This window comes from Oryctolagus cuniculus, chromosome 12, assembly GCF_964237555.1.
Source record: "Oryctolagus cuniculus chromosome 12, mOryCun1.1, whole genome shotgun sequence".
Classification (NCBI taxonomy): Eukaryota; Metazoa; Chordata; class Mammalia; order Lagomorpha; family Leporidae; genus Oryctolagus; species Oryctolagus cuniculus.
Genome location: NC_091443.1, coordinates 113,196,105 through 113,318,000, shown reverse-complemented (window position 1 = coordinate 113,318,000; position 121,896 = coordinate 113,196,105). Strand labels below are relative to the sequence as shown.

Sequence of the window (121,896 nt, the reverse complement as noted above, 5' to 3'; positions counted from 1 at the left end):
AATCATAAACATCAATAAAAAACATATAAAAATTGTATTCTCAAAATTGGATGTTAAACTATGCCTTCTACACCTCTTCTAAAAGTTATATTATATTAGTAGTTATTTATTATTTGAGAGAAATTTCCAGGGACAAAGCAGCAAATAAGACTTTTCCAGAAGAATGCATTTTATGAAGGAGTAAAGATTTGTGTATCAGTTATCAGCAGCGGGTGTCACTCGTTAAGATTTTTGTTCAGGAAAGGAAGCATACCAACTGATCCTTGAGATTCTGAGGTGAGAAGGAAGAGAAGGAGAATGTAAACAAAAGCAAATGCCCTCTGAAGCCCTTGGGGAGAGCCAGATGCCCCAGCCTGGACTCCATTTCCCAGAGTCCTCAGGTGTCCCGACGTATTCCGTGTTACGAAAGAATCGGCGCGTGCGCATTCCTGCCCTCTGAGTTAGGAACAAAGGAAGCTCATTCAGTACCGTGAGGCTGCTCTGACTGCTCTGATCCTTCCCACACAGTCACTGCCTCTCGCTCCACACTGCAATCCCAGGCAGTTTGCAAACACACACCCAGAGCCTCCCACCCGTGCTGCTGCGCCTCTTCATTTGCTGCCTGTGGGTCCCACGTGCTGGGGACTTTCTCTGCCCCACACTCTACTTTGCTCCTCTGTGCCCGGAAGAAAGAGGACGTGCTCCCTGGACTTTCCACGGCAAGTATGGAGAATAAGAAGGTGCGCGGATTCGTGACGGGGGAAGGGGTGGGTGCTAGGGCGGCTGGCGGCTCCCAGATGTGGCTCACTTGCTTCTCAGTGATCCTGGCAGCTTTTCCGTGCAAAGTCAGGGCTGGAATCCGGGCTGTCCCGTCTCCCATCGCCGCTTGCAGCCTCCCAGCTCAAGAACAGTAGCAAGCTACCTCGCCCAAACTTTCCTTAACGTGCTTTATTTTTTAGTTATAAGGGGAGGGTTAACGGATTGGGGAGCTGCACAAGTAGGACAGATAAGAGCACAGCGAAGATCAGCAAGATTCCTTTTCTCTAAATATTTAAATATATTTATTTAAATATAAATAAGGCCGGTTCTCACTTTGAGTGGATAGGACTATGCCATCTGGTCGGGCCTCCTGCTATATCCAAAGGCCATTCCAGCAGGGTGGGTCTTGATAGCCTTCAGCAGGGAGCCCGAGGGGGCAGGGGGTTGGAGAAGGAGGATCAGACTAGAATCTGCTCCAAGGCCTGCATCCTGCGCTCCCTGGCCCGGTGGGGTCCCTGTGGGCATAGCTGGCAGCTGGTATCCTAGTGTTCAGTTGACCTTTTCCAAGCGGGAGCAGTATGAAGGGTGTGCTGAAGCTTTGTGGATTTACCTCTCTTCCATGTTTAGTTGACAAACTTTTTTTTCAATCTTGAATTTGAGGCCATGGAATCATAGCTGTTGCTTTATTTGGCTGCTTTTTGATGTCCATCTTCAGCCCTTCTTTCTGTTAGCAAGGATGTCAACTGTTATTACTGTTAGGAAAAGAGTTGCAGATTGGTGCCTCCTCACACAGGGCACCACAATGTTAAGAAAAGAGGTGCAGAATAGAGAGCAGGCAGTGTGTGGATTTACAGCCAGACTGAATTTATTCAGAGAAAATAAATTCGTAGAGGTGTGTGACCAACTGCCTTCACATACATTGATGGACTATGTGGCAGGATGCCCGGACCCCCAGGGGCTGTAACTTTTATATTTTAGGAGGGATTGGGATGGGAGTGGAGATAGGGGGCCACAGGTGGAGGGGAATTCCTGGAACTGGGTGGGGCTTTGGGTACTTGGAAAAGAATGCAGGGTGGGGTATGAAGGCAGTAGGGTGTGAGACTCAATTGAGATTCAAGGGCAAGGAATACATTCCAATGTTTATCTTTTTTTTTAAGGTTTTATTTATTTATTTGAAAGTAAAAGTTACACACAGAGGGAGAGAGAGGCAGAGAGAGATAGAGATAGAGAGAGGCCTTCCAAAAATGGCCAGAGCTGTAGCTGCACTGATCCAAAGCCAGGAGCCAGCAGTTTCCTCTGGGTCTCCCAGGCAGGTGCAGGGGCCCAAGGACTTGGGCCATCTTCTACAGATTTCCCAGGCCATAGCAGAGAGCTGGATTGAAAGTGGAGCAGCTGGGTCTCAAACTGGTGCCCATATTTGCATTTCAGGCCAGGGTGTTAACCCACTGCACGCAGCGCTGGCCCCATGTTGATCTATCTTTTGGGCGATGAGCAAGAATGGCTTATATCCTTCTTCCATCAATTACCTGCCACTGATCTCTTTGCAAAGTGAGCTGAAATTAACAGAGTCTATCTACCTGTGGGTTAACTGGAGCTATTTTAATCTGGATCTGCATAAAGTGGAGGACCATAAAAGCATAAATATAGAAAAGTAATACTTTTTCTCTGCCCAGTTCTTTACAGTCACCCAATGATCCTCCAAGCTGATTATCTTACAGTCCATACAGTTTTAATTGAAAGGGCCCGTTACTTGCCTTGCTGGGGTTCCATGTTTAAGCCTATGACATTTTTGACATGTGAGGATATTAGTTCTATAGTTTCATAATGACTGTGGTCTGTGGAAGCATCTATACAAGTTGTTAATGTGAGGAAGGGTAAGAAAGAAGAGAGATGACAAAAAGTGCATACCTCTCTACAGAGTTGCCTGCATAGTGGAGTAGAAGGTGTGACTTTGAAAACTATTTCTGAGTTTCAGGATAATGAAGTTTTCACATGCATAACTGTGTTTCAGTGATTCATGTGTTGTGGTATTTCACAGATTACTAATTGTTGAGCACAATGAGGCCATCTAGGAAGTAAAAATAGAAAGTGAGTCCTGGATAGTGTCCTTAGCTCAGTTGGAAAGTGAATCCTGGATACAGCCTGGAACACCTTTTGGGAATCCTATGTGGGTGGCAGGGACCCAAGTTATTAGGTTTGGAATAGCTCAAGTTCTGGCCTTTTGTACCCTCAGAAGGAGAGATAGGAAAAGGAGACAGAGACTGACCTCAACAGAGACAGTTTGCTTTCTGGGAAGCAAAGGGGGGTGCAGCCCATCTCAGAAGAGGGCTGTTGGCAGGTGAGTCAGGACAGCAGGCTTTATCCAGTGAAGAGGGAATTTTTCACTAAAAGGGGTGGGGAGGTGTAGAAAGCAATTGGGGGATAATGGATGTCTAGCTTTTCTGTTTCACAAGATGCTCTGTGCTACTTATCAGCTTTGCTATTTGCATTGCAAGGACACATGAAGGGTTGGTTTGGCAACTTGGGTCTCCACAAAGTTGAGGAAGTGGGTTAAGAAAAAAGAGAGGAAAGGATAGGTGGGACAAGTCCCTTACAGCTTTTGGGATATCTGCTGCCTTTCCCAGGCCTGTTCATGGAAAACTGGGTTGGAAGTAGAGCAGCTGAGACTTGAACTGGTGCTCATATAGAAAGGTTGTTTTGCAGGAGGTAGCTTAAACCAGTGTGCCACAGAACTAGGTCATCCACAGACAATTTGAAGTGGAAGTGGTGGCTATGAAAGTGCACTCTAGAATTACAAGGGAAATGGAAAAATGTTTCTTCTAACTCCAGTAGGTTCTAGGGGCCTTTAGTGGACATTGGCTCTGTCTTGGCCAGTAACCAAAGTGAAAGAAGTCAGAACTTTAGCTAACATTTTACTTTAAATCAGAGGTGGGAAACAGCCAGTCCATGAAATCATCTGTTCTGGCCCTGCCAAGGCAACTGCATGTGGCATTGTATACTCAACCTACAGCATATAACTTTTAATTTGGTAATTTTGTGTGATCCATGAATGATGTCATAAATATACAAATGATCTTGGCAGGAAAAAAAAAATCCTCACCCCTGTCAAATGTTAATGGCAGATCCAAGGCAGTTTACAAGTCTGTTTAAGTGGGAATGAATGGCTACAATTACCAATCCTGTGGAAGACAGACACTTCTAGACAACACATCCCAAAGACATCAATTCTGTTTCTACATACTGTCAAAGATATCAATCATGTGGTTGAAAATGACTTTATTACTTTCCAGAAAGAGAAATACGAGTCCTGCGTGATGAGAGAGGTGTGTGCATCAAAAATAATGTTGCTACTGTTGGCTTCAGAACCTGGTTCTGGAACAGTCTTAAGTGACATGTGGAGATGCATGTTTATGGCCAGTGTGCATGAGGTATCATGTGCACAGTTTGTACAACTCATGTGTACAGATGTTTTTTCCTAGATGTGCATGATGTGGAGATTCTTCAGTGTCTGGTCTTTGTTGGGGGAGATGAAGAGAAGATGCATATGTGGGGGGATTGTAAAACTCAAAACTGGTCTCTGAATATCAGGGCTATCATGAATGGCATTTCTTTAAAATATGGATTCCCCCATCTACTCTATTGGGTGACTTAGCTTTGCAAAGTTCATTTCCAGTGGAATACTGTATTTGAAGGTTTTTGTAAGTCTTTTTCTTTACTTGATTCAGGTGCATTTCACCTGGATTGTGTACAGACCAAAATTGGCTTTGTATAGACAACAGGAAGCTGTCTGTTGATTTTTCTGAGTGACCCTGATGTGCTGCTGCCCCCCAGTGGCTTCTAAAACCTGTGGTGGCTCTTGTCTGAGCATCTGTAAGCCAGAAAGATGGAGTCTCCACAAATTGAGGTTTCCATTTTTTTCTTCCCTAACTTTCTTCTCCACTTTTTCTCTTTGCTGTTTCTGTTGGTCTGCAATGGGGATGATGGCCCAGCTACTTGGCCTCTCCCTGGAAAGACTGCTTCCCTGGAAAGACTTCCCTGGGAGGACTGATGGATTCACATTGGGCACCTTCAAGTAGACAAACTTGTCTTACCTTCCAATGTTTTGGCAGTGGAGTGAATGCCACTATGTTAACAAGTGTAGGTTCCTAGGGAATTTGAAGGAGGAAAAGGGGTGAAGAAACTCATCCATCCCTCATTTCATTGCTTTTCTCATTATGTTTCTTGACATGATTTTCTAGCTTTTCCATTGATTCACATCTGGTAGACTACATATAATTCTGTTTTCCTAACTGTCAGCCCTTGTTTTTCAGAGAAGGACGAAGGTGTTATTAGTTACCATAAAGCATTTCAAGCAGCTGTGTTTTCCTTGTGACCACAAGGCTAAAAAGCTGACTTCTCTTGGGACCTAACAGGTTTGCTGGGTGATTATTCTGGGGCTCGCATTGAGTACTAGACATAGATGTCCTGTGTGACTGGATCACAGTTCATGTTTCATCTTGGAAGAGCTTTGCTCATTCTCTGAGTTCCTGGTTGGGTTACACCTGCCCATAATGGGAACTATACCATTGTTTGGCTCACATGAGCAGTTTTCCTGGATCCTGGTGAGAACTGATGAATTGATGGTGTTTTTTTCAACCCGCATTATAGTTTGAGATTTCTTTTCTTTTCTTAAGAAAACTCTCTCTGAGCTTTTCTGCCCCTCTTCTGAAATTGGTGTGCTTCCATCCTCTATAATCACAGACATGATACCTTCTTCCCTTCTGTTTAGGATGTTGAGAAGAGTAACAGAGACATTTCAGCTATCTCCACTGTCAGCACATCTTGGCTGTTTCCTTGAAGTAGGCACTGGGTTCACTTGGTTGCACTAAAAGGGATCTGCCTATTGATAGTGTAACTTTACAATAAAAGTCATCTTAAAATCAACCTGCCTTGTAAACCTCTCCTCTGTTATTTTGAAATATGTTGTAAGTGTGAGTTTTATGTCAGTGTCTGTAAGCTGGAGACTTCCCACTTAAGACAGAAGGCTGCTGAGGGATTGCACAAGTGTAGCTTTGCTCTGTTATTTGTATGTGGCTCCTCTTTTACCCTTTTCCTTTTCTTGTAAGAATCAAGCATTTTATTTTAAAGGCAGGTTTACAGAGGAAGAGGGAGACACAGAAGGATGAGGATCTTCAATTTGCCAGTTCACTCTTCAAATGGCCACGATGAACAGGATTGAGCCGGTTGAAAGCCTGGGGCCTGGAACTCCATCCAAGGCTCCCATGTGGGAGCAGGGGCCCAAATGCTTGGATCATCTTCTGCTTCTTCCCCAAGTGCATTAACAGAGACAAATCAGAAGTGGAGCAGCTGTGACTTAAACTGGCACTCACGGGGGGCAGCATTTTGGCATCATGGGCTAAAACCACTGCCTATAATTCTGGCATCTCAAATAGGTGATGCTTTATATCCCTGTTGCTTTACTTATGATCCAGCTCCCTGCTAATGGTCTGGGAAAAGAGTAGAGGATGGCTCCGGTGTTTGAGTTCCCCCCACCATTGTGGGAGATCTGGATGAAGCTCCTGGTTTCTTATTTCCACCTGACTCAGCCCTGGCTGTTGTGCCCATCTGGGGAGAAAACTAGCAGATGAAAGATGTCTCTCTCTCTCTTTCTTTCTTCTAGGATATATTTATTTATTTGAAAGGCAGAGTTTCAGAGAGAGAGGGATCTTCCCTCTACTGGTTCATTCCCTTGATGTTTTTTTTTATTATTATTATTATTTTTATTTATTTGACAGGCAGAGTTAGACAGTGAGAGAGACAGAGAGAAAGGTCTTCCTTTTTCCATTTTTTCACCCTCCAATGGCCGCTGTGGCCAGCGTGCTGAGGCTGGCACTGCACTGATCCGAAGCCAGGAGCCAGGTGCTTCCTCCTGGTCTCCCATGCAGGTGCAAGGCCCAAGGACCTGGGCCATCCTCCACTCCCTTCCCAGGCAACAGCAGAGAGCTGGACTGAAAGAGGAGCAACCAGGACAGAATCTGGTGCCCCAACAGGGACTAGAACCAAGGGTGCCAGCACCACAGGTGGAGGATTAGCCAAGTGAGCCATGGCACTGGCCTCCCTGATGGTTTTATTAGTGAGGGCTGGGCCAGGCCCTGGCCAGGCCCACACCAGGAGCCAGGAGCTTCATCCATGTCCCCCACATGGAGGCAAGAGTCCAAGTACTTGGACCATCTTCTGCTGTCCTCAGCCCATTAGCAGGGAGCTGTATCAGATGTGGAGCAGCTGGGACATGCACTGGTGCTTATATGAGATGCCAGCATTGTAGGTGGTGGCTTTACCTGCTATACCACATTGCCATCACCTCTCTGTCTCTCCCTCTCTCTGTGTATACAACTTTCAAATAAATGAATAAATCTTAAAAGAAACTGGCATTCATATGGGATGCCATCATTTGAGGTTGTGGTGGTTTAACCCACTGTGCCACAATACCAGCCCCATCATTTCCCTTTTGTTGACTGTGTGTCAAGATTTTGGAGATGCCTACTGAACAGGTGTCAGCATTGTGTTGGGCTTCATTTGTTGAGTGGGAGATAGTGATGAAGGCAAGCTGTAATGCGATCAGTGGCTAAAGATGCTATGTGTTGGGACTGAACTGGATCAATCTTTTTATTTCCTCAAAAGTAAGTACAAAATGAAATCCTCTCAAGGCTAATATGATACAAAGTAACTATTGGAAACCAATATTCCTTTCTTCTTTCCTAACAGATTCAGCTGGTTTTTGTGTTTCTATCTTTTAATTCAAATCTGTATCAGACTCCTAGAGCAGGGAGAAGCTTTTTAGTCCAGTCAGAACCCATAGATGTTACCCATTCCTCTCAGAGCATCAAAGCCACAGCTCTGCTAGTAGCCTGGCTTTCATTGTGTGGTGGTGCCATGCCCACATGAGGATGCATTCTTCACACAGGAATACATCTGAGGGATAAAACGTCAGGTAGTCTCTTTCTTGAACTGAAATGGCATTTGGATCAGGACGTTCTTGAGATTGTGGTCAGCAGGGTGGAGAAATTTTGTATAACATGCTCCTGCCTTGTGGAGTGCTCTGTGTTGTGCTTCCAGTGTACACACAGGGAGCCAATGGCAATGTCTGTGATTGACTGAAGGTGTTTGTGCAGCTCTGCAGTATCTGAAGTTCGCCTTGTAACCATTTCCAATTAGAAACCAAGGTGCAAAGTAAGGAGGATCCTGTCACCCTGAAACCATCCTGGGTTTGTGTCCTTGCTCCTATTTTTTTCCTTCAATACTGAAGCAGCCCTAAACAGTGTTATGCTGGGTTGCACTGGTACCTTTGGTATTTGGGTGCTTGGAAAGGAAGAGAAATGATTTTTCTGCAGGAAAGCATTAGGAGGCACTAGACAAAGTTAGCAGTAGCTTTCTTGGCTCCATCATATGTCAACTTGAGTCACAGTACTTATGACCAGCTTTTTTTTTTTATTTTATAAATTTTTTTTTTTTAATCAGAAAGGCAGATAGACAGGAATTGTGTGTGTGTGTTTATTTTATTCTAGGAGAGATGTTCCATCTACTGGCTCACTCACCAAATAGGCAGAACAGCCTGGGCTGGGCTAGACTGAGGCCTAGAGCCCAAAGCCAGATCCCTGATGTGTCTGCAGAGTCCAAGAATTTGGGCCATCCTCTGCTGCTTTCCCAGACCATTAGCAGGGAGTTGCATGGGAATTGGAACCACCAGGAAATGAACTGGTACCTATAAGGTATGGTAGCTCTGCAGACTATGGTTTTAACTAGCTGTACCATAGTGTGGACCCTTTTTTAAAATTCTTTTTTTTTTGCTGATTTGGCAGGTAGAGTTAGAACTGGACAGTGAGCGAGAGAGAGACAGAGAGAAATGTCTTCCTTCTGTTGGTTTACCCCCCAAATGGCTGCTATGGCCGGCGCTATGCTGATTCAAAGCCAGGAGCCAGGTGCTTCCTCCTGGTCTCCCACACAGGTGCAGGCACCCAAGTACTTGGGCCATCCTCCACTGCCTTCCCAGGCCACAGCAGAGAGCTGGACTGGAAGAGGAGCAGCTGGGACTAGAACCCGGTGCCCAAATGGGATTCCAGTGCTGCAGATGGAGTATTAGTCATGTGAGCCACGGCGTTGGCCCCTAAAATACTTTTTTAAGACATATTTATTTATTTGAAAGGCAGAATTAGAAAGAGGGAAAGACACCCACACTCTCACCACACACAGAGATAGAGAGAGAGAAAGAGAGAGAAGTGAATCTTCCTTCTACTGGTTCACACCCTCTGTGGTCACAACAGCCAAGGCTGGGCTGGGTCAGAGCAGGAGCCAAGAGATTCATCCAAGTCTCCTGTGAAGGAACAGGGCACAGACACTTGGGCTATCCTCTGCCACTTTACCAGGAAGCTGGATTAGAAGTAGTGTGGCTGGGACATGAACCACAGCCCATGTGGGATGCTAGTGTCATGTGCAGTGGCTTTATTTAATATGCCACAATGCTGGCCCCACATATGCTGGAAATATAGTTAAGGGATATTAAAAGGTCTGCTTATTGCCATTAGATGCCATTCAGGCATGCCCTACAAAACCATTTTGAAGTAGGTAACATTTCTCACATGATTGACTGGCAGTCTACAAGACTGCTCCAAAGGGAGAGAGCTTCAGGGGCATGTTGGGGCAATGATGTAGAAAGGGAGTGAGGGGTGAGGCAGGAGGGGAAAGCCAGAAGAGAGGTCAGGAGGAATTCAAAAATGCAAAGAGGACACGGGTCATTTGTGTAGATTGCCAGAATTAACATTTTATCTTTTAGGGTTTTTATTTTTTTTAATGATTTTTTTTATTTTCTTGAAAGTCAGAATTACACAGAGAGAGGGAGAGGCAGAGATAGAGAGGGAAAGAGAGGTCTTCCTTCCACTGGTTCACTCCTCAGATGGCCGCAACAGTTGGAGCTGTGCCAATCTGAAGCCAGGAGCCAGGAGCTTCCTCTGGTTCTCCCACATGGGTGCAGGGGCCCAAGGACTTAGGCCATCTTCTACTGCTTCCCAAGGCCATAGTAGAGAGCTGGATTAGAAGTGGAGCAGCTGGGACTTCAACTGGCACCCATATGGGATGCTGGTACTGCAGGCGACGGCTTTACCCGCTACGCTACACTACCAGCCCCAGGGTTTTTTTGGTTTAAATAGTTTGATGTAGTTGACTCATTTTTCAGGTTTTATGTAGCTATTTTTATAAGCCATAGAGAACTGCTGTAATTAAATGCAAAAAGACACTCCTAAATAAACAGTTCACAATAAAGTTTTCATAAAGGGATGAATATGGCTGTGTGTGTGTGTCCCTTGCTAAGAGCAGAATTTTTATGACTGAATTTGAGGTCATTAAAATCAGTTTTATAATGGAAATGCTGACCACTTTTGCTGTGGTTACTTCTGGCTCACATTCTACTTCCTAATTCAGATAGTCCATACGTGAGTAGAGTGAAAAGGGCTGCAGACCTGGAATAATGTACATATGCCCTTTGCTTAAACCAGGGGACTGATGGACAAGTCTTTGTTTCAGGTTGCATTTTTCTGTGGAATGAAACATAGCCATTTGGGTATAGTGTCCTTTCTCCTAGAAGATGACTCCAGTGGTCTTGCTTGTCCATCCATCTGACATCTCAGGTGATTTCCAAGACAGTTGTTGGGTATCTGGAAAAAAAGCCTCTTCAGGGATGAATTATTTCCCCTGAATAAATAATACAAATAATAACAATAAAATGATGAAAATCATGAGCAATTGATTCCTATCCAGTACAGAATATAGAAAAAAGATTCTGTTTTTAAATGAAAAATTAGGAAAGTGGTTGTAAGAAGTAGGATGCAATATTCCCTAGGAAGGGGACTGAGACAATTCCCTTTAATTGCTCTTCCCTGAGGTAGTTCCTGATGATCATTGCTCAAGTAAATACTAGTAATGATAATATTTATAGACCAATTGCAAGGGCCCATGTGTATCTTACTTATGAATTGTCTACAGATATGTTCCCCAAGCTGTTTACAAGAAAACTTTACAACAGACGAGAACATTGGCATTGTCTGCTGCCTTGGGCTAGAATCTGTGCATTTATTACCTGCTTACCACCCTCGCTCCTCTTGTGTACCTCTCTTGATGGTTCTTTTTTGGTCGCTCTTGTATCCAGATTCCTGAATAGGTGACACAGTTGTTGTTAAGATTTATTTATTTATCTGGTAAGCAGAGACAGAGAGGCATCTTCCATATGCTGGTTCACTCCCTAATGGCTGCAATGGCTGGAGCTGGGCTGATCTGAAGCCAGGAACCAGGAGCTTCCACCAGGCCTCCAATACAGGTGCAGAGGCCCAAGGACTTGGGCTACCTTCTACTGCTTTCTCAGGCCATAGCAAAGAGCTGGATCAGAAATGGAGTAGCCAGGACTTGAACTTGTGCCGAAATGGGATGCTGGCATGACAGGGGTGGTTTTTACCCACTGCACCACAGTTCTGGCCCCTTGATGCAAGCTTTGGCCATCCTATTGGTCTGTTCACTCAGTCTAAATTGGAGTTGGCTAGTTCATGCACCCATTCCAGGGTTAAGGGGGCCCAGAATTGCCCATGACTGGCTCCTCTTTTTTGCTCACTCAAGAGATGGGCTCTGCTCACAGGTCCCAAGTGGCTTTGCTTGGTCCTCTTTCCCTGGTTCGCTAGTGAGCAGGCTGATTCTCAGGTAGGCAGGAAACCTGTTGGCTCACAGCAGCCTCTGGGTCAATGTTTTGCTCTCATCTGTGATGCAGTTAAAGTTTTCTCTTAGATCCCAAAAGCCTTCAGTAGGCGGTGTGATTTTATACTGCGATGTCTTTACAAAGGCAGGTATCACTGAGGACTCTGTCCTCAGGAACAGCTGAACTCACCCAGGCCTGAATGGAGTTCCCAGGATCCTGGCTTCAGGCTGGCACTTTCCCAGCTGCTGTGGGCACTTGGGGAGGTACCAGCAAATGGAAGAAATCTGTCTCCTCCCCCCTTTCTCCTTGCCTTTCAAAGGAAATGAAAAAATAGTTAAAAATTTGAAAAAAAATATTTTGCCTTATGTCCAAAGGAAAAAGAAATTACTGTTGCTGTATGTAGAACTCATTGCACACTTTGCAAATACTCATAAATCTCAACTTAAAGGCTGGTTGGTCACTGATGTCTGGGCTGCCTACTTAGCTCCCATTCTGTGATCCATCCCTTTCCATCATCTGCAGTTCACTGTGAGTGCTCATAAATCACCAAACTGCCTCCCAGCTTTATATTCTTGTGTTCTTTATATCCAGCTTGGCCATAATCTCACTTTCTTCAGCAGCTTGCTTATTTCCAAGATGCTTCATAGGCAAAGAGATTGTGAGGTCGTTGATTTTCTCTGAGCCTTCCCCCAAGAGGTTTATTTTATGAAGCTGATTCTGGGTGATTGGTCACAAGTTGGGGTGCAGAGGTTGCTATTAGAGGAATAAGGCTGTCACTGCCCTTTGCACTCTGTCCCAACCCTGAAACCCATGCTTGCCTTTGAATTCTGCTTTTAGAGCAGAATTAGAAAAAGCTTTTAACTTTTAAGCACATATTTATTAATATAAAGAGAGCAGATTCCATGTATTTAATGGATATAATTATCAGAACATAACCATACTTCTTTGCCTATTTCCTCCTCCTTTCTTCATTTCTGTTTTTAATGATTTAAGAAGTTGGCTTTATTTCTTTTTTTTTTTTTTTTTTGACAGGCAGAGTGGACAGTGAGAGAGGCAGAGAGAAAGGTCTTCCTTTGCCGTTGGTTCACCCCCCAATGGCCGGCATGGCCAGCGCGCTGCGGCCTGCGCACCACGCTGATCCGATGGCAGGAGCTGGGTACTTATCCTGGTCTCCCATGGGGTGCAGGGCCCAAGCACTTGGGCCGTCCTCCACTGCACTCCTGGGCCACAGCAGAGAGCTGGCCTGCAAGAAGGGCAACCGGGACAGAATCCGGTGCCCTGACCGGGACTAGAACCCGGTGTGCCAGCGCCACAAGGCGGAGGATTAGCCTAATGAGCTGCAGCGCCGGCCGGCTTTATTTCTTAACCTTATTTTTATTCCCTCTTCTCCAGTCTTCCTGTCCAATCGGGTACTTTTAGGTTTTTATTTTTTCGCTTTCTTTCTTATCCACTTTTTTGTCTATTCCCACCCTAGTTCCAAAGAAGGAATAATGAATAAAAATCATGAGCTATTGATAGACAGGAATTCTATGTAGTATGGAATAAAGAAAAGAAAGATTCCATTGCTTTTAAAGTTACCTATATATTTTTTTCTTTTTATAAGGTTTATTTATTTACTAGAAAGGCAGAGTTACAGAGAGGGAGAGACAAAGGCAGAGAGGGAGAGAGAGAGAGATATCTTCTAACTGCTGGTTCATGAGAGAGAGAGAGAGATCTTCCATCTGCTGGTTCATTCCCCAAATGACAATGTCCAAGGTGGGGCTAGACTGAAGCCAGGAGCCGGGAGCTTCATTCACGTCTCCCACATGGGAGCAGGGGCCCAAGCACCTGGGTCATCATCTGCTGCTTTCTCAGGCTCATTAGCATGGAGCTGGATCAGAAATGGAGTAGCCAGGAATCAAACTGGCACCCCTACGGGATGCCAGCACTACAAGTGGCAATCTTTACTATGGCTATGCCACAGCACAAGCACCAGATTCTATCTTAACAAAAGACAATATAGAATTTTTCTAGATGCCTTTTCCCTGTGGCTATACCATTGGGAATTTATATATATATATATAAATAATATATATAATGTGACTCACATTAATTATTTCCATGTTTCCTGATTAACATTTTCTATTGGTTCTGGAGGCTGACAGGTTCAGAGGCCAGGGAAAGAGCACCTGTTTTCTGTTCAGTTGTGCTGAACTCCATGGAAGCTATATAGGAAGTTTATGAGCAGGAAAAGTGAGGTTGGAGGCATGAGAAAAGGCAATGAAGAGGGTGAGTATAGAACCACCCTAAATGCCCATCAACGGTAGACTGGATAAAGAAATTATGGGATATGTATTCTTTAGAGTACTATACCGCAGTAAGAAACAACAAAATCCAGTCATTTGCAACAAAATGGAGGAATCTGGAACACATCATGCTGAGTGAAATAAGCCAGTCCCAAAGGGACAAATACCATATGTTCTCCCTGATCGGTGACAAGTGACTGAACACCAAAAAGGAAACCTGTTGAAGTGAAATGGACACTATGGGAAATGGTGACTTGATCAGCATAGCCCTGACTGTTAATGAACAACTTAATACATTATCCCTCTTAGTAGTTTTTTTTTTTTTGTCTGTTCTACTTAATATGACGGGTTTAATTCTGTAATTTATACACAGTTATTCTTAAGTGTTGAAATTTAACTGAAATGTGACCCCTGTTAAACATAAGAGTGGGGATAAGAGAGGGAAGAGATGTACAATTTGGGACATGCTCAAGCTGACTTGCCCCAAATGGTAGAGTTAGAAACATACCAGGGGACTCCAATTCAATCCCATCAAGGTGTCATGTACCAATGCCATCTCACTATTCCAAGTGATCAATTTCAGTTCACAATTGATCATAATGAAAGGACTAAGAGTCAAAGGGATCACATAAACAAGTCTAGTACCTGCTAATACTAACTGATAGAATAAATAAAGGGGAGAGTGATCCAACATGCCAACATGGGAAGTGAGATACTCAGCAGACTCATAGAATGGCGGATGTCCTAAACAGCACTCTGGCCTCAGAATCAGCCCTAAAGGCATTCCGATCTAGCTGAAAAGCCCATGAGAGTATTTCAGGCATGGAAAGCCAAGACACTCTGGCAAAAAAAAAAAAAAAAAAAAAAAAAAAAAAAAAAAAAAAAAAAAAAAACACCTAAATGGAAGATCTCTGTGAGTGAGATCCCAGTGGAACAGGTCTTCAAAGAAGGAGCTACCTTTCTCTGAAGGGAGGAGAGAACCTCCACTTTGACTATGGCCTTGTCCAAATAAGATAAGAGTCAGAGAACTCAAGGAGCTTCCATAGCCTTGGAAATTCATGACTGGTGCATAGGGAGATTACTGATGCCATAAACAGAGTGTCAATTTGTAAAGTCAACAACAGGAGTCACTGTGCACTTACTCCTCATGTAGGATCTCTGTCCTTAATGTGCTGTACATTGAGGCTTAATGCCATAACGAGTACTCAAACAGTATATTTCACTTTGTGTTTCTATGGGGGTGCAAACTGTTGAAATCTTTACTTAATGTATACTAAACTGATCTTCTGTTAAAAAAAAAAAAAAGAATTAGCAATTCCCAACTTGACTCTCACTGGGATTAAACATGACAATAGGTCTGATCTGATTTCATCATCATTTAAAAAATCATCTATTATTTTTCACTTTATGTTTCTGTGTGGGAGCAAACTGTTGAAATCTTTACTTTATGTATGCTAAACTGATCTTCTGTATATAAAGAGAAACAAAAATGAATCTTGATGGGAATGGAATGGGAGTGGGAGTGGGAAAGGGGAGAGTTGCGGGTGGGAGGGACGGTATTGGGGGGAAGCCATTGTAATCCATAAGCTGTACTTTGGAAATTTATATTTATTACATAAAAGTTAAAAAAAAAAAAAGTGGAGCAGCCAGGACACACAGTAATGACTGTAAGGGATGCTAGCATCAAAGACAGTGGCTTCACCATTACACCAAAATGCTGGCCCCATGCACATATATCTTCATGAAGGCATTTCAAAAGCCTCATGGAAAATGGGAGTTAAAAGCTGACATTACTTTGGTGCAACAATTGAAATTCATTCAATTTTTTTTTTCATGATATACCCAAATGGTTTTGAAACCTTCTTGTATGCATTGGCTTGAAAACTTATTATAGTAAAACAGACAAATAATTTAATTCCACTTTTTATGATGCTTTAAAGTACCCTTCTGTATATGTATATGGAAGTCTCAGAATGGAATGTAAGAATCCTTTAAGAGTAGTTTGTTCTGGGAAGTATGACTAGTACTCCTTAGAAAGAAGGGAATAATGCTTATATTTTTATGTTCTTCTGCAATGTTTAATAGCTAGTATGTACATTATTGCTAAAGATGTATTTTTTAAAGATAGAGACTGAGAAAGTGAGAGTGAGAGAGAGATACATCTTCCATTACTGGTTCACTCCCCAAATGGGTACAATAAGTAGGGTGGGCCAGGCTGAAGCCAAGTTCCAGGAACCCCATCTGGGTCTCCCACATAGTTGATGGGGATCCAAGCACTTGGACCATCTTCCTCTGCCTTCCTAAGTGCATTACCAGGATGCCGGATTACCAGAAAGCTGGAACAGAGGAGCAGCCAGGACTCATATCAGGCTTTCTATTATGGGATGCTGGCATTCCAAGCAGCAACAGCTTAACCTGCAGAATCACAATACTGCTCTGTGTATTACTTTTATTACTAAAAGAGCTAGATTCTGATTTTCAAATAATAATTTGGAGTTATTGGAACAGAAAAAGGATATTATGTAATATGAAAGGAAATGAAAATATAGACTTTAGTTAATGGTATGTCAATATCAGGTCAGTGTTGTGGCGCAGTGGGTTAATCCATCAACTACATGCAAGCAATCGCACCTCAGTGTTCATTGAAGTCTCAGCTGTTCCACTTCCAATTCATCTCAATGCAAATGTGTCGCTCCCCCTCTTCGTGGAGGAACGACACAGGACCCTGCGCTGTTCTTTTTGTCTGCTCGGCCCTTCCCGGGTTTGCTGCTGGTTCTTCCCGGGTTGGCTACCAACCCTTCCACCTCCATGGAAGGGCGGTTCCCCCTGCCACCTTCCCCACTTCCGCGGGGGAGCGGCACACCGCCGGCCGGCTCTCTCAGGGGCTACACAGGTGTTCCTTCAGATAGATGTTCCTGGTGCATGTTGTCTCTCTCCTCCTTTATAGTCCTCTTCCACCAATCCCAACTCTGCTACCCACACGCCGAGTACGCTACTCTCCTCCAATCAGGAGCAGGTCCTGCTGTTTATTGGTTGAACTGGAGGCAGCTGTGTAGAAGCTGTTTCCTCCTCTCCCCAGCCCATATTGTGGGAGAGCAGATGCATAGAATAAGTCTTAATTCCAGTAACTTAGTCTAGTCCAGAGTTGTTCCCCACACTAATGCACCTGAGAAAGTAACAAAATATGGCTGAAGTGCCTGGGGCCACTACCACACATGTGGGAATACAGATGGAGTTCTGGGATCTTTTTGGCTTTGGCTGATGATGGAAAAAGGACATAAGCCTCGGGACTGGCACTGTGGCATAGCAGGTAAAGCTGCCGCCTGCAGTGCCAGCATTCCGTATGGGCACCGATTCAAGACCCCGCTGCTCCACTTCCAATCCAACTCTGCTATGGCCTGGGAAAGCAGTGGAAGATGGCCCAAGTCCTTGGGCCCCTGCACCCACATGGGAGATCTGGAAGAAGCTCCTGGCTCCTGGCTTTGGACTGACATAGCTCCAGCTGTTGCGGCCATCTGGGGAGTGAACCAGTAGATGGAAGACCTCCCTCCCTTTCTCTCTTTCTCTCTTTCTCTTTTTCTCTTTCTCTCTCTCTCTCTCCTTCTCTCTGTGTAACTGTGACTTTCAAGTACAATAAATAAATTTTCTTTTTTAAAAAAAGGACATAAGCTTCAGTCATTTTAGGTTCTTTTTACCCCTGCCTTCTTTAAAGAGGCAGTCTCACATCCTGTGTTGTTTCTCACCCCAATCTTACATTCTTCTTCAGGTGAACACAAGGAAAAACATCCTTAAAATCTTTTTAAAAAAAAGCTATTACTGAAATTCTTTTGTTGTTCTCTTTTGTAATGTATGTTATGTATTATACTTGTGTACATATTGTATGTCTACATGGAAAATTTATGAAGAGCTGTGTTCTAATTGGCTTACGCTTGTGTTAGATATTGAAGAAATATTTTCAACTACATGTGCCTTTTTTTTTTTTTTATTTCTAAGACGGAGTTACAGAGAGGTTGAGACAGAAAGAGAGGTTTTCCAACCACTGGTTTTCTCCCCAGATAGCTGCAATGGCTGGAGCTGTGCCAATCCAAAGCCAGGAGCCAGGAGCTTCTTCCAGGTCTCCCATGTGGGTGCAGGGGCCCAAGGACTTAGGCCATCTTCCACTGATTTCCCAGGCCATAGCAGAGAGCTGGATCGAAAGAGCAGTAGCTGGGACTAGAACCAATGCCCATATGATATGCCGGCGCTTCAGGCCAGGGCTTTAACCCACTGTGCCACAGCTCCAGTGCTTACATTGGAACTTTGGTAACTATTTGACAGTTTTCTGGGGCTGGCGCTGTGGCTCAGCTCGTTAACACCCTGCCCTGAAGCTCTGGCATCCCATATGGGTGCAGGTTCGAGACCCGGCTGCTCCTCTTCCCATCCAGCTCTCTGCTACGGCCTGGGAAAGCAGTAGAAGATGGCCCCTGCACCCACATGGGAGGTCCGGAAGAAGCTCCTGGCTCCTGGCTTCGGATTTGCGCAGCTCTGCCCATTGCAGCCATTTGGAGAGTGAACCATTGGATGGAAGACCTCTCTCTGCCTCTCCTCTCTCTGTATGACTCTGACTTTCAAATAAAGAAATAAATCTTTTAAAAAATTGTTTGCTAAGCTTTCATTTGATACTAAGTTATTAAGAGTAAGCAATCTGGGAAGCCTGACTTGTTCCCTCATTTCTCTATTCTCTTGAACATTGGAAACTGATTCCATTCTGAAGAACTCTCCATCAAGATGTACAGTTTTATCTTTACACCTTAAAAAAGGATGACTAACAGTTTTTTGTATTAATAGCCTAGCCACATATAGAAAAAATTATGATTTTACAGCTAGATTTATCTTGCCATGGATGCAATAAATAGGTGAGCCATCTCTTTCAAACCAAACTAAGGGAAAGTCTTCTTATTTACTTCAAAATTTATAAGACAGTTTGCATAATGTGGTCTTTTTTTTTTTTTTTTTTTTTTTTTTTTGACAGGCAGAGTGGACAGTGAGAGAGAGAGACAGAGAGAGAAAGGTCTTCCTTTTGCCGTTGGTTCACCCTCCAATGGCCGCCGCTGCAGCCGGCGCACCGCGCTGATCCTGGCAGGAGCCAGGAGCCAGGTGCTTTTCCTGGTCTCCCATGGGGTGCAGGGCCCAAGCACCTGGGCAATCCTCCACTGCACTCCCTGGCCATAGCAGAGAGCTGGCCTGGAAGAGGGGCAACCGGGACAGAATCCGGCGCCCCAACCGGGACTAGAACCCGGTGTGCCGGCGCCGCAAGGTGGAGGATTAGCCTATTGAGCCACGGCGCCGGCTCGATAATGTGGTCTTAATATTTGATCTTAGCTAGAAGGACATAGCTTTCATCTTATCTCACAGAAAAAACTGTCATAACATGCATGTGACCACAGGTTTCTAGCTTAGGCCACCGAAGATTAGGGATGGGATTAAGCACCCCCTTGGTTGACATTCCTAAAGGCTAACCCTGTGGTCTACTTTAATAGGAAAAGGACAAGGAAAAGGGGAGTGAGCTAAGTAGCAGGAGCCGTATAACAATAGGTGGCAGCCCAATTAACTGCTGCTTTACGTGGTGGTCTGCCATCAGGGAGACCCAACAAAGCTGGTACATTCCCAAATGGCACCTGTTTTCACTATGAGGAGTCAGGGCACTTGGCCAGCAACTGTTGTGACAGAAACTGGCTACTGAAGACCCCTGCTAGTTCTGCTAAGAGCAAGGACACTGGAAACAACTGCTCTGGGAGTTGAAGGACTCCTGGGTCAAAGCTGCAGGCCCTATTGGCCCTCTCTGAACTGAAAAAGCCCTCTGTCCAGCAGCCAAGCTAAGCATCACTGTTGGGATGGTGGCCTAGGGCCAATAACATCGCAGGCTTTAATTTCCTTTTAGAGATGCCACCAATTCAAAACTAACATATTTAGTCCAACTCTTCTCCTAGGCCAGCTAGTCATGGAAGTCAACAGGGTGTCTTCCCTAAAGAGATTCACACCTCCCTTATGATGTCTTTCTCTCTCTCTCTCTTTTTAAGATTTATTTATTTATCTGAAAGTCAGAGTTACACACAGAGAAGAAGAGGCAGAGAGAGATCTTCCATTTGCTTATTCACTCCCCAATTGGCCACAATAGCCAGAGTTGTGCCAATCCAAGGCCAGGAGCCAAGAACTTTTTCTGGGTCTCCCACATGGGTTTGGGGGCCCAAGGACTTGAGCCATGCTCTACTGTTTTCCCAGGCCATAGCAGAGAGCTTGATCAGAAGTGGAGCAGCTGGCACTCAAACCAGCACCCATATGGGATGCCAGCACTGGAAAAAAATAGCTTTACCTGCTACACCACAGTCCTGACCCCCTTTACATCTCTTCTAGTAACCCATGTAAAGATATAGATAGGTCTAGGCCTCACATATACCTGGCCAGGCCTTAATGCCAACCTGGTTATTATCAAGCCCCCCTTGTCAGGTTCTGTTTGTTTCTCAGTAGAATAACTCTCTCCTGGTTTGCACAACACCTTTCTTAGATCCTCTAATAAAGACTCTGTTCTTAGTTTTCTACCCTGTGTATCTAATCTGCATGTTAGATTTGTTTTCTCCAGAGGTGAAGCATTGGAATTCTAGATGACCATGCACATGAAACCTCAAATGGAGACAGTTTGTGTGAGCTGATTTTGCAGTCCCTTGAACAGCCACCATCTGCCAGAATCCTGTCTTGACTATGAGTCCCTATATCATCCCTATTCAGCTAGAAGAAGTAAGAACTGTCCTCACCTTAACCTGTGACAGCAGCCAGGGTTTCCATAAGCAGAGAGAGGAAATGAGGGCACCCAGGACTAGAAGCAGGCCAGACTAACTCCATCCTACAGCTCCTTGCCAGCACATACACACCAGACAAAACAGGAGTGTTCAGGCATATAGCTGTCTTCACACTATGGACAGGACTCTTGCTTTCCTACATCCCCCTTTGTCCTCATCATTTTGGCCATCTTTTCCACCATGGACAATATCTCTAATTTCTCCTTTTAGGCCCATAATCATAGTGCTGCTATACCTAAAACGTATAATTGACATGCTTCGAAGATCATTACAGGAGCATATGACTGCTATATGCCAAGCCCTCATGCAGGAACAACACAAGATTGCTCTTGTTCAATCAATCTGATCCAGAGTATAGATACTCCATTCCATTTCAATGCTTCATATCAACAGGAAGTAGCCAAAAAAATAACTGGTGCCCCTTCTCCTTATCTATACTCAGAGTCAGGATTGATGGCACAAGGACATAAGCCTCAGTTATTTTGGGTTCTTGTTACCCTTGCCTTCTTTCAAAAGACCAGTTCAGTCTCACACTCTGTATTGTTTCCCACCCTGCCCTCTGCATTTTTCTTCAGGTTTGACAGCCCACAAATGAACTTGAAAAACCTGTGTGGAAAAGCTCACCTCTACCTACTGTTCTGCACCCCCACTCCTAGCCCACCTAAGTTATAACAATGTCTAGCTTCCTGGGGTCTTTGCTCTCTGCCATGTGTTTGGTCTGTATGCACACTGGTAGTTGGTCAACCTCTGCAACTTTATTTTCTTTGATTAAATGTGGTCTGGTTGTCTCCTCTCTGTTTCTGCCCCCTTTTCCTTATAGCTTGTCCCAGCCCCAGTCATTGCAGGAACTTGGGGAGTGAACTAATGGATGAGAGACCTCTCCCTCTCTGTCTGTAAATCTGCCTTTCAAATGAAAATAAATATTTTAAAAATAGTATATAAATAGTAGTACTACATCGGTGGTGTACCATGTTAATATGACATGTTGGTAATAGTGGGAACTGGGGTGTGGGATATCTGTAAATACTTTTGTCTTTGCAATTTTTTCTGTAAATCTGAAAAATCTTTAAAAATAACATTTATTTTGAAAAAAATAACTTGGAAGTGTATATTATGGGAAAGGGCCATAACGGCATTTAAAAGTTGAAAATTGAGGGTGGCGCCTTGGCTCACTAGGCTAATCCTCCACCTAGTGGTGCCAGCACACCGGGTTCTAGTCCCAATTGGGGCGCTGGATTCTGTCCTGGTTGCCCCTCCTCCAGGCCAGCTCTCTGCTATGGCCCGGGAGTGCAGTGGAGGATGGCCCAAGTCCTTGGGCCCTGCACCCCATGGGAGACCAGGAGAAGCACCTGGCTCCTGGCTTCAGATCAGCGTGTGCGCCGGCCACAGCGTGCTGGCTGTGGCGGCCATTGGAGGGTGAACCAACGGCAAAGGAAGACCTTTCTCTCTGGCTCTCTCTCTCACTGTCCACTCTGCCTGTTAAAAAAAAAAAAGTTGAAAATTGAAGTGATGAATTAATGCAGAAAAATGCTTCCCCTGGATCTAGTACAAATTAATTGGTTATGTTTCCTCTGAATGGTGTGATGAATGAGAGTATAGTCACAGTTGTTGGAAAAGTCATTTTGTTTACAAAATTAATTTGATGAATAAGTTTTATTTTTTTAAAGACTGTATTTATTTGAGAGAGTTACAGAAAATGAGACAGACAGAAAGGTCTTCCTTCCGTTGATTCATTCCCCAAATGGACACAGCTGCCGGAGCCAAACCGACCTGAAGCCAGGAGCCAGGTGCTTCTTCCTGGTCTCCCGTGTGGGTGCAGGGGCTCAAGCACTTGGGCTATCTTTCACTGCTTTCCCAGGCCACAGCAGAGAGCTGGATTAGAAGAGTACCAGCTGGGACTAGAACCAGCACCCATATGGGATGTTGGCGCCGCAGGCAGAGGATTAACCTGCAGCACCACAGTGCCAGCCCCACTGAATAACTTATTTAAAAAATTAAGTGATGGTTATTTAAATCTCATAATCCAGAAATCACAGACTCATTGCAAGCTACATGGTGAAAAAAGTTTAAAAGTGAAAGCATTAGGGTGGGTGTTATGTTGCAGTGAGTTAAGCTTCCACTTGGGATCTCTTCATTCCATGATGGAGTACATGGAATCTTGTCTTGTCACCACTCCAGCCTAGCTTCTTGTTAATGCTGAAGAATGAGAAGCAACATATGATGGTCCATGTCCTTAGATTCTATTCTGTCCAGCAGTATGAGAGCACCTGGCTCCTGAGTCAGCATGGCCCAGTTTCATTTGGGAAGAAAACCAACAGATGGAAGATTGTCTAAATTTCTTTTTTGTGCATTTCTCCTCTTTTGTTCACTCTTTCAAGTAAATGAATGAGTGAATAATTTTTTTTTTTTGAATGAAGAGACATAAAATTGATCAAGTGCTTGCTGTTTTATTTAAGTGAACAAAAGAGTGGACAGAAAGCAGATGTGATTTGTCAATATAATTCCATTTAGCCAGCTCTAGGAGTTGTCATTTCTATGAGGATTTTTTCTACAAGATGGCATGATGGGGGCCAGGTCATGACATCCCATTCCTAGTCATCTTCCAAATTAGATGCCTTTGCTCCTCATGCAACACAGAGGTGACTGTAGCCATTGTCTGAGTTCTTTGCAGGATTAGGATTGAGGAACAGAGCCTTACCATTGACTCAATACGATATGTGCTCATTTCTCTTCTTGCCTTTGGTTAAGACCAAATGTAAGAATTGCCCCTTTGAATCAATTTATATTCTCACCAGAGAAAGGTGTCTTGGTATTACCTTTCTATGTAGTAGAGGAAGAATCTCTGGACCCTGTTACCAGTTGTTGGCAGCTAGTTTAAGAACTGGTACCCTTGGTAGTATAGGGTACAGACACTCTGGTATATTTTAATGCCATTGTCTAGTTCTCCAGGACTCAAATACAGTTACTACTACACATGATGAGTAACCTGTTACCCATTCTTCCAAATATCCATATCTCATTTTGATAGGATTTCATTTTGTCTTCTCTATTATTAAGCTATATCAAGGATCAGTTTTTCCTAAAACTTTTTTGATGATTTTCCTAGAAATTGTATACATTTATAACTGATAAACTCACTTGCAATTAGCAGTTCACTGTTTATTGGGCATTCAAATCATATTTCTATAATTTTTTTTAAAGATTTATTTATTCTACTTGAAAGTCAGGGTTACACAGAGAGAGAAGAAGAGGGAGAGAAAGAGAGTGAGATCATCCGCTGGTTCACTCCTCAGATGGGCGCAATGGCCAGAGCTGTGCCAATCTGAAGCCAGGATCCATGAGCTTCTTCGGGGTCTCCCATGCAGGTACAGGAGCCTAAGGGCTTGGGCCATCTTCCACTGCTTTCCCAGGTCATAGCAAAGAGCTGGATAGGAAATGGAGCAGCGGGACATGAACCGGTGCCCTTATGGAATGCCAGCCCTGCAGGTGGCGACTTTACCCACTATACCACAGTGCTTGCCCCTTCTATAATTTTTTTTAAAATTTCTATTTGAAAGAGTTACAGAGATAGAGAAATATCTTCCATCTGCTGGTTCACTCCTCAAATGGCTACAAAAGTTGAGGATACAATAGGCTGAAGTCAGGAGATTCATCTGGGTCTCCCGTAGGAGTGTCAGGGGCCCAATCAGGCCACTTTTGTTATTTTTCCTGGGCTGTTAGGGACCTGCATTGAAAGTGAAACAGTTGGAGCACAAATCCTCCCATTTGAGTTCAAGTTTAGTTTCCCAACAGTAACATTTTCGGAACACCAGTTTATCCAGTTGCAAATCATGTAAAGGCTGATCAGAAAGTTATAGTGAAAAGGCCATGTTGATCTGCTGATTTGGGGCTGTGTATTTCAATAAAAGTGACAGGGATGGAGGGTATTGTCTCCTAACTGTGTTTTATGCTGTTATACATGGAAATGTTTTCTTAATTTCATTTGCAAATAGTTCATTGTTAGTATATACAAATGCCTCTGGTTTTTAAAATTTTATTGAAACAGTTTAATCAAATGTGTGCTACTCATTGATTATAGGGGATAGTGCAGTATTTGAACACATATACACCATAGAAACTGATCAAGCTAGATAACTGGTGTTTCCATTTCCTCTTCCTGTTTTGAGGCTACCAGCTCCTGTCCTCCAGTTCTTTATGCAGTACTTAATATGTACACTATTGTCATCTAGCTATACTATGGAACAGCAGGGGTTACTCCTGCCTCACTGTACTTTGCTACCTATTATCCATTCCTCCTCTCTCCCTAGCCTCCACACTTCTCAGTCTTTCATAATCACAATTCTATGTTCACATCCATTTGTTTCACTTCCATATATGACAAGAAACTGGGAATTTGTGTTTCTGTGTCTGGTTTATTTCAATTAATTTGATGATATCTTTTTATACATTTTGCAAGATGTAACAACATTTTTGTGTGTGTGTGTGTCTAAATGATGTTCCCTTGTCCACTTTTTCATTGATAGACAGCTAGATTGGTTATAGTTCATGGCTGCTGTGAACAGTGTTTTAGTCACTATAGTAGAATTGCTGTCTCTTTGATGTGAAAGTTTCATTTCCTTCTGATACATAGCCGGGAGTAAGAAAAGTATGTCATCTAATAGATCAATTTTTATCTTTTTTGAAGAATGACCATACTGTTCTCCATCACACCTGAATTAATTTGCATTTTCACCCACAGTATGTGAGAGTTATCTTTTCCCACATCATCATAAGCATTTGTTCTTTTTTTATCTTTTTGGGATAAGATGAGAATATTGTAGGTTTTTTGCTTCTTATCAGTTTAACTTGTTTATTAAAAATTTGTTTATTTGAATGACAGAGTTACAGAGAGAGAAGAAAATACAGAGATCTTTCATCGACTGGCTCACTCCCTGAAGAATCACAGCAGCTGGGGCATGGCCAGATTGAAGTCAGGGGCTTCATCTAAGTCTTGCACATGAGAGGCAGGGGTCCAAGACCCTGGGCCATCTTCTGCTGCTTTCCCAAGTGCATTAGCAAGGAGCTCAATTGGAAGTGGAGTAGCCTAGACATAAACTGGCACTCACATGGGTTGCTGGCATGTGGCAGCTTAACCCACTGTGCCACAATTCCAGCCGTTCTCTTTATCAATTTAAATTCCTCAAAAAAGTCATTAATATTGGCATCTACATCATTTTCTTTTCATTGTTATTCAATTTAATGAAGTCTTGTTTGTATTTCAATTATTCCTCTCAAATTGCTCTTCCCAAGGTCATTAGATTACCATATTGCTTAAATGTAGTTTATGCTTTAAATTTCTCATTTACTGAGTGCATGGACCAGTGAATGGAGGACCTCTGTCTGTCTCCCTGCCTGTCTCTGCCTCTGCCTCCCTGTGACTCTGCCTTTCAAATAAATGAGTGGATCCCTAAAAATAAAGCAAAATAAAATAAAAAAATAAAAGCTTCCTTTGGTAGTATGGACATTTTGGTGATATCAATCCTTTCAATTTATTAATGGGGAATATTTTTCCTTTTGTGCATTTTCTTCTATTTAATATTTTGTAATTTCCATTGTAGAGTTCTTTCACTTTCTTGATTAAATTTATTCCAAGACAATAAAAGTATTTTAGGTATTGTAAATTGTCCTGACATGGTAAGTTTTTTATCAGCCATGAGATTTTCGTGTGTTGATTTTATATCTTGCAACTTTACTAAACTCTTATGAGTTCCAATAGTCTTTTAGTGGGGTCTTTTGGTTTCCTATATATAGGATTATGTAATCTGCAGGCAGGGGTAATTGGACTTTCTCCATTCTAATTTGTATCCCTTTGATTTCTTTTTCTTGCATTATTGCTCTGTTTAAAACATTTTGAACTGTTTTTGAATAGCATGGCAAGAATGAGTAACTTTGGTTCCAGATCTTATTGAAAATGCTTCTGACATTTTTTATTCGGTATGATACTGATTAAAGATTTATCATATATTGCCATTAATGTGTTAAGAAATGTTCCTTTTATACCCAATTTGCTTAAGGGTTTTATAATGAAAGCATATTGTATTTTATCAAGTGCTTTCTATGCATCAATTGAGATCATCATGTGGTTTTTATTCAGTTGATTAATGTGACATATTACATTTATTGATTTGCTTATATTGAATTATTTCTGCATACCAGGGACACATCCCTCTTGGTCCACGTGAATCATTTTTCTAATGTATTAAGTTCCATTAACTAGTCTTTTGATGAGGATTTTCATTCTATAATTCTCTTTCTTTGTCGTATATATTTTTTCTGGTTTATGAATTAAGGTGATGCTGGCCTAATAGAAGGAATTTGGGAGGATTCCCTCCCTTCCAACAATTTTGAATAGCTGAAGAAGATTTGGAATTAGTGCTTCTTTAAAAGTCTGGTAGAATTCAACAGTGAAGCCGTCTGGTCCTGGGCTTTCCTTTGTCGGGAAGGTCTTTATTACTGATTCAATCTGTCTTGTATTTTGGTTTGTTTCAGTTTTCTATGTGTCTTCATAACCCAAATTTGGTTTGTGTCCAGGAATCTTGATTTCTTTTAGGTTTTCCATTTTGTTAGCCATCTCATCAGATGCTCACAGTCTATATTGCACTGGTAATCTGAGTTTTGGGTACTCCACTTCCAAACCAGTTCCGTGCCGATATCCCTGGGAAACAGAGGATGATGTGTCAAATTCCTTAGTTCCTGTCACCTAATTGTTCTGTCATCTAGGTGGAGGACTTGAGAGCATGGTCCAGCCACAGCTGTTGCAGACATTTAGAGAGTGAACCAGAAGTTGGAAGATCTCTCTGCCTCTCTCTTTCTCCCTCTCTCTTTCTCATTGTGTGTGTGTATGTCTCTCTCCCTTTTTTAAAAATCATTTTAAAAATATTTACTTATTTATTTGGAAGTCAAGAGTTCCAGAGAGAAGGAGAGACCAAGAACTTCCATCAACTGATTCTCTCCTGAGTTGGCTACAATGGCCAATGTGTGGCCAGGCTGAAGCCAGGAGATTTTTCTGGGTCTCCCATGTGGGTGGCAGGAACCCTAGTACTTAGGCCATCTTCCTTTTCTCAGCCCAATGGCAAGGAGCTGGTTTAAAAGTGGAATAGCTGGGACTTGAACTGGCACCTATACAGGATGCCAACTTAACGAGCGGCAGCTTTGCCCATTGTGCCACCACACCAGATCCCCTCTGCTTTTCAAATAAGTCAATCTTTAAAAAAGAATATAAAAGATGTAAAGTAGTAAAAGTCATCATGATTGAGCATTGGGGAATCCATTGAAATGATCTACTTTTTAAAAGATTTATTTATGCATTTGAAAGTGTCATAGAGTGAGAGAGGGAGAGATTGATCTTCTGATTTGTTCACTCCCCAGATGGCTGCAATGATTGTGGCTAGACTAGACTGATATCAAAAGCCTGGAGCTTCTTCCAGGTGTCTCACATGAGTGCAGGAGCCCAAGCATTTGAAACATCCTGTGTTACTTTCCCAGTCACATTAGCAGGGAGTTGGATCAGTTTGGAGCATTAATTTCTGTGATACTGCCCTTGCAGTTCAAGTATACAAAACCCACCTGGCACAATGTCCCATTTATGGGTAGGCCCAGTATAACAGTTTCCAACTCTCCAAGGTTTGGGCTAGATGCCCAAATGGACTATAAGATATTAGCCTTGTTTGTTCTTCACAACGTGTCAAATAGTGTCATTCAAGGAGGATGTTATCAATGTGATTTATGCTTGTATTCCCATTGAAAAAAATGTGTTTGCTGGCAAAATCAATGAGGTGCCCATGTATATCCTAGAAGTGTCCTTTCAAAGTGAAGGCAGAGACTGAGGGGCTTTTGGAAAAGCTTTGAATAAAAGTCTCCACACTTGTAATAGTTGAGACACATCATTTATCTAATGAGAGACATCAGATACATTGGTATTAGATATAAGGTACAGTAGACATATGGGTGGCACATAGCATTAAGATTTTAGTAATGTAACATGACGTGCTATTTTTTTTCAGATTTAATAGATAAAATTGGGCTGCCACATAGGGAATAGTTGAAATAATCACCTTTTTGATAATTAAGTCTAGGGTAATAAATGTTAATGCTTGAAGACCTTGAGTTTTTTTTATAGGGCCATCTTAATTATTTTAGTTTGTGTTCTATGAATTCTTATTTTCTCTAGCCAAGTAACTTACAAACTTTCTGTAACTCTGCCTCTTAAGTAAATAAATAAATCTTTAAAAAATTCTGCAAATATTTAAAAAAAAACTGACCTCCCTCAATTTGCAGAATAAAGTCACTGAAAGGCAAATACCAGATTAGAGATGATACAGGAATTTGAACAGCACAATTATTACATTATACATAGAAAACTGACCAATAGCTGTGAACCAAGAGTCAATGGCCTGTGACACTACCACTCAGATCCTCAAGAAGTTGATAATTTCAGCCCATCCTCATTTAGACAGGAAAAGGAGTAAAAGCAGGAGCTCCATGACATGATCATGTTTGTCTCTTTGCCTAGTTTGTGGAAGAATCCAAATTAAAAAAATAAATAAATAAAGTTTTGTTCAATATACACAAATAATTGGATGGAGTGATGAATAGATAAATTTCAGTAACTGGGTATAGAATTACCAGGTAGTTCAATTTTAAATATTCACAAACATTTCAGATGGCACTCACTCTGTTTTCCAGCCATATTCATCTACTTAATGTATTGGAATATTTTTCCTCATTGTGAAGTGAGATCCATTGATGGACCAAAATTAATTTAGTAGGTAAGGTCAATCATCATTTTAAAGGATTAAAATCCTTTTTTTAGGGATATTAATACATATGAATGTATTATGTACATTATGTACATATGTATGTACATAATATTATGTATTATGTACAGTAAAGACATATGTATGTACATAATATTATGTATTATGTTAAAAAGAGTCCCTGGAGTTTGTTTTTCCTAAGTATTTGTCGCTCCCCCTCTTCATGGAGGAACGACACTAAACCCTGCCTAGGCAGGACCCTGCGCTGTTCTTTTGTCTGCTCGGCCCTCCCCGGGTTTGCTGCTGGTTCTTCCCGGGTTGGCTACCAACCCTTCCACCTCCATGGAAGGGCAGTTCCCCCTGGCCACTTTCCCCACTTCCGCAGGGGAGCGGCACACCACCGACTGGCTCTCTCTGGGGCTGCACAGGTGTTCCTCTTAGATGTTCCCCTTAGATGTTCCTGGTGCATGTTGTCTCTCTCCTCCTTTATAGTCCTCTTCCACCAATCCCAACTCTGCTACCCACACACCGAGTACGCTGCTCTCCTCCAATCAGGAGCAGGTCCTACAGTTTATTGGTTGAACTGGAGGCAGCTGTGTAGAAGCTGTTTCTCCCTTCTCAGCGCCATATTGTGGGAGAGCAGATGCATAGAATAAGTCTTAATTCCAGTAACTTAGTCTAGTCCGAGTTGCTCCCAGTTGCTCCCCACAAGTATTTATAAGAAAGGCTCTGGAACCACAATTTTATTATGAGAATTAATAAATAATAAATTTCACAATTTCCCAAAATTATTTCCACATTTGAATTTTGCCAGTTATAGTATGTTGCTTTGAAATGTATATCTGTCAAACCAAGAATTAATGAGGAATTGGAGTATTATGTGGGTATCTCATGTCGTTAGACAAGTTCTGATGTATACTCTCTGTGTGTGCTGTTCCAACCACTACCACCATCTCCACAGAATTCCTGGTGCTGGGCTTTCCTCCTATTACTGAAGAACTGTGTGGGTGATTTCTGTGTCTGTGAATGTCAGTGTGGAGGTATAAGGGAACTTGGGGAGCAGTACAGGTGCCTGTCTCTTGCTGGCATAAGTGACAGTCATGGATCTGAGGTGTTAGAATCTGTCATTCAGATCCACCATAAAGATCTTGGCTGGTCCAGGAAGAGACACCAGTGGTAAATCCTCAGTTCTAGAGCTGGAGAAAGAGTGAATAAGGTTGGGCTTTCAAGGATTGTTTTTTTGTCAAATGATGCAGTGTGACTCCAGGTGTACAGAAGGTAGTTCCAAAGTTACTAGAGACAATCTGTCTCAGCCAAGATGGCCACAGGATGGAGATGGGTTTTCAGACCATTTTAGCTGAAATGTGTATGGGGTGACTGAATGTAGATTGTACCCCTGTCACTGTTTACCCATCTGTAAGATGAAGTGTATTAGTAGTACTAGGGAAATGTCCCCACATTTTTTGAGAAACCATTGTGAGATGTGTGCAGGATGACTTACACTATGTGACAGTTGCATTTGTGGGGCTTATGGTATATCTTCTCCAAATGAATTTTCTAGTTTCCTGCACTGTGTAGACTGAGCAGCACTACTCATTTGAGGTTATGGAAGGTTATACAACACCTAGTTTCTAGCAACATGGACTTTTGGGTCCTGGCTGACAGTCCTATTTCCTTTGGAAGTGAGTAGCTTTTATGATACTTGAAGAAGGGAACTCCAGGAATAAGAATCATTTCTGACAGAATATCACTTGATGCTCTCTGAGACAATTCCTTACTACTTCAGAGCACAGCAAAAAGTCACTGAAATGCAAAGATCCTAGATTTGCATGATCCTAGCAGTTATTAATCATACTGACCAGAATGAACATGATTTAGTTGATAGAACACTGGTGATATTGGCAGTTCTGGACCAGCCTTCAAAAAAAAGTTGTGTATGGATTAGAAAGACAGGCAAGGGCATAGCAGATGTTTCTTAAATGGTCTTGAGGGTGTGGCCTGGGGTGAAGGGATAACCCCTCATGTCTGAGAGTCACTGTCTACATTGCTTTCTACCACATGCCCATTACTTCATTCTGCTATCATGTTTTTCAGAAATGGGGGGTCTGTGAAACCTAGTCTGTCATACACTTGGTATCTAGAGCCATGCTGCTGCCCTCTTTATTCTAGGAATTCATCCTGGTAGCTCAAGGAATGTCTGTGAGGGTCTCTGCATGTAAAAAAAAAAAAAAAAAGATGAAATAAATTATATTTCAGAAGATAGATGGTTTGAGTAGTGTCAGATGATTTGTAGATGCCTGGCATCCTAACTTTTGGATGGTGATTTCTATTTTGCTACACTTGATTAAAAAACACATTTACTGGGGCTGGCACTGTGCAATAGTGGGTAAAGCTGCCACCTGCAGTGCCAGTATCCCATATGGGCACTGGTTCAAGTCCCAGCTGCTCCACTTCTGATCCAGCTTTCTGATATGGCCTGGGAAAGCAGTGGAAGATGGACCAAGGCCTTGGGCCCCTGTGGCCATGTGGGAGACCTGGAAGAAGCTCCTGGCTCCTGGCTTTGGATGAGCACAGCTCCAGGCATTGCAGCCATTTGGGGAGTGAACCAACAGATGGAAGACTCTCTCTTTCTCTCTGCCTCTCCTTCTGTCTGTGTAACGCTGACTTTCAAATAAACAAATAAATATTTTAATAAAAAAAACACATTGATTTTTCAGATTACTTTCAGAAACTCACCAGTTTCAAATAAGTATTGCTTTAGAAGACTGCCCTGAGCATGCCTTTCCTTTTGATCTTGATGTTACATATGGATTGTGCGACATCAAAAGCCATATCAAAATTTTCCCACTTCACTGTCAGTAATTTCTTCTTGAAAGTCTTGACCAATATTTAGTATTCATGCAGCTTCAGAAAATTACTGTGAGCTTTTTGCTATTTTCTGAATCATAAAACTACACTAACTCAGACTCCATGTGCTAATAAGTTTCCTAAAATATAACAAAAATATGACCACATATAAGCAGAAATGTGAAACATAAAGTTATGATCTCCAATGAATTCATTTGTGTGATTCCAGGGCTATTTTTTTTTTTTTGAAGATTTATTTATTTGAAAGTCAGAGTTACACACAGAAGGAGAGGCAGAGAGAGAGAGAGGTCTTTCATCCACTGCTTCACCCCAGATGGCCACAGTGGCTGGAAGTGTCCCAATCAGGAACCAGGAGCCAGGAGCTTCTTCTGGATTTCCCATGTGGGTGCAGGGGCCCAAGGACTTGGACCATCTTCTACTGCATTCCCAGCCCATAGCAGAGAGTCAGGAAATCAAGAAGTCGGTCTTTTGATTACAACTATAGAAGATCTTATAGTCCTAGAAACAGTAGACCAACTGGAAGACCTCACCCTACCAGAAGCCATTCCGACAATGATTGATCAAACTGTAGCTGGAATACCCAGTACAGTTCTGCTTACTACACTTCAAGAAAGATCTGAAAGCAGAAAAAGAACCATAGAAGGGCAGTTCAAGCAATCAAAGGGTGGGTGGAAGGTGCTGCAGTATGAATATGGATATTTTGAGTCTGGTCTGAAAAGACAAAAGAATTATCAAAATCTACATGGAATAATTGAAGTCCCTTCAAGTTTGAAAGTAAGCATTTTAGGACAAATAAAAGGAAGTTCAACTTTGTACTTGTGGAAACTAATCCCTAAATATGAATAGGTTTATATTGATTCATGGGTAACAGGTCCATAATAAATTATTTAAAACTAGGATGTCTGGATATCAAGGAAGACACCCATAGTCTCTTACAGTGCCTGTATTGGTCTGTCTCAAACTGAATTGGGTGGGAAAAGGTATCGTCCAATATACATTTTTTCTGGATTCTCCTTAAAATTCCTTTTTAGCCATTATTAGCAAACTTTGCCTTTGTTTATTCTGGTGCCAGTATTTTCCACTTAATCATTTGCTTTGTTGGCATCTGAGTATACTTGCTTAAAAACCACATATAGTTGACTTCTTTAACCACTTTTTCCCATGTAGATTCCAATTATACTTGACATCCAGTTTGAGGGGCCCATCTCTTCTCACTTCTTTCCTAATCAGTATGTTCAGTGAATATTTATTGAGCACTTAAGACTGGGCAAAACATTGTACAAAGTAATTGGATAGAAAAATAGATAATTCCCATATTCAATAAATGTCTACTGAGCACATTCTAGTGTATCATTACATATGGCCTCACTGTTTTGTTTGAGGTGTATCATTTGTGACTATATTATACCATTCACATCTTAATGTAATTATAAAACCTGATATACTACCAAAGATAGGTAATTTTGTGGTTTATCTACCTTTCAAAAAGTATCTGGGGCTGGCGCCGTGGCTTAAATGGCTAATCCTCTGCCTCCATGCCGGCATCCAATATGGGCACCGGGTTCTAGTCCTGGCTGCTGCTCTTCCAGTCCACCTCTGCTGTGGCTCAGGAAGGCAGTGGAGGATTTCCCAGGTGATTGGGTGCCTGCACCCGCATGGGAGACCAGGAGGAAGCACCTGGCTCCTGGCTTCAGATCAGTGCAGCACCGGCCGTAGTGGCCATCTGGGGGGTGAACCAATGAAAGGAAGACCTTTCTCTCTGTCTCTCTCTCTCACTAACTCTACCTGTCAAATAAAAAAAAGTATCCAGTGTTTGTTTGCACCACATTCATAATGAAAAAAAATGGTGTTTCAACCTGTAGTGCACTGATTTATTGTGCCATTACTGTAATATACTAGAGTTATATTAGTTAACTCTGCCTCGTTAAATACTTTAGGAAATAATCCCACAAATAAGTATTTAACTTTGCATCAGATATAAAGGAGATTCTGTGTGCTATAATTAGATTATTTTGAAGCAGACAGCTGTTATCCCAACTGATTTAGTAAGTTCTATAATGAGAATAAATTCACCAAATTATAATTTTTAGTGATTTACATGTACAATTTATAGGGGACATTTTCTGTGTATAGTGAAAAAAAAAAACTTTTATAGTGTCACAAAATGTTTTTGATTCCTTAGTTCCTTATTAGGATATGAATTTTTAAAGATTTATTTATTTTACTTGAAAGTCAGAGTTACACAGAGAGAGGAGAGGCAGAAAGAGAGAGAAAGATCTTCCATCCACTGATTCACTCCCCAATTGGCCACAATGGTTGGAACTGCACAGATCCAAAGCCAGAAGCCAGGAGCTTCTACCGGGTTTCCCACGTGGGTGCAGGGGCCCAAGGACTTTGGCCATCTTCTACTGCTTTCCCAGGCCATAGCAGAGAGCAGGATCAAAAGTGGAGCAGCTGGGACTTGAACCAGTGCCCATATGGGATGCTGGGACTGCAGTTTTCAGCCTAACTTGCTATGCCACAGCTCCCACCGCAATCCTTATTTTATTAAAAAAATAAAAATTTGTTAAATTTGCTGAGGATCAAAGAGCAAGTAGATCTGAGGTTAGAAGCCATTTTTCTCTTAGCTCACCTTTGTTGCTTGTTTTCTTTTCTTTTTTTTTTTTTTTTTGAGTCAAATTGAGAATGTTATTATAACTTAGTTTTCATGCAGAAAATAAAGTTGGTATAATGGAATCTAAAATTTCCAGCAAAAATGGCTAGATTTAATTAGAAAATGTATCTTGTTTTATGCCTTTACATAATAGCATTGTAGTAGTGTTATTATGGGTAGAGATTCCTTGTATTTTCAAAAGTTAATATCTATATGGTTCATGGATATTTTGCCCTCTTCCTCCCTTCATTTCCTTTTGAATTGAGGTTAAAACTTTCAAGGGGCACAAAAATTAAGTTGCATATTCAGTTGAGAATTGGTTCAAAAAATATTGGTGAGTACAAATGTTGAATGTTTTTGTTAATCTTTTTCTGGAAAAGGTGTCATAAATACAATAATAACACTTGGTAACTCTAAAAAATAATTTTAAATGTGGTAACTCAGAAAAGGCCCATGTGGTTTTTGCTGCTATTGAATTTGCTTTAGGATATCTCCTGTGGTGGTTACGATTTATGGAATGCTGTCAATATTATTGAGCACTTAACATCAAGCCATATGCTTTTCAGACACTCCTGTTTAATCCCCAACACACTCCTGGGAAATGGGTACTATCCCCATTTTATAGATGGAAATTACCACTTATGGAATGCCTATCATGTGGATAGGCTTTTTTGCATAGCTTCATTTCTCACCTTCAATAATTTTTCTGGATGAGGAAAAGATTGAGTGTCATGGGTCAGAGACTCATTCCAGCCTGACTTCACACATTCTGTAAGGTTTTCATTGTATTTTGACCATGTTCCTGTTTACAAAGTGCCAATTACCTTTTTAATTGGGAAGGCTGTATCTTGAGCAGTAGTCTAATGGCATTCAACCAGGACCACCACTGCTTCTAGGATCCCTAGGAGAGCTGTGAAATAAGTAATCTGCTTGTCTTCAATCTTGGGCATCTACAGGATGCTGTTAGTCATTATGGGAAAGGTTCATTCTCTTGGGTTTTTCTCCCCTGCCCTTTACTACTTCCTCTAATAGTGTTGTTTATCTTTATTATGTTTCTCTGTATTTGTGACAGCTGTCTTACCCTTGTGCTTAAGATGGATTGGGTTTTTTTTTTTTATAAAAAGATGAGTCATGTAAATTTCCTAACATAATTGACAGTAGTTTGTAAAGAAGTTAAGAGGTCTTTGTGTCCAGTTTTCAGATCATCTTTCTTTGCTCTAGAGTGAAATATTAAACTGATCTTGGGTCAAAAAAAAAAAAAAGAGAGAGAGAGAGAAAGATTCGATATTGTCCTCCTTTCAGCCTGGGTGCAATTCCCCTTGAAATACGTGGCCCTTTGTGACCTGAAACCCATGTTTTCTTCCAGCTGGGGTATTTTTCACAGCCTGTAGGCCATAGGTTTGACTCCCTGCTGAGTGCTTCTGTGTGGCTGTCCAAATGTTCAACAAGTCTAAAATGAAAGCACATCCTTCCCTCTTCCTTCATACCCATCTGTAAGGTAAAACCACCAGTATTTGTTTTGTGACAGTTCATCTGTTGACCACAAGTGTTCTATTATAGGTGATGATAACGTTTGAAGATCTGGCTGTTTACTTTACCTGGGAGGAATGGCAGCACATGAACAAAGCTCAGAAAATCCTGTACAGGGATGTGATGCTCGAGACCTACAGCAGCCTGCTCTTCTTGGGTGAGTGGCACCCATCACATGTGTAATGAACACATTGTCTTGCTATTTGAAAAATAAGTGAAGACTTTATAAAGTTTAATGATGTGCAGTTAGAGAATTTGTGTCCATGAATAATCCTAATGTGTATTGTCGCTCCCCCTCTTCGCGGAGGAACGACACAGGACCCTGCGCTGTTCTTTCGTCTGCTCGGCCCTCCCCGGGTTTGCTGCTGGTTCTTCCCGGGTTGGCTACCGACCCTTCCACCTCCGTGGAAGGGCGGTTCCCCCTGCCACATTCCCCACTTCTGCGGGGGAGCGGCCCACCGCCGGCCGGCTCTCTCGGGGGCTGCACAGGTGTTCCTTCAGATAGATGTTCCCCTTAGATGTTCCTGGTGCATGCCGTCTCTCTCCTCCTTTATAGTCCTCCTCCGCCAATCCCAACTCGGCTGCCCACACGCCGAGTACGCTGCTCTCCTCCAATCAGGAGCAGGATCAGCTCCTGGAGGTCATCACTCAGGTTGGCAAGAGGCAGCTGCGTAGAAGCTGTTTTCTCCTCTCCCAGCGCCATATTGTGGGAGAGCAAATGCATAGAATAAGTCTTAATTCCAGTTAATCAGTCCAGTCCGGGTTGCTCCCCACAGATCCCCCTTTCTTTTTATTTTTTGGCGTTGATACGCGCCTGTCTTCGGTGTCCCACGGCACACACTCTGCTCTGCTTGCTAGAGTTGCCCACAGGTGCTTACAAGCCCTACCAATCAGGCAAACCAAATCCGGGTCCTCTCTTCGCCATGTTGTGAGGAGGTTTTTAGGCGCTGGTGCGTGCCTGAGTTCGGTGCCCTGCAGCACATGCTCTGCTCTGCTAGAACTGCATGCAGGTGCTTACAAGCCCTATCAGGCAAACCGAATCCAAGCCCTCTCATTGCCGTCTTGTGGGGAGACTTATTAGTGTTGGTTCGTGCCTATCTTCGGTGACCTGCATCTCATACTCTGGTCGAGCCGCCTGCTGGTGCTTACCACCTTACTAATCAGGCAGACCGAATCCAAGCCTTCTCATTGCGGTATTGTGGGGAGACTTATTGATGTTAATTCGTGCCTGTCTTCGGTGACCTGCGGCACATAAGCTGCTAGCCACCCGCAGGTGCTCACCACCTCCCTAATCAGGCAGACCGAATCCAAGCTCTCTCATTGCCATGTTGATGGGAGGCCTTATTTTTCTGTTTCTCTATCTCTGGGCATTCCTATTTCTCCTATTTTACTTCTATCTACCAGCATTCCTATTTCTCTCATTTCACTTCTAGACTTCTGTTTCTCTTATCCCTGCGGCATCCCAGCGCCCCCCCCCCGAGGCTGCTTCTCGGCACCTCGCCCCGCGGCAGCTTCACGGCTCTGTGCAGCTTCCCGGCTTCGCGCGCGCACTCCGCGGTCTCCGCGCCCTTCACGCCTGCACCACGGCCTCGCGCCAGCCCCGCGTTCCCTATCTATTCATGCCCCGTGCTCTCTCTGCACGCGGCGGCTTCCGCGAATCACACAGCGTAGCTCACGTTTCCACCACTAGCATTCAATCCAAGTTCCCCGGACTAACCTGGCGAATTCCAACCTGGCGGCCCACATCTCTGCCTCTGGTTCCAGATTTTCGCCTTTTGCTCCCCGGCTGACTTGAAGAATTCCAAGCTGGCTTACATCTCCGCCTCGGCCTGCACTCGCAGCTTCATCCTCCCTAACATTTTTCTCTACCCAGTATGTTTCCCTAAGTTTTCTTCCAACAATATTCCTCCCTCATTTCTCCTGGCTTCTCCCCACAGTCCGTAGCCAAGTCTAAGTTTCTTATAGGTTTCACTTTCACTTTCAACCTGCAGTCCGTATCTGAGTCTAAGTTTCTTCTTGCTTTCACTTTAAATCCTAACTTCTTTCCCACAGTCCGTATCCGAGTCTATGCCTAGGCTTTCGATAGCTTCTTCGGCACCTTTTCTGTCCAGCTTTTCCCTAGGCTCTTTGCTAGTCTCTCTCTCTGGTATTTTCCACTTCTTCCCGTTTCTTCCCTCCTAAGTTTCCTATCCGAGTCACGGCACCATTATGTCACTCCCCCTCTTCGTGGAGGAGCAACACTAAACCCTGCCTAGGCTTCATATCCGAGTCACGGCACCATTATGTCGCTCCCCCTCTTCGCAGAGGAATGACACAGGACCCTGCGCTGTTCTTTCGTCTGCTTGGCCCTCCCTGGGTTTGCTGCTGGTTCTTCCCGGGTTGGCTACCGACCCTTCCACCTCCGTGGAAGGGCGGTTCCCCCTGCCACATTCCCCACTTCTGCGGGGGAGCGGCACACCGCCGGCCGGCTCTCTCGGGGGCTGCACAGGTGATCCTTCAGATAGATGTTCCCCTTAGATGTTCCTGGTGCATGCCGTCTCTCTCCTCTTTTATAGTCCTCCTCCGCCAATCCCAACTCGGCTGCCCACACGCCGAGTATGCTGCTCTCCTCCAATCAGGAGCAGAATCAGCTCCTGGAGGTCATCACAAAAGTTGGCAAGAGGCAGCTGCGTAGAAGCTGTTTTCTCCTCTCCCAGCGCCATATTGTGGGAGAGCAGATGCATAGAATAAGTCTTAATTCCAGTTAATCAGTCAATTCCGGGTTGCTCCCCACATGTATCATCTAGGAAAGGATCCAAATTGGAACATTTGTTGCATAGCTCCTGAAATAAGCTGTTTTCCTTTAAATAACCCAAGATAGTGATTTCACAAAGTCTTACATTGTTTGCATTAATAGGACACTGCATTACCAAACCCGATTTGATCTTAAAGTTGGAGCAAGGAGCAGAGCCATGGATGGTGAACGAATTCCTAAATCAGAACCTTCCAGGTCAGTACGTACTTAATGGTGAGGGAGGCCAAGGCAGAAAGATTGCAACAGATGTTCACTGATGCTCTTTCCATGACTTTTTCCCAAGTGTTACTCCTGATGATATCTGGCTTTGTGCATCAGACAAGGGATTCTAGAGTATCTAGGGATGCCATTATATCTCCAAATCTCTGTGTTCTTGATGAAGATGTTTTTGATTTAAAAAAAAAAAGTTCCAATCCTTTTCTGATGTTATTAAGGCTTTTTTCTGGGTTAGATATAGTCCCTAAATTCTCTATATTTAATACCTTTTCCTTCATGTATTTATTCTTTTCTTCATTTCTTGTTAGTTGGGCAAGTTAGAAAAACTTCTTTTTTTTTTCTTTTTTTTTAACTTTTATTTAATGAATATATATTTCCAAAGTACGACTTATGGATTACAATGGCTTCCCCCCAATACCGTCCCTCCCACCCACAACCCTCCCCTTTCCCACTCCCTCTCCCCTTCCATTCACATCAAGATTCATTTTCAATTATCTTAATATACAGAAGATCAGCTTAGTATACATTAAGTAAGGATTTCAACAGTTTACTCCCACACAGAAACATAAAGTGAAAAATAATAGATGATTTTTTTTAAATGATGATGAAATCAGATCAGACCTATTGTCATGTTTAATCCCAGTGAGAGTCAAGTTGGGAATTGATAATTTCTTTTTTTTTTTTTTTTACAGAATATCAGTTTAGTATACATTAAGTAAAGATTTCAACATTTTGCACCCCCATAGAAACACAAAGTGAAATATACTGTTTGAGTACTCGTTATGGCATTAAGCCTCAATGTACAGCACATTAAGGACAGAGATCCTACATGAGGAGTAAGTGCACAATGACTCCTGTTGTTGACTTTACAAATTGACACTCCTGTCTATGGCATCAGTAATCTCCCTATGCACCAGTCATGAGTTTCCAAGGCTATGGAAGCTCCTTGAGTTCTCCGACTCATATCTTGTTTAGACAAGGTCATAGTCAAAGTGGAGGTTCTCTCCTCCCTTCAGAGAAAGGTAGCTCCTTCTTTGAAGACCTGTTCCACTGGGATCTCACAGAGTTCTTCCATTTAGGCATTTAGGTGTTGTTGTTGTTTTTTTTTTTTTTTTTTTTTTTTCCAGAGTGTCTTGGCTTTCTTTTTTTTTTTTTTTTTTTTTTTAATCTTTTATTTAATGAATATAAATTTCCAAAGTACGACTCATGGGTTACAATGGCTTCCCCCCCCATACCGTCCCTCCCACCCACAACCCTCCCCTTTCCCACTCCCTCTCCCCTTCCATTCACATCAAGATTCATTTTCGATTATCTTAATATACAGAAGATCAGCTTAGTATACCTTAAGTAAGTATTTCAACAGTTTGCTCCCACACAGAAACATAAAGTGAAAAATAATAGATGATTTTTTTTAAATGATGATGAAATCAGATCAGACCTATTGTCATGTTAATCCCAGTGAGAGTCAAGTTGGGAATTGATAATTTCTTTCTTTTTTTTTTTTTTTTTTTTACAGAAGATCAGTTTAGTGTACATTAAGTAAAGATTTCAGTCGTTTGCACCCCCATAGAAACACAAAGTGAAATATACTGTTTGAGTACTCGTTATAGCATTAAGCCTCAGTGTACAGCACGTTAAGGACAGAGATCCTACATGAGGAGTAAGTGCACAGTGACTCCTGTTGTTGACTTTACCAATTGACACTCCTGTTTATGGCATCAGTAATCTCCCTATGCACCAGTCATGAGTTTCCAAGGCTATGGAAGCCCCTTGAGTTCTCCGACTCTTATCTTGTTTAGACACGGTCATAGTCAAAGTGGAGGTTCTCTCCTCCCTTCAGAGAAAGGCACCTCCCTCTTTGAAGACCTGTTCTTTCCACTGGGATCTCACTCACAGAGATCTTTTTGCCAGAATGTCGTGGCTTTCCATGCCTGAAATACTCTCATGGGCTTTTCAGCTAGATCGGAATGCCTTTAGGGCTGATTCTGAGGCCAGAGTGCTGTTTAGGACATCCGCCATTCTATGAGTCTGCTGAGTATCTCGCTTCTCATGTTGGCATGTTGGATCACTCTCCCCTTTATTTATTCTATCAGTTAGTATTAGCAGGTACTAGACTTGTTTATGTGCTCCCTTTGACTCTTAGTCCTTTCATTATGATCAATTGTGAACTGAAATTGATCACTTGGACTAGTGAGATGGCATTGGTACATGCCACCTTGATGGGATTAAATTGGAGTCCCCTGGTATGTTTCTAACTCTACCATTTGGGGCAAGTCAGCTTGAGCATGTCCCAAATTGTACATCTCTTCCCTCTCTTATCCCCACTCTTATGTTGAACAGGGATCACATTTCAGTTAAATTTCAACACTTAAGAATAACTGTGTATAAATTACAGAATTAAACCAATCATATTAAGTAGAATAGACAAAAAAAAAAAACTACTAAGAGGGATAATGTATTAAGTTGTTCATTAACAGTCAGGGCTATGCTGATCAAGTCACTGTTTCCCATAGTGTCCATTTCACTTCAACAGGTTTCCTTTTTGGTGTTCAGTCAGTTGTCACCGATCAGGGAGAACATATGGTATTTGTCCCTTTGGGACTGGCTTATTTCACTTAGCATGATGTGTTCCAGATTCCTCCATTTTGTTGCAAATGACTGGATTTCGTTGTTTCTGACTGCGGTATAGTATTCTAAAGAGTACATATCCCATAATTTCTTTATCCAGTCTACCGTTGATGGGCATTTAGGTTGGTTCCAGGTCTTAGCTATTGTGAATTGAGCTGCAATAAACATTAGGGTGCAGACCCCTTTTTTGTTTGTCAATTTAAATACCTTTGGGTAAATTCCAAGGAGTGGGATGGCTGGGTCGAACGGTAGGGTTATCTTCAGGTTTCTGAGGAATCTCCAGACTGACTTCCATAGTGGCTTGACCAGTTTGCATTCCCACCAATAGTGGGTTAGTGTCCCTTTTTCCCCACATCTTCACCAGCATCTGTTGTTGGTAGATTTCTGCATGTGAGCCATTCTAACTGGGGTGAGGTGAAACCTCATTGTGGTTTTGATTTGCATTTCCCTGATTGCTAATGACCTTGAACATTTTTTCATGTGCCTGTTGGCCATTTGGATTTCCTCTTGAAAAATGTCTATTGAGGTCCTTGGCCCATCTCTTAAGTGGGTTGTTGGTTTTGTTTTTGTGGAGTTTCTTGATCTCTTTGTAGATTCTGGTTATCAACCCTTTATCAGTTGCATAGTTTGCAAATATTTTTCCCATTCTGTCGGTTGTCTCTTCACTCTCCTGACTCTTTCTTTTGCAGTACAGAAACTTCTCAATTTGATGAAATCCCAATAGTTGATTTTGGCTTTGACTGCCTGTGCCTCCTGGGACTTTTCCAGAAATTCTTTGCCTGTGCCAATATCTTGAAGGGTTTCTCCAATGTTCTCTAGTAACTTTATGGTGTCAGGTCATAGATTTAGGTCTTTAATCCATGTTGAGTGGATTTTTGTGTAAGGTGTAAGGTAGGGGTCTTGCTTCATGCTTCTGCACGTGGAAATCCAATTTTCCCAGCACCATTTATTGAATAGACTGTCCTTGCTCCAGGGATTGGTTTTGGACCCTTGATCAAATATGAGTTGGCTGTAGATGTTTGGGTTGATTTCTGGTGTTTCAATTCTGTTCCATTGGTCTATCCATCTGTTTCTGTACCAGTACCATGCTGTTTTGATTACAACTGCCCTATAGTATGTCCTGAAATCTGGTATTGTGATGCCTCCGGCTTTGTTTTTGTTGTAGAAGATTGCTTTAGCTATTCGAAGTCTCTTGTGCCTCCATATGAATTTCAGCACCATTTTTTCCAGATCTGAGAAGAAGGTCTTTGGTATCTTGATTGTGATTGCATTGAATCTATAAATTGCTTTTGGGAGAATGGCCATTTTGATAATATTGATTCTTCCAATCCATGAGCATGGAAGATTTTTCCATTTCTTGGTATCCTCTTCTATTTCTTTCTTTAAGGTTTTGTAATTTTCATCGTAGAGATCTTTAACGTCCTTGGTTAAGTTTATTCCAAGGTATTTGATTGTTTTTGTAGCTATTGTGAATGGGATTGATCTTAGAAGTTCTTCCTCAGTCATGGCATTGTCTGTGTATACAAAGGCTGTTGATTTTTGTGCATTGATTTTATACCCTGCTACTTTGCCAAACTCTTCTATGAGTTCCAATAGTCTCTTAGTAGAGTTCTTTGGGTCCCCTAAATAAAGAATCATGTCATCTGCAAAGAGGGATAGTTTGAGTTCTTCCTTCCCAATTTGTATCCCTTTAATTTCTTTTTCTTGCCTAATAGCTCTGGCTAGAACCTCCAGAACTATATTGAATAGCAGTGGTGAGAGTGGACATCCCTGTCTGGTACCAGATCTCAGTGGAAATGCTTCCAACTTTTCCCCATTCAATAGGATGTTGGCTGTGGGTTTTTCATAGATTGCTTTGATTGTATTGAGGAATGTTCCTTCCAAACCCAGTTTGCGTAGAGTTTTCATCATGAACGGGTGTTGTATTTTATCAAATGCTTTCTCGGCATCTATTGAGATAATCATATGGTTTTTCTTCTGCAGTCTGTTAATGTGGTGTATCACATTGATTGTCTTGCGCACATTAAACCATCCCTGCATACCAGGGATAAATCCCACTTGGTCTGGGTGGATGATCTTTCTGATGTGTTGTTGCATTCTATTGGCGAGAATTTTATTGAGGATTTTTGCATCTATGTTCATCAGGGATATTGGTCTGTAATTCTCTTTCAGTGCTGCATCTTTTTCCGGCTTAGGAATTAAGGTGATGCTGGCTTCATAGAAAGAATTTGGGAGGATTCCCTCTTCTTCGATTGTTCTGAATAGTTTGAGAAGAATTGGAGTTAGTTCTTCTTTAAATGTCTGGTAGAATTCAGCAGTGAATCCATCTGGTCCTGGGCTTTTCTTTGTTGGGAGGGCCTTTATTACGGTTTCAATTTCTGTTTCAGTTATGGGTCTGTTTAGGTTTTCTATGTCTTCCTGGTTCAATTTAGGTAGGTTGCATGTGTCCAGGAATCTATCCATTTCTGATAGGTTTCCCTGTTTGCTGAAATACAAGTCCTTGTAGTAATTTCTGATGATTCTTTTTATTCCTGTGGTGTCTGTTGTTACATTTCCTTTTTCATCTCTGATTTTATTGATTTGGGTCTTTTCTCTTCTTTTTTTAGTTAGTTGGGCCAATGGGGTGTCAATTTTGTTTATTTTTTCAAAAAACCAGCTCCTCGTTTGGCTGATTTTTTGTAAGGTTTTTTTGGATTCAATCCTGTTGATTTCTTCTCTGGTTTTAATTATTTCTCTTCTCCTACTAGATTTGGGTTTGGTTTGCTGCAGTTTTTCTAGATCCTTGAGGTGAATTGGAAGCTCATCTATTTGGTGCCTTTCCAATTTCTTGATGTATGCACCTATTGATATAAACTTTCCTCTTAACACTGCTTTTGCTGCGTCCCATAAGTTTTGGTATGTTGTGCTTTTATCCTCATTTATTTCCAGAGAGTTTTTGATTTCTCTTTTGATTTCTTCTATGACCCATTGTTCATTCAGGAGCATGTTGTTCAATCTCCATGTATTTGCATATGCTCTAGGGATTCCTGAGTTGCTAATTTCCAACTTCATTCCTTTATGGTCTGAGAAGCTGCATGGTATGATTCTTATTCTTTTGAATTTGCTGAGACTTGCTTTATAGCCTAGTATGTGGTCAATCCTAGAGAAGGTTCCATGTACTGCTGAGAAGAATGTAAAATCTTTAGCTGTAAGATTGAAAGTTCCGTATATATCTGTTAGATCCATTTGGGCTATAGTGTCGTTTAAATCTACTGTATCCTTGTTGATTTTCTGTCCTATTGATCTATCTATTTCTGAGAGTGGAGTATTGAAGTCCCCCAGTACTATTGTATTGGAATCTAAATCTCCCTTTACTTCCCTTAACATATCTTTTAAATAGACCGGTGCCCTGTAATTAGGTGCATATACTTTTATAATAGTTACATCTTCCTGTTGAATTGAACCCTTAATCATTATATAGTGCCCCTCTTTGTCTCTCTTAACAGTTTTTGTATTAAAGTTTATTTTGTCTGATATTAATATGGCTACACCTGCTTTTTTTTGGTTTCTGTTGGCATGGAATATCTTTTTCCAACCTTTCACTTTCAGTCTGTATGGATCTTTGTTGGAAAGATGTGTTTCTTGTAAGCAGCAAATAGATGGGTTTTGTTCCTTAACCCAATCAGTCAATCGGTGTCTTTTAACTGGACAGTTCAGGCCATTCACGTTCAATGTGACTAATGAAAAGTGGTAACTTTGCCCTGCCATTTGCCAAAGATAAGTTCTAATATATGCTTTGAATTCCCTGTGATCTTTTGCTGTGAGGTTTCCTTCCTTTACCTTCTTTCATATTGATGACCGTGTTTCTGTGTTTCTGTGTGTAACACATCTTTAAGCATCTTTTGCAGGGCTGGACGAGTGGCGACAAATTTTTTCAATTTCTGTTTGCTGTGAAAAGTCTTTATTTCACCTTCATTCACAAATGATAGCTTTGCAGGATATAATATTCTGGGCTGGCAGTTGTTCTCTCTTAGTACCTGGGCTATATCTCGCCATTCCCTCCTAGCTTGTAGAGTTTCTGATGAGAAGTCAGCTGTGAGTCTGATTGGAGAACCTCTGAGAGTAATCTGACGTTTCTCTCTTGCACATTTTAGGATCTTTTCTTTATGTTTCACTGTGGGGAGTTTAATTACAATGTGTTGTGGTGAGGATCTCTTTTGGTCGTGTTTATTAGGGGTTCTGTGAGCTTCCTGTACTAGGATTTCTCTTTCCTTCTCCAAACCTGGGAAATTTTCTGCTAATATCTCACTAAAAAGGCCTTCTAATCCTTTCTCCCTCTCCATGCCTTCAGGAACTCCTAGAACCCGAATGTTGGGTTTTTTAATAGTATCCTGAAGATTCCCGACAATATGTTTTAGATTCCTAATTTCCTCTTCTTTTCTTTGGTCTGACTGTATCCTTTCCTGTTCTCTGTCTTCTAAGTCTGATATTCTCTCTTCTGCTTCACCCATTCTGTTTGTAAGGCTCTCTATTGTGTTTGTCATTTGATCTATTGAATTCTTCACTTCAGTCACTATCACAGTTTCCTGTTGTACTAGTTGTTTCGTTTCATTTTGATTCCTCCTTAATACTTCATTTTCACCAGAGAGGTTTTCTATCTTGTCCATTAAGGATTTCTGTAGTTCAAGAATTTGTTTTTGAGAACTTCTTAATGTTCTTATCAATTTTTTGAGATCTGCTTCTTGCATTTCTTCTATGTCATCATCTTCATAATCTTGAATTGGGGTGTCTTTTTCACTTGAGGGCTTCATGGTGACTTCCTTGTTTTTATTACCTTGGTTTTTGCGTTTGTTATTTGGCATATTGGAGATATTTGGTTTCTTCACTGTGGTGCTTTTTCTTGTTATACTATGACTCTAGATTAAGTGGACTATCTGTTTTTGATGGAGCCTTAGAGGCTTGAGATGGGTGTGGCCTGAGAGCTCTGTTTGGTGTGCCAAAGGTGACACTCCCAGGTTAGGCATGGTAAATCTCTCTCTCTCTCTTTCTTTTTTTTGATTCAAAAGGGAAGTAATTCCGCACAGCTGAACGAAGTTGGAGGTAGTTAGCAGGCAAATGATATACCCACAGGAGCCAGAGATCGGAAGCTCTTTCCCAAGGACCACACAGGGAATCTGTTCGGCCCTCAGAGTGGGCTCAAAGTCTCCTTCAGTCTCCCACTGGGTTGCCAAAGTTACGGAATTGTAGCGTCTCTGGAGAGTGCTCACGTGAATTCCGTGAGTTCTCTCCCCCACCGTCTCTTTTTTCACAGTCTCAGTTCAGTAGCACCACGAATTTACTAGGTCCTAATCTCCTGTTAATTCGCCCCGCCCAGAGTCAGGTTTTTCTGCTAGGCTCAGGGCCGGTGCAGACCTGAGGTCGCTCTGCTTATGACGTATGTCCAAGAAGGCGCCTGCTCTTTGTCTTGCTCACCCTTGAGAGGTGAGCGGAGAGAGAGAAACCCGTGTCTGTACCAGTCACCTTTTTTTCTCTCTCTCTCTCTTCCAGTTAGCCTGGTGAACTTTCCCCCTCCCCCGGGGGTCGTTCCCTCTAGTCTCCTCTGTCCGCTTGCCTGCCGGTGTCTCAGGCTATTGAGGTTCGGCTCACCTCGCGTTCCAGCGCTGGTGTGTTGAGTTTGCCGCTGGTGTCCCGAACTGTGGGCTCCCATGCTCTCCACGCAGGTCCACTGTGAATCACGCGTTCTGGAAGAGTTTCTTCTGCTGTTTCCTCCCCTACTCTTCCTTGAACCTGCAGTATCTCCACTTTTATTAAACTATCTCTCCCCGGACTATCAGTGTGCTCCCTTCCTATTCCACCATCTTGCCTCCTCCCCAGAAAAACTTCTTTCAGATAAGTTACCACTCATGGTTTTGGACTGGCATGGAACTTGCTATTTTAAGGATCTCATGACTGAACCAATAAATGTGATCTCTCTCTCTCTTTCTCTTTCTCTCGCTCTTGCTCTCACTCTCTTTTCTCTTTGTCTGTGCCTTTCAAATAAAATAAGAAAAAAATAGGTTGTTAGAAACATTTGAGGATAGAGACTGTGGCTGGCCACTTTTAGTTTCATTCTCTCTGTGTGTCTCATTCTCCATCTCTCTCACTCTCAATGATGTAAATAAATAAGGGAATGCTAAGAGATGGTCAGAAGGAAGCCTCTGTGCTGTGACATCAGAAATCCTGAAGTAAGCAGGAACTTGTATAGAAACATGAAAATAAGTGATCCTAAACTCAACAAGAAGGTCTTGAGATTCTGAATTCCGAGGTCAAGTAACCTCACGGTTTTATGTTGAATGTCTCAAATATGTAGTTTGAAGTATGAATTCTGTCTCAAAGAAAAAAGATAAGAAAGGAATAGGAAATTAAGATTTCTTTGAATATAAGAGACAGCTGATCAAAAGCCTCCAGAAACACAAATTATCACATATGAGTGTTAATAGAAAAACCTGAGGGGAGATAACCAAGACTAGTGATTTCAGAATGAGCTAGAAAATATTTTTGAAAGAAGGCAAACACACTCTGGGTTGCAAAAACAAATTGTTTCAGTTGTTAGAGAGGGTATACCCGAGGTGGTATATTGCAGTGTTTCTGTACCTGTTGTAGTTCTGAGAAGCTGAAGATGTTAGATTTCCTTATGAATATGGGGAAGCTATCATAGAGTGCAGATAAAAGCAGAGTTTCTCATTTGAAAAATCCCATAAATGTTTCCCTGAGAAGACTGAACATGAGACAACTATAGATTCAAATCTTGGTCCTTACATGTGATACTGTTTAGAGTACAGACACATTTCACTCTTCTGCACCTGCAAGAAAATGATCCAGTAAAACATTCCCATATTTATGATTGAAATATCAGAGAGCACACAACATAAACTTTTTAATAAAAATTAACCAAAGAGGAAGGAAAGGTAAAAAAGTGTTTGTTAGGCAATGGGGGAATATATTTACTAAATATTTATCCATTCTTTAAAATCTTATAGTTGTCTCATCATTGTTACAGGTAGAATGACCATGAGAAGAGAAAGATCATTCATTAGCTCACTTCCCCAATGCCTGCAACAGTTAGGTCTGACTAGACTGAAGCCAAAAGGCTGGAATTTCATCTAGTCTAACCTGATTTATCACAGGTCCCAAGCACATGAATCATTATTTGCTGCCTTCTCATTTATAGATGTAAGAGCTTTAATGGAATCAGTGTAGCCAGGGCTCAGACGGGCACTATTTTGGGATGCAGGCACCCTAAGCAGTGAATTAACAAATCTAACCAGGAAAGCCATTCTGCCATACTTGAATAAAATTCAAGTAGTAAATGATAGAACATAGAAATCTATAGGTACAACCTAATATATCAATGTCTTAAGGGAAAAAGCCAAACATATAATGAGCAACAATAAGTGTCTTCTACTGATTATGCTAAAATCTTATTACACTTAGAAAGCAAGGAACTTCACTGCCTTTACATCAGAATTCCAGAAGAAAGTACTTATATATGATTCATTGATGTTTTTTCTCATTTCAGTTGCCATGAAAAGTGATGAAATTATTAGGACCAACCAGGAAATTCAAGAAAACATTTTTAAGCAGAATGTTATTACAAATATCAAGACATCAACTCCCAAAAGAGCCGAATCAATAAAAATACTTAATTTAAGTTCAACTCATGTTTCAAAGCTGATTAACAAGAAAAGAAATTATTCATCAATGAAACCTGAGGAATGCAATGTGTGTCACAATGTGTTTCCCCATTGTGGGCATGATGAACTGCAAGCTGGAGAGAAATTTCATGCCGCTAAGGTACCTGAGAACTCTGCCCAATACTGTGTGCCTCTTAGTGAGTATCACAAGATTCAGACTGTGAAGCCTTCATTTGAACATAGTGCACAAGGGAAAGATTTCACAAAGAAGATATTCCTTAGATTTGGCACAGTCAATATGGGAGACTCCTGTAATAAGTCAACTGTCACTGTTGGAAAGACAACTCAAATAGAAAAGACTCTTCATAAAAATGCTAACCTCAGTAAGCATCAACAAATCAACACAGGAGAGGAACTCTATGAAGATATGGGATATGTGGAACCTCTTTACAAATCAGATCTTTTAATAAATCAGAGACAACATGTACAGAAAAAACCCTACGCATGTAAGCCTCATGGAAAATCCTTCAGGTCTAAGTCCTGCCATACCATCATTCACAGTACTTCCATACAGGAAAACTCCCATGCAAGTAATGAATGTGGAAAAGCCACCTACCAGAAGTTAGATGTCATTAGACATCAGGAAATTCACACAGAGGACAAACCTAATGAATGTAAAGACTATGGAAAAGCCTCTGGCAAGAAGTCAAATTTCATGATGCAGCAGAGAATTCACACAGGAAAGAAACCTTATGAATGTAATAACTGTGGCAAAACCTTCAGCTATAAGTCACAACTCATAATCCATCAGAGAATTCACACAGGAGAGAAACCTTATGAGTGCATTGACTGTGGAAAAGCCTTTGGACGGAAGTCACAACTCATAATCCATCAGAAAATTCAGAAAGGGGAGAGACCTTATGAATGTAAAGACTGTAGAAAAGCCTTTGTCCAAATGTCAGACCTTAGAAGACATCAGAGAATTCACACAGGGGAGAAACCTTATGAATGTAATGACTGTGGAAAAGCCTTCAGCTATAAGTCACAACTCAAAATTCACCAGAGAATTCACACAGAGGAGAGACCTTATGAATGTAATGACTGTGGAAAAGCCTTTCGTTATAGGTCACAACTTTTAACCCATCAGAGAATTCACACAGGGGAGAGACCTTATGAATGCCAAAATTGTGGGAAAGCCTTTGGCCAGAAGTCACATCTCATAATGCATCAGAGAATTCATACAGGTGAGAAACCTTATGAATGTAATGACTGTGGAAAAGCATTTGGCTGTAAGTCACATCTCATAACCCATCAAAGAATTCATGCAGGAGACAGGCCTTATGAATGTAATGACTGTGGAAATCCCTTCAGCTATAAGTCACAACTTATAATCCATCAGAGAATTCACACAGGGGAGAAACCTTATGAATGTAATGAGTGTGGGAAAACATTTGGCAAGAAGTCATGTCTCATAATGCATCAGAGAATTCACACAGGGGAGAAACCTTATCAATGTAATGATTGTGGGAAAACATTTGGCAAGAAGTCACATCTCATAATGCATCATAGAATTCACACTGGGGAGAAGCCTTATGAATGCAATGACTGTGGAAAAGCCTTTGGCTGTAAATCACATCTCAAAATCCATCAGAGAATTCACACAGGGGAGAAACCTTATGAATGTAATGACTGTCGAAAAGCCTTCAGCTATAAATCACAACTCAAAATCCATCAGAAAATTCACACAGGAGAATAACCTCATGAATGTAATGACTACAGAAAAGCTTTTTGCTGTAAATCACAACTCATAACACCTGACAGCTTTTGTAAGGCTGGGTGAGTGTTGACAAATTCAGTTTCTTTTTGTTTGATAGGTCTTTACTTCACATTCAACATAAATGAGTACTTTGCAGGGTATGGTATTCTCAGTGGACTTTTTTTTTTTTTCTCTTAAGACTCACACTATGTCTCTCCATTCTCTCATAGATCATAAAGATTCTAATGAGAAGTCACCTGTGAATCTAATTGGAAATCCTTTAAAATTTATCTGACATTTTTGTATTGCACATTTTGGTATTTTCTTTTTGTTTTATTGTTAAAAGTTTGCAATATCTTTTGGCAGCCTAGAAAGTCCTTCTCATGAACCTGAGCTGGTGAATCAAGGGAACATAAGATTACTTTTCCTGCACTGCAGCCATCCATAACTAAACAAGGAGGATGATCCCTATATTTTCTTTGCAGACAGCCCATCTTCCTGGAAAGCAGAGAGGATACAGCAGAACTCACGGGCAATTCTAACTTTTTTATTAATGTGTGGTTTAGTAAGTTCATATTTGAAATAAATGTGCTATGAATGAATACATTCAAATATCGAAAGAACATTTTGTATTTTCACTAACTTTACTTCTATTTAGTTTTGATAATTATACTGCGGTTTGAAAACTCACACCAGATTATTGCTGATAATTATTCAGAGAAATGCTTGTTTGATGGATAGAACTGGGAATGAGTGGAGACTGTACTGCAGATCCTTAAATAAATCTCCATATATTTTCATATGTGCAAGTTATAATGCCAACTGTCCAAGATATATTTTCAAGAGAATATTTGCATTTCTTTTTTTCTTTAACCAACTCAATATAGACTCACTTTAGCATTTCAGAAATTTACCAATAACCAATTTCTAGTCAGATTTAAAGACTATTTTCTACCCTTTGTACTTGAATGTATTTTTAATTTTTTACATATTTGACAGCTAGAGAGACAGATTGACCAAGTGAGAGAAACAGGCATATACAGAGTTCTCATCTACTCTTTCACTCCCCAAATGCCCAGAGCAGCTAGAATTTGATGGATACTGGCCCAAGTCACCCAAATTAGGGGTACACTCTGCTAGACTACAATGGTCTACATGATCAGGAAGGTGTAATGAGGAGCCGGAATAGGGAATCAAACAAAACCTCTCTGATGTGGAACTAGGGCAGCTTAACTAGCATCTTATCTACTATGCTACATGTTTGTCCCATTTTAAACTCTTTTTGCCATTTTTGCAACTACTGTCCATGATTTTCTCTTGGCAATTCATCTTCATTAGTTTCTACCAAGAACTAACTGGTGTTATGCTTCTTTCCTGGACTCCTCAACGACCTTCATTGTATGACCCATCCTAATGCTATATGTAGTTTCTCATTCATTCCACCCCCTAATTCACCATGACTGATATGGCCATATGTTGTTTTACATTCCTGTTTCTTTCTAGCTTGGGCGTCTTTCCAAGCTCTGGATACTTTCAACTTTCTGTTGAATTCTTCTTTGTAGATTTCCAAATGGTACCTCAAGTTCAATAAATCCAAAATGAGAACCATATCCCAGTTTCTTCCATTATCTATGTATAGGATTGCTACCAAATAGCCTCATTCCAAACCATAAATATGCAATTTTCCTGGACTCTTGCTTCTTTCTAAAGTCTGTTTTGACCTGGTGTTGAGTTCAGCTAATTCTGTTTTTTTAATTTTATTTTAATGCTCACATGCACAGTGAATAGAGGAAGAGCTGAAGTTGCTCCAAAGAAAATATTGTAAATTCACATTATTTGTACCAGAATGTTGCTTCTTGCCAAAGCTAAATTTAGGATGTGTTAGCAAAATGATGAGACTGAATCTATTTTGGGCTATGCTAGTAGCCAGAAGATGTGATAACAGCCCTGGGAGTGAAAGAATTTATATGTTAATGGTTATCATGTGAATAAGTGTCAAGATAAAGGTCCACAAAAAATGAAGAACAGGGATTCTGCCTATAATTTTTACTGATATAAAATTATGCTTTTCTTTTTTTTTTTTTTATTTTTGACAGGCAGAGTGGACAGTGAGAGAGAGAGACAGAGAGAAAGGTCTTCCTTTGCCGTTGGTTCACCCTCCAATGGCCGCCGCGGCCGGCGCGCTGTGTCCGGTGCACCGCGCTGATCCGATGGCAGGAGCCAGGAGCCTGGTGCTTTTCCTGGTCTCCCATGGGGTGCAGGGCCCAAGCACCTGGGCCATCCTCCACTGCACTCCCTGGCCACAGCAGAGAGCTGGCCTGGAAGAGGGGCAACCGGGACAGAATCCGGCGCCCCAACCGGGACTAGAACCCGGTGTGCCGTCGCCGCTAGGCGGAGGATTAGCCTAGTGAGCCGCGGCGCCGGCCTAAAATTATGCTTTTCAAAATTAATTTTATTTAAAGGGAGAGAGACAGAGAATCTTCCAGCTGCTGGTATACTCCCCAGTGGCTGAAATGGCCAGGGCTGAGCCAAGCCAGAAACAGAAACCAGGAGCTTCATCCATGTCTCCTACTTACATTCATGGGCTCAAACACATGAACTTTTCTCGACTTTGTTCTCAGAGATATCAACAAGGAGCTGGGTCAGAAATGGAACAGCTAGGACATGAACCAGCACCCATCTGGGATGCTGGCATCTTAGATGGTGCCTTTAGCACAGTGACAGCCCCTAAAATTATGCTTCTATACAAAAATGACTTTCCATGATTTCAAATTTTTAATTCTACTCTTTTATTGATTTAGTGACTTCTACATGGGTATGGGACAATGGATGTATGTATTAACCATGTTTATAACTATTATCTAGAACAGTGATCAATAAAAGTCAAAGTTTTTATTGTTTTACATAGGTATGTATGCCTAAATGTGGCACTTAAACCATTTCAAGTAAATATTTAAGTGGCATTAAATACATCATACTGCTTTGCAACCATCACCAGCATCCCTCTAAAGAATTATTTTTATATTTTCGCTACATGCCCTACAAATAACTGCTCTACTTTTTCTGTATGTATTGATCTATGTTAGAAGCTCTTATATGTCAAGTAATAACATATTTGTTTTTTTTTTTTTTTGTATGAACAGTTTATTAAAATTGCTTTTGGATTTTTTTTATTTAGTAAATATAAATTTCCAAAGTACAGTTTATGGATTACAATGGCTCCCCCCCATAATTTCCCTCCCACTCGAACCCTTCCCATCTCCTGCTCCCTCTCCCATTCCATTCACATCAAGATTCATTTTCAATTCTCTTTATATACAGAAGATCGATTTAGTATATATTCAGTAAAGATTTCATTAGTTTGCACCCACACAGAAACACGAAGTGTAAAATACTGTTTCAGTACTAGTTATAGCATTACTTCACATTGGACAACACATTAAGGACCCATCCCACATGAGAAGTAATAATTTCCTTTGGAAATTTATATTTACTAAATAAAAGTTCAAAAAAATATTAAAAAAAGAAGATTAATGTTTCACTAGTAAAGGTGATTAAATCAAGAAAAAGAAACACAAGTAACCAATTTCAGGAAATTATAGAGCATACAGAACTCCCCAAGATAGCAAGAGAATTTTGTAGGATTCTTAGAAATGAAATTTTGACTCCATAGATCAAAGTCTACCTTATTTTGAAAACTAGTTTTCCAAAATACAGGTACATCTAAACTTGAGGCAATTTTTGTAAAACCAAACAAACTAATGAAGAAGTTTCACAATTAAAATTTCATGTCTAGTCTTGTGGAATTCTTTCAAGTCTTTAAGGTTCTCAAGCTCACTATAAGTAGAAATAAACAGGGAATACTTTTAAATTTCTTTTGGGGAGTCAGTATAACACAAGTTGGACCAAGATATGAAATAAAGTTGAATAAAAAAGCATCTTCCATAAAAAGATATATAGATATTCTAAACAAAATACCTTTATATGAATTAAACTATATTTGAAAATTGGTGGATCAATTAAAAAAAGATACATTAAAATGAAAATGCATTTAATATTCTCAAAAATAACTTGAATCACTCAGGTGTGTGAACAATATAAGAACTAAATAATAATTTACATAAATTTAAACAGGGATTTAATAAAATTAAGCATCCAGTCATAAAAATCAATTGCCAGAAAAATAATCAAAAAGAGTTTTCCTTATAGTCGTAAGATTGTCTTAAAAACCTACAACAAACTACTTAACACAGGATCATAGAAAACTAACTTCTTCCTATTCCAGACATGGCTGCCTCTTCTCATCATCTCCAAGATTGTCCCGGAGCAGTAGTCAGGGAAGCGAAATGACAAAAAAGTAATATCAGGTATAAGAATCAACTTTAAGCAGTAGAACTCTCAGTGTATGTGGATGACACAATTCTATATACAGAGAATATTCAGTATACTCCAGAAACAAATACAAATCAGTAAGTGAATTTAGCAAGATCACTGTGTAGAAGATAATCTATTGGATTGGGCTGCTAATTATGAGCAAGAAGCGAATAGAAACTATCAATGGACAAAAATAGACTATGAAAAGTATAACTACAAGAGAAATTAATGAAAATGATAAAATTATGTAGTATCTTAAAAATCTGTCCCAGTTATTTTCTTATATAAAGTGAAAAAATTTCATGTATTTCATCTATTCAGATTTAAGAGAATACTGACACTTCTCATCAACCCTCCCTCACACCTCCTACCCTTCTTCCTCCTTCTTTTCTTAGTTTTCTCTTACAGTGAGTTACTTTTAGCTTATTTTGTAATCATACCTCATATATATACATATATATGAAGATTTTTGTATGAAAATAGTGACACTTCTCCCACTGCCTTATCTATTGTCAACTAACTTTCTACATATAAGATTTAAGAGTCATAAAATTATGTAATATCTTTAAACATTCCTTAATTCATCAATTTTTTAAGAGATCCAACAGGAAAATGTTCTGAGAATAATGAAAAACAACAACGAAACCCCACAAATTCCCAGGAATCAACCAACAGATTGTAAATTGTAACTCATCTGAAGTAGGTTATTAGAGGCTCCAGATCCTGGAACTCCTGCAGGAACATGAAAACAGCAGCAACCTCAGCTGACAGGAGAGTCAGGGCCCTGGACTACTAGGCTCCAGACCTGAGTCCCAGCCATGCCTCTCAATCTGCTGACTTGGTACAATCACAAGTGATCACCTCCCTGCTGTGGAGATGCTGACTGGCTATGGCTTGGTGTCAGCATGCATGCACATGGGCTTTGCAAACTTCCAATCAGGTGCCCAGGGAGCAACAAAACAAATTGCCCAAGATCATTATATCACAATAGTATCCATGCTATGCTGATGAGAGATGCCTGTGGTGGTTCAGGCTCTGCCACCATGTGAGGAGGAAGCCAAATAGAATGGAAGCTGGACCTGGTGATATGTGGGGCCAGTTGTCCCACAAAGGTGTAGGTGGTGTGGGCAGACTGATTGGAACTGGCTGTAGGGGAATGTGGACTTTTCCATGATCAGCTTTGGAATTTGGGGACTTGAGTCTGCCACTGAGGCAGCTTTCCTCTGTCCCCTGCACCTGCTGGGTGAGGAGTAGGCCAGCCAAAGGACTCCCAGCGACCTGTCCCTTCACCATGCACCCATTCAGGTTCAGGAGATGCAAGCATGTGAGTCATCACCAGCTGCCTCCTAGAATGCACATCACCAGGAAGCTGGAATCAGAAGGGGAGTTGAGACTCAAGCAAGCACATTCTCATATGGGATGTGGGTGTTCTCAGTGATGCCAAAACCACTGTGCCAAATTCTCACCTCATCTGCCTATTGTAAATAAGCCTGATTAAACAGCTGCCTAACTTTTATCATAAAGGAATTACATTAATTAATATTAATATATATCTTTGTCATTTTTGGCTGAAAATAAGCTATGTGTAATAAATAACTTAGAATAAAGGGCAAGACTTTAATTGTATAAAGCTTTTTTAAAAAATAGTTCCTGTTCTATAACAAAACTAATGAATTACATGCAGCCTAATCCATGGAATTCAAATTACATAAACTTCAAGCAACAAATGTATTTCTTAAAATCATAATCAAAACTTTATCATGAATCCCAAGCCAATTAGGAAAACAATTTTGCATAAATAGCAAACATATAAAATTAAAAAGCAAAAATAAAATTACATATCTTTTTAAAAAACTGTTTTTCTATTAAAAATAAATTATGGAGTGGGCATTTGGCACAACAGTTAGGATGCTGCTTCAGACCCTTATATCACATTTCAGAGTGCCTGGACTTCATTCCTGGTTCCATTCCTGATTCCAGCTTCCTGATAATTCATTCCTTGTGGGGCGACATGTGGTGGTCCAAGTAGTTGAGTCACTGTCACTCATGAGGGATACTTGGCTCCTAGTTTGGCCTAGTCCAGTCTTTTGTGTTAAGAAACACCAGATGGGGCACATGCTCTCTGTTTTCCCTTTCAAAAATTTAAAAATAAATAAAATAATAAAATGAATTAACTATGACAAATAAACAACCCAAGGAAAACTCAATTATAGTTAAAAATAGAAAATAAGAGAAATTAAATAAGAAATCTGTTATATGGGGGGAAGCCATTGTAATCCATAAGCTGTACTTTGGAAATTTATATTCATTAAATAAAAGTTAAAAAAAAAAGAAATCTGTTATTAAAACCAGAAGAATAGATATATTCTCTCATGTTCAGGAGATGATACAGAACAGAGAAACAAAGAGTGAAACAAAGTATAAATAAATAACCAAGGTAAAATAAAGCTACTAAGTTGACAATGCAAATATATTGGTAGATACTAAATTACATGACTCTAATTTTCCCTAAGAAAATCATGCACTGAGGTGGAAATAACTCAAGAATAGCTTCAAGATTTATTTTTTCTGTTTTATGCATTCTCCTAAGGCTCAACATTAGAATTTTCATAATGAAATAATGGTTTTATAAACAAAATACAAAAGGACAGCATGAAGTCAAACAACTCAGTAGAAAGAAAACAAATCCTAGGTTAAATAGATGAAATTGCATAATGTAGATGATTTAATGAGTTTGTGTTCTCACTCATTATCAGTTCATGCTAATTTTGCAAGTACATCAAAGAACTTTTTTTCATTAGGTCTTTTGCTGAGTGGGGTAGTTGTGGAATTAACATGGAATGGAAGTGGTTTTTTTTTTTTTTCTCACAGCTTAAGAGTAATTTTGGCATGATCTCTAAACCCTGAGTTATTAGGAAGGTGCTTGTATATGAGTGTAGTCCATCACCTGCCCAAGATCCCTTCTAACAACCTAGCCTGACCTCCACACACCACTGTGCAAGAATAATTACCATTGTTGGGAAAGAAGCCTGAGAAAAGGATTTCAGCATTCATCTTGGAGTTGCCAACATCTTTATCTGTACAACAGGACTCCAAATGGTTAATGAAAAATGGGATTGAAAGATAAAATGAATTTTCCCAAAACTTTTGAAAGTCCACTCGTGTATCAAAATATCAGGTTGAATGCCTTGAATATGTACTATGTTGTCATATTATATTCTAATTATTATATTTCAATGTTTTCATATTATATTTCAATAATCTTGAAAAACTACCCTATGTGAAAATATAAATTAAAAATAACTTGAGAAGCTAAGTTATACCTTATATCTTTGGGATTGGGAAGGTTATAGAACAGAAATAAATTTTAAAACACTCATAAATGTGACTAGCTAAACATCCTATTTTGAAAGTTAAAAGACAGGCACCTCAGCTCACTAGGTTAATCCTCCACCTTGCGGCGCCGGCACACTGGGTTCTAGTCCTGGTTGGGACACCAGCTTCTGTCCCGGTTGCCCCTCTTCCAGGCCAGCTCTCTGCTGTGACCAGGGAGTGCAGTGGAGGATGGCCCAAGTCCTTGGGCCTTGCACCCCATGGGAGACCAGGAGAAGCACCTGGCTCCTGCCATTGGATCCGCGCGGTGCACCGGCCGCCTCGCGCCAGCCGCGGTGGCCATTGGAGGGTGAACCAACGGCAAAGGAAGACCTTTCTCTCTCTCTCTATCACTGTCCACTCTGCCTGTCAAAAAAAAAAAAAAAAAAGAAAGTTAAAAGATAGATGACAGCTGGACAACGTAATATGTAAGAACCAAGATGACATCCCAGTACCAAATTATAGAGTCTTCCTGACCCCTAAGGCGTTGACCAAAAACCTTGATCATAATAAAATGCTTTGTTGTTTGCTTGCCTAGTTGCTAACACTGTTATTGGCAACAGAAAATGGAGTCAGACTCCCAGAAAGAGCTATGCTGAGAGGTCAAGGTCTGCAAACTGAGACCCTGCTTCTGACAGAATCAGAAAACTAGGGGGGATTAAGGACAACACTGGGGAGAAACAAGGAACCAAGGACCCCTTAAACAACAGCTCCTCACTCGCGTGGGCCCTCCTACCTTCAGCCGGGATTCTCCCCACCACAGGATCTGGAAAGCCAAGAGACACCGCACACAGTGTCTAGAGAAGGCTCCAGGGCTGACAGGTCTCTGCGAGGCAGCACAGGAATCGAGTCCCAGATGCCAGTCACGCCCCACACTGAGGACCAGCGCGGGAGAAGGAAATGAGGAGTTAGCAGTAAGAAAGGGCCCAGACACAACATCTGGGAGCTCTGCGAGTCCTGTGAGGCTTTTCCATCAACTTCTGTCGAGTTTGCCTTCCCCTTCCGCTCACTCCCTGTCCCCCAGACTCACCACTGCCAGGTGTCTTGTGGTGAAGGAAGAGCAGAAAACAGCGGACGCTGGTTACCTCCGGAGTTTCCCAGCCATGGAACCTCCTCCCTGGACCTCTCTTCTCAGTGGAGACTGGAAGATTACTCTGGTGCCAACATCCTGCCTGATTGTGTATTGTTAAGCAATCGCCCCTGATTGGACAGTTTGGATAGCTGCGAGCACACACAATGTCATAAAGAACGCAGCCAATCAGCATCCTCTGTAGGACAGACACTTACATAGAGGGCAGAGTTGAGTCCTGCATTCAGTTTTGAAGCTGTGTTCTCCAGGGCACCACCCTCCCAGCTGAAGGAGGGACTTTCACCTGCTCGTCCTGCCACGTGCTGGGCTCCCTTCTTCCTCCTGGGTCTGTGTTCCTGAGAGGTTGCAGTGGCCTACTTCAGGTCAATTACAATTTAGTGGCTGTTGCTCGGCTTCTGAGCCTTTTTTATTCATGACATATTGACACGATTTTTTTAAGTCATGTGTTTTTATTTTGATTTGAAAAATATTTAATAATGTCAAATATTTTAGTCCTTTTTTTTTCATTTCTCTTACAGGTTTTCTTTCTAGTCTGCCCATTCCCTTTAATATTGTTTTCTATTAGTTTCTCATTGCACTTAGTAATCTAGTTGATTCAATATATTTTTGTATTATTTATATATTGATCTTTCCAGTACTTTCATCATCAAATATATTTGTTTTTAGATTTCATGGATTATCTCTGCATATAAACATCATCCAATATATTCACATTTTGTTACTTAGAAATTGGTCTCTGTGCCTTAGAGTTTCTTTTACTGTTTCCTCTCTCTTACTCCTGCACTGGAAATTTGAAGAACAATAGTGCCAGTATTGAGGTCTAGGTTTACTCCCAGTATGGTTGGGGGGCATCCAATGATCATGTATTTGTTATATTGCTTTTTTGTACATTGCTTTCAATCTTAGTCAGAGTAAGGAAGTCACTGGATTTATTTTTTTTAATGTTCTGCTAGTAGGTTTTTTTTAATAAACGCCAAACCAAATTAAATGTTTTACAATATGTAATCATCAAATGATCAAGTTATATTCTTCTTGTAATTTTTACCTACCTGGATGACTTGTCTGAAAACCTTAACCATCGGTACATTTTTAAAATTATCTCCTTCTTCCTATTGATTTGTTTTCTTATGCAATTTGATTAATTACATTAATATTTTGCTTAGGATACCTATAGCTTGGCTTATGAAATGGATGCTTTTAAATAACTTGATTTTTATTTCATGTTCTGGTACCCTTACATCAACATCAATGTAATACTGGTTTCCCAAAAGAAATTTTAAAATATTCTCTGCATTTTCTACTTTGTGTAGGTCTGGGAAATGTAGATTTATTTTTCTTCCTTAAAGTTTGGAGTATTCTGTAAGTCTGCACCTGAAATTTTGATTCTGTGGTTTCGTTTCTTGCTTCGTTCTTTGGAATTTTCAAAATGTGATTCAACTTGGCTGGCGCCGCGGCTCACTAGGCTAATCTTCCGCCTTGCGGCGCTGGCACACCGGGTTCTAGTCCCGGTCGGGGCGCCGGATTCTGTCCCGGTTGCCCCTCTTCCAGGCCAGCTCTCTGTTGTGGCCAGGGAGTGCAGTGGAGGATGGCTCAGGTGCTTGGGCCCTGCACCCCATGGGAGACCAGGAAAAGCACCTGGCTCCTGGCTCCTGCCATCGGATCAGCGTGGTGCGCCAGCCACATCACGCCAGCCGCGGCGGCCATTGGACAAAATATGGTGGATTTTGATCTTTGCAGTCAACTTTTAAGAATTTCAAACATTTCTTCTAGTGTCTCTATAAAACAAAGATTCTGTTTTACTTACTGAAACTAGTCATTTGTGTTATTTTTCCTTTGTTTCCTTTACTAATGATTTATTAAACTTGTTAACATCATTGTTAAAAAAAATTGGATCCTGCTTTACTTGTCATACTTTTTAATGGCATTTCTTCAATGTCTGCCTTTCTTTTTTGTTACCTATATTCAAAGTTCTTTCATTTTTTAAAGACTCATGTATTTTTTTAAGGAAGAGGTACAGAGAGGCAGAGGCAGAAAGTGAGTGAGAGAGAGAGAGAGGTCTTTTTTCTAATTGGTTCACTCACCAGATGCCCACACTGGCTGGAGTTATGCCAATATGGACCCTGGACCTTGGAGCTTCCTCTAGGTCTCCCATGTGGGTGCAGGGACCCAAGCATTGGGCCATCTTCTAATACTTTCCCAGACCACAGTAGAAAGCTGGATCAGAAGTAGAGCAGCTGGGACTTGAACTGTCCTCCATATTGGATGGTGGATCTGCAGATGGCTGATTTACCTGCTAAGCACAGTAACGGCCCTTTCTTTTTAATTCTTGACAAGGAAGCCATAATGATTGATTTTCTCTGTTTTATTCTAACATAATCATTTAAGACTAAATTATTTCTAAGCATTGGTTTATCTGCATCTTCTTTATTCCATCACGTGTTTCCAAACCCTATATGTGCAGACCCTGTCTGACTCCCAGTGTCTCCACCGACATGTGCCTGCAACCATCACAGGCTATACATGTCTCCATTTTGGTTCCTGAAACTACCTGTTCTGATTGGTAAATTTGTGCATTAACCATTCTATACACTTATATATCCAGGTAATCACAGCCCATCAATCCCCTTTCCATGTCTGCAAAAGGACTATGGCCCCTCAAAATATATCACATCCTCATCCAGCCATGTCACTCCTGCTTTCTTTTAGAAGTACTACTGATGATTTCTGAATTGTCAGTTTATAAATCAGTCTTTTGTGACACATAGAACATATTGTGACCATTGTGCAGTGAACTAATGAATGGAGGATCCCTCTCTTTGCCTCTCTGCAACACTATCTTTCAAATAAATAAATCTTTTAAAAAATTTAAAAAGGTGGTTTGGAAGATTAAACTGAGAAGTTGTTAAAGTTTAGAATGCATATTCTGTATATGAATTAAGAGGAAAATAAATTTCTAATTCTAAACCATATCACCAAGCTATAATAATTAGAACTAAGTGATATTTATTAAAAATTCTTCTCAAATATTCTATCTTGATTGTATATGTTTTTTTATATTTTTCCATCCTTTTATTTAATGAATGTATATTTCCAAAGTACAAAATATGGATTACAATGGCTTCCCCCCATAACGTCCCTCCCACCCGCAACCCTCCCCTTTCCCACTCCTTCTCCCCTTCCATTCACATCAAGATTCATTTTCGATTCTCTTTATCTACAGATCAGTTTAGCATACATTAAGTAAAGATTTCAACAGTTTGCTCCCACATAAAAACATAAAGTGAAAAATACTGTTTTGAGTACTAGTTATAGCATTAAATCATAATGTACAGCACACTAAGGACAGAGATCCTACATGAGGAGTAAGTGCACAGTGACTCCTGTTGTTGACTTAACAAATTGGCACTCTTGTTTATGGCGTCAGTAATCACCCTAGGCTCTTGTCATGAGCTGCCAAGGCTATGGAAGCCCCCTGAGTTCACCGACTCTGATCATATTTAGACAAGGCCATGGTCAAAGTGGAAGTTCTCTCCTCCCTTCAGAGAATGGTACCTCTTTTTTTGATGACCCATTCTTTCCACTGGGATCTCACTCGCAGAGATCTTTCATTTAGGTTTGTTTTTTTTTTTTGTTTTGTTTTTTTTTTTTTTTTTTTTTTTTTTTTTTTTTTTTTTTTGCCAGAGTGTCTTGGCTTTCCATGCCTGAAATACTCTCATGGGCTTTTCAGCCAGATCTGCATGCCTTAAGGGCTGATTCTGAGGCCAGTGTGCTGTTTAGGACATCTGCCATTCTATGGGTCTGCTATGTATCTCACTTCCCATGTTGGATCTTTCTCTCCCTTTTTTATTCTATCAGCTGCAAAGCAATGAGTATGGAACATTGTTCAATACGTGTTTTTATAAAACCTGAACAGCTATCTCTAAATGGTATTTGGAGATAGTTCTATCTTACTATTTACACAAATATTACCAATCCTGAATTTATGTCTGATTAAATAAACCTAAGAACAATTAGACAATTTAAATAGAAAGTGTTCAGGCTGGGACCAGGAAGCAAGATTTTTAAGCTTTCCAGGTAATTTGAATTAGCATCCTGAGACCCACATCCTTAGTTGTCTCCAACCCATTTCTGACAAGTGGTATGAATGGTAATTAGAGGGGCTGAGATTCCTGCCTTGATACTAGATAGGTAGGGAGGCAGAAAGGAAGCAGGCCCTGTAGTCAAAACCCCAACAGTAGGCACATTCAAACACTGAAGATGGACATATATACCAAACATTTCCTGGAGTCAAGATTCTTGATATCATTTACTTATTAATTCTACTTGAGATCTACATTATAAGTAAATAATTTAAATTTATTGTAACACCTTAATGCAGATATTCATTACACATTTACTTGTAATAGCAAAAAACTGAAAACAACTTGGGTAAAAGACTAAGTATACTGTGGTGGATTTAGGGGACAGAAATACAGGAAGTTTTTGAAATGTATAATAAATTTACAATTACTTGTAATATTTTAGCATACTATAAGGAATCCACACATTTTCCTACTAGGATAATTACGCAAAAGTCAGCCTATACTATGCTCACACACATATTTTCTTCATAAAGTAGATACATATTCTCTATATATGAGTATATATATATGTAGTATAAACTTCATGCAATTTAAACAATTTAATCATGAATAAAATAAATAGAATTAATTACATGATGAGTTTTGGGAAAAAAGGCAAAAATAAACAACTGACTAGGAAGACTGGTGGTCTCACCTCAGCTTTTGTGCATGCTCTTACTTCCTCACCCAGCCTCTCTTCTGTTACATTTTGCCAATCATAATTCCCTCAAGGAAGTCTTCCCTTGTCTAGACTCTTTCAGTTCATTTTCCCTGTGTGTTCACATCATCACATGTTTCCTCTCTGCTAACTTAGAAGAACAGCAGCTTTCTCTCAAGACACAATGAACTAGGATCCAGAATTAACATTCCTGTGTGTATTGTGCATTGTATTCCTGAATTAAACTGGACTACCAAAAGCATACATACATGCATTCTATCACTTTAATCTCATGCAAATCCGATTTGCCAAGATACATTTCAACACTGCTTCCTTGGTCCTTGCTGAAATCTTTTCAGAATGAAATTTGAAATTGTACTTCTTGTAACAAATAAAAATGTGGCAGCATCCTTAAACATAGTTTAAAGGCCACTTGAACAATTTCTACAAGAATACAGGGTATAAAGTGTATAGAAAGCTTTAGTTTTAAGGACTGATGGGCATTTTATTTTCTGATAAGAAGTGTATAATGCTCCCTTTTTAGTGATAGATGCCAAGGTGCTCACAAATGTGAACATCAATAAATATACTGAACTTTTATGAAATATAAGATTGATTCTCCTTTTCTTTAGCCCAGGGTTTCTACTTCAACTACTATATTATTTCACCACAACATGTTCTGTGTTTTCTCTGATCATTCTGATTTGTTTTCAATGGCTTGTGTACCAATGATTATGTATTTCATTGTAAAGAAATTGAAACTGGTGGAACAATAATTTATAAAGATACATATAAATATCTTTGAAATAATAATTTCCACAAAAAGTATAATCTAAGAAAAGAGAGGAGTGGAAATCACCATTGAGAAAGAAAAGAAAACTTAGAGTGCTATTTGTGTGTGGGCTTGTGTGTGTGTGTGTGTGTGTGTATTTAACTAATGGCTCCTATATTGAAAATAGAATAATATCTAAAAGTCTGGAAAAGACATTTCACTAAAGAACATCTTGAAATAAATGTATAAAAAAGTTCCAACTTCATTAATTACAATAATATTAATGTTAAATTCTCGAGAAGATAACATTATGTATAAACTAGAAAATACAAAATGCAACATAAAGAAAATACTATTTATTGTAAGATTATAGAGCTAAGAGCCTTCTCATTTAGATCCAGTAAGAATTTAAATTTTTAAAAAATTGAAGAAATAATTTAAGGATACTTATTAAAAGCAAACATATCCATACATAGTGCCCAACAGTTCCTCCTCAAGCTACATATTCTTAGTCATTCATAGATATATTTTCCAAAATATGTGATAGAGGAGCAGTATTTTAAACCATCCAGAATTGCATGCCTCACAGTACCCATGAAGTGATAAAGAAATAAATGAGGAAGTGAAGTGTGGCATATTCACCCATAAAAATACCATACAAGAATAAAAATGAAAGATTCATGGTCAACTACAATTTTGTGCAACAGAGTGGGTGAATCTCACAAACACTATTCTAATGAAATAAAATAGAGGCAAAATAATTACATACTTTATGAGTCTGTGTATGTAATTATGTTATAGGCAAAACAGGACAAAGTTAACCTGAGGATATGTTTGGATAGTAACTAGAAAAGGACTGCTGAGATTTTTTATGGTATTGCTGATCTTTTAACCTGCTCCTGGTAATATCATTGTGGTGGTTGAACATTCACTAATAGATTCACATAAGATACGTGTATTTTGAATGCATACAATTCATCTACCACAGTTTAAAAAAATCATTTTAAATAGGACATATCTGAGACAGAAAAATCTAAAAATCTTTTTTCCTTGTGTTGCCTTGAAATTCAATGTGTCTCTAAACAACAAAAGTACATTGAGATTTGTATGCTAAATGGAAAGAAAATACCCCCCCTGCCTTCTCATAGATTTGGTTGGAGAGGTCAAATGTAATAGACATGACTCTCCTTATCATATATTACCACAGTAGTATGTGATATTACTTATCAACTAAACTATTTTAACTAACACGTATTTAATCCTGATATATCATTTGAATTAAATAAGAAGTCTTAAACAAAAAACAAAGATTTTTATATAATATTTAATTTACAAATGGTAACGCAAAAATATTGTAGGAAAAAAATAATTTCCACCTCATTTTCAAATCAAATTGTTTTAAAATTAGAAAATAAAAAATATAATTCATAACATGCAGAGAAAAATACATCTTTTCTCATTATTATATGTAAGAGAAAGCTTTCCTAAGCAAAATCCCTTTAACTTTTAAGAATGAGTATGTATGGCCGGCGCCGCGGCTCACTAGGCTAATCCTCTGCCTTGCGGCGCTGGCACACCGGGTTCTAGTGCTGGTCGGGGCGCCGAATTCTGTCCTGGTTGCCCCTCTTCCAGGCCAGCTCTCTGCTGTAGCCAAGGAGTGCAGTGGAGAATGGCCCAAGTCCTTGGGCCCTGCACCCCATGGGAGACTAGGATAAGTACCTGGCTCCTGCCATCGGATCAGCGCAGTGTGCCAGCCGCAGCGTGCTGGCCACGGCAGCCATTGGAGGGTGAACCAACGGCAAAGGAAGATCTTTCTCTGTCTCTCTCTCTCACTGTCCACTCTGCCTGTCAAAAAAAAAAAAAAAAAGAATGAGTATGTATATCTTATGTTAAGCTCCTAAAATTGTAACACAGTATTTGTAAATTACTCACACTTCTATATTAAATATCTATATCAGTGGAATTTTGTTTGCAACTGGTGACTTAAAGGTGATTGTCAACCTTTAGTATAAAATATTTATCAATTATTTCCATTATATAAAGGATAATAACAAGGTTATCTGTCAGGGATCTTTCCTGTGCTGTGGAGGCAGCAGCGAGTGAAACAATAAAATTCCCTGCCTTCAAGAAGCTCACTCTCTAGTGGAAGAAAACATAGGATTAGTAAAATTAATATCAGAATATAAAACAAGAAAGGGAGATGAGGGATTTGGATCAGGGATAGAGGGTTTAAAATAGAAGTTTAAAATTTTCAACAGAGGATTCAGGAAAGCATTCACTAAAAGGTTAATTTATGAACAAAAATTTGAAACATCAGAGATCCTGATATGGAGGAAATGCATTTCAGATAGAGGGGACTGGAAGAGTAGAAACATGGAAGCAGCCATGCAATGGCTACATACAAGGAACAGCAAGGGTGCCATTGTTAAAGACACTGAAGGAGTGAGGGAGGAGGGTCTAGTGCAGGTGTATAAGGAATCTCAGGTGGCTAAGTCACATAGTTCTTCACAGGAATGGAAGAACTTGACCTTTTATCCTGAGAGAGATGGGAGTTACCTGAGGGGATGTGCTGAGGAACACCATTGTCTGAGTTTTAAAGCAATCTTGTCTGGATTCTAGAATTCAGTAAAATGTTTCTTAAAATTTCACACTGCAGAATAATAATGATAGAAACATGGAAGAGAAAGAAAATGAGACAAGAATAAAGAGTAGAATCACTTTCCTTCTTTGGTAAAAAATCTACTGAGTACATTTTAAAGATATGTTGTGCATTTTTTTAAATGATCTAGTTTTGGATTTCTGCCTTCACAGTGCATTTACATTAGGAGGTAAAACATGATCAGAAATAATTACATCACAAGTAGGAAACAAGGAACATAGAATAACTTTCTATCTTGGGTGACAGGGAGAAGTAAGGATGCTCACTTAAGGCTATTTTGCTCATCACAAAGCCGAACCTCTCAACGTGCACTAGGTCTCTTGTCAACTGCTAGATTGCTAGCATTTAAAGTAGCTCTTTGCATGTGGTCAGCAATCAGTATGTATTTGGTACTTATTGACAAAATGAAATTGCATATGTAGCTAGGTTCAGAGAAAAGCATTCAAGCAAAGATACTAACATAAGATAAAAAAACAACAATTGGAGCTTGTTTCCTCAGTCCTATCTGCTGAAGCTAATGAAAATAGTGGTAGATAAAAATAACAGCAAAGACCAGGGTCAGATCACAGAAGATTATATGGAACTGTGGAAGTACGATGTTCATTTTTTTAAGAATTGTTGAGCTCCAGATTTTAGTACTGCTAGGAATACAATTTTGTACAGAAAAAAAAAAACATTCTAATCGTACTGATTATTGATCGAGCCAGTCAATTAATTTGGTGGCTGGAATACAGAGACTAGTTTAGGTAAGCTATCCAAATCAAGGAAGAAGATGAAGGATCACATTATTCTCACTTGGTCTTTTTATCATTACTACTTCCACTGTACTGGGTAGGTATTCCTAAGTCTTACTTTGTTCAGATAATTATTTATACTTAAATTATTTTAATGATTTTCATTGATAATATAACAAGTTTAGCACTTGAAGGAGACAATTCTACTTATCCCCAGGCACGTTTTCCTTCATTTTATGCAGCAAACACTTTATGTTTGAGCTGGAACCAGAGCTACCAGTACGAGACTATTTCCCAATCTATTTCAACTAACCATGGACTAGGCAGAAAGCTATATGTGCTAATATGCCACCTTATGGATTACTGTACTTATTTTACCTGTATACACCCATCAAACATTCTCATGTTAGTGTTTTTATGTGTATCTTTGTGTATATGTGTGTATCTATGTGTGCACCAATTTTGACAAAGACTGTATAGAAAATTGTTCTGTGAGCAACCCTAACAGTCAAAAACCAAGTCCTCCTATGAGTAGTCCTTCTAACTGTTGTGCTCTAAAGCACAAACAGAGGTGTGAAAAAAATTACATTTTTTTCTAAGTTGAATTTTCTTAGCTGGTCTTTTCTGACTATACTATTTTGAATTCCTTCTCCACACTTCTCACAAATGCAAAATTTCTCCCCAACTTCAATTGAATTGTGTTTTAGTAGCTGTCTGTGTCAGGTCATTTAACATATCATAATCCAAAGGGGAAATGTATGCACTTTTTGAAATAGTCTCCAGGCCAAGAAGGGATCCTTTGTTTTGACAAAGTCAACGAAAGGTAATTTTACTGGATTGAGGTCTTCTGGGAACACATATCTTTATTTTATTTTTCCTCAAAAGTAAGCCAGGATTTAGATAAAGTGCAAAAGTGTGATTTGCACCAAGGAAGTTGTACCAAATAAGGAGCACATAGGCATGAAAGGGACAAGATCTAGGTAGAACTTCTAATTTTAATATAAGAAAACAAATCTCCAAATTTATTTATATATATATTTATATATGTGTGTGTATGTATATTAAAGTATTTATTTGTTCGAGAGTCTGAGTTACAGAGAGGAGCAGCAGAGAGAGGAGAGGGAGAGAGAGACGTCTTCCACCTGATGGTTCACTCTCCAATTGGCTGCAACAGCTGGAGCTGCGCCAGTCTGAAGCCGGGGGCCGGGAGCTTTTTCCAGGTCTCCCACATGGGTGCAGGGGCCCAAGGACTTGGGCCATCTTCTACTGCTTTCCCAGGCCCTAGCAAAGAGCTGAATTGGGAGAGGAGCAGCCGGGACTAGAACCAGGGCCCATATAGGATGCTGGGGCTTCAGACCAGGTTGTTATCCTGCTGCACCACAGTGCTGGCCTCCTAAATTTATATATTTTGATCTCCTGCTGATCACTGGCTAAGTATTATGATGCCTTTTCTGGCTCCAAAGTTTAGTCACAAAAACTCAAATTCCATTATTGCAGGTTCCTCTCAATTATTTCCACACCCACCTACCTTTAACATTATTCAACATGCACAAGTCCAAAACTGACTGATCCTTAATGAAATGTGTACACTGAAGAATCAACACAACAAGGGGAATAAAATTTCTTGCACACTGTGCACATGACTTTCATATGTAATGTATGTATCTTAAGGAGAAGTCTAGATTTAATCTTTTATATTGCAATACACACTTACTTGTACCATGTAAGATAATCGCTGTGATAAAGGAAAACACACTTTTAAAAAAAGATTTATTTTTATGTTTGAAAGGCAGTTCTGGAGGGGAGGGAAAGAGAGAGGGAGAGAAAGGCAGAAAGAGAGAAAGAGGATTTCCACTGGCTGGTTCACTCCAATATGGTTTCCTCAGCCGGGACCAGGTCAGGCTGAAGCCAGGGGACAGAGGCTTCATTTGGGTATTCCTACTGTGGGTAATCAGCAGGGAGCTGTATCTGAAGTGGAGTATCTGGGACTCCACTGCAGGCAGTGGCTTTAACCTGCTGCCATGCAGCACTGGCCCCAGAAAGAACACTTTTAAAAATTTACATTATATTCTCCATTTAACATACTTGCTGCAATCAAAAATATTTTGTAAATGACATGCTAAGAATAATCCAGACCCTCACTAAACCTTCAAAATATAAACTAGCCCACATCTCTGTGGCAATGTAACCCTGTAAATAGCCATGTTTTCTAAACATATCTTGCATTTCCACTAATTTTCTGGAGTAACCCTTGAAATAATTTTGACCTAACAACCCTGGAAGAGTTCGTTTGCAAATCTTATGCTTGACAGTGTTTATAAACAACCACTCTCCAAAGTTTCATTCACAAAACTGAACTTATGTCATTTGGTTTTTTTAAAAATCATTCATTTTTGCAAAAGGTAGATTTAATCTTTGTTTAACTCTTTCATCTCAGACCTTCAATGAGAGGTTTCAGAAGTTTAAATGCACCCAGAGGGGTTTCCTCTGATTCCAGCCATCGTCACCAGGTTCCTCCTTATCTACCCTAAGCTGAAAGGTAGTCGACCTCAGAAAGGCACCGCACAGCCTTGGTTGCACAGTAAGGGGGCTGTGGGACGTGGCCTGACCTGAGAGTGCAGTGGTTACCTGCATCCCCAGAAGGGTGGGATACGGTGAGTACCCTGTTTTGTGATCAGGGGGTAGACTGCGGACCAAGGACACAAACTGATTCTCTGGGTCCTCAGCCAGGCTGGCGGTGGGCATCCTGTGAGCACCAAGGAGCCCAGCCTGGTGGCATGGCTGAAGACCAAGTGCTTTCCCTCTGTCACTGACAGGTGTTACCTGTTGGCTCCCAGGGGTTCCTGGTGGTTAAGGTGCAGTTTTACACCACACTTGGGTGCAAGGTGGCCCAAAGAGGGTGTACCTTGCGGGCACCCAGGTACCTATGCCTACAGTCATTGGGCAGCAAGTTGCTGGGCAGGCAGGAGCCTAAGTGCTCATGGGCACCCACCGACCCCTCCCACCAGCAGCGCTCAGGAATGAAATCATCCAGGCTTTCCCGCCCTCTCGTCCAGCAGTCACAATGCATACTTGCAGGCAGCCCACAGCCCTGTGCCTGCTGTGAGTCATAGTTTGAAAATACAGTCTCTCCTCATGCCACCAGGAATCACTGCCAAGGGTGTCTCTGTTGCCAGCAGTGTTGGAGTTGCTTAGCAACGAGGAGGCCCACCTTTGGAAACTGGTTGGAGGTTTAGCCAGGGACCTGCCATCTTCCCGCCCCTTGCCTCCCTAAACACCTTCACCCAGGAGATACCAAACATCTGGATCTACCGCAAACATACCTTTTTTCCATTTTTCCCAACCTCCTGCTCACAACCGTAACATCCACTCTTTTAATATACTTTCTATGAGAACAAAACACTTTCTAGGAAGATGGTGGCAGAAAAAGAGATCCTGAGCTTAAACAAATGCCCAGACAAGATGCTGATGAGGGGGGCCCAGTGCTATGGCATAGTGGGTAAAACTGCCACCTGCAGTGCCAGCACCCCATATGGGCACCGGTTGGAGTTCTGGCTGCTGTAATTCTAATCCAGCTCTCTGCTATGGCCTGGGAAGGCAGTAGAAGTTGGCACTAGTCCTTGGGACCCTACATCTGTGTGGGAGACCTGGAAGAAGCTCCTGGTTCTTGGCTTTGGTCTGGCCCAGCTCAGACCCTTGTGGCCATTTGTGGAGTGAACCAGCAGATAGAAGACCTCTCTCTCTCTTGCTCTCGCTCTCCCTCTCTGCCTTTTGAATAAATGAATATCTAAAAAAATGCCAGTGAGTACCAAGCTTCTGGCACAATGGCTGTTCCAGGTGCACCAGCCTCACTCCTTGTGTCTGAGGGCTTCACAGTTACAGCCACAATGAAAAAATCAATCATACATGATCTTCCTGAACTGAATGCCCTCGCTCTGAGTCAGGGTACGTGAGATATAGAGGTTAGCGAACCTAGAATAAATTCTGAACCCCTTCCCTGGGTCTTTTTTGACAAAAATGGCAATCATTCATGCACAACAGCATGTGGGGGTCAGGCTGGGTTGTTATAAAGGATCGTGGGCAAGTCAAGTGATTGGCTATATTCATTTATAAGCACCTTCCTAGTAACTCATGGTTTCTAGATCACATCAAATTACTCTTAAGCTGTTAACACAAAGAGAAACACCCCCATTCCTTATTAATTCCAAAACTAGCTCCACTCAGTAAGTACCTATCAGAAGGCAAGTTCTTAGCTTTGATGAACTTGCAAAATTTAACATGAGCTGATAGACAAATGCAAACATAAATTCATTAAATCATGTACAATAAGAAATTTCATTATTTAGCTTGGGAAATTTCAGAGAATCCTAGGATTTACTGTAATAATATTCTTACAGAAGTCACAGCCTGTGAAAGTATTGAAAGGAAACTCAGTATGAAACCTGTCTCTTGTTAGACCTTTTAAATGATATTTCAAACAATCCAATATTTAATTCAGGTGTATCTTTGCCTTTTAATACATTTTTTATTTCCTTTTTATAGTTTGTGGTATCAGCAAATTACTCTTGGGGCCGGTGCTGTGCCACAGTGGGTTAAACGCCCTAGCCTGAAGTGCCGGCATCCCATATGGGCACCAGTTCTGGTCCCAGCTGCTCCTCTTCTGATCCAGCTCTCTGCTATGGCCTGGGAAAGCATTAGATGGCCCAAGTGCTTAGGCAGAGAGAGAGAGAGAGAGAGAGAGAGAGAGAGATCGTTCAGCCACTGGGAAGGGATGATACAGGCCATGTGAGTGGGGTACCAGGATGCCTATACCCGCTTCCACCATGTATGCTTAAAGGACTTGGCATCATGACCAGTGTAAATCTGGTAAGGCTACATCCTTATATTGTGGGCAACAGGGTGCACAAGGGAACAGCTATCCTGTCCTGGGGTGAGGGACTGGGATGGCAGACAAGAAGCTTCGGTGTGTACTGGGGGCATGGGAGGAGACGCAGGATCTCATGGTGGTTTGTGTGTTGGTTCCCAAGGGATGGGGTATTTTTTCTGTGATCTCAGAAAATCATGTGTGGCAGGGCCAGGGCCCAGCAACCAGGGCACCTGGTGAAGAACAGTGCCACAGCCTGGCCAGAAACTGACTGCCCAAGCATTGACCTGGGCCTGCAGGCTTCCAGCTACTACTCTGGGAAGGAGGCATGGGATGGGAGCCGGAAAGGGGTTGAGGGCTACGTGGAGATCCATTTGTGTGTGTGTGTGTGTGTATGACAAGAGAGGAGAGAGAGAGAGAGAGAGGAGGGGAAAGGGGGGTGAGAGAGAGAGGAGGAGGAGGGGAAAGGGGGGGTGAGAGAGAGAGAAAGCCCAATCCTGAGCTAACTGTCACCTTCCACGGTCCTCTGAGGGCTTCCTCCTGGCTAGACACTCCTGGCTGTGGGACGACACCAGTCTGAGCGCCCTCCAGCTGCTTGCCCCTTCAATGACAACTCTTCACACCCTGACTGCCCCCAGCACCAGGTTTTCCCAGCTTCCTTCACAGGGGCCTCCTGGGCCCAGGAGGTGTGTCTTCCCACAGGCATTGCAGGAGACACTGCGGTATGCTTTGTGCCTGCCGGGTCCTGGATCTTGAGTGCAGCCATAGCTGGCCGTGTACTTTCCCCAGGCTCAGAACATCCTAGATCTCACTGTGTCCATAGCCTTTGGGGCCTCAAGCCCCAGACTCCTGGAAGCCCCTGTGCCATCTCAATCTCCCATTCCTCGCCCCAACACTTCTCCCCTACCCCCACCCCTTCTGACAGACACCCCCCCCCCCATCCACACAGTTTCTGAAACATTTCATTCAGGAGGCTCCCTGTGTCCAGCACATTGCCCGGCATCTCCTAAATAAGGTGACCAGGGCAGGTCTGCAGCAGTGCCTGCTGTTGCCCTGGAAAACTTGGGCCTGTGAGGGTGAGGCTGACCCCTGTGGCAGGGTTCAGAACTGTGCAGGTGGTGGCTACATGATGCCAAGAGGCAATATCCCAGCCTCGGGTCTCGGCCTGTGGCCCCGAGATAGACATGCACTTCCGCTGGTCCCCCAAGGTGCATGTGTGCGGGAGAGCCCTGCCACTCCAGTGCACGTGGCTCCCCATGACCCAGGAAGCTCAGGGGAGGAGCCGAGGGCTGCCACCTTGGCACAGCCAGGCTGGGCCTGGTGCCCTTGGCATGAGTGCCAGACTCCCATGGCCAACAGGGAGACCCCCGGGGTGTGGGAGGGGCTGGTGGCATCACCCCACTGTGGCTGAAGGGGCCTCAGCCTGGGACTGGACCAGCCCCCAGGCCTCATTCAGGAGAAGGCAAGGCTCTCTCTGAGCTCGATCTTTACTGCTGCGCGTGGCGGGTTCTGCGGTTCTGGAAACAGATCTGGATTCGGCCTTCGGGAAGGCCTGTTCATCTGGTCATTTCTTCCCTGATAGCCTTGCCTGGGAAGTGATTCCACTTTAAGGCTCACAGGAGGATCTCGGCCAGTGGCCTCGAAATGGATGTGTGCTTCTTCCAGTCCCCAGTCCCACCAACTCTCCCCCATGGAGGGCCCCAAGTCTAGCGGGCCTTGTGCACTCCATAGGTGCTTCCTCTCATTTATAACCATGCCTGCACCTGGATTTCTCGGGCCAGCTCTTCTCTGAACCTGAGGGTGAGATAAGGGATGAAGGTCAAAGGAGGCACACAGACTGTCCATTTGACCCACAGTCAAAATGGTCCTGGGTCTTCGAGGTTCCAAGTAGGAGGACACTGGGGCTGTGCCACGATGGTCATCCATGCTGTCAGGACTTCCACCGGCTCCAGTTCTGAACACTGTGGGATGCTCAGTGCTGTCCTGGCTTGCCCACCGGCCTCTTAAATACCAACGCTCGGCTCACCCTCCTCATGAATATTCATAACCTGCCCAGCTTTTCCACTACTTCCCAATCCCCTGAAGGGAAATCCTGGAGTCCCCATGGATTCAATGGCCCCAGGAAATGCTGCCCAGCACCACATCACATTCAGGCATGCTCATTCCATAGCAGGGCCCACTGACCCTGCTGGGAAGAGGGGCAGTCCCTCGGGTTTGGTCTGATCTCATCTCCCTGTCCTTCTGCCCCCCTCCTACTTCCCTGTGGTTCAGGCTGGCTGCGGGATGCCACCCCGGCTCGCCATGATCGTTGGGCTGCTGCACAGCTGGTATGTGGGAGGAGACGTGGGGGGGGATTGGGCTGGGCTGGGTCGGCTGTAGGTGTGGTATTGTGGGATCCAGAGCCCAGCACAGCAACCTCCAAAGTCACTGCCGGGGCATGGGAGAAAAGCAGGGGGAGTGGAAGCACAAGGACCAACAGCGGGGTGGCAGGTGGGAGGGATGGCTAGGAAGACCTGTGTGGTTGGGTGGGAAGGCATCCTTGGGCAAAGCCTGCAGAACTGTGGGCAACATCTTGAGGGACATGGGAAGAACTGATTGGTGTGAAGGGGGCCGCCTGTGTGTCACACAACCTCCCCGGAGCCTAACAGTCACCTTGGCCACCACAGGTGGTGGAGTCGGTTTCAGCCACTGGGAAGGGATGAAGCAGGCTGAGGGAGCGGGGCGCCAGGATTCTTGTACTTGCTTCCACCACATAGGCTTAAAGAACTGTGGCTTGTGGCCAGTGTGGGGACCGGTAAGGCTACCACCTTGTATCATGGGTGACATTTTGAGCCGCAGAGCAGCAATCTTGCCCTGGGGTGTGTTTGGGGGAAGGAGGCTTTGATGTGGGATGGGGAGGTGGGGTGAGAAGCAGGAGCCAGTGGTGTCTTGAGTGTTGGTCCCCGAGGGACAGGGCATTTCTCCTGTGAGTTCAGAGAAGGAGTGTGGTGGAGATGGGGTCAGGGCACCCAGGGGACTTGGGGAAGAACCGGGTCCCTGGAGGGTGGTGGAGAATGTGGACCAAGGTCCATCTTCCAGTGGAAGGCAGAAGTTGAGCACTGGGGGTTCCCTGCAGTGAGCTGAGCTCCAACGTCACGCCTTTGGCCAGCTTCAGAATTTTGCGGGTGGCCACTAGGTGGCCCCAAAACACAATGCCTCAGCTTGCAGTGAGGCTGGCAGCCAAAACCTTGACCTGGGCTTGCAGGCTTCCAGCCACAGCTCTGGGAAAGAGGTGGGGACTAGGGCAGAAAAAGAGGTTGAGGGTGATATGGAGATAAGTGTTTGTGTGTGCATCTTTGGGTGTGTGTGTGTGTGTGTGTGTGTGTGTGAGAGAGAGAGAGAGAGAGAGAGAAACCTGAACAAGCAAATTGCCACCATTCCCTAATCCTCTGAGGGCTTCATCCTGACTACAGGCACCCCTGGCCGTGAGTCATTGCCAGTCAGAAGGACCTCCAGCTGCTTCCTCTGTGTTTCCAACTCTCCACACCCTAACTTTAAGCTAACCCTAAACCTATCCCTAATACTAACCCATAACTCTAGCCCTAGCCCTAAACCTAACCCGAGCCCTAGATCTAGCCCTAGCCCTAGCCCTAACCCTAGCCCTAATCCTAACCTTAACCCTAATTCTAACCTCTAACCCTAGCCCCAACCCTACCCCTAACCCAAACCCTAACTACAACCCTAACCTTAACCCTAACCCCTAACCCTAACCTTAACCCTAGCCCTATCCCTAGCTCTAGCCCTAAACCATAACCATAACCATAACCTAAACTCTAACCCTAACTTTAACCCTCACTCTCACCCTAACCTTCAACCTGACCCTGACAGTGATCTCTAACCCTGACCTTGACCTCTAACTCTGACCCTGACCTTAATCCTTACCTTTCTCTTTCTCCTCGTTCTCATCCCTCTTTCCCATCCTCCTTCATTTTTCTTATCCTCCTCCTTCTCTTTCTCCTTCTCCTCCTTTCTTCTCCTTCTTTCTTGTCTTTCTCATTCTTCCCTTCCCTCAACTTCCTCTTTCTCCTTCCCTTTTGTAGTGTGCATCAAATTCCAATTCTTCTTTGCTGGTATTTACAATAGTAGTTTACTTTTTATATGGGAAATTTAACTTATTTCATATTATCATCATCAATTCTCATCATGAATGGGTTTATGCTCTCTATTTCTCTTTGAATTTCCAAAATGACATTGAATTATCTAAATTGTAATGAATTAGTGACAGTACAGGGTCTGTGAATGTATGACTACCATTTAAACAAATCCTCTTATTGTCTTGCACTCTGCACCTTGGCTGGCAGATGGTGTGCTAGTCTGCCTTCTCTTCCTGCGGAGGTTATTTGATGTGGAACATTCATCCCAATGCCAGTTTTTGCATCTGGTCTGCAGTAATTATCTCCTTCATGAAAACATATCTACAGAGGCTGGCGCCATGGCTCACTTGGCTAATCCTCTGCCTGCGGCGCCGGCATCCCATATAGGCGCCGGGTTCTAGTCCCGGTTGCTCCTCTTCCAGTCCAGCTCTCTGCTGTGGCCCAGGAAGGCAGTGGAGGATTGCCCAGGTGCTTGGGCCCCTGCACCTGCATAGGAAACCAAGAGGAAGCACCTGGCTCCTGGCTTTGGATCGGCGCAGCGCGCCAGCCATAGTGGCCATTTTGGGGGGTGAACCAACAGAAGGAAGACTTTTCTGTCTGTCTCTCTCTGTCTAACTCTATCTTGTCAAATAAAAAAAAGAAAACATATCTACAATGACTTTCTGGTCTAAAAGTCAGTTGATAGACACTAACTTGAAAGGGTCACACAGAATTTCACTTTAAGTGTGGACACAGTTTCCTTTCAGATTATCAAAAATAAAAATATACTATTGTGCACAAATTAAATGACTACAAGGAATGTATGCCCTGAAATAAGGAAATTTATACCTCTTGTACACAGCAGATATTTATAACACAACAAATTAGAATACTAGATTTTGAATATATATTCTTTTTTTGTAATTTATATTTTAAGAGTTTGTGAACAGACATGGCATTTGTGCAGGTAAGTTTTACCCATACACTTAAGTATGAAAATAAACTTCTCATTACATTAAGAATGCTAGAACAAAGTTTGTAAGACATTCTTCTCTGACTCCTTCTGCCACTACATAAATACTGGCTTATGGGTAAGGAAGTTTCCACAAGGTTGTTTTATAGAAAGCTGTCTTCCAAATAAAAAGGAGATCAAACCACACATGTTTTACATGACATTTCTCCCGAAGCAAAGTACTTATGCAGGAATTACTTTCATGAAAATGTATAAACACCAAGAAAGCTCATAAGAAAAAATAGGAGGGGAAGTTGGTGTTGTGGTGCAGCAAGTTAAGCTATACAAAGACTTCTTGGATAAGATCCTAGGGACACGGGCAAAAGAAGCAAAAATAGACAAATGGGATTATATAAAGCTAAGAAGTTTCTGTTTAGCAAAGGAAACACTCAACAGAATGAGGAAACACTCAAAAGATTGGGAGAAAATATTTGCCAATTATGGATCTGATAAAAGATAAATATCCAGAAAATATACGGAACTTGTAAGAAACTCAACAACAAAGCAAGTGATCCAATTAAGAAATGGGCCAATACATGAATGGGCATTTTTCAAAGGATGAAATAGAAAGTGCCAAGAGACACATGAGAAAATGTTCAGGATAGCTAGCCATCAGGAAAATGCAAATAAAAAGTACTTAGATATTTCACTTCACACCAGTTAGAATGGCTATCTTCCAAAAATCAAAAATAACAAATGATGGCAAGGACGTGGGAAAAAAGATACCCTAATACATTGTTGGTGGGAATATAAACTGGTACAACTATTATGGAAGACAGTGTGGATATTCCTCAGAAATCTAAAAATAGATCTACCATATGATCTAGCACTCCATACCTGGGGGTATGCCAACAGGAAATGAAATCAGCATATGAAAGAGATAACTGTACCCACGACCTTCATGTCATGGCTGCTCCTTTCTTTTTTTTTTTTATTTTATTTTTTTTTATTTATTTTTTTTTGACAGGCAGAGTGGACAGTGAGAGAGAGAGACAGAGAGAAAGGTCTTCCTTTGCCGTTGGTTCACCCTCCAATGGCCGCCGCGGCCGGCGCGCTGCGGCCGGCGCACCGCGCTGATCCGATGGCAGGAGCCAGGAGCCAGGTGCTTTTCCTGGTCTCCCATGGGGTGCAGGGCCCAAGCACTTGGGCCATCCTCCACTGCACTCCCTGGCCACAGCAGAGAGCTGGCCTGGAAGAGGGGCAACCGGGACAGAATCCGGCACCCTGACCGGGACTAGAACCCGGAGTGCCGGCGCCGCTAGGCGGAGGACTAGCCTAGTGAGCCGCGGCGCCGGCCCTTTTTTTTTTTTATCTTTTATTTAATGAATATAAATTTCCAAAGTACGACTCATGGGTTACAATGGCTTCCCCCCCCCATACCATCCCTCCCACCCACAACCCTCCCCTTTCCCACTCCCTCTCCCCTTCCATTCACATCAAGATTCATTTTCGATTATCTTAATATACAGAAGATCAGCTTAGTATACATTAAGTAAGGATTTCAACAGTTTGCTCCCACACAGAAACATAAAGTGAAAAATAATAGATGATTTTTTTTAAATGATGATGAAATCAGATCAGACCTATTGTCATGTTTAATCCCAGTGAGAGTCAAGTTGGGAGTTGATAATTTCTTTTTTTTTTTTTTTTTTTTACAGAAGATCAGTTTAGTGTACATTAAGTAAAGATTTCAATCGTTTGCACCCCCATAGAAACACAAAGTGAAATATACTGTTTGAGTACTCGTTATAGCATTAAGCCTCAGTGTACAGCACATTAAGGACAGAGATCCTACATGAGGAGTAAGTGCACAGTGACTCCTGTTGTTGACTTTACCAATTGACACTCCTGTTTATGGCATCAGTAATCTCCCTATGCTCCAGTCATGAGTTTCCAAGGCTATGGAAGCCCCTTGAGTTCTCCGACTCTTATCTTGTTTAGACACGGTCATAGTCAAAGTGGAGGTTCTCTCCTCCCTTCAGAGAAAGGCACCTCCCTCTTTGAAGACCTGTTCTTTCCACTGGGATCTCACTCACAGAGATCTTTTTGCCAGAGTGTCTTGGGCTTTTCAGCCAGATCCGAGTGCCTTTAGGGCTGATTCTGAGGCCAGAGTGCTATTTAGGACATCCGCCATTCTATGAGTCTGATGAGTATCTCACTTCCCATGTTGGATCACTCTCCCCTTTATTTATTCTATCGGTTAGTGTTAGCAGGTACTAGACTTGTTTATGTGCTCCCTTTGACTCTTAGTCCTTTCATTATGATCAATTGTGAACTGAAATTGATCACTTGGACTAGTGAGATGGCATTGGCACATGCCACCTTGATGGGATTGAACTGGAATCCCCTGGTATGTTTCCAACTCTACCAATTGGGGCAAGTCAGCCCGAGCATGCCCCAAATTATACATCTCTTCCCTCTCTTATTCCCACTCTTATGTTTAACAGGGATCACATTTCAGTTAATTTTCAACACTTAAGAATAACTGTGTGATAATTACAGAATTAAACCAGTCATATTAAGTAGAACAGACAAAAAAAATACTAAGAGGGATAATGTATTAAGTTGTCCATTAACAGTCAGGGCTATGCTGATCAAGTCACCATTTCTCATAGTGTCCATTTCACTTCAACAGGTTTCCTTTTTGGTGTTCAGTCAGTTGTCACCAATCAGGGAGAACATATGGTATTTGTCCCTTTGGGACTGGCTTACTTCACTCAGCATGATGTGTTCCAGATTCCTCCATTTTGTTGCAAATGACTGGATTTCGTTGTTTCTTACTGAGGTATAGTATTCTAAAGAATACATATCCCATAATTTCTTTATCCAGTCTACCGTTGATGGGCATTTAGGTTGGTTCCGGGTCTTGGCTATTGTGAATTGAGCTGCAATAAACATTAGGCTGCAGACCGCTTTTTTGTTTGCCAATTTAAACTCCTTTGGGTAAATTCCAAGGAGTGGGATGGCTGGGTCGAACGGTAGGGTTATCTTCAGGTTTCTGAGGAATCTCCAGACTGATTTCCATAGTGGCTTGACCAGTTTGCATTCCCACCAACAGTGGGTTAGTGTCCCTTTTTCCCCACATCCTCGCCAGCATCTGTTGTTGGTAGATTTCTGTATGTGAGCCATTCTAACCGGGGTGAGGTGAAACCTCATTGTGCTTTTGATTTGCATTTCCCTGATTGCTAGTGACCTTGAACATTTTTTCATGTGCCTGTTGGCCATTTGGATTTCCTCTTTTGAAAAATGTCTATTGAAGTCCTTGGCCCATCTCTTAAGTGGGTTGTTGGTTTTGTTTTTGTGGAGTTTCTTGATCTCTTTGTAGATTCTGGTTATTAACCCTTTATCTGTTGCATAGTTTGCCAATATTTTTTCCCATTCTGTCGGTTGTCTCTTCACTCTCCTGACTGTTTCTTTTGCAGTACAGAAACTTCTCAATTTGATGCAATCCCAATAGTTGATTTTGGCTTTGACTGCCTGTGCCTCCCGGGTCTTTTCCAGAAACTCTTTGCCTGTGCCAATATCTTGAAGGGTTTCTCCAATGTTCTCTAATAACTTGATGGTGTCAGGACGTAGATTTAGGTCTTTAATCCACGTTGAGTGAATTTTTGTGTAAGGTGTAAGGTAGGGGTCTTGCTTCATGCTTCTGCACGTGGAAATCCAGTTTTCCCAGCACCATTTATTGAATAGACTGTCCTTGCTCCAGGAATTAGTTTTAGATCCTTGATCAAATATGAGTTGGCTGTAGATTTTTGGATTGATTTCTGGTGTTTCAATTCTGTTCCATTGGTCTATCCATCTGTTTCTGTCCCAGTACCATGCTGTTTTGATTACAACTGCCCTGTAGTATGTCCTGAAATCTGGTATTGTGATGCCTCCGGCTTTGTTTTTGTTGTACAAGATTGCTTTAGCTATTCGAGGTGTCTTGTGCCTCCATATGAATTTCAGCATCATTTTTTCTAGATCTGAGAAGAAGGTCTTTGGTATCTTGATTGGGATTGCATTGAATCTATAAATTGCTTTTGGGAGAATGGACATTTTGATGATGTTGATTCTTCCAATCCATGAGCATGGCAGATTTTTCCATTTCTTGGTATCCTCTTCTATTTCTTTCTTTAAGATTTTGTAATTTTCATCGTAGAGATCTTTAACGTCCTTGGTTAAGTTTATTCCAAGGTATTTGATTGTTTTTGTAGCTATTGTGAACGGGATTGATCTTAGCAGTTCTTTCTCAGTCATGGCATTGCTTGTGTATACAAAGGCTGTTGATTTTTATGCATTGATTTTATATCCTGCCACTTTGCCAAACTCCTCTATGAGTTCCAATAGTCTCTTAGTAGAGTTCTTTGGATCCTCTAAGTACAGAATCATATCGTCTGCAAAGAGGGATAGTTTGACTTCTTCCTTTTCAATTTGTATTCCTTTGATTTCTTTTTCTTGTCTGATGGCTCTGGCTAAAACTTCCAGAACTATGTTAAATAGCAGTGGTGAGAGTGGGCATCCCTGCCTGGTGCCAGATTTCAGTGGAAATGCTTCCAACTTTTCCCCATTCAATAGGATGCTGGCTGTGGGTTTTTTATAAATTGCTTTGATTATATTGAGGAATGTTCCTTCTATACCCAATTTGCTTAGAGTTTTCATCATGAAAGGGTGTTGAATTTTATCGAATGCTTTCTCTGCATCAATTGAGATAATCATATGGTTTTTCTTTTGCAGTCTGTTAATGTGGTGAATCACATTGATTGATTTGCGAATGTTGAACCATCCCTGCATACCAGGGATGAATCCCACTTGGTCTGGGTGGATGATTTTCCTGATGTGTTGTTGTACTCTATTGGCCAGAATTTTATTGAGGATTTTTGCGTCTATGTTCATCAGGGATATTGGTCTGTAATTTTCTTTCAGTGCTGCATCTTTCTCTGGCTTAGGAATTAAGGTGATGCTGGCTTCATAGAAAGAATTTGGGAGGATTCCCTCTTTTTCGATTGTTCTGAATAGTTTGAGAAGAATTGGAGTTAGTTCTTCTTTAAATGTCTGGTAGAATTCAGCAGTGAATCCATCTGGTCCTGGGCTTTTCTTTGTTGGGAGGGCCCTTATTACTGTTTCAACTTCTGTTTCAGTTATGGGTCTATTTAGGTTTTCCATGTCTTCATGGTTCAATTTTGGTAGATTGCATGTGTCCAGGAATCTATCCATTTCTGATAGGTTTTCCTGTTTGCTGGCATACAGGTCCTTGTAGTAATTTCTGATGATTCTTTTTATTTCTGTGGTGTCTGTTGTTACGTTTCCTTTTTCATCTCTGATTTTATTGATTTGGGTCTTTTCTCTTCTTTTTTTTAGTTAGTTGGGCCAATGGGGTGTCAATTTTGTTTATTTTTTCAAAAAACCAGCTTCTCGCTCGGCTGATTTTTTGTAATGTTTTTTTGGATTCAATCCTGTTAATTTCTTCTCTGGTTTTAATTATTTCTCTTCTCCTACTAGATTTGGGTTTGGTTTGCTGCAGTTTTTCTAGGTCCTTGAGGTGCGCTGAAAGCTCATTTATTTGGTGCCTTTCCAATTTCTTGATATAGGCACCTATTGCTATAAATTTGCCTCTCAATACTGCTTTTGCTGTATCCCATAAGTTTTGATATGTTGTGTTGTTGTCTTCATTTACTTCCAGAAAGTTTTTGATTTCTCTTTTGATTTCTTGAATGACCCAGTGTTCATTCAGGAGCATGTTGTTCAGTCTCCATGTGTTTGCATATGCTCTAGGGATTCCTGAGTTGCTAATTTCCAGCTTCATTCCGCTGTGGTCTGAGAAGCTGCATGGTATGATTCTAATTCTTTTAAATTTGCTGAGACTTGCTTTATGGCCTAGTATGTGATCAATCCTAGAGAAGGTTCCATGCACTGCTGAGAAGAATGTGAAGTCTGTAGATGTAGGGTTGAATGTTCTGTAGATATCTGTTAGATCCATTTGGGCAATAGTGTCAATTAAATCTGCTGTTTCCTTGTTGATCTTCTGTCCTATTGATCTGTCTATTTCTGAGAGTGGAGTATTGAAGTCCCCCAGTACTATTGTATTGGAATCTAAATCTCCCTTTAAGTCCCTTAACATATCTTTTAAATAGACCGGTGCCCTGTAATTAGGTGCATATACATTTATAATAGTTACATCTTCCTGTTGAACTGAACCCTTAATCATTATATAGTGTCCCTCTTTGTCTCTCTTAACAGTTTTTGTATTAAAGTTTATTTTGTCTGATATTATTATGGCTACACCTGCTTTTTTTTGGTTTCTGTTGGCATGGAATATCTTTTTCCAACCTTTCACTTTCAGTCTGCATGCCTCTTTGTTAGAGAGATGTGTTTCTTGTAGGCAACAAATAGTTGGGTTGTGTTCTGTGAGCCAGTCAGCCAAACGGTGTCTTTTAACTGAAGAATTCAGACCATTAATGTTCAATGTGACTATTGATACGTAGTGACTTTGCCCTGCCATTTTCCCGGAAATATTTTCTAGTATATGCTTTGAGCTTCCCATGCTCTTTTACTGGTAGGTGTTCTTCCTTTCCCTTCTTTCATATTGATGGCCGTGTTTCTGTGTTTCTGAGTGTAGCACATCTTTAAGTATCTTTTGCAGGGCCGGACGAGTGGCCACAAAGTCTTTCAATTTCTGTTTGCTATGAAAGGTCTTTATTTCACCTTCATTCACAAATGAGAGCTCGGCAGGATATAATATTCTGGGCTGGCAATTTTTCTCTCTTAGCACCTGTGCTATGTCTCGCCATTCCCTCCTAGCCTGTAGTGTTTCTGATGAGAAGTCTGCTGTGAGTCTGATTGGAGATCCTCTGAGAGTAATCTGACGTTTCTCTCTTGCACATTTTAGGATCTTTTCTTTATGTTTCACTGTGGTAAGTTTAATTACCACGTGTCGTGGTGAGGATCTCTTTTGGTCATGTTTATTGGGGGTTCTATGAGCTTCCTGTACTAGGATATCTCTGTCCTTCTCCAAACCTGGAAAGTTCTCTGCTAGTATCTCACTAAAAAGGCCTTCCAATCCTTTCTCTTTCTCCATGCCTTCAGGAACTCCTAGAACTCAAATGTTGGTTTTTTTAATAGTATCCTGTAGGTTCCCAACAATATTTTTTAGATTTTTAATTTCCTCTTCTTTTCTTTGGTTTGACTGTATATTTTCCTGTGCTCTATCTTCTAAGTCCGATATTCTCTCTTCTGCTTCACCCATTCTGTTTTTAAGGCTTTCTAATGTGTTTGTCATTTGATCTATTGAGCTCTTCATTTCATTTTGATTTCTCTTCACTATTACACTTTCCTGTTCTACTAGTTTCTGAGTTTCATTTTGACTCTTCCTTAAAATTTCATTTTCACGAGAGAGATTTTCAATCTTGTCCATTAAGGATTTCTGTAGTTCAAGGATTTGCTTTTGAAAACTTCTAAATGTTCTTATCATAAATTTTTTGAAATCCGTATCTTGCATTTCTTCTATCTCATCATCTTCATAATCTTGGCTTTGGGTGTTTTGTTTATTTGGAGGCATCATAGTGTCATCGTTGATCTTGCTCCCTCTATTTCTGTGTTTGTTACTCGGCATAGTTAATTCTTCTTGCATCACTGTGCGTTTTTTTTTTTTTATACTGTGTCCGTGTTAAATGGACTGCCTGCTGTTGGAGGAGCCTTGGAGGCTTGAGATGGGTGCGGCCTGAGAGCTCTGCCTGGTTCTTCCTGGTTATGGGTGTGCAAAGGTGACACCCTCAGGTTATGCGTGGTAAATCTCTCTTTTTATTTATTTATGTATTTTATTTATTCAGGTGGTAAGTAACACCGCATGGCACGGCCATGCAGAATTGATGGTATTTCACTTCTAGTCTTTGGCTCCTCTGGACTCCCACTGGGTTGCCTAGGCTACTGAATTGTAGTGACTCAGTTCCTTAGCTCTCCCCCATTGATATGTAAATCCAGAGAGGAGGCCTGCTCTTTGTCTCTTGGGAATTCTTCAAGCCTTGCAGCCTTGTAACCTTTGCAAGGTTAGGGGGAAGAGAAACCCCGAAGCTTTTTTTTTCCTTCTTTCCGGTAGTGAGTTTGCTGCACTTTCCGGCCCCCCTCTAGATTCTGACCCCCATTTCCCCACCAATGTCTCGGGTTATTGAGCTCACCTCCCCTTCCAGCGCCGATGTGTGGACTCGGTGCCCTGAGTGTCCCAAGTCTCCCCGCTGTTGTCTGTGTGGCATGCACTCCCCTTCGAGCACTGGCGCGCAGACCCTGGGGCTTCCGCGGCTCGGTCCCGCGACTTGGCTTCCGCGCGGTGGGTGACCTTGTTCTCCCAGTAGGTCCTCCGATTCATCCAGAAGGGTTTCCCCTGCAATATTTTCCTGGTTCTTTTTTCTGCGGCTACTGTAACTCCCCTTTTATTAAACTAAATTTTCCCGGACTATCGGTGCGCGCCCTCACTATTCCGCCATCTTGGCTCCGCCCCCATGGCTGCTCCTTTCAATCTAGCTCTCTGCTAATGGTCTAGGAAAGTGATAGAAGATGGACCAAGTGCTTAGGCCACTGAACTCATGCGGGAGATCCAGAAGAATCTCCTGGCTCCTGGCTTTGGATCAGCTTAGGTCCACTATTGAGGTCATTTGGGGAGTGAACCAGCAGATGGAAGATCTTTCTCTCTGTCTCTCCCTCTGTAACTGTACCTCTGAAATAAATAAATAAATAAATAGGAATAAACAAATAAGATTTTTTTAAAAAAGAAATATATATATTCATGATGTAGTACTACTCAATCTTTTGAAATAAAATGGATGCAACTTGGTACAATTATGCAGGTGTCATATATTTTCTTTGATTTGTGGCACCTAATATATAGAGTAAAAACAAAAACTTTATATGCATGAAATTAACATATTGCATTTTTTTTGACAGGTAGAGTGGATAGTGAGAGAGAGAGAGAGAGAGAGAGAGAGAGAGAAAGGTCTTCCTTTGCTGTTGGTTCACCCCCCAATGGCCGCTGCGGCCGGTGCACTGCAGCCAGTGTACCGCGCTGATCCGAAGCCAGGAGCCAGGTGTTTCTCCTGGTCTCCCATGCGGGTGCAGGGCCCAAGCACTTGGGTCATCCTCCACTGCCCTCCTGGGCCACTGCAGAGAGCTGGCCTGGAAGAGGAGCAACCAGGACAGAATCCGGCACCCCGACCTGGACTAGAACCTGGGGTGCCGGCGCCGCAGGCAGAGGATTAGCCTATTGATGAGCCCCGGCACCGGCCAACATCTTGCAATTTAATTATTGCTTAAAACCCTTATCTACATTCCCAGTAGTGGTCTTTGTACTTTTTACTTGTTGAACTCTTTTCTTGGTGGAGCAGTAAGTTTGTAAAGTAAGTTAAAAATGTTATTAAAAAAGAAAAACAGAAAGGAGGAGAAGGGAGGGAGGGTAGTATCATTATATCCTTAGAGTTGTATCTATGAACTACTTGAAATCTGTTCTCTAAAAAAGTTAAAAGACAAAAATTCTACATATTCATGCACAGTAAGTGATGTTTCAGTATATATTATGCATTGAATAATGTTCAATTATGGTAAGCCTATTTATCTTTCCAAACATTGTGTGGGGAGCAACTCGGACTAGACTGTTACTGGAATTAAGACTTATTCTATGCATCTGCTCTCCCACAATATGGCGCTGGGAGAGGAGTAAACAGCTTCTACCCAGCTGCCTCTCACCAACTTGACAAGCTGCAGGAGCTGCTCCTGATTGGAGGAGAGCGGCGTGCTCGGCGTGTGGGCAGCCGAGTTGGGATTGGCGGAGGAGGACTATATAGGAGGAGAGAGACGGCATAGTGGTGTGGGTTGGTTGGAGAGTGCGTTGGAGAGTTCGCGGGGAAGTTCGTTACTTCGTTCTTTCTCATTTCTCTCTACTCATTCTTGCTTTGGGAGTTTTGCTGTTTACTTATTCTTACTTTACTATAGAAAGGACTTGTAAAAAAAGGGAACAACAAGCGCCCGGTCCGGTGCGGCTCCTCCGCGTGCGGAGGAGCAGCACATTGTACTTCTGTCTGTACATATGTTAAACAGTATTACTAACATTTATCATTTTCTATGATACAAGTATGTCTGTAAACCTAATCTTCTTGCCAAATCCTCGTCATTGGGGAGCTTTAGTAATACAATAATCTAAGATGCATACAATACTTTATTTTGCTTATTCTGTGCCATCCATCTTCTAATTTTGCTATCAAATGCAAGATATCAAAAAATTAATGTCCATGATAGAGTTTCCATTGGATGAAATAAATCCCCCTAGGTTGTGGCAATCCTGTAATCCTTCAACTATTTATTGAGCCCTGGAATGCAGTGATGTCATCAATAGATCATGGAATGCTGCTGGGGCCTTACTGATGATTTGTAACATAATAGTCTTGATGCTCTACTGAGCACTAGGCAGGGCACTGATTAGGAAGAGAGACTCTCTCATGAAATTTTTTCTTGAGTGTTCAATTTTAATTCTTTGTCATGATTAACTCCCTGAGAACAAAATTGGGAGGATAAAGGTGCCAGAGTTGAGCAACTCTGCAAAGGTTGAACCATGAATTGGAAAAACAAAAACAAAACATCTAGAATGCATATACTCCCCACAAGCTGCAAAAATGTCAAGGGCCATGTCTTAGAATATTCTCTGGGCATAGGGTAATCAGGAATTGCCTTCTAAAAAGGAAGAAGTCTTAGTTGTACTGGAGGAGAGGAAAAGAGAAAAGGAAAGAGGGGCAAAGAGCTTGAGTGAAGGAAGGAGGGAGAGGGGTAGAGCTGTGTCTGTGTACATGGGTCTTCCTGAGGATCCAGGTCACTGAGTAAAAAGCAAAAGTACAGACTACCTGAGTGATTATCTGTGCAGCTTAGGGCTTACTCTATTGGGTTACTCAGTCACAGATACAATGTTTGCTTGGTACACACAAATTTTTGTCAAAAATGTAGCAATTTATTTTATTTGGCTTTTTGATGAAAGTATCAGAGAAGCAAATGATGCTGTTATAAGTTTTACATTAGTATTTTTCCTTTGATTAGAGAAGAAAATAAAATGATACACAAACCACTGCAGTGCTATGAGTAGCAGTGAAACAATGAATTATAAGGTAAAAATACCTACAAAAACAGAGGGAAGCACAAATATATCAGTGGACAACTGGGCTTTGCTGAAGAAAAGAGTGGGCAAGGGAATAAGGGGATAATAGTATCAACAGAGATGCACAGGGGAAGTATCTCGGTGTGAGCCAGGAGACAGGATATAAGATTGTCAGGAAGCTATGAAAGCACTAAGAACTTAAAACAGGCCCAGAGTAGTGGTACCCTCAAGAGACAGACTTTAGGGGCAAGAATTGTGGCATGGCAGGTGAAGCTACCTTCTGCAATGCCAGCCTCCCATGTGGGCACTAGTTCAGTTTCTGGCTGCTTCATTTCTGATTTAGCTCCCTGCTGGTGTGCCTGGGAAAATGGTGGAGGATTGCCTGGGTGCTGGTTCCTGCACCCACATGGCTGACCAGAACAGCCCAGTTCTGGCTGTTGCAGCCACTGGGGGAGTGATCCAGTGGATAGAGGGTCTCTCTCTGTCTCTCTCTCTCTGTAATTCTGCCTTCAAACAAAATAGATGGATCTTTTACAAAAAAGTGATGGACTTTAGACACAGTACATACAGAAACACTTGTTCAAGATAACACACACACACATACACACAAATAACAACAATATAACTCAAGAACATGCTATCAACATATAAAGCTGCTCCAGAATCAAATCACACACATCTTCCTCACCTAAATAAAACTCATAATATTCACATTTGTAAATGTCAAGTCAATAACACATTAAATTTTCACTCAATTCGAAATAATGTGTTACAAAGTTACACATACCCTGCCCATTGCATTCACCATATGCCATTTTGCTGTGATATGTTCAAAATACACAACCAGGCACATTCATGAGAGATCCTGACAACTTTCAGAGGTAAATACTGAATGGTGAGTTGTGTTAAAAATTAACAAATAATGATATGATAAAATTTTGAACTTTTTTTAAAGTAAAAATGTGGGTTCAGTGTTGTGATACAGTGAATTGGGCTACAGACTGTAATGCCAATATCCAATATGAGTGTTAGTTTAAAACCTGGCTTCTACACTTTAGATCCAGCTCACTGTTTGTGCATCTGGAAAAACAGTGGAAGATGGACTAAGTATTTCTCTGCTACCCACATAGGAGACCTGAATGAAACTCCTGGCTCCTAGGTTTGGCTTGGCCCAATTCCAGTCATTGGGGCCATTTAGGGTGTGAACCAGTATACTGAAGATATCTATCTATCTATCTATCTATCTTCCTCTTCTTCCTAACTCTGCTTTTCAAAAAAATTAAAAAATAAAAAGTATACATTGTTTTATTTGGAGATGTGATTTTTTAGATGTGAACTACAGAAAGTGAAAGTGTGAAAAATGTCATGGATGCAAGCAGAGGCAAAAGTCCTGGGAAAAGTTGTCAGGCATGAGAAGCTCAAAGGCAGGAACCATGTAGAAAGCACAGAGAACTGACATACATCAGCTCCCTGCCCAGAATAGAGAGCTGCTCAGGACAAAATGTCTACCTGGGTGTGGGACAAGATGGTGAGGGCTAGGGAAAAAAGTGGCTGTGAGGAACAGCACATGGGGGCTCTACAGTTTCTTCAGTGATATTGATTCTCCTATGTATGGAATTGGGCCCAGGAAGCAAAGAACTGCAGTGTGATAGCATCAAGGTTCCACAAGAAGCTTTTAGAAAACAAGGTTGACAATATAATAAGAGTTGATAGTTCTACTGCCCCATAAATACAGACATCATCAGAATACAAAATTAGTACATGGGATGCGTTCTAACCAAATAGATAAGTTTTAATCCAAACTCCATGAGTCAATGATAAAACAATGTTTCTGTGCACATGCATGTTGAAATAGACTTCATTTTCTACAAACTCGTGGATGATATCTGTTCTCAGAACTCAGCACATGGTATTCAGAATACCTATGGGATGGACAAATGAAGGAATTAAACACCATCTGTCAATGACCTTTCTTCCATTTTCTAGGAGTCTCAACCTCATATCAATATGATCCACAATCCTGATACTTTTTGGAGGATAAACCCTGGTCCCTAAGGCAAAAGAGTCATGTGTTGAATTGGAATTGAAATATGACACCTGCCACTCCACTTTGTCCAGGCCCATTAAATCTGGTAAGGGTTATCATAAGGAGGAAAGCCAAGGCTAGGCATATCAGTACTGTGCAAGGGGAGCCGACCTGTTGCCGTTAACTACTCAACACAAATCATAAAAATCTAATGACCACAAAAATCAAAAAGTATGTTAAAGCCAAAAAATAAGCACAATAACATAACAAGGATTGAGGGGCCGGCACCATGGTGCAGTAGGTTAGTCCTCCACCTGTGGCACCTACATCTCATATGGGCGCCGGTTCTAGTCCCGGCTGTTCCTCTTCCAATCCAGCTCTCTGCTGTGGCCTGGGAAGGGAGTAGAAGATGGCCCAATTCCTTGGGCCCTTGCACCACATGGTAAACCAGGAAGAAGCTCCTGGCTCCTGGTTTTTGGATCAGCACAACTCCAGCCATTGCGGCCACTTGGGGAGTGATCCAAAGGATGGAAGAACTTTGTCCCTGTCTCTTCCTCTCAATGTCTGTAACTCTATCTCTCAAATAAATAAAATAAATAAAATCTTTAAAAAGACATAATTGAATTTGATTCAGGATTGAATCAAAACATTTTGAGATAAGGAAATAAATCATGTAAAATTACTAAGGGAAATAATTTATTTGAAAAAATTAAAGTGAACCTAATAAATGACAATTGGGAACAAATGCTCAGCTAAGACATGGGTATGTGTTTGAATATAAGGGGCTTTGTTGATTTAAATACAAAAAGAGTTATCACTAACATGGAACAGGTGTAATTAAAGTATTGGCTAACAATGACATGTGAGATATTGCCTTTTTTTTTTCAGGCAGAGTGGACAGTGAGAGAGAGAGAGACAGAGAGAAAGGTCTTCCTTTTGCCGTTGGTTCACCCTCCAATGGCTGCCGCGGCCAGTGTGCTGCAGCCGGCGCACTGCGCTGATCTGATGGCAGGAGCCAGGTGCTTCTCCTGGTCCCCATGGGGTGCAGGGCCCAAGCACTTGGGCCATCCTCCACTGCACTCCCGGGCCACAGCAGAGAGCTGGCCTGGAAGAGGGGCAACCGGGACAGAATCCGGCATCCTGACCGGGACTAGAACCCGGTGTGCCGGCGCCGCAAGGCGGAGGATTAGCCTATTGTGCTGTGGCGCTGGCTGAGATAGTGTCTTAGAAGCTGAAGTGTTCTAAGCTGCTATTCATCAAAGCAGGATAATGCTGTTGACACCAATATGTCACCCTGAGCTCAGGAAAGCAGGAGAATGAGTTAAGTCACAGCTACCTTTGAGACAAAACAGCTTTAATTCAAGCTGATTTTATATATAAATATACATATACATACATATGGATTATTAACAGCTGCTACAGATGACCACACGCCTAGCAATCTAAAACCATATGCATTTATTCTATTACAGTCCTGGGAGTGTCAGAAGTTCAAGTATAACACATAGGGCTAAGTAGGGTACTGGTGAAGCTGATTTTTCAGAGATTCCAGTGTAAAAGGTTCCTTGCCTCTTGCAGCTTCCTGCATTCCTTGGTTGACAGCTCCTTTGTGTCTTAACTCCAACCTCTTGCTTCCATTGTCACACCTCTTTTGCCTTTGACTTTCTTGCCTCCCTCATATAAGTGTCTTGGGACTACATTTAGGACACATCTTTATTATATAGGATCATCCCTCATTACAAAATCCTTGATTTAACAGTATCTGCAAAGTCCTCCTTGCCATAGTAGGCAATATTCATTGGCTCTAGGGATTAAGGTATGAGCATCTTCAGTGGAGAGTATTATGTAGCCTTCCACAGCCAACACAAAATAGTTAAACACAATGACAGAGGCATAGTTAGGTAAACAATTACTAAAGTGTCTTATATTGATTGCACTCTATGTGAGTTTATTTTTTAAGATTTATTTATTTATTTGAGAGTCAGAGTTACAGAGAGAGAAGGAGAAGCAGAGAGAGAGAGAGAAAGGTCTTCAATCAGATGGTTCACTCTCTAATTGGCCTCAACAGCCAGAGCTGCACTGATCTGAAGTCAATAGTCAGAAACTTCTTTCAGGTCTTCCACAAAGGAGCAGGGGCCCAAGGACCCGGGCCACCTTCTACTGTTTCCCCAGGCCATAGCAGAGAGCTGGATTGGAAATGGAGCAGCCAAGACTTAAACTGATGCTCATATGTGATGCCAGCACTGCAGGCAGAGGCTTTACCTGCTACACCACAGTGCCAGCCCTGACAGCATAGCTTTTTTTTAAGAGTTTATTTATTTGAGAAGTAGAATTACAGACAGAGAGAAGGAGAGACAGAGAAAAAGGTCTTCTATCCACTGTTTCACTCCCCAGATGGCCAAAATGGCCAGAGCTGAGCTAATCTAAAGCCAGGAGCCAGGATCCAGGAGCCAGGAGCTTCTTCTGGGTCTCCCACATGAGTACAGGGGCCCAGGGACTTGCATCATCTTCCACTGCTTCCCCAGGCCATAGCAGAGAGCTGGATCAGAAGAGGAGAAGCTGGGACATGAACCAGTGCCTTTATGTGATTCTGGCACCACAGGCAGAGGCTTAGCCCACTATGCCTCAGTGCTGGCCCTGGCAGCATAGTTTTAAGGAGGTAATGTTAAATACAACAGATTTCTTACACTCACTCTTCTATTTGAGAGTTATGTTGGAAAATTTCTTTCCTATACATCCATCAATTCCCACAAAACACTCCCTGCATTCGCTCTTCTGAGCTGCCTCTGCTCCAGGATTTGGAGCAATAGCAGACCCTCTCCCCATCAGTCTCTATATTTTTATTTCCATTTAGGTAATGAGCCCTGTATACTCTCAGTTCACAGAAGAAAAGAAAGGGTCATGGAATTTTACTACATGCATGTACAAAGGGAGAGGGGCACTGCCACATGGAATACACAGGAAGAATAATACCTCCCAGGAAGGAAAAGAGTAGAAAACAGGCTTTCCAGGAAAGATGCCTGCAAAAGTCCACCTTGCTTACGGGTCTGTAAGGGAACTACTGAGAGTGAGTTCAGGTTGGATATGGAAGGCCAGAAGCATGAACAGGAGGTTGCCAAAATAGCAGAGCCACCAGCTGTAGAGGACAGGCAAGGGCAAGTGTGTCTGAGTGGCCAGTGACCCTATAAAAAGACTTTAAGTGCACAGGATGTTTGAGTCTCCTCCAGCCTGGGAGACCTTCAGAAACACAGGCAGCATGGTTTCAAGGAAGGCTTTGGCTGCTGTGTTGTTGCTGTTGTTTTTTATCTTGCCTTTGCCTGGCCACACAGTGAAAGACATGAAAGTGAAGATGAAAGGAGAAAGAAGGCCACAAGAACACACCTGGATGCAGTAAGAACATTATCTTGACACAAGGAAATCCTCAAATAAACAGGCCATTTCCAGGTCATAGAAAGAGGAAGTGAAATGGCAGCACTCTACTGAGGCAGAGCCATATTCTCTAAGCATCCAGAGTGCCAACCTGTGTTTATATAACCTGCCACCACAATGACCAACAGGATCAGAGAACACTCTTGGATGGTATCCAGTGGACTCCCCAGAAAGAAGGAACCCCTCAGCATACAGGTGAGCAAAATGTTCTCACACAGACTACCCAGCAAGTCACAGCAGCATGTCAGCCTCACATTGCAGTTCTGAGAACTTCCTCAGAGTGGAAATTGCTGAAAGGCTGTAAAAGAAATGAGGACCCACAGGTGGCAAAGCATCTCATAGCACCTGGGGATCGGAGTTCTGAGCAAAGGCAGGGTCAGTAGCAGAAAACTCCACCCACGTCACCTCCTTGGCCTTACAATGGTATGGTAGTCTTTCCTTCATGAGCATATACACATGGAGTGAAACAACTGGAACTGCAACCATCCTGAGGCCCCCAGTGGGTGTAAACCATTTTCATTTTCCCCTGGGAAATGTTTCCTTTGTATGTGCCAGAATCCTATAGCAAAGGCCATTTCCTCAAAGATGTCAACTGTAACTTGGAAGAGGGACATAGAGGCTACATTGCTGCTTTGGATCACTGCTTACTACTTTTAATATGATTTCCTCCCTGGAGAACACTGGAATCCTTTTCCAAACCTGCAAAGTTCTCGTATCTTATTATTTTTGTTAAATCATCAAGTGTTTTGTTCTGAATGACCAGATGAAAGGAAGTTAACACAGACAAAACTGCAAAGCCTTTGCAAAGCCAGGTGCATACTACAATAAATCAAAGTGTACCTTTTTTAGTGAATTGACAAATGAAGGTTTCAGCTTTCATACTCCAAAAGTCACAGGTAGAATGGACTCTGAAATTGCCCTGAGCTTTCTAAATCTTGAGAATGGCTGAATGCTTATCACCACAATCAGCAAATATTTCTTCCTTGTGTGTTCGTTTTCCTGTAGCCACAAAGGCCCACTGGCCTGAAATGAAGGTGTATAGCATGGCATTATGGTCTAGAGAACAGTGATCACTGGCAGCCTCTCAAGTCAAGCTGTGGTTGATCTGAAGATGTAGCAGCTCCCATTCAGCCTCTCTCTGATACCTGGTAAACATGTGGTTCTAGCTGTCAAGAAAAAATTCAGAGTCAAGAGGGGCCCGAGGGATGCTAGAAACCTTTCACCCAGCTGGGGCCTCTGCTTTATCCTCTCAGGTCAGAGGACATGAAAATATCTCTGTGGTTGCCTTGTGGAGTATAGAGAGATGTTTTAGGACTGTGTATCTAGTCCTGCTCTACCTTCTAAAATATGAAATCTCGTTTGCTTCTTGCATATTTGAACACCTGGCTCAATGCTCATGCTCCTGCCATATTCTGCCTTTCACTTTGGTCCTCCTTTATCCCTTCCCTTGCACTCCCTCCTCTTTATAACAGCTGTTAATCTATGCTCCATGTAGAGAGGGACTGTGGGAGGACGACGGCCCGCGAGGCTCCCCGCAGACAACGCAGCGGCGATGTCCGCGAGCCAGGTGGCAGCGGCAGGACGGCCTGGGCTTCAGCCTCCCTCCTGTTCCCTGGAAGCGGACCAGCGACCAGCGTGGGAGCGGGAGCAGCAGCAGCAGCGGCAGAGGCTCCAGCGCGTCTCTCTGCCCCTCCGCCTGAGCCCAGGGAGGGGGCCGCTGCCCGAGAAAGGGAATTCTCTTCACCGGGGTATGGAGACTGTTCAATCACCAGGAGCACAGTTACAATTGTTGGGCTGGATAATGCAGGGACAACTACCGTCTGTTACCAGTTTTCTATGAATGAAGTTGTACGTGCATCCCCTACAACAGGAAGTAATGTAGAAGAGACAGTGATTCATGTGATACATGACAGTGATACATGCTTCCTAAAGTGGGATATTGGTGGCCAGGGATCTCTTCGTTTTTCCTGAGACACTTACTATACTCGCAGAGTTTGTAATGGTTGTTGCGGACAGTACAGAGAGGATTTCTGTAACTAGAGAAGTACTCTATAAAATGTTAGCACATGAGGACTTAAGGAAAGGAGGATTACTGATTTTTGCTAATAAACAGGATGTAAAAGAATGCATGGCTGTAGCAGAAGTCAGTTTTTGAAGCTGACTTCTATCAAAGATCACCAGTGGCATACCCAGGCCTGCTGTGCTCTTACTGGAGAGGGATTACGTCAAGGACTCGAATGGATGATGTCATGATTTAAGATTAGATGATCTCTACTGACCTCTTGCAGACGTGTGTGAACAGTGTGCTGGACTTTACCTGAAAGCTGCAAAATTTAATGGTTTAGATATATTTATAATAAACTGATTTAAACTTTTTCTATAAGAAGAAAAATTCAGACTACTTGCTTGAAAACAAAGATGAAGTCTCACCTTCCAATTTACTTTCTCATAATTCCTTCCAAAGTAAGTTATGGAAGCTGTGATTGACATTTTTCTCATAATGAATGCCCTCAGGACGTCGTGTGGCCTGAGGTAAGTACAAAGGGAGGGGAATGCATTTTGAACTTCTAAGAGCTTTAGTATCAGTATAACCCTCCCTTGCTGAATGTTGTTATTTTCTTGTCCCACTAAGTCAAACTACAAACCACAGATACTAGATTTCCAATATTTCAAAAGGTAACATTACTTATGAAAAGTATTTTGTGTACGTATTGTGTAAATACCTCAAGTCAAATTAATGGCTTTGGTTTGGTGCTAAAGAAAACCAAGTAACACAAAAATTATTAATATCTTTGGTTATAGCCATAATGAGATGAGCACTGGCATTGCTGGTTAAGTGCCATTTTGTATGTTTCCTCTTTGTTCTCTGTATTGTACTAACTAGACCCCAAATCATGGAGCTGCTCTTAAAAAAAAGGAAAAGTCAAAAGCTTGATAACTGTGCACCTTTTTTTGCCCAATCCCACATATGAAAACATATAATCCCAATTAAGTGGAATATGTTATCAAACTCTTGGTTTAGGATTACGAATGGACAGAACTGTGCAATGAGCAGTTACCAGATTCTTCTTTTAGCTGGTAATTATGCCATCTAAATTGCTAACCAAATTATTCATGAATCAGTCAATCATAAATTGAGATTAAAAACTACCAATTTTTTTAGTGTTAATTGAGTACTGATAAGAAACATGTCTATCCAGAGAAGTAATGCTCTATAAATATTATTAAATAATTTAGCCATAGTCTTTTTTAAGTATTAAATTATATTTGAAGTAGTTAAATGAATTTGAGATTTAAGACTAAGGCATATTCAAGCAATAGCATTAATTAACTTGCAAATTTATTATTTTAGGAATTGGAATACTTTGAGTTTTTGTTTTGTTTTTTGTAAGTTTTCTTGTATCTTCCACATAAATGCATTATTTGACAATTATAAAATGTGAATATTTTTGGAATGCTTTCGAGAATTTGGTTTAAAAATCGATTGACATGATGTGTTATTTGTACTAGGAAATAACTTGACCCAAAATACCTTCTGTGTTTGCTTAGGATATTTTGTTTGATCTCTAGAAGTTGAGGTTTTCCTGTCTCAACTGTAAGCAAACATCCTAAATGTGTTAAAGCATATTCTCAGATACTCTATTTAAAGTATTTTTCATGTCCTAAAAGATTAATCTGAACTTTTCTAAAAACCCTTTTAACTGGAGCTTTTCCAGCTTTCATTTTTGTTTTTGTTCTCCTTTTTAACTGGTGGTTTCCAGTAGGAAAAAGAAAATGGCAGACATGCTAGTTGTATTTCTTTAAGAAATTTCTCTAAGAAAAGGGAAATGGAACTGGTCTAGTGCACATTACAAATCCTTCAGATAATAGGATCTGTGGGGAGCAATCCGGACTAGACTGAGTTACTCGAATTAAGACTTGTTCTATGCATCTGCTCTCCCACAATATGGCGCTGGGAGAGAAGTAAACAGCTTCCGCACAGCTGCCTCCAGTTCAACCAATTAACTGTAGGACTTGCTCCTGATTGGAGAGCAGCGTACTCGGCGTGTGGGCGGCCGAGTTGGGATTGGCAGAGAAGGACTATAAAGGAGGAGAGAAACGGCATGCACGGGGAACGTCTATGGGAAACATCTAAGGGAACCCGTGCAGCCCCCGAGAGAACCGGCCGGCGGTGTGCCGCTCCCCTGCGGAAGTGGGGAATGTGGCCAGGGGGAACTGCCCTTCCACGGAGGTGGAAGGGATAGTAGCCAACCCGGGAAGAACCAGCAGCAAACCCGGGGAGGGCCGAGCAGACGAAAGAACAGCGCAGGGTCCTGTGTTGCTCCTCCACGAAGAGGGGGAGCAACACAATGGTGCCGTGACTCGGATAGGAAACCTAGAACGGATAGCAAACTTAGGAGGGAAGAAACGGGAAGAATTGGGAAAATATCGGAGAGAGAGACTAGCAAACAGCCTAGGGAAAATACCGGAGAGAGAGACTAGCAAACAGCCTAGGGAAAAGCCGGACGAAAAGGGTGCCGGAAGAAGCTATTGAAAGCCTAGGCATAGACTCGGATACGGACTACGGGGGGAAGCTGGGAGGAATCTCTAAGGTCGAAAGCGAAAGTGAAAGCTAGAACAAACAGACTCGGACGCGGACTGTGGGGAGAGGCCAGGAGAAATGAGGGAGGAATATCGTTGGAGGAAAGCTTGGGGAAACATACCGGGTAGAGAAAAATGTTAGGGAAATTGAAGCCGCGGGGGGCAGGCCAAGGCGGAAACGAAAGCCACTTTGGGATTCTCAAGTTAGCCCGGGAATAGGGGGCGAAAAGTTAAAACCAGAAGCTGAGACGCAAGCCAGATTGGGATCCGTCTGATTAGCCCGGGGAGCAAAGGACGGGAAGCCAAACCGTGGGGCGGAGACGTACGCTGGGTTGAATTCGCCAGGCTAGCCCGGGGAACTTAGATTGAATCCTAGTGGCGGAGACGCAAGCTACGCTGTGTTACTCGCGGAAGCCGCCGCATGCAGAGAGAGCACGGGGCGTGAATAGATAGGGAACGCTGGCGTAGGCCGTGGTTTAGACGCGAAAGGGTTAAGCGTGGAGACCACGGAGCGCGCGAAGCCAGAGCCGCGCAATGCCGGAAAGCTGCGGGGATAAGAGAAACAGAAGTTTAGAAGTAAAAGAGAAATAGGAATGTTGGCAGACAGAAGTAAAATGGGAGAAATAGAAATGCCCGGAGATAGAGAAATAGAGAAAAATAAGGCCTCCCCTCAACATGCCAATTAGGAGGCTTGGATTCGGTCTGCCTGATTTAAGGCGGTAAGCGCCAGCAAAGCTCGACCAGAGTATGAGCTGCAGGTCACCGAAGATAGGCACAAACCAACACTAATAAGTCTCCCCCACAATACGGCAATGAGAAGGCTTGGATTCGGTTTGCCTGATAGGTTTTGTAAACACCTGCAGGCAGTTCTAGCAGAGCAGAGTATGCGCTGCAGGGCACCGAACACAGGCACGCATCAGCGCCTAAAAACCTCCTCACAACATGGCGAAGAGAGGACCCGGATTCGGTTTGCCTGATGGATAGGACTTGTAAGAGCCTGTGGCAACTCTAGTGTGTGCCGCGGGACACCGAAGACAGGCGCGTATCAACGCCAAAAATAAAAAGAAAGGGGGATCTGTGGGGAGCAATCCGGACTAGACTGAGTTACTCGAATTAAGACTTGTTCTATGCATCTGCTCTCCCACAATATGGCGCTGGGAGAGAAGTAAACAGCTTCCGCACAGCTGCCTCCAGTTCAACCAATTAACTGTAGGACTTGCTCCTGATTGGAGAGCAGCGTACTCGGCGTGTGGGCGGCCGAGTTGGGATTGGCAGAGAAGGACTATAAAGGAGGAGAGAAACGGCATGCACGGGGAACGTCTATGGGAAACATCTAAGGGAACCCGTGCAGCCCCCGAGAGAACCGGCCGGCGGTGTGCCGCTCCCCTGCGGAAGTGGGGAATGTGGCCAGGGGGAACTGCCCTTCCACGGAGGTGGAAGGGATAGTAGCCAACCCGGGAAGAACCAGCAGCAAACCCGGGGAGGGCCGAGCAGACGAAAGAACAGCGCAGGGTCCTGTGTTGCTCCTCCACGAAGAGGGGGAGCAGCAAGGATCCCTAATCAAATGTACATTTCACCCCTTCCCACCTGGTATTGTAGCCCCTTACTGTGCTGGAGAAATAGAGCAGTTCCTGCGTGCATGACCACAGAGGCCAGCCTGTGTGGATTTAAATCCCACCTGTGCTTCACCTCAGCTGTGTGACTTCGGACAAAGCCCAGAGCCTTTTGTATCAGTCTTCATCAGTAAAGTAAGGTTGATGATAGCACTTACATCATGCATCTGTTGTGTGGATCTAACTGGTGGAAATCTGCAGAGTATGTTCATGAGTACTTGGCAAGCACTATACAATTGTGAGCTATTATGATGATGTGCTATTGGAGATTATAAAAAATGTCTCTAGGTCAGAGAATGCTTTGAAAAAACTACTCCCCTCAGCAACCCCCGCTGAAACACTTATTATTCTTATGAATGTTTAAAAAAATACTGCAGTCCCATTAATTATTGAATTATTAATGCAAATAAATATTTCATTATAACTTCCTATAGTCCTTTTCATTTTAAATTGAAATGTCATTAAATTATGCTGATCAATGGAATAAACTGACATGGTACAAAAGCTGTTTTTCTTATTTAAATGTATTTTACAACTATGAGGCCAGCTCTGTGGTGCAGTGAGATATGTTGCCACTTGTGATACTGGCATGCCATATCAGAGCACCAGTTCAAATCCCGGCTGCTACATTTCTGATCCAGGTTCCTGTTGATGCACCCAGGAAGGCAGCAGATGATGGCCCAAGTACCTGAGCCCTGCTACACATGCATGAGATCAGTCCAGGGTTCTGGCTCCTGGCTTCAGCCAGGACTAGACCTGGCTGTTGTAGCCATATGACAGTTGTTGTAGCCAGTAGACAGATCTTGATCTCTTTCCCCCTGTCATTCTGCCTTTCAAATCACTAAATCTTTTAAATATATATATTTTAGAATTTTATATTGTATATATTTGCATTATTCTTTAGTATGAGATCACCAACTTCTATGTAAAATCAATTGTGGAGTAAAGCAGTTAAAGAAGAAAAATGGGGAGGGGAGGGTCATATTATTAGTGTACAGTTTCTGCTACCATGCAGTGGCTGTAGCATTGGTAGCAGACTGTCCCCTTTAACAAATTTCCATAACATTCCAAACTCAAACCCCCTTGCAATATTTCCTCATTCTTTCCCTGAAAGTTCTGAATTTTCTGCTTTAACAGTGGGTCTGATTATTTATTTATTTATTTATTTATTTATTTTTGATAGGCAGAGTGGACAGTGAGAGAGAGAGAGAAAAGTCTTCCTTTACCGTTGGTTCACCCTCCAATGGCCACTGCGGCCGGCGCACCGCGCTGATCTGAAGCCAGGAGCCAGGTGCTTCTCCTGGTCTCCCATGCGGGTGCAGGGCCCAAGCACTTGGGCCATCCTCCACTGCACTCCCGGGCCATAGCAGAGAGCTGGCCTGGAAGAGGAGCAACCGGGACAGAATCCGGCGCCCCGACCGGGACTAGAACCCGGTGTGCCGGCGCCGCAAGGCAGAGGATTAGCCTATTGAGCCGTGGCACCAGCCCTGATCATTTATTTAAGTTTCTGCTTTCTTAGGAAAACTGCTGAGGGCATGATCACCCTTTACTGGCATGATTCCATGCCCCTCTATGGGAAATTGCCTCTCCTACCTGATCATGAAATTTTGTCCAGACCCCTGCTCCAGGAAGCAGACTGGAGTCATGTTCTGTATCCTACTGGCCAGTATTAAACCTTTCTTTCCTCAAAGACCAGCATCACAGATTGTGTGTGTGTGTGTGTGGTGACAGTATCAGTAAGAGCAGTGTGGAGGAGACAAACCAAACAACTGATGATTTAGAGGTCAGTCTAAATGGACAGGTGGCAAATCTCCCTTGGTTTTCTGATCCTGGGAAGTTAATACTGAACTTTCTTGAGGTTTCAAAGTTTGCTTTTTACTTGTTTAGTGTGGCCAAATTCTTTTAAGGTTTTTGTGCCTCATCTGATTAAGTGGCACCTAATACAGTCTGCCATCTTGTGGCCAGTTAGGGCACTACAATAATACAAATGGAGCCTGAGACCCTGGCATTCAGGCCATGGCAATTTCCTAAGATAGAACAGCAAATCCTGCTATGTTTTAGGACTGATAGTACAGCATTTAGGGGTAAGAGTACAGCATTTCTACTGAACTACTTTCTTTACTCTGGTTTCACTGATTTATCTATACGTACATCTACTAACTATACCTATCTGTATTCATATTAATAAAATGGAAAACCTTTTGAGTGAAAAAGGAAGTTGTAGAGAACCATGCACATAGCATGATACCATTTAGGTAAAATTTGAGTAACCAAAGTCATATACAGCTTCTATAAATACCTTTTTTTGGAAAAAATTGAAAGATCCACATCAGATTCCTAAGTGATGGCCTCTTTTGAAGGTGAGTTGAGAATGGCAGCACTAGGGTGAAGGCAAAGAAGCAGTTGTGTATATTCAGAATGCCAATAGAGTAGAAGTGATTAACATTGGCAATTATGTATTTTTGTGTTTTGTATTAGTGACATCTTATTGAAAAGAATTAGAATTATAATAGCCCTCCCCCCTCAGTCCAGTTTCGCTTTCCATGATTTCAGTTACTTGTGGTTAACTGCTGAAAAAAAAAAAAGCTACTTGTCTTGGGGTAGGAGTATGGCACTGTGGCTTCAGACACCCACATCCCATATCAGAGTGCCTGGTTTGTATCCCAGCTACTACTCTGTGCTTCCAATCCTGCTTCATGTTGGTGGACCTGGGGCTTGTTGGTTCTGCCCCTCATGTGAGAGACCTGGATGAAGTTCCAGATTCCTGGCTTCAGTCTGGATCAGCCCCAGCTATGGTGGGCATTTGGGAAACAAACCAGCAGAAAGAAAATAATCTCTCTCTTCCTTATTTCTCTGTCACTCTGCCTTTCAAATAAATAAAAATACTACTTGTATTGAGTCTTTTGAGAGAGACAATATTCACATAACTTTCCTTTCAGAATGCTGACAATGTTTGTCGTATTTTATCATTGTTGTTACTCTCTTACTATGCCCAATTTATTTTTTTAACTTTTATTTAATGAATATAAATTTCCAAAGTACAGCTTATGGATTACAATGGCTTCCCCCCCCATAACTTCCCTCCCACCCGCAACCCTCCCCTTTCCCTCTCCCTCCCCCCTTCCATTCACATCAAGATTCATTTTCAATTCTCTTTATATACAGAAGATCAGTTTAGCATATATTAAGTAAAGATTTCATCAGTTTGCACCCACATAGAAACACAAAGTGAAAAATACTGTTTGAGTACTAGTTATAGCATTAAATCACAATGTACAGCACAATAAGGACAGAGATCCTACATGAGGAGTAAATGCACAGTGACTCCTGTTGTTGACTTAACAAATTGACACTCTTGTTTATGGCATCAGTAATCACCCTAGGCTCTTGTCATGAGCTGCCAAGGCTATGGAAGCCTTTTGAGTTCACCAACTCTGATCATATTTAGACAAGGTCGTAGTCAAAGTGGAAGTTCTCTCCTCTCTTCAGAGAAAGGTACCTCCTTCTTTGATGACCTGTTCTTTTCACTGGGATCTCACTCGCGGAGATCTTTCATGTAGAGTTGGTTTTTTTGTTTGTTTGTTTGTTTTTTGCCAGAGTGTTTTGGCTTTCCATACTATGCCCAATTTATAAATGAAACTTTACCATACGTATGTGCCTATAGAAATAAATATCATGTGTACAAGGTTCAGAACTCTCTGCAATTGCAGGCATCCACCAGGGATCTTAAAAGATATTCCCTAATGATCTTGGGGGACTACTATAGTTTGAAATTAAAGAATGTTCTATCTTGCCCACCTAGAGAAAGACAAAGAAAATAACAGGTCTGCTCTGAATTTTATGAAGAAATTTTTGGAGATAAAAGTAAAAATGCTTACCGGGAGGGCAGTGGAGGATGGCCCTGGTGCTTGGGCCCTGCACCCGCATGGGAGACCAGGAGGAAGCGCCTGGCTCCTGGCTTCGGATCAGCACAGCGCGCTGGCCATAGTGGCCATTTGGGGGGTGAACCAATGGAAGGAAGACCTTTGTCTCTCTTTCTCTCTCTCACTGTCTAACTCTGCCTGTCAAAAAAAAAAAAAAAAAAAAAGAAAAGAAAAAGAAAAAAAAAGAAAGAAGCCAGCCAGCTCTGACCAAGGTGACCCTGCTTGGGTTTAAAAAAAAAAAAGTAAAATGCTTAAAGCCAATCTGTGGAATTATTAAATTAATTTATTCAATTATATTATTAAATGGAATTATTATGATGAAAAATAATAACCGGGTATCTTCTCTCTCTTCTTTGGCTCGGAGCACTAAATCAGTTCCCAGAGGTTGGCAGTCAGGTCTGTTTTCACTCTGAAGCCTGAAGATGAATTAGTTTTTTCTCTGGTAATAACTTCTCTGACTCAGTTCATGTCGACAAGATACCGTAGAAATGAAAGCCCTTTTTTCCAAACTGAAAAATTCTAACAAAAGCTAATAAAACTAATCACCTCAAATAAACTGGGGAGACGAGGTAGAAAAAATCATTTCTCGCTGATGAAAGTAAGAGTGACAAAATTTAGACAACCACAATGGAGCATTCCACCTGATTTTCTGAAACACTTTACATAACAAAAATGTATAGATCTGCCTTTCACATCTCTAAGTTCTGAGTGTATGAAACTAATTCCAAATAACTTTTCCATCAAAGATATCTATCATCTCCCTTTTCTCCAAAATATTTGAGCTTTATATTGGCACATGTCCATGTTACAGTTAAAATAACTGTGAACCCTTGGAGAGTCGAAGTTTTATTCATCTTTATATCTCAGGAATCTAGCCCAGTGCAAGGCACACAAAAGATAAAGAGTGGCTTTTTTGGTTTTGATTTTTTTTTGCAGTGTACTCTGAAGACCATTTAAAATTGTTATCCAGAATGTATTAACCAATTATTCTGTTAAAACAAGTCCTTAGTGCTGAGTCATAGCCATGTATATTCACTGAATGGTTTCTTTGCATCTGAGGTTAGGCAGTAGGTGAGATATTAGGATAAGACAATAAAGCAGTCATTGAACTTAATCAGGAAATCCCAAATAAATCAAAAATAAAAATCTTAGAGGCCAGAAGAGTAAGCAGGCACTTGGAATGCCAGCATGCCATATCAGAGTGCCAGTTCCAGTCCCAGCTATTCCACTTCTGATCCAGCTCCCTGCTAATGCACCCTGGGAGGCAGCAGTGATGGCTTCACTGCTTGAGCCCCTGCCACCTACATGCGAGATCCAGATGGAGTTCCTACCTCCTGACGTCAGCCTGGCCAAGCCTGAGATGCTTCAAGCCAAGGGGGAGAACACCAGTGGATACAAGAGTCTCATTCTCTCTCTCTCTCTCTCTCTCTCTCTCTCTCTCTCTCTCTATCTCTCTGTGTGTGTGTGTGTGTGTGTGTGTAGCTCTGCCTTCCAAGTAGATGAAAATAAGTAAACATTAAAAAAGAATAATCAGTATCCTTATGAAAAGGAAAAGTACAGAATGCAAGAACCAACTACTAAGGGGAAGTACATAAAAGCTAAGCCATAAAATAAGGCTTTAGTTATAGTAATTGCTCATGAAATCAAAGAGAAAAGTAAAGCAGCTTTCTATTCTGATGGTATAAGAAAGAAAAAACAAAGACCACTGATCACATTGTTTGTAATTTACTAAGTTTTGAAAATCATCAATGGATGCTACATTTTGAGAAAAGTCTTTAGCATCTAATTTGATACTCATAATTTTTCTTGTTACTTTGTTAATATGGTGAATTACACTGATTATTTTTCAAATTTTTAATCAATCTTGCATTCTTGTAGTAAACACAATTTCATCAACATGTACTATAATCTTCTACATATTTTTTTTGCTTTGGTATTCATGAATGATATTGGTCTGTTATATCAGGATAGGACTGGCTTCAAAAGGTCTAAGAATTGATATTATTCCTTAAGCAGGTGGTGTATTTCATCAACGAGGTCATCTCAGGCTAATTTTTAAAATATAAGGTTTTCAGGTTATGTATTTCTTCTTGAGTGAGCTTTCCTTGTCTGTGCATTTCAAAGGAAATTGAAAACAGAAATTTCATGTATATTATACATATTTTTGGCAGAAGGCTCATAATATTTCATTATTCTCCCCTTAATATTTTTAGTATCTGGAGCGATATCCACTTTCTGTGTCCTGGTACTGGTAATTTGTTTCTTCTTTTTTCCTGAACATTTTAACAACATTTTTCTTGATTTATTTAATGAATTAGCTTTACACTTCCTTGAGTTTTTTTTTCTATTGTCTTCTATTTCATTAATTTACACTCTTCTCTACTATTTTTTCTGCCTCCTTTGGAATTTTTACTTGCACCTAGTTTTGTTCCCTTTCTCTTTCTTCTAGAACTCCAGTTACACATATATTAGACCTAAATTTTTTCCATAGCTCACTGATTCTCTTTATTTTTCATTCAGCTTTTTTCTTTCTCTTTCTTGTTGTACAGTATCTCTTGCTCTTTCTTCAGTGTTTAATATATTGTTAATCCCACTCAATAGTTTTCATTTTACCACCACTGGAAATTTATTTAGATTCCTTTTCTATTTTTAATGTCTTTTCTTTTTTTTTTTTTTAGATTTTATTTAGGTATTTGAGAAACAGAGTTACAGACAGTGAGAGAGAGAGACAAAGAGAAAAGTCTTCCCTCTGTTGATTCACTCCCCAAATGGCCTAAGCTGCACCCATCCAAAGCCGGGAGCCAGGTGCTTCTTCCCAGTCTCCCACATGGGTGCAGGGACCCAAGCACTTGGGCCATCCTCTGCTGCTTTCCCAGGCCATAGCAGAGAGCTGGATTGGAAGAGGAGCAGCTGGAACTGGAAGTGGCATCCATATGGGATGCTGGTGCCGCAGGCAGAGGATTAACCTGTGCCACAGCACCAGCCCTGAGTGTCTCTTCTTAGCATCCTTATGCTGTCCTTTTCCTTATTCAACATGTGGAATGGGATTGTAATTGCTACTTTCCTGTCATTGTCTAAAAGTTTTTTAATCTATACTAGTTTCTAAATTGATTTGCCTACTCATTGTTGGTCATAGTTTCTGCTACTTTCTATACCACAGGGGTTTTGTTTGGAAGCTGGATGCTTAAGTAGTCAAAGATACAACAGCTTATGACAAACTGGGTCATAACCATATGTAGATGATGACTAACTTCTCCTCAGAAACAATGGAAAAAAAATCTTGAATGTAGTGAAACAAATTATCCTTCTCTGCCTGATTCTATATCTAGTGATGCTACTGTAAAACACTAGGTGAAAAGGGGCAGGCATTTTAGTTCATTGAATCAAGTTGTTACTTGAGATGCTTACATTCCTTATCTAAGTACTGGACCCTGAATCCGTTCTAGTTTCATGGTAATGCACTTTCAGAGGCAGTATATTATGGCTCAAGTACTTGCATCCTTCTACCCACAAAGGAGATTTAGGTTGGATTCTAGTCTCCTGGCTTTGTTCTGGCCTTGCTCCAGATCTTACAGGCATATGGGAAGTGAACCAGCAGGTAGAACTCTTTGTCACTTTGTCTTTCAAATAAACACACAATATATAAGGTGGGCAAAAGACATTTTCTGAACAACAAAACACCAACATAATCACTGTGGACCTATGCTATTGAAAGGAAAAGGAAGTCCTCCAGGCTTAAAGAAAATGATACAAGATTAATACTGGGATTAGCCTGGGTGGGGAAACTCTTTTCTGCCAAGGGCCATTTGGATTTATAACATCATTTGCAGGCTATAAAAATTATCAACTTAAAATTTAACTTGATATAGATTTATTGAATTGGTAGTCCCACCAGAAGTCTTTTTGACAGGGCCAACAAATGACTGCCAGATGTTATCCACACCAAATTTATAGGAAAAAATCATTAAAATGGTAATCATGTGTGTAGGTAAATATAAAGAACTTTACACCTTTTTATTCTCTTACTTTATTCAAGGGATATGATTATTTGAAGTGACATTTATCACACCATGTGAGACATTCATATTTTGTTTCACTGTCAAAATAAGGGGATAAAAATAGTACAGTGTCTAGGAGTCATAAATAGAACTATTCAATTGAAAAATCCCAGTAAATATATATGAAACAGTGCAGTGTGATTCCAGTTTACTCTGATATGCTATTCACATTGTACATTCTTATAGCAATTATTAACAAATTAAAGCACATCATTATTATAATCAAAGGAAACTAATTATTATGTAAATCAAAGGAAACTAATGCAATAATGCAAAATATTTGTTTGCCAGAGAAGCTATAATGCAATGCTACAGATAGGGCAATTTAAACAACCGAAATTTGTTTTCTCATAATTCTGCAGAATGAAAACTCAAGAACTGTTTGCAGATGTCTTTTTTCTGTGGTCTCTTTTCTATTCTAAGACAACCAACTTCTACTCTGTCCTCACAGAACCTTGTCTTTCTGTGCTTCCACCCCTGGTGTGCCTCTCTTACAAAGACACCAGTTGAGTTGGATTAGGGCTCATCTATAGGAGCTCAATTAAACTTAATTACCCATTCAAATATTCTACCTAAATGCAGTCAGTTGGGGTTAAGTGTCCACATATGGATTTTAGGGAAAGCATAATTTAGTCTATAACATTGAGTTAAGCAGCCAATAGGAGAAACACTATGTAATTTTTAAAATATTTCATTGTACACATTTACCATAGTGCTTTGGGTATCAGTTAAGATGCTATGTACTACACTGGGGTACCTAAGTTTGATGCCCATCTCTGACTCCTGACACAAGCTTTTTCTGTAAGAATGCACTCTGATAGGTAGTAGTGATGGCTCAAGAAACTAGGTTTCAGCTACCTATGAGAAAGACTTGAATTGAGCTCCTAGCTGTTGTCTTCAGTCAGGCCCAGGCTCAGTCACTGCAAATACTTGGAAAGTAAACTAACTGATGGAAACTCTCTTTCATTATCAGTATCCCAATAAACAAATAAAATAATTGGTTAAAATCATTAAAACATTTCATGGTCAAAACTAAGGTGAAAAACAAAAAGCAGAGGAACTAGTCTGATGAAATAGAAAATAAGTCACCAAGTGCCAGACATAATTTCAACTACATTAACAATTATAAGTAAATGGACTAAAAATAAAGGCAGGGTTGTAAAGTTTGATTAAAAGACCAGAAGATTTCAGTATGCTATCTGAAAGTGCCACACTTAAAAACTAACACAAAATTAGGCTGAAATTAAAATGATGAAAAAGGGTACCTAAAGCTTAGTGGTTAAGATACCCCACTCCACAATGAAATATCGTGGTTTAATATCCAATTCTGTGTCCCAGCTCTACTTTCCTGCTACTCCAGACCCTGGGAGACAACAGTGATGATTCAAATAATTGAGTTTCTGGCTTCTGGCTTCAGTCCAGCACACCCCCAGCTACTGCAGTTATTTGGGAAATAAGCCAATAAACAGTACCTCTCCATTATACTCTTTCCAAAATAAACAAAAATCCTACACTATATATGTACCAATTATTACAAGTTCAATTGGATTCATTATTTACCAGTAAACAATATCATCTTTAACAAAAATATAATCAAAGGTATAAAGAGAAATGTCATCATAATAGATTATAAATCAGAATGATTTAATAATTATAAATGTTAATATACTTGAAAAACAAAGGCTCAAAACACATGAAACAAAGTCCATAGACCTAAACAAGGGAGGCCAGCGCTGTGGCACAGTAGGTTAATGCTCTGGCCTGAAGTGCCGGCATCCCATATGGGCACGGGTTCTAGTCCTGGCTGCTCCTCTTCCCATCCAGCTGTCTGCTATGGCCTGGAATAGCAGTAGAGATTGGCCAAAGACCTTGGGCCTCTACACCCTTATGGGAGACCCAGAAGAAGCTCCTGGCTCCTGTCTTTGGATTGGCACAGTTCCTGCCATTGTGGCCAATTGGGGAGTGAACCATCAGATGGAAGACCTCTCTCTCTCTCTCTCTCTCTCTTCTCTATGTGTAACTCTGACTCTCAAGTAAAAAATAAATAAATCTTTAAAAAATGCACAAGGAACTAAAAATAAAATTAGATACCATTAGACAATTTATACTCATTTCAAACTAATTGATAAAAATCAGTCAATTATAAACATAAATGATAGCATAATATCCTAACTAATATTTGCACACCACTGTATAGAACCAAGATAAAACATATACCGAGCCATAAGTCAAGACTAAAATCATGGGGTCGGCATGGTGGTATACTGTATAAAGCCACAGTAAGCATCACCAGCATCCCATGCAGGTACTGACTCATTTCCTGGCTGTTCCACTTCGATCCACCTAATGGCTGGGAAAAGCAGAAGATGGGCCAAGTGCCTGAGCCCCTTCTAGGCACATTGAGAAATGGAAAAAGCTCATGGCTCCTGGCTTCAGCCTGGACCAGCCCTAGCCATTGTAGCCATCTGGAAAGTGAACTAGTGGTTGGAAGAACTCCCTCCTCCCTCCACCTCTTTTTTTTTTTTTTTTTTTTTTTTTTTTTTGACAGGCAGAGTGGACAGTGAGAGAGACAGAGAGAAAGGCCTTCCTTTTGCCATTGGTTCACCCTCCAATGGCCGCCGTGGCCAGCACGCTGCGGCTGGCGCACTGAGCTGATCCGATGGCAGGAGCCAGGTACTTATCCTGGTCCCCATGGGGTGCAGGGCCCAAGCACTTGGGCCATCCTCCACTGCACTCCCTGGCCACAGCAGAGAGCTGGCCTGGAAGAGGGGCAACCGATACAGAATCCAGCACACCGACCGGGACTAGAACCCGGTGTGCCGGCGCCGCAAGGCAGAGGATTAGCCTCCCCCCACCTCTTGATCTTGCTCTTGCTCTCACTCTTTGTAACTCTGCCAATTAACATAAACCAATAAATCTTTATGAAAAATCCTGAGACTTTTGGCTCCTGGCTTCAGATTGGCACAGCTCCAGCTGTTGCAGCCCACTGGGGAGTGAACCAGTAGATGGAAGACCCCCGCCCCTCTCTCTCCCTCCCTCTGCCTCTGCCTCTTCTCTCTCTGTGTAACTCTGTTTTCCAAATAAATAAACCTTTTTAAAAAGAAAAAAAGAAAAAGAAAAAGCCCGAGACTGGCCTGTTGGAGATACGGGGCCTAGGCAAGAGCCAGAGTAAACCATCAGACTTGAGAAGGTTGAATGTTGTGAAGCTGCAGGTTAGGCTGCTCCTTGGGAAATACCATAGCCCATAACCACATGCCTGGCTTGCACCATGGCTATTTCACATTCCAATGCAACATCCTGTTCATGTGTGTGAGAAGCAGTGGTTGATAGATAAGTACTTGTGTTCCTAACCCTCCATAGGAGACCCAGATGGATTCCGGCTCCTAAAAATATATATGTTAACTCCTCTTGATTTAATTTTACAGGTAATTAAATTCATCCTACTCACCAAGGCATATTAACATTTTTTTATTCAGGTATTCTTCTTTCTTTTTTTTTTAACTTTTATTTAATGAATATAAATTTCCAAAGTACAGCTTATGGATTACAATGGCTTCCCCCCCATAATGTCCCTCCCACCCGCAACCCTCCCCTTTCCCACTCCCTCTCCCCTTCCATTCACATCAAGATTCATTTTCGATTCTCTTTATATACAGAAGATCAGTTTAGCATACATTAAGTAAAGATTTCAACAGTTTGCTCCCACACAGAAACATAAAGTGAAAAATACTGTTTGAGTACTAGTTATAGCATTAAATCTCAATGTACAGCACACTAAGGACAAAGATCCTACATGAGGCATATTAACATTTGATGTTGAACAAATATAGAGAAATATGTAAGATCTCCTCCTTTAGGAAACAAGAATGATTTATATATTTCCTAGGTATTCAGCCCTACTCTCTGGAGAAAATACACGATGCAGCAGAATTCTTTCTCAATCACACACTAACCAAGTGGAATTCTGGAGGTTAATTTTTAGGTAGACAAACTCATATTTGAAAGGCAGGTGGTAGGTATGGAGAAATTCAAATGTGGCAACACATTTTGATGATTATTGTCCTTATGTTTATTTTAAGTTATGATAATTATACCATAGTTCTGAACATACATCTCTAATTGTTACAGATGTTTGCTTAAAATATGTGGAAAAGAACAATTATGCTATTCTACTTTAAGACACTTAAACAAGAAGCTAATATCACAATGGCAACTCATATCTAAATCTGTAAAATGATATTTGCTGTCACCTAATAAAATAATTAGTGTGCCATCCATGGATCATATTCAAGAGTTTATAAAACTACTGTACAGCATATACTGGGATAAAATAATGGGTCTGAAGGCAAGGAGCATTTCAAATTCATTGTACAAACACAAAAGTTCCAATCTCTGTGAATTACTTAAGAACTCTTGAAATCTATCTGTCCACATGTTCATCTGGCCATTTAACAAAACTTCATTTACAATTCTGAGATTTGGATCTGAACTTTTTCCTCCATTTGCTGGTTTCTGATACAAATTATGCAAGGAGGTCAACATAAGGGTTTCATGGAGCTCCGCTGCTTTTGCTGTTCCTCTCTAAATGGGGATGGTCAGGGTTGGTGTGAGCTTCAGTGGAAGTAAGACAAGGTACAGATTTTAGGCCCTCAGCCTATCCCTGGTTTTCTCTATTTCTCAGACATGATTTGCCCTGTTCAAATTCCCATGTCTTGCCTAATACTGCCATTGCCCTGAGTGATACTGTGCACATATGGGAAGCTCATTCTTGAGCTTCCGAGCCTGGGTTCCCTCACCTCAAATCACAGAATGACGTATACCCTGAAAAAACAGGCCTCAATGACATATTCCTTGAAATAAAACATGAACTTTTAGGGATCAAAGAGCTAGCTCAGCATCATGGAATAGTGGGTTCTCATTTCCTTGCCCAGGAATTGTTCTTTCTGATCATCTCACATCTCTGCCAAAAGGAGTTGTTCCTCCTAGGTTTGGAGATACAGATTCCATGAGGAACCCTGATAGAAGAGAAGCTCTGAAGACCATACTCACCAATAACTGGCTAATCTCTTTTATTATTCTTTTTTCAACTTTTATTTAATAAATATAAATTTCCAAAGTACAACTTTAGGATTATAGTGGCTTTTCCCCCCATAACCTCCCTCCCACCCACAACCATCCCATCTCCCACTCCCTCTCCCTGTTGCTTCATCGAGATTCATTTTCAATTATCTTTATATACAGAAGATCAACTTAGTATATACTAAGCAAAGATTTCAACAAGATGGCACCCATATGGGATGCCAGCACTGCAGGTGGCGGCTTTACCCACTACACCACTGCACCGGCCCTCATAGCCATAATTCTTGATATGCATACTCAGGAGGAAGAAGGGCTGGAGTGGGGAAAGGGGCAAAAAACAGAAGGAAGGGGAGGGGTATACTGGAGGAAAGGAAAATGATGAGGCTGGAAAGGCATGGAATCAGAAGCCAAAACAATGCCATAGGGTTGATCAGAAAGAGTCAAACTCCAGAGTGAGAGAGCAATCACCTGAAGAATGAGCCCCCAAGGTTAGCTCAATCCCACATCCCTTACCCTTACCCCATGGTGACCAAAACCACTTAGTGGACCAAGCAGGACCAATTTTCCTGAATTAAATTGGAAGCTAACAGAGTAGAGATGGGCAGCCATCCCCAAACAAATCTCTCATGTAGGCAAAAGGTTGTTTACTCACAGGCATTTCCTCAGTAACCCACAGCAGAGAAATGGAGGTACCTGCATTGTCTCATTCATGGGCATCTTTGGAACTCAGTGTAGCAAAGGAAACCACAGCCAAGTAATAAAGACAAAGACATGCATGTTTGTCTCCTGTAGAATATGCACACTCACCATGGATGGCCCAGCCTTCATTGACAGATTCTTCTTAAAGCTCATCTGTGTGAGAAACAGCCTCACCAATCAACTCAAGCAATGAATTCAGGAAGTGCACCAACATCCAGACTTAATTGATTAAGAATCTTGCAAGACTTCATGCTCAGTAGGCCAACACAAAGGGGAGCAGTTTACAGAAAGCTATTCATCTCCTAGCATGCAGATTCCTCCCTTGACTCCTCATTGGCTGAGTATCACTGGGATTACAATCTTCCTGGTATTTGCTTCACCTGTTTTTGCCACTAAGCTCCTGTTTGCCTAAAAGTTTTCAAGTACATGTAACCTAGTAGTCTTATCTTAAAAATGAATCAAGTTTGAGTTCAGTGATTTTTTTTAAAAAAGATGTACATATTTGAAAGATAAAGTGTCACAAACAAGTGGAGAACGAGAAAGAGAGATTGATTTTTTTTTTTGACAGGCAGAGTGGACAGTGAGAGAGAGAGAGAGACAGAGAGAAAGGTCTTCCTTTTACCGTTGGTTCACCCTCCAATGACCACTGCGGCCGGCACGCTGTGGCCAGTGCACCGTGCTGATCCAAAGCCAGGAGCCAGGAGCTTCTCCTGGTCTCCCATGCAGGTGCAGGGCCCAAGCACTTGGGCCATCCTCCACTGCACTCCCAGGCCACAGCAGAGAGCTGGCCTGGAAGAGGGGCAACCGGGAAAGAATCCAGTGCCCCGACCGGGACTAGAACCCGGTGTGCCGGCGCCACAAGGCGGAGGATTAGCCTATTGAGCCACGGCGCAGGCTGAGAGATTGATTTTTGACCTGCTGATTTAATTCCTAAATCATCACAGTTGCCTAGGTAGAATCAGGCTAAAGCCAGGATCCCAGAACTCCATATAGGTAGATGGTGGCAAAAACTCAGGTATTTGAACCATCATCTGCTGTTTCCTAGTTGCATAGCAGTGACCTGGATGGGGAGAAGAGTAGACTGAGTGTTCAAATTTCAAATACTCAAAACAGTCAGGTCCAGGCCAGGCCAAAGGCAGAAGCTTGGAACTATATGGACATTTCCCACATTTGTGGCAGGGACCCAAGTTCTTGTGCCATCACTTGCTACTGTCTATGATCTACATCAGCATGAACAGGAATCAGTAGCCACAGCTGACTAGAGCCCAAAGCCCTCAGTGACAGGGAGGTGTTTCTGGGGATGGATTTGGCTTTGATCCCTTCCCAGAACAGACCCAGATGGGAATTTCTCCTAAGGGAGAGTATAGCTCACATCCACCCAATTCTGGCTTCTGCTCAGAAGAAATACAGTGAGAAGGGATCGCAAACCCTTCTTCCATATCCACCTGATCTTTCAAGCAAAGCAATCTAGGCCTTCTTGCCCAAGGTTTATCATAAGCTATACAATGCAGACAAAGCCAAACATGAACAGAAATGCACCTTAAATGAATCATGAGCATGTACGTCTGACTATGCATTCGATACATCCCAAACCTAAAACAGTATTACTCCCTTATGTATCTCTCCTATTAATATGGATTTGCCATAAAGAACTCAAACAGAATCTTCTTCCTTGGGTTGCTAGACCCCCTACTTACACATCTGTATGGTAAAATTGCCCAAGTGGGAATGAGCTTTCTCCTAAGATAAAGAAAGATGGGAAGCTACAAATCCTTGGAAATACGTTGGTACTTTTCACAATTAATGACTAGCCTGCCTGGATCATATAAGTCAGCTCAAAGCAATGTTTGCTTATGTGTCTTTGATATCTCCCAGGTTTTCCAGACTTCACACATTTCATGCAACCAGATACATTTTTTTTTTTGACAGGCATAGTGGACAGTGAGAGAAAGAGAGAGACAGAGAGAAAGGTCTTCCTTTTGCCGTTGGTTTACCCTCCAATGGCCGCCGCGGCTGGCGTGCTGCGGCCAGCACACCGCGCTGATCCGATGGCAGGAGCCAGGTGCTTCTCCTGTCTCCCATGGGGTGCAAGGCCCAAGCACTTGGGCCATCCTCCACTACACTCCCAGGCCACAGCAGAGAGCTGGCCTGGAAGAGGGGCAACCGGGACAGAATCCGGTGTGCTGGCGCCATGAGGCGGAGGATTAGCCTATTGAGCCACGGCGCCAGCTGCAGCCAGATACATTTTGTTAATCCTTTGTCCTCATGTCAGGCTGCAAGGGTCAACTAACTTACATAATTGACACTGTCATGGACCTTTGTCAGCATACCCAATTTATGCACTACACAGAATCCACAGGATGTTCCTGACCGAATGCTTAGCATCCAACACCAGCCCTTTAGACTATCTCCAGAGTACAATTAGTGTGTGCAAAACCATTAATTTTGGCCGGCGCCGCAGCTCAATAAGCTAATCCTCCGCCTTGCAGCACCGGCACACCGGGTTCTAGTCCCGGTCAGGGCACCGGATTCTGTCCTAGTTGCCTCTCTTCCAGGCCAGCTCTCTGCTGTGGCCAGGGAGTGCAGTGGAGGATGGTCCAAGTGCTTGGGCCCTGCACCTGCATGGGAGACCAGGAGAAGCACCTGGCTCCTGCCTTCGGATCAGCGCGGTGCGCCGGCCGCAGCACGCCAGCCTCAGTGGCCATTGGAGGGTGAACCAACAGCAAAGGAAGACCTTTCTCTCTGTCTCTCTCTCACTGTCCACTCTGTCAAAAAAAAAATTAAACCATTAATTTTATGGACTTCACCATCCCTTGATTCAGAGGTGTCACAAAAGTCAACCAGGAAACTTTCCTACAAAAGATAAACTGATAGGGTTTAACTGGTGCTGTGGTTTCAAAGTGTCCACTAAAAGTTCTTGGCTTGGAACCTTAATTAGTCAGTGGAGCAGGTATGGAACATGGCACCTAGTAGAAAGTGTGTCAGTCATGGGAGTGAAGCTAGGATAAATGAATTAATGTCTATAATCCCAAGGGTGAGTTCTTCCAGAACTAGATTTTTTATTTTTATTTTTTTTTATCACAAGAGTGAATTGAGATAGTCAGGCTGCCTCCTCTGTCTTGCCCCCTTCACTTCCCTCCACTAATTTTCTGTTTTCTGCCTAAGATATGGCAGCTTCAGAGCCTCACCAGCTGTAACTATCAGATCTTGGATTTCCTGGCTTCAAGAACCACAAGTCACAATAAACCTCTGTATAAATTATCCAGTCTCAGATATCTGGCTTACAGCAATAGGGAGTGGAGTATAATAAATGGAAAGGCTGAACAAAGAATTCACTTTTATCAGCTGACTTCAGATAGTGACAGTCCCTAAAAGAGCACTGAAACCATGCCCAGTGGCCCAGGGATCCTCCTGCATGGCATTTAGAACGTCACTCTTTGTGAGAGCTACTGGGGAAGTAATAATACTCTCCAAACTATACACCATTGAACACAGACCTGAAAATGGAATAAGTAACTTTTCCCACTTGAGGCTCAAATTTCAAAATGTCAGACATGAGCCAACAATGGTTTCTTTACCATAGAAACAACCAGGAAGGTGGCATCCATTACTCCTGCTTACCCAGAAGCATCTGGGCAATTCTCCTTTCTCCATCTTCAGAGACCCCTGGTATCTCTTTCAAAAATTTCCATGATTCAGGTATCCAGTGGCTCATGTGTAAACATGACACATACCCCTTGTTTGAGTCATCTGTCATCTCAAGTGTATATGTCAATTGACTCTGGTGTGATGAGACTTTCCTGAAGAAGGAAAGATCACATTTTGTGAGATCCAGACACAGAATGTTGTGAGAACCTTACCTTCAGGAGAACACAATATCTGTCAGCTGTGTCACCGGTGGCCCGAGCTTTCACTGCCCTGGCAATTAGTTGCCTCAAATGTTCCATGGAGTAAGTACATAATCTACATTCATCTTGACTGTTCATTGTTACAGAGAAAGTTTCAGAAGTTTGTAATGACAATCTCTGCATGAGGAACAGATTGAGGCCAGCATTGGGAACGACTGAAAGTGGCACTCCAGCTACCTCCCAAAAGCATTTAAATAAATGTGACATATAAAGGACCCCCAGGACCAGACACTTTAACCACAAAGATAGCTCACCAAATGTAGTGAGGCTGAGGACAAAGGTGACACAGGACTAAGAAGAGATGCTCCATTTGGGGACTACCTCCCAGCATGGTACCATTCAAACAAAACAGGGAGAGATCCCCACCCAGTGTTAGGACAGGACCTACGAACTCCTGAGGAACAAGAGGCTATCAGAGAGAGGATCTCTTTAGCAGCAAGTGGAGAGACTCAGGGTTAAAGTGTTCAGTCAGCATCAGTGATTGTAGACTTTGCTTCTGTAGGACTACTGATCCGTGTAGAGCAGAGGGTGGAAGGGGTTTCTTGGCCTATGCAAAGCAAGTAATATGAAAACAACTAAAATATGCTACTTTGGACTATATTCATCCACTGGATTTGTAAACATTTCCCATTCAGGGGTTTTTGGGGTAATCTCAAGAATAATGCGAACAATTAAACCATGAGGTCCATTCTACAACAACATTCAAAATCTACTGTTGATGTTCATATTTAACAGCAAGGATTACAAGAGAACTATTAAATACCACATTTCTAAGAAAGCAAAGCGTATTTACACATATTAAAGCATCACCGTTGTGTACTTCTCTGTGTGCCAATCACCAGAGAGCTGGCTGAGGACTTGGATTCCAAAAGAAAATGTATTTCTTCTAGATTTAACATGAATAGATTATTCTAGGAGCCAAAAAAATAGCTCTTCTTTCTCCCATAAGCTAGCTCTGACCACAGTATCTGTATCAAGAGTTGGTTAGTCAAGGTTCCTAAGGCAGCAAAAGAAATTCTCCACCTTGATTCTAAGAATATCGCACTGACTTTCTGACCACGAATCTAATCTGCGATAAGAAAACACCAGCACATTCCCATTACATCATACAAGAGAACTTGGATAAAATATCTTGCAACTGGGCAGGCATTTTTCAAGGCGGGAAATCTAAGTTGTAGTCAGAACCACAAGCTCAAGTAAGGCTGAAATGTGATAGGATATTTGGATCATTGTGTCCCAGTGATCTACCCAGGTGGACTTTATTGGCATAGCTCCAGGACCATGGCATATAAGCCTGAAGGAATTAACCCAAATAGGGAAAATCCAGGGTATCTTACTGCTCCTACCGATCCCCAATACAGGTTAGTGGATTTTAGGACTGAAGTGACCAAATTCGCATCTCCTGCTAAATACACATGCATGAATATCAAATATGCTCCTGCATTTTGAGACGAAGCATTTCTCTGTGCTCCACTTTGATTTGTCCATTGCCTTCTTATGTAAATTTGCTATATATACCCCAAAAGCTTGTGCATTCATGGTGCAATTTTGTTTTCATTCATCTTTACTTACACTGTGTGGCACCTCAGCATTCTACAGGTACTCAAGATTTCTGCTGGCCAACTAGGTATATTAGGCAGAAATGTCAATGTACTTAGAATCAATAGAATACAAAAATCTCCATGTATGTATAGCTGTATATCTTTTAACCCTCCATTCTATATACTTGCCATTTCCCTACTGGCAGGGAAAGAAAGAGATTTATTACAGCTACTGGCACTCTTGAGCCAATTAAGGGGGATACCAGGAATCGAGATTACCATGTCCCAGTATGGAGATTGGGGAGAGCCACTCACAAGATTCCAGGACACTATGCAGAGTATTCTATTATCAATTATATAAGGCATTAAGGGAGGAGGTGCTCCCTCTTGCTCACAGACTGGTCAGCTCCTTGCTCTATTCAAGCCTCACTAGGAAGTGTAATTTCTTTAACATGGTCAAGCTGTTTAGATGTTAAATCTAGCCAGAAATATCTGCAGAGACACATCAAGAATGAGACTTCATCAAACATATGGGTACTTGGCAGTCAAGTCCAGTCATTATATAAAATTAACTGTCATACTAGGATCACCTGTGAAATAAAAACACCAAGTTTAAGGAAGGATTTTCAATTTCACAGCCATAATCCTTGATATGCATAGCAGGCAGGAGGAAGAGAGCTGGAAGGGGAGGTGGAGTAT

General features: G+C 41.7%; 1 protein-coding gene and 1 pseudogene across 5 annotated transcripts; both read left to right on the top strand.

The window, feature by feature from the left end:
- Positions 1 to 422: 422 nt before the first annotated feature.
- On the top strand, positions 423 to 63,332 carry LOC138844770 (zinc finger protein 717-like). 5 transcript variants are annotated; one of them, XR_011381157.1, is made up of 5 exons: positions 423 to 719; positions 36,450 to 36,576; positions 39,316 to 39,408; positions 49,595 to 51,545; positions 51,696 to 63,332. XR_011381157.1 is itself a non-coding variant. In XM_070054791.1 (4 exons), the coding sequence occupies exons 1-4, from the start codon at positions 705 to 707 to the stop codon at positions 51,463 to 51,465; spliced, it is 2,106 nt and encodes a 701-aa protein (XP_069910892.1). In that variant the 5' UTR covers positions 423 to 704; the 3' UTR covers positions 51,466 to 63,332. The 5 variants fall into 5 exon arrangements, 4 of the variants coding, with proteins under 4 accessions (XP_069910892.1, XP_069910893.1, XP_069910895.1 ...); XM_070054791.1 differs by having other exon boundaries at positions 49,595 to 63,332; XM_070054792.1 differs by having other exon boundaries at positions 434 to 698; positions 49,595 to 63,332.
- A 29,915-nt stretch (positions 63,333 to 93,247) lies between these two features.
- Positions 93,248 to 98,063, top strand: LOC127485653 (ADP-ribosylation factor-like protein 5A pseudogene; annotated as a pseudogene).
- The last annotated feature ends 23,833 nt before the right edge of the window (positions 98,064 to 121,896 follow it).

Bases quoted from the DNA above. Each gene is read 5' to 3' on its own strand.
- LOC138844770 (XM_070054791.1), top strand. The intron at 36,577-39,315 runs GTGAGTGGCACC...TTGCATTAATAG, and splicing joins CAGCAGCCTGCTCTTCTTGG to GACACTGCATTACCAAACCC. The intron at 39,409-49,594 runs GTCAGTACGTAC...TTCTCATTTCAG, and splicing joins CCTAAATCAGAACCTTCCAG to TTGCCATGAAAAGTGATGAA.